Source organism: Oppia nitens, unplaced genomic scaffold (genome assembly GCF_028296485.1).
Source record: "Oppia nitens isolate AA-2021 unplaced genomic scaffold, nextdenovo-longstitch-racon4-pilon3 scaffold3_pilon_pilon_pilon, whole genome shotgun sequence".
In the NCBI taxonomy this organism is placed as follows: Eukaryota; Metazoa; Arthropoda; class Arachnida; order Sarcoptiformes; family Oppiidae; genus Oppia; species Oppia nitens.
The window spans coordinates 5529178-5673356 of record NW_026533221.1 but is presented as its reverse complement, the minus strand read 5'-3'; the positions used below and the strand labels follow the sequence as shown (position 1 = coordinate 5673356).

General features: G+C 24.0%; 23 protein-coding genes and 2 non-coding genes across 29 annotated transcripts; 13 read left to right on the top strand and 12 right to left on the bottom strand.

Moving 5' to 3' along the window:
• Positions 1-20162: 20162 nt before the first annotated feature.
• On the top strand, positions 20163-27889 carry LOC128958786 (RING finger protein unkempt-like). The gene is made up of 10 exons (XM_054304719.1): positions 20163-20446; positions 20812-21021; positions 24378-24752; positions 24831-25105; positions 25438-25703; positions 25769-26216; positions 26282-26625; positions 26684-26749; positions 26938-27099; positions 27753-27889. The coding sequence occupies exons 1-10, from the start codon at positions 20226-20228 to the stop codon at positions 27780-27782; spliced, it is 2397 nt and encodes a 798-aa protein (XP_054160694.1). The 5' UTR covers positions 20163-20225; the 3' UTR covers positions 27783-27889.
• Positions 27890-35456: 7567 nt separating this feature from the next.
• Trnar-ccu (transfer RNA arginine (anticodon CCU)) lies at positions 35457-35529 on the bottom strand. Its single transcript has one exon. It is a non-coding gene; the product is annotated as a tRNA-Arg (tRNA).
• A 534-nt stretch (positions 35530-36063) lies between these two features.
• Positions 36064-37843, top strand: LOC128958467 (histone H3.3A). Of its 2 annotated transcripts, XM_054304324.1 has the most exons (3): positions 36064-36357; positions 36502-36831; positions 37223-37842. In XM_054304324.1, the coding sequence occupies exons 2-3, from the start codon at positions 36550-36552 to the stop codon at positions 37349-37351; spliced, it is 411 nt and encodes a 136-aa protein (XP_054160299.1). In that variant the 5' UTR covers positions 36064-36357; positions 36502-36549; the 3' UTR covers positions 37352-37842. The 2 variants fall into 2 exon arrangements, with proteins under 2 accessions (XP_054160299.1, XP_054160300.1); XM_054304325.1 differs by lacking the exon at positions 36064-36357 and having other exon boundaries at positions 36544-36831; positions 37223-37843.
• A 3121-nt stretch (positions 37844-40964) lies between these two features.
• On the bottom strand, positions 40965-42259 carry LOC128958529 (uncharacterized). Of its 4 annotated transcripts, none has more exons than XM_054304404.1 (3): positions 42154-42259; positions 41994-42046; positions 40965-41283 (listed from the first exon to the last, which is right to left on the bottom strand). In XM_054304404.1, exons 2-3 carry the CDS (start codon positions 42012-42014, stop codon positions 40999-41001), a joined length of 306 nt encoding a protein of 101 aa, XP_054160379.1. In that variant the 5' UTR covers positions 42015-42046; positions 42154-42259; the 3' UTR covers positions 40965-40998. The 4 variants fall into 4 exon arrangements, with proteins under 4 accessions (XP_054160379.1, XP_054160377.1, XP_054160380.1 ...); XM_054304402.1 differs by lacking the exon at positions 41994-42046 and adding an exon at positions 41448-41557; XM_054304405.1 differs by lacking the exon at positions 41994-42046.
• A 1272-nt stretch (positions 42260-43531) lies between these two features.
• Positions 43532-47420, top strand: LOC128957284 (lysosomal alpha-mannosidase-like). Its single transcript, XM_054303020.1, has 6 exons — positions 43532-44012; positions 44213-44829; positions 44899-45454; positions 45558-46136; positions 46217-46894; positions 46973-47420. Exons 1-6 carry the CDS (start codon positions 43595-43597, stop codon positions 47413-47415), a joined length of 3291 nt encoding a protein of 1096 aa, XP_054158995.1. The 5' UTR covers positions 43532-43594; the 3' UTR covers positions 47416-47420.
• A 5278-nt stretch (positions 47421-52698) lies between these two features.
• On the top strand, positions 52699-53538 carry LOC128958544 (uncharacterized). The gene is made up of 2 exons (XM_054304424.1): positions 52699-52786; positions 52847-53538. Exons 1-2 carry the CDS (start codon positions 52778-52780, stop codon positions 53453-53455), a joined length of 618 nt encoding a protein of 205 aa, XP_054160399.1. The 5' UTR covers positions 52699-52777; the 3' UTR covers positions 53456-53538.
• A 2776-nt stretch (positions 53539-56314) lies between these two features.
• LOC128957953 (proton channel OtopLc-like) lies at positions 56315-57462 on the bottom strand. The gene is made up of 2 exons (XM_054303767.1): positions 57180-57462; positions 56315-57111 (listed from the first exon to the last, which is right to left on the bottom strand). Exons 1-2 carry the CDS (start codon positions 57448-57450, stop codon positions 56315-56317), a joined length of 1068 nt encoding a protein of 355 aa, XP_054159742.1. The 5' UTR covers positions 57451-57462.
• A 7812-nt stretch (positions 57463-65274) lies between these two features.
• On the top strand, positions 65275-66477 carry LOC128957689 (kappaPI-actitoxin-Avd3b-like). Its single transcript, XM_054303493.1, has 2 exons — positions 65275-65445; positions 65812-66477. Exons 1-2 carry the CDS (start codon positions 65319-65321, stop codon positions 65985-65987), a joined length of 303 nt encoding a protein of 100 aa, XP_054159468.1. The 5' UTR covers positions 65275-65318; the 3' UTR covers positions 65988-66477.
• Positions 66478-66737: 260 nt separating this feature from the next.
• Positions 66738-70353, bottom strand: LOC128957952 (lysosomal alpha-mannosidase-like). The gene is made up of 6 exons (XM_054303765.1): positions 69999-70353; positions 69301-69926; positions 68662-69223; positions 67994-68560; positions 67258-67935; positions 66738-67180 (listed from the first exon to the last, which is right to left on the bottom strand). The coding sequence occupies exons 1-6, from the start codon at positions 70117-70119 to the stop codon at positions 66738-66740; spliced, it is 2997 nt and encodes a 998-aa protein (XP_054159740.1). The 5' UTR covers positions 70120-70353.
• A 3380-nt stretch (positions 70354-73733) lies between these two features.
• Positions 73734-75816, top strand: LOC128957564 (zinc transporter ZIP3-like). Its single transcript, XM_054303353.1, has 4 exons — positions 73734-73910; positions 74418-74956; positions 75022-75289; positions 75362-75816. Exons 2-4 carry the CDS (start codon positions 74498-74500, stop codon positions 75790-75792), a joined length of 1158 nt encoding a protein of 385 aa, XP_054159328.1. The 5' UTR covers positions 73734-73910; positions 74418-74497; the 3' UTR covers positions 75793-75816.
• Positions 75817-77604: 1788 nt separating this feature from the next.
• Positions 77605-78632, top strand: LOC128957951 (uncharacterized). Its single transcript, XM_054303764.1, has 2 exons — positions 77605-77658; positions 77820-78632. The coding sequence occupies exons 1-2, from the start codon at positions 77650-77652 to the stop codon at positions 78630-78632; spliced, it is 822 nt and encodes a 273-aa protein (XP_054159739.1). The 5' UTR covers positions 77605-77649.
• A 779-nt stretch (positions 78633-79411) lies between these two features.
• LOC128957950 (serine protease inhibitor swm-1-like) lies at positions 79412-80104 on the bottom strand. Its single transcript, XM_054303763.1, has 3 exons — positions 80083-80104; positions 79839-80030; positions 79412-79668 (listed from the first exon to the last, which is right to left on the bottom strand). Exons 1-3 carry the CDS (start codon positions 80102-80104, stop codon positions 79412-79414), a joined length of 471 nt encoding a protein of 156 aa, XP_054159738.1.
• A 2012-nt stretch (positions 80105-82116) lies between these two features.
• LOC128957947 (1,5-anhydro-D-fructose reductase-like) lies at positions 82117-88347 on the top strand. Its single transcript, XM_054303762.1, has 4 exons — positions 82117-82629; positions 83070-83407; positions 86675-87165; positions 88304-88347. Exons 1-4 carry the CDS (start codon positions 82117-82119, stop codon positions 88345-88347), a joined length of 1386 nt encoding a protein of 461 aa, XP_054159737.1.
• Positions 88348-92430: 4083 nt separating this feature from the next.
• Positions 92431-93615, top strand: LOC128957946 (aldose reductase C-like). Its single transcript, XM_054303761.1, has 3 exons — positions 92431-92483; positions 92599-93161; positions 93235-93615. The coding sequence occupies exons 2-3, from the start codon at positions 92640-92642 to the stop codon at positions 93613-93615; spliced, it is 903 nt and encodes a 300-aa protein (XP_054159736.1). The 5' UTR covers positions 92431-92483; positions 92599-92639.
• A 1316-nt stretch (positions 93616-94931) lies between these two features.
• Positions 94932-96122, bottom strand: LOC128958400 (larval cuticle protein A3A-like). Its single transcript, XM_054304248.1, has 4 exons — positions 96004-96122; positions 95435-95878; positions 95236-95340; positions 94932-95163 (listed from the first exon to the last, which is right to left on the bottom strand). The coding sequence occupies exons 1-4, from the start codon at positions 96010-96012 to the stop codon at positions 95077-95079; spliced, it is 645 nt and encodes a 214-aa protein (XP_054160223.1). The 5' UTR covers positions 96013-96122; the 3' UTR covers positions 94932-95076.
• A 1125-nt stretch (positions 96123-97247) lies between these two features.
• Positions 97248-97776, bottom strand: LOC128957945 (uncharacterized). Its single transcript, XM_054303760.1, has 2 exons — positions 97661-97776; positions 97248-97606 (listed from the first exon to the last, which is right to left on the bottom strand). The coding sequence occupies exons 1-2, from the start codon at positions 97725-97727 to the stop codon at positions 97248-97250; spliced, it is 426 nt and encodes a 141-aa protein (XP_054159735.1). The 5' UTR covers positions 97728-97776.
• A 620-nt stretch (positions 97777-98396) lies between these two features.
• Trnay-gua (transfer RNA tyrosine (anticodon GUA)) lies at positions 98397-98485 on the top strand. The gene is given in 2 exon segments: positions 98397-98433; positions 98450-98485. It is a non-coding gene; the product is annotated as a tRNA-Tyr (tRNA).
• A 3786-nt stretch (positions 98486-102271) lies between these two features.
• Positions 102272-104499, bottom strand: LOC128957944 (major facilitator superfamily domain-containing protein 12-like). Its single transcript, XM_054303759.1, has 8 exons — positions 104189-104499; positions 103851-104109; positions 103720-103790; positions 103545-103653; positions 103057-103479; positions 102876-102968; positions 102609-102791; positions 102272-102536 (listed from the first exon to the last, which is right to left on the bottom strand). The coding sequence occupies exons 1-8, from the start codon at positions 104497-104499 to the stop codon at positions 102279-102281; spliced, it is 1707 nt and encodes a 568-aa protein (XP_054159734.1). The 3' UTR covers positions 102272-102278.
• A 6806-nt stretch (positions 104500-111305) lies between these two features.
• Positions 111306-111858, bottom strand: LOC128957943 (LIRP-like). Its single transcript, XM_054303758.1, has 2 exons — positions 111687-111858; positions 111306-111547 (listed from the first exon to the last, which is right to left on the bottom strand). Exons 1-2 carry the CDS (start codon positions 111856-111858, stop codon positions 111306-111308), a joined length of 414 nt encoding a protein of 137 aa, XP_054159733.1.
• A 4597-nt stretch (positions 111859-116455) lies between these two features.
• Positions 116456-120174, bottom strand: LOC128957942 (venom dipeptidyl peptidase 4-like). The gene is made up of 12 exons (XM_054303757.1): positions 119968-120174; positions 119349-119768; positions 119159-119286; positions 118601-119092; positions 118409-118535; positions 118203-118352; positions 118058-118137; positions 117636-117982; positions 117271-117550; positions 117004-117167; positions 116782-116919; positions 116456-116664 (listed from the first exon to the last, which is right to left on the bottom strand). Exons 1-12 carry the CDS (start codon positions 120172-120174, stop codon positions 116471-116473), a joined length of 2727 nt encoding a protein of 908 aa, XP_054159732.1. The 3' UTR covers positions 116456-116470.
• Positions 120175-121666: 1492 nt separating this feature from the next.
• On the top strand, positions 121667-122520 carry LOC128958441 (uncharacterized oxidoreductase YtbE-like). The gene has a single exon (XM_054304298.1). It carries the CDS (start codon positions 121712-121714, stop codon positions 122471-122473), a length of 762 nt encoding a protein of 253 aa, XP_054160273.1. The 5' UTR covers positions 121667-121711; the 3' UTR covers positions 122474-122520.
• Positions 122521-123490: 970 nt separating this feature from the next.
• On the top strand, positions 123491-124808 carry LOC128957941 (UDP-glucose 4-epimerase-like). Its single transcript, XM_054303756.1, has 3 exons — positions 123491-123891; positions 124050-124544; positions 124602-124808. Exons 1-3 carry the CDS (start codon positions 123535-123537, stop codon positions 124806-124808), a joined length of 1059 nt encoding a protein of 352 aa, XP_054159731.1. The 5' UTR covers positions 123491-123534.
• A 377-nt stretch (positions 124809-125185) lies between these two features.
• Positions 125186-128734, bottom strand: LOC128957940 (prolyl endopeptidase FAP-like; the record flags this gene model as incomplete). The annotated part of the gene is made up of 13 exons (XM_054303754.1): positions 128603-128734; positions 128295-128433; positions 127949-128157; positions 127740-127867; positions 127183-127674; positions 126993-127119; positions 126694-126843; positions 126547-126626; positions 126160-126485; positions 125824-126091; positions 125591-125754; positions 125389-125520; positions 125186-125325 (listed from the first exon to the last, which is right to left on the bottom strand). Coding segments are annotated over exons 1-13 (2487 nt in total), but the record flags the coding sequence as incomplete, so codon positions are not given.
• A 2330-nt stretch (positions 128735-131064) lies between these two features.
• On the top strand, positions 131065-137627 carry LOC128957939 (Ig-like and fibronectin type-III domain-containing protein 2). The gene is made up of 10 exons (XM_054303753.1): positions 131065-131174; positions 131281-131291; positions 132538-132753; positions 132833-133374; positions 133485-134071; positions 134466-136198; positions 136253-136434; positions 136497-136653; positions 136724-136852; positions 136921-137627. The coding sequence occupies exons 1-10, from the start codon at positions 131065-131067 to the stop codon at positions 137625-137627; spliced, it is 4374 nt and encodes a 1457-aa protein (XP_054159728.1).
• Positions 137628-137808: 181 nt separating this feature from the next.
• Positions 137809-142722, bottom strand: LOC128958707 (NAD(P) transhydrogenase, mitochondrial-like). The gene is made up of 7 exons (XM_054304613.1): positions 142434-142722; positions 140443-141569; positions 139996-140367; positions 139100-139928; positions 138685-139042; positions 138156-138626; positions 137809-138099 (listed from the first exon to the last, which is right to left on the bottom strand). The coding sequence occupies exons 2-7, from the start codon at positions 141491-141493 to the stop codon at positions 137947-137949; spliced, it is 3234 nt and encodes a 1077-aa protein (XP_054160588.1). The 5' UTR covers positions 141494-141569; positions 142434-142722; the 3' UTR covers positions 137809-137946.
• Between the last annotated feature and the right edge of the window lie 1457 nt (positions 142723-144179).

The following is a 144179-nucleotide window of genomic DNA, read 5'->3' as shown; positions in this document are numbered from 1 at the left end:
TAAATTAGGTCTTTGAGCTAGTTTACCCCATAATGTATTTAAGAATAATTTAGCAATAAAACGAAGTGCTGAATTTTTTTTAATATCATTATAATTTAAATTAATACCTTCATTTTTATAAAAATTATCAATATATTTTAATTTATCATTTTCATTTTTAACCCAAGATGGCCATCCATCTGATTGTTGTTTTAACTTTAAAAATAAATCTATGTATTTTGAAAATATTTTATCTGTTTTAGATTCATAATTATAAACTTCTAGAATCTGAATCATTTTATAATTTTTATTTAATGCATACATTAGTTCAACAGTTGTCCATGTATTTATGAGATATCTTTGTTCGTCCTTGTGAGTACAATTTACTTGAGCTTTTTCTTTTGTACATTCAAAACATAATGGAAATATTAACTTATTGTTAATTTTCATAGGTAATACGGGTATACGTAAATTTTTAGGAGCTTCGATAATACATTTAACAAATCCAAAATAAGATTGTAGTGTATAATCAAAATTCTCTGATATTATTTTAGGATGGCCAACAGGGAAATTTTTATATTTTAATACACTTGGATATAAGGATCTGAAGTCATAATATAAAATTTTAGAATTAATTTCTTCTGTTACATCGCAATAAAATTTAATGTTGTTAGTTCTCCCCCCACAAAAACTTTCCCGTACATTTACACCTCCGTATTTTTCTAAATTTTTGTAATATTTAACTCTAGATTCAATATAATTATTTACAACAGAATTAGTTTTCCTTTTTTTAATTAACGTACAATCCCACTCTTCAATAAAATTAAATTTTCTTTTATTACTTAATTCATTTTTTCTATTTAGTGTTTTTTCATATATTTCATTTGGTGAACATAATGATAAAGATCTATCATGTTTTATAAATTTTATATTTCTTTTATCATTATAAATACATGTATGACAATGAAAATAGCAACCATTATATTCATAAATTGTATTGTTTACCTTATCATAACCATCAACAAAATAATTTCCTATTTGAATTTCTCTATCTAAACTTATATTTTGGTTAATTTGCTGATAGTCTAACCAAGCATTAGCAATCTTAGAAAATGTTCCTTTACGATAACCTTTAATTGGAGTAACCCCTACAGTTTCATCAGGTAATATACGGCTTTTGAATAATTCTAAACCCATAGAAGCTAAAGTAAAACATCTAGTTATTGGATCTATAGTAGTAATATTTTTAAACGTTAATCGAAATGCTTGTAAAGATTTAAGTAAAATTAATACATCATTTTCGCAATATTTAATTAATTCGTAAGTTAAATTATAATTATTATTATTATAAAGTATCATAGCTTCACTATACCATTTATTAAAATCCTCTAATTGTTTTGGCTTCATATATACAGTACCAAAATATAATTTATCAGGAAGTTTACCAACATAATTTATGTTATTTTCTGTGTGGAAGTTATGTGGAAAATGACCTTTAACGACTAAGTTTTCAATGCCAAATGCTTTAGGTAAAGATGCTAATGGTTGTTGAAATAATAACAATGAATCCAAAAATTTAACATTACCAACTGAAGCTCTCATAATTTTATTTCCATTCATAATTATTGATGGTTCTACAAATTTTCTATTAAACAAATCATTTATAATAAAATGGTTATCATAGCCTTTAGCATTATGGGCAAAAACATAGATAAATGATTTATTAATTTCAGCATTAACCGCTAAATAATTATATAAATAATTACAAAATTTTTCAATACAATCTAAACCAAAAAATACTTTTTTAAACACACCACATACATCACATGTAAAAGCTTTTCTTTGAGTGTCATTATCCCAACAAAAGTCACATATTGTCATTGAAATAACTAAATCTGGAATATGTTCAAATAATCCATTACTTTCTTTTTGTTGACATTCTATATCAAAAGCAACTATAATTTTATTTTGCTGATCTTGCGAATTAATTTTATTTATATCTGTTGGTTTTAAGAAACAATAGTGATTTTCTAGTGTATAATTTTTATTACAAGTTTTACATTTTTTTTGATCACACACATGTTTTTTATCTTTATAAATTATAAAACATTTATTACATTTTTTAATATTTTTACAAACTGTATTTATACCAGTCAGATGATTTGTATAACATGTGTGATTTTTAAAATTTATATTGCACATATTACAATATACATCACTTATATAACTGCATTTTGGGTAAGTAAAACAAAGATCACATATGAAAACACATTTATGTGAATATGCATGTGAATAACTTTTGTGACAATGCTCACAATAATATTGTTGACCCATGTATGATTTAATTAACAATATAGAATCAAAGTGTTTGTTTTTATTAACTTCACTAAATCTAATGTAAATTTTCGGGGCATTAATTTTTTCTCCAATAAAAAGTGTTTGTTTTGTTTTTTGCATCTATTACTATTATTTGATAGTTTATATAACGTTGAATTAAAACAAAATCATTTAATGATATACTTTTATTTTTATCAAATCCACATCTTAAAGCTAATTGATTGACTTGTTGTGTTCTTTCTTTATTAGTATCTCTCTGAATACATTGCCAATTATATTTATTTTCTTTTGCTTTAAATTTATTTATTGAAACTACGATTGCATGTAAAGCGCAATAGTTATCATTATTATTTATAATAAAAATATTTTTATTTCGCTTTTCTTTTTCATTGATAGTAATTGGAGCAAATGATTTGCCAGTTCCCGATATTGATTTTGTTATATTTATACTAATTTTTAAATTTCCATCTAATAAAAATGTACTATTACTTTGAGAGACTTCATATATTGCATTAAAAAAAGATTGTTTATTAAAATTTTGCTTACTTGTTGGTGGTATAAACAAATGTTGATTTAATGACGAATGTTTAATATTAACGCTAAACACATCTGTTGGATTCGATGATGTGAGTTGCTCATTTATGAATGATTCATAAAAGTTGTCAATATTGTTTTCTATTTGAAATAAATCACTAAACGAACCAAAATTGTGTTTAATATTAAATACAAAAGATTTTTCAACTCTTCTGAAACGTAGACTTTGTCGTGGTTGAAATTCTGATATTCGATTCCATTCAAATATTACTTGATTGTTATTAGGTAAACCATCACCTCTTTGATTAATATTTTCTTCCTCACTAACAATAGATAGTATATTATTTAAAACAGATCTAACATTAGATCTTAGTATTATATCTTGTCGCCAACTTTGATTATTCATAATTTATTTTAATTAGCTAGAATAATGTTTAATTACTTAAATAATTAAACTAATTAATTATGATTAATTTTAAAAATAATATAAATATTAAAAACAATATATAAAAATTTATAATTACCATTAATGATAAGTTGAAAAAATAAAAAATGTTGAAAAATTGTTGTAGTTTCACTGTTGAATTTATAAATATTTTTAAATAAATAACGTTGAAATAGGGATGAAATGACTTTGGCCGGTAGCAGACTCACTACCTAAACAGCTTCTTAACGCTAACCTTAGTCATGTGTACTCTCCACTTGCTGAAAGTCGAATGAAAATAAATTAGAAGTGTGGCCTTTATATACAGAAAAATTTTGTTAAACAAGTAAATATAAACAATTATTTATTACATAGAAAGCTACTAATTAAAAGTATATAGTATGTATTCAATAGCCGACATTCTAGTGAACTATAAAATTTAACTGTATACTGAATGCTAACAGTTTTAGGAAACAGTAAATAACAGATGTTTTATTGTATTGTTAAATTATATGTTAAAAGCTTAAATTCTTTTAATGTATATAAAGTAAAATTTATGTTAATAGCCGCCAATCAAGTAAAATATAAAATTTAAATGTATACTAATGGAAAACAGTTTTAGGAAACAGTAAATAACAGATGTTTTATTGTATTGTTAAATTATATGTTAAAAGCTTAAATTCATTTAATGTATATAAAGTAAAATTTATGTTAATAGCCGCCAATCAAGTAAAATATAAAATTTAAATGTATACTAATGGCAAACAGTTTTAGGAAACAGTAAATAACAGATGTTTTATTGTATTGTTAAATTATATGTTAAAAGCTTAAATTCTTTTAATGTATATAAAGTAAAATTTATGTTAATAGCCGACAATTTTAAGATACCATAAATTAAAGTGCTTTTTGTTTAGCAGTAAATGTTTTAGACTGATACTATTTAAAAATAATAAATAACAGACGCTTTATTGTATTGTTAAATTATATGTTAATAGCTTAAATTGTTAAATGTATATAAAGTAAAATTAATGTTAATAGCCGACAATTTTAAGATAACATAAAGTGCTTTTTGTTTAACAGTAAATGCTTTAGACTGATACTATTTAAAAATAATAAATAACATGTTTTGTTGAACTGCTAAAATATATGTTAATGGCTTAAATTCTTTTAATGTATATAAAGTAAAATTTATGTTAATAGCCGACAATTTTAAGATACCATAAATTAAAGTGCTTTTTGTTTAACAGTAAATGTTAATGACTAATACTATTAAAAAATAATAAATAACATGTTTTGTTTAATTGCTAAAATCTATGTTAATAGCTTAAATTCTTTTAAGATATTTAAGATAAAATTTTATGCAAATAGCTGACAATTTTAAGAAACCATAAATTTAAATAGTTTTAGCGTAATTGCAATGTTAATGACTGATACTTTTAAGAAATAAAATTTTTTTATTGTATTGTTAAAAATATATGTGAATAGCCGACATTCTTTATAATTTATAAAGATTAACAAATAATGTTTATAGTTAAACGTTTGCTTATGCGCAAAAATTTTTTACTATAAAAGCCAACTACTTTAAAGTAAAGTTATCATTTCTCTTTAGCTTTCACTGAGGTTGTTTTAAGAGTTTGTTACAATTTTTTGTATAAAGTTAAGATATATAAAAACAAAAAGTTTCAAAATATGTTGAAAATAGTGAAAAATGATAATAAACTTACTTTAAGTAATGTGTTGATTTAATTAAATTGAAGACATCGATTATCGTAATCCAAAATATCCAATAGGTGAGTCGATTTATATGTTTATATGTTAATTAATAAATTATAGCTTAATAATTAAGAACTTTATAATTAATAACATTATAATTAAAAATTTTATAATTAATAACTTAATATTAATAACTTTATAATTAATAGATTTATAATTAATAACTAATAACTAATAATTAATAACTTGAATATTAATAATTTATAATTAATAACTTTATAATAAATAACTATAATTATTAACTTGATAATTAATAACTAATATTAATAACTTTATAATTAATAGATTTATAATTAATAACTAATAACTAATAATTAATAACTTGAATATTAATAATTTATAATTAATAACTTTATAATAAATAACTATAATTATTAACTTGATAATTAATAACTAATATTAATAACTTTATAATTAATAACTAATAATTAATAACTAATAATTAATAACTTTATAATAAATAACTAATAATTAATTACTGTATAATTAATAACTTGAATATTAATAACTAATAATTAATTACTGTATAATTAATAACTGGATAATAAATAACTAATAATTAATTACTGTATATTTAATAACTTGAATATTAATAACTAATAATTAATTACTGTATAATTAATAACTGGATAATAAATAACTAATAATTAATTACTGTATAATTAATAACTTGAATATTAATAACTAATAATTAATTACTGTATAATTAATAACTGGATAATTAATAACTGGATAATTAATAATTGGATAATTAATAACTTTATAATTAATAACTGTATAATTAATAACTGTATAATTAATAACTGGATAATTAATAACTGGATAATTAATAACTGGATAATTAATAACTGGATAATTAATAACTTTATAATTAATAACTATATTAAATAACTTTATATTAATAACTAATAATTAATAACTGGATAATTAATAACTAATAATTAATAACTAATATTAATAACTTTATAATTAATAACTATATTAAATAACTTTATATTAATAACTAATAATTAATAACTGGATAATTAATAACTAATAATTAATAACTAATATTAATAACTGGATAATTAATAACTGGATAATTAATAACTGTATAATTAATAACTGTATAATTAATAATTGTATAATTAATAACTGGATAATTAATAACTTGATAATTAATAACTGGATAATTAATAACTTTATAATTAATAACTTGATAATTAATAACTGGATAATTAATAACTTTATATTAATAACTAATAATTAATAACTGGATAATTAATAACAATATAATTAATAACTGGATAATTAATAACAATATAATTAATAACTTGATAATTAATAACTAATAATTAATAACTTTATAAATAATAACTATAATTAATAACTTTATATATAATATTTACTAATAACTAACTATATAATAAGTATATAATGATTGAAGGACTTAAGCCGGTAGCAGACTCACTACCTAAATAGCTTCTTAACGCTAGCTTTAGTCCTGAAATCAGAATGAAATTAAAATAAAATGAGCAAGCCTTTATATAGCAAATTTTTGTCTAATAAATTTTTCCACTTAGCGAAATACCGCTTTTATCTATTATAATAAAAATCATTTACTTTCTTAAAATTCTTAGAATGCAATAAAATTGAAATAAAAACATGTTTTTAAGGAATATATTTATTGAAAACAATAAAGTGAAAAAGTTTTAAAAGCTATAAAAGTTTTTTTACATTGAGAGTAATAAAAATAAATTTATTTTTGCAAATAGTTTTTGTGAACAATAAAACCCAGATGTTTATAACACCTGCATTTTATTACCCTGTACATCTGTATTTTATTGTTTTTAACATCTGGATTTTATTGCCTTTTACTAAAAGTGCAGATGTTTTTAAGCAATAAAATACAATATAATACTTTATTTAATTGTTTCAAAATTTTTTAATGTACGCCAGAAAAAGCATAAACTAATTACAGCGAAGTATACTTAGCCATATGTTGTTAACTATATGAAAACATAAACAATTACTATGACTACGTATACTTCGCTGTGATTGGTCTAAGCTTTTTCTGGCGTGTAACTACTAATGATTAATTTTATAAATAATTTATTATTATATTATTGTTTATTAGATATAATCCAAATACCTCAAAGTTATTTGTAATTTATAAATTTTATTGTTATAAAAAGTTAATTATTGTTATTACTAAATATGTACTAATTTTATGTACTCTATTAGATTACCGGTAATTATAATATATATTCATTCTTGAAATCAAATTAATCAAAAAATATAAAATAAAAACTGTAAACAAAAAAATTGATTTTATTAGCTTTAGTATAAAGTAATCTATTTATAGGTTAATTTCTATTCATTAATTCGTTAATAATCTAATCTACTATAATATTAATCACAAACCGCTTAATAAATTTTTTATTGTATTAATTGTATTAAACTAATTTAAAAGTAATAATAAATAATTACAATTTTTTTGTCACATATTTGATATACTGTATAACTACTATATATCGACTATCAGCTTAAACACATTAAAATCATTGTATCAAAATTGTCAATTTTAATTAAATCGTGTATTAAAATATTATAAATTTCAATAATTATGATATGATTTAAATTTATAATATATAAAGTTAATAATATCAACTTTTATGAATTCAAGATATCAAGCTATAAATTTATACTATAAAAATAACTATCTGTAAAATCAATCCAACAATTTATTACAAATTGATTTAAATAAAATTATAATTATATAAAGTAGTTTGTATCACTTTTGACAAATGGCATAAACTGTTTATTACAAAAATTATAGAAAATACAAAATTGTAATAATAATAATATATTTTTTGTAATTTATATGATTTAATTGTAATTTTTGCGATCAAGTGATGGATTTATTTTGAGTGATAATTATCATAGAATTAATTGTGTGATAATCTTACAAAAAAATAACATATAATAAACTATATTTGTAAAAAACAATGTAAGAAATATATTTATTTAATTATAACATTTTAATAAGCAATTCAAGTAAAGTAAAAACTGCGAGTCCCAGCCATATACCGATAAGGCCACCCATATTGGACAGGAAGGTAATGGATGTCATCTCAGGCGAGTGCTCTACCGTTTGATCCAACAATGGGTTGTGAGACAAATATAAAATCAATCGCTTATCCCAAGGATTTTCCTCTAATTTGTTTTTATCCTTAATCTCTACTCCATATAGATTAACATAACAAGACTTATGGCACCGATCGTAGCACAAGTCATCTGCAATTAGGCCACACCTGTCATCGATATTATACTCACAAAGTGTCGTATTGTAACCAAAGTGTCTTTGAATTAAATTAGTTGACCAGAGACTACAGTTTCGACATACCTGTGCATTGTTATGACTATCTCTACAACATCCCTTTTTGTTTAGCATTTGCTGTTCAAAGCACTTGTACCTGCAGTCAGCTCGGGTACGATTTCCATCGTCACTGTCGGGGATGTATTCCCGACACATGGTTTCATAGTTAGGCTTCAATCGTATAGTTTTAATGGTTGAATACACGACTTCGTATTCGTGATTCATTTTGAGATTTAAAAAGTTTTCTGACCTCAGGTCATATGGGGTCACATTTGCCGAGTGAAGTGATAAATGGATTTTATTGTTCGGCAAATCCCATAGGTTTGGTGGGAACCAGTATTTGTTGTGATGAAGATTGAGTGATATTTCATAAAGATTTACTTCAAATCGTCGATATTTCGGATTTAATTCACTGTAAAATGTAAAACATTTTCTAATTTGTTTGAAATTGTCGGCCACTATAGACACTATGGGTTCAGTGTCTTGTTTTTGAAGTAGACTTCCATTGGATATACCATAAAGTCTTAAATTAATCAAAAAATTATTTTTATCATTTTTTGTATTATCATTAGCCATATCCAAAGCTCCCGGTCTGTAAGCTCTTGTAGTGGGAGATGATTTCAAATCAAACGGTATACTTATGGGTCCATCAAACAAATCATTTAAAGGTAAACGCTTTTTGTTATAAAAATCAGTAAAATTGTCGTACAATTTCACTAAATATTGTTTAAGAGTTGCATTTTCATAGTCCTTATCATTGACTCTATCAATAATACTCTTATATTCTGTATATTTGGCTCTAATCTCGGGGTAATATCGGCCCATATTATCCATTCTAAGCGCCTGTGGATAGCATATAGTGATGGCCGGCATAGAGTCGGGTCGGATGCGCTCCATCTGAATGCTGACCACTGTTTTGCCGCGAAAATACTGTTCAAATAATAGATACGAGTGATAGACCAGTAGAGTCGCACATATTATAAATAATATCATTTTTATAATAAATTGACGTTTCTTTGAAATAGACATCGATTGCCATTTCTTAACAATTATATTATTTCTTTTATTATTATTATTATTATCTTGGTCAATTTGTTCATCAAACTCCATGCTTTTATTCATCTATGGTTAATAAAATTATAAAATATTCAATAATTAAACAATTATAAAATGTATACATTTTTCATAAGTAGAGCCATTTGTAAATTCTAGATTTATTATAAATTTACAAAATATATTTTTAAATATTTATTTAACTTGAACTAATTTATATAAAATTAGATTCAAATAAGTATAAAATATTGTAAATTATAAAGTTTCAGATTTTTTATCAATAAACAAGTTATAAAATGCAAATTATTTCAAAACAATTACTGTCTGTTCTTAAAATAACATTTAATGTTAAAACTAATTCATTTTATTTAAAAACAATAAACCCTTTTATTTTATATTTGACTTATTAAATGATAAATTACCCCAATCTCAAGGTAATTGATTTAATAACAAATTATATTTCGTATATTTTTAGTTATTATATAATTTATATAAAATGCTATTATAAAGCAAAGAAGCAAAAAAAACTTATAACTGAGTTATTACATAAAGTATAAGAAATTGTGATATAAATGATTATAACTTATATATGCAATAATTAATTGAGATCTTACCTCAAATATAATATGTAAATCAAAAGTTTAATAAATTAACATTTGAACAAAGTTAAATGACCATTTTTATATTGACATTATTTATAATTAGTTAATATGCAAATAAAGTGAAATATATTTAGTAATTAGTTGTAACTATTAATAGCGTATAATAATAACTACAGTAATGTTAATTAGTCGTTAATATCAATGTCGTTCAGTAAGACATGTATTCACAGACATAACACAGAAATCTGTTATAATAAAGAGCAAAGGATTTGCATTTTAAAATATATACTCAACTAATATAATATAAATGCTTTTAAAGTTGGATATTAACACTGATAACAAATTATCAACAATTTTTTTACTGTTATTTTATTTATTTTTTTATAATTATAATTACATTTCAAGTTTTTGTTGAAATTTTATACTGTATTGTATTAATTCAAAGTCATAAAATTGTGCCAAAAAAAGTGTTAGTGTTTTTAAAATAAATATATATATATAATATATATATAAATTATTTATTTATTTAGAGAAAATTCATGATAATTTTGATAATAACCATAAATTAACTTATTTAATAATTATATACAATTAATGTTAAATGTTTATAATTGTTATAAAACTAAAACAATGTTGTGCAACTAAATGATTCAATTAATTTTAATACAAATATTTATCAAAATGAAATATTGATGTATATGATTATCAGATAATATATTTAAAATGAAATTTAAATAATAATAAAAACTAATTGGTTAACATTTTTATGAGTACATTAACTATACTAAACACTCCGAGACCGAGCCATATGCCAACCAAACCGCCAACACTTGAGAAAAATTGAATAAAAGTCATTTCAGGCAAATACTCGATGGTCTGATCCAACAGAGCGTTGTGTGACAGATAGATATGCATTGATTTGATCCACGGGTTGGTATACTTGTGCTGTCTTTCATCCTTAATTTCCATCGTATAGTGATTAACATAACAATATTTAGGACACCGTTTTGCACATATATTATCATATGCTATGACACACTTGTCATTATTATAGCACTTACAATGTGATCTATTATTAGCATAATTATTATGCACCAAATTTGTTGTCCACAATACGCAATCGGTTACATTATTGACTGTACCGTTGGGACCCAAACAACATGTCTTATTGTTTAGCATAAACTGTTCATAGCACTGGTATCTACAATCAGCTCGGGTACGTAAACCAATATTGTCCGGGTCGTATTCGTAACAATTAGACTCATATGGAGGCGGCAAACGTATTGATTTCAAAGTGGCGTATTTAATGGTATAGTCATAATTTTGTTTCAAATATAACGAATTTTCCGCTCCCGTGTCATATGGGGTCACATTTGCCGAATGCATTGAAAATAATATTTTATTGAAAGTTTGATCAAACAAATTGGGAGGAAACCAATATTTATAGTGAATTATATCTATACTTAAACTTTTAGGTTCAGTGCTATGTTGTCGCCAAATGGCATTCAATTCATTGAAAAATGTAAAACATTTTTGTATTTTCCATTTATTTTTGGTAACTATTGTCACAATTGGTTGAATGTCTTCTTCAAATAATATTTGTGTATCTGATTGCACGCCTCTCATCCAAATGCGAATCAATTGTTCATTTTTGTCGGTCATATTACTGTTGCCATCATCTGAATCCCTCCATAAGTGGAAAGGTATGCTAATATCACTTTCAAATAAATATTTTAAAGGATAATTCTGTTTGTTATAATAATCGCTAAAATTGTAGTACATTTGAATCAAATATTCTTTAAGCGTTTCATTTTGATAGTCATCTTCAGTGACAGAGTCTATAATTTGTTTGTATTCATTGTATTGTTGTCTCAATTCTGGGAATCGTTTGGCCAAACCATCCATACGAAGAGCAAAGGGATAACATATAGTAATTGATGGCAAAGAGTCGGGACTTATTCTCTCCATTTTAATGCTGACTATTGTTTTAGCCCTAAAATATTGTGCAAATAATAGGTACGCGTGATATGCAAGTAATGAAGTGCACAATACAAACAACACTGTCTTCACTATAAACCGTTTTTTTTCTTTTAATGACATTTTTGTCCATTTTTTCATAAATTGAAATACAATAGTCTTTTCTTCTTTATTATTATACTTTACTTCGCTATCAATTTCCAACATTTTTTAAAATTATAATTATCTAAATCCAATATATTATAGTAATCTAACTAATAATTATTATTATTATATTTATTAACTGACTTATACCTAAAGTAAATATTATATATGATATATCTATCATATAATAATTGAATAATTTTTATTAAAATATGGCAATTATCTATTTTTGATGTACCTATAAAAGTATTAAAGAATATTATCATTAATAATAATTTTACATTTAAAATTGTTTTTATTTTCATGTATTATATTCTGTTATTTATTAATATTTTAAATGCAAGAGTTTATAATATAAAATATAAAGTTTAATAATTACAAACACTTAGAATTTAAGTAATTTATTTTTTAAATTATAAAATTATCTATTAAGAAATAGTTAATATAAAAATAGCTTTATCTAATTTTTTATAAACTATAAATAAAAAATATACTAAATACACATTATAAGTTATAGATATATTTTTATACAATTATATTATAAACAATAATGATAAAAATATAAAAATCACTTACACTTTGCTATTGAAAACATCAAAATATTTATAAAGCATTAAAGAGGTATCAAATTTTATTATAAACTATATTAAATACTTTATTTATATACATGTATTGTTAGTAATGTAAAATACAAGACATCAAATAATGATTTTTTCATACATGACTTTATTATTTAGTATATAAAAGACTCACCCATTGCGTCAATGGTCATACTTTGTATAATTATTGTACACAATATATACTATTATTGTATATATTCTATAGTGAAATGTAATAATTATATTACATTTAAATAGCGTAAATACTTTGAATATACTAATTGATTTTATTGTCATCAAAAAAAATAATTATAAAATAACCGATTATAATACTGTTGCATTTTAATAATAATATCAAAAATTATTAATTAATAATAAATAAACAATTAAATCTTACATTTATATATTCTATTAATAGAGATAGTAAAATAAAATTTGTGATTATATTCAAAGTATATACACTTTTATATTTAATGATTATCTTTTTCTAATGGTATTGTTTATTACATTTTGTTATATTTAATTTCTATTTAACTAATAATGTGTTTTAAGTAAATTGAAGTTTAAATGTTTATATTGAATTTAATAGCAATCAAATTACAGTCAAAATTGTTTTTACTTTTAGTTAAATTTTAAAATATAATTTATTATCATAGATTATTTATGCTATTATATAAAAATGCATATAATTTTATTTTATTTCTATTGTAATATTGCTTAAATCTCATGAATATATTATTTCTATCATTTTATATAAATTATTTAATATAATTACAATTATTATTAAAGAAAAAAATATAGATAATAAATTTTATAAACATAATTTGATAAAAAAAATAATCTAATTTAATTATATACTTACTATCTAAATTATATACTTACCTAAATTAACCTAAATTTGATCCTAAATTAATTATATGTCAGTACATTAATTTGTTATTATTAATAGTAAATTTAATATTTAATAAAATATTGTTACTATTTTGAGAAAATATTTTATTCTTATTTATGAATACAATGATAGATATTGTTTAACATTTAATAGTAAAATATATAAAACATTTTAAAAAACATTGATATGATAATAATTATAGTTAAAAAAGCACTTGATTTAATTTTATTTTATTTACTATACACATAAAATATATTATAATTGTAAAATACATATATAAAATGTAATGTAATTGAGTTAATACAATGTATAATGTACATTAACAAGTTTACGTTACTATTTACATTAGAAAGTTTATTGTTTATTTATAAATTATTATTATTATTTATATTAGTATATATTAATTATATATAATATAAATTTACTTATATTTATATGTAAAAATTTGATGTTTTGCAAAAGGTAATTTAAAATTTACAAAATTTCTATAAAATGTTATAATATTAATTTTCTTTTTAAATTTTTATTTATAAAATTAAGTAAAATAAACAATAAAAATCTAAGTTACGTCAAAATAGTTAATAATAACTGCAATGTAAAATACAGTAATAAATATATACCAATATTACTGTAAATGCAATATTTATTTATTTTCATAATTTATAATACAAAATATTTGTGTAAATTTTGTATATTCAATAATGATTTATAATTATATAGTATTAACATTTTTAAAAATATCAATTATACTGTATATAATATTGTTACTAGTACTCTCAAAATTGATATATAAATCAGTTAAATGTGTATTTTTAATTATTTTACATAAATAAAAATAATACTAACATCATATTTATATAACGTTAAATAATCTATTTATTAGTCATATTCTGTAATACAATAAATGTAAAATAAAGAAATAGATGATATCATTTAAAATTAAATCTACATATTGATGAATTCATAATAGCTTATTTTAGATTTAATAAATAAAATATTCAACAAACAATTAAATGCTGTAAATGTTACTAAAATATTATTTATTACTAAAAATTACAAAATTAATTTCTAATAATAGTTTTTTCTTATACACATATATTTATATACTGTATATATAATGAAATTATGTTTTAATTAACTTTTACAATATTCTGCCGATTGTTTCTAAAATAAAAAACACTGACAATCCTAACCACATTCCTATAAGTCCACCTAAATTAGCTATAAAAGTAATGTTTGACATTTCAGGTGAGTGTTCAACGTATTGATCCAACAATGGGTTATGAGCCAGGTCTATTATGAGTTCCCGGTTCCATGGGTTATGCTTATCAAACTTATTTTTATCTTTAATTTCAACGTTATAAAGATGAATATGACAATAATTTTGACAACTATCCTGACACATGTCATCGACTACCAGTGCGCAACTATCCTTTAACTGATAATTACATAAATGAGAGTTTTGGGCAAAATGTTGTTGAATGAAATTACTGGACCAGAGTGTGCATTGGGAACAATTGGTTGGAAGAAATTGCTTATCAATACAACAATTCTTGTTTTTAAATATTTCTTCGACAAAACATTTGTATCTACAGTCAGATCGCGTCCTTTCTTTATTATAGACATTATCCAAATCATAGTCTCTACACATTGTCTCATATGGTTCCGGAAGTCTCTTAGTTTTGATGGTCGAGAATAAGATCTCGTATTCATGATTTGTCTTTAAATTAATGAAATTTTCAGATCGCAGATCATATGGTGTTATATTTGCTGAATGAAGTGAGAAATGAATTTTATTTTTAGTCAATGGTATGTCCAATAAATTTGGTGGAAACCAATACTTGTTATGATATATTCTAATAAGTATTTCATTTAAGTTGACCTCAAATCTTCGCCATTTGGGATTGAGTTCACTATAAAATGTCAAACATTTGCGAATTTGACCGAACTCTTGAGCCACGATTGACACAATGGGTTGAGTGTCCCGGTGCTCAAGTAACTGCTTGTCTTTAATACCAACCAATGCTATAATAATGAGAAAGTCGGGATCACCAGGAATTCCCATAGAATCGGAATTTTTCCATAAGTCAAACGGTATGCTTATATCACTTTCAAACAAATACTCTAAACCCATGTTTTGCTTTTCATAAAATTCAGTAAAATTGTAATACATTTCACTTAAATATTGTTTTAAAGTTTCATTTTGATAGTCTTTTTCAGTTACTGTGTCTATAATACGCTTATATTCGTTATATTTTGGTTGCAATTTTGGGAACCGTTTGGCCATACCGTCCATACGTAAGACAAAAGGATAGCATATAGTGATGGACGGCATAGCATCGGGTCGTATGCGTTCCATACGCACACTGACCACTGTTTTGCCACTAAAATACTGAGCAAATAATAGGTATGAGTGATAAATGAGAAGAAATACACACAAAATAAATAGCAATGATTTCGTAAATAGTTGTCTCTTCTTCTTAAGCGTCAGTTTTCGCCATTTCCTTAATATATGAAATCTAATAGAGTTTTCATATAATTTGCTATTTTCTTCAATTTCCACCATTTCTTGCATTTCAATCTAATTAGTTAATTATTATTATTATTATAATATATTGTTTATAGACTAGTTTGTTATACTTTTGTATTATGGTATTAAATTATTAATGTTATTTTATTTCTTAAACTATAATTTAGAACTATTTAAAAATTTATTTAATATATTTGAAATATTTATAATTTTAATGTACTTATTAGATAACACAATAATTGAATGAGTCATTAAAATTTTAATAAAAATATTTTTATTTTTAAATGATATATAGACTATATATTTGTTTTATAAAATAAAAATACATAAATACAATATTCTATTATTTTTCGTCAAAATTTAAAATCAATATTTTATTTTCAATTAATTTAACTTATGAAATTATATATGAATATTTTTATTAGAAATTTGTCTAAAATTATGATTAATTTCTAATATCCTAATTAATATAACTTAATGTCATTTTTAATATAGCATTTATAAAATAAAAAGTAAAAAAGTTAATGACATTTTTTCTAATAAATTTTAAATAAATATATACTTACCCACTAATAATAATGTTTAAATGAAAATTAAGTTTAATTTCATTATATTTAATTATATATTAATACTACTAATTATTATATTTAATTTAAAACTAATAACTATGATAAATCATTTTACGTTTAAGTCATTAATGTATGCTAATAACTATATTTCACATTAACCAATTGAAAACTTTAATCACACTTAATTTTAAAAAATTTAAATACCTGTATTAATTACAATTTTATAGAATAACCTTCATTACTACACTGTATAGAGTTCCCCTTAAATTCAATGTTTTAAATAGTTTTATTGAAATTAAAATAATTAATCAATTTATATGTTATGTACATTAATATTATTGAGTATAATATTGAAGCAAATTAAGGACATTTAATTTTTTCTTATAATTTATTTTTTAAAAGTAGAATATTATTTATACATTAAAAACTGTTTTGTTAATTATTCTGTTATTTGTTAGTAAATAATTAATTAAAAAATATTGTTATAAAAGTACTTTTTTTTATTAAATTAGTATATTAAAAATACGTAATAAATTTAGTTTTGTTAATCACAATTATATTACGAATGCTAATTCATTAATACAAAAGATGTTTATTATGTTATTTAAAGTAAACAATATCTTAAAATTAAGATAATATTATATATTTTAATTAGCAACCATCCTATCAATGAAAAATTCGTACTTAAATATTAATGTTAATTTTAAATACATTATAAATGATAAATTATCGTAAATAATGCAAATTTTTATTTAAATAAGTATTTATTAAAAGTTGTAAATAACAATCTGATAAATATCAAGAAATACAAACATATTTATTCTATTTATTTACGGATTAAAATATTATATATAAATGTAAACAAATTAAATAATAGTAAAATAAATATTATTTCTTATTAATAAAATAAAATTATATAACTTTTTATATGAGTTTGTTCTATATTAGCCAAGTATTTCAATAATTGCAAATAATTGTCATTTAATATACTGTATACTTTCATAACATATTTATAAGTTATAATAATTAGATAATTAAGTCTAAATAAAATAATTTTGATTCAAATCCATTAACTATTTAAATTATAGCTAATTTTAATACAATTTGTAATATAAAAATAATTATGTTTTAGTAATTTACTAAAATTATTAAAATTAATCTTTGATTATAATTACTTTGAATTTAATACTAAATATCAGAATGTATAGACAATACAGTATACTTGTATGGCATTACAGTATAAATATTATAATAATAATAAATGACTTAACAATATTTCATTATAAAGAATGTTATGTTAATTAAAAATCATTAACTATTTTATAAATATAATAGAGAGATCTCTATGTGTAATAAAGTGTAATTCAATAGTTAGCTTCGCACGTGTAATAAATAATCTATACTACTATATAATTTGGAAATATGTTAAACAGGGAATATAACTAGTAATTAAACAAATAAAACTTTAATACAATAATGAATTTTATTTGACCCTTAATTTTAATTTTTATATTTGCGCGAAAATTAATTGTTTGCGTGACCAACATATAAACATTTCCAATTTATATAGTTGTATAGATATGCTCTTAAAAGTTTATTTGATTATACAATTGATATTTGAAAAAAATAATCAACATGTTAATAGTTATTCAATTTATCTACCATGATAATCATTAATAGTAGATGTATGATAAAAAAGTTAATCATTTTAAACTATCATAAAAACCATTTATTTTTAAAGTATATATCTATGAAAAGCTAATTTTATATATAGAATTTAGTCGTATAATCAGGACTTTTACTACTATTAATATATTAATAAACATTTATAATTATTATTAATAATTGCTATTTTATATACACTTTAAGCACTTTTCCGTCATCTATCATTTTTTAGTGGCAATTGTTGTAAAAGTTATCTATGATTTGATGCAATATTAAGTGTAAAACAGATTATAATTAACAGATAGAAAACCCGTTTTCATTCAATGGACATAACTATTGTTTCAGACATTATATATCAACAAATGTGAACAAAATATCGAAATATCAATCATATTTGGTTCCAAATTATGTCCTATTAATTAAAATATTCAAACATATAATTGAGAATAAAAATAATTTTTTAGTTCTTAAAAAATATTTTATTTATTAATAATTTTTGTTTAGAGATTCAGTCAAATGAATATATTAGAATATTGTTAGGTTTTATTTATTATTTGTCAGGATATTATTATGTGAACTAGGTACTTTATTGAAGTCACTTAATAATTAACTATATTTTAGTTTTAATAAAATATGTTTATTGGTTGGATATATTGAAAAGTAATAGTCAATAGATTTGTCATCTATTGATACAAATGGTATACAACTATACAGTTTGGTCGACAATCCAAGAGTGACTGTGCTCTCCAACTGTACTATCGGTGCCCATAAACTCACAACAGTTTCTCACTGTTGACAGTCGGGTCATAAAAACTTAAAACTATTTTTGTTGCCCATTGGCTACTCAAAGATATCTCTTTCAGCCAATACATCAAATACATGTATATTCAACACAATATACTTAAATACAATTCAAACATATAGTTTCAAACAAAATATAATAATAATAAATCAAATCATGACAATATGACCTAGATTAAATTGATTGCACTATAAATAAATATACAATATTATATAAACCTATTTAGATAAACATATTACCTAGCTAACTTTAAATTAATTGTAATAAGTATGATATTTTACAATTTGTTCAATTGATGCTAAAATTCTAAATTATATTATATTTCATAAGTATTTATAAGTTAAAACTTAATCAACACATAATATAAAGTAGAGTTAATTTAATTATAAAAATTTTGAACCTTTTTTAGTGGTAATACAAACTTTTAATTTTATAAAATTTTCTGAATTATACGATATATTATTAATACAAGTAAATAGCAAAATGTATAATATTTGTATAATAAAGTATAATATTTTCTCATTTGATATCAACAACAAAAAAATCAAATTTATTTTATGACTTAACTATGAAGTATTGTCTAAATTATAGATAAAGTTTATGCAATCAATTGATGGGATATTCTGTAATAAATATTATTAATATAAAGAATACAATGTTTGTCATAAATAACGTAACAAATTGATTGATGACATAATATATGTATAGTAATGGCATTGACTGAGTTGAGGGTCAGTTCAATGTTTGTGTGTTTCCACTGTTTTGACGTATGTTTCAACAAAAATCACGTGTTTTGTTGATTGCGCTTCAATTTAGTGCGTCTACTCCTATATACTGTATATACTGTATATACAGTACTATATTAATACTATTAATACTATAGCTATAGCTATGGGTTTTCAACTATAATATTAGTGCTATAGCTTTGAATGACTGCAATACTGTTGTAGTATTGGTTTATATGTATTATTGTTAACAAACAACAAAATGCCCGCCACTACTGACAACACCAATAATTGCAATCATATTATTAATTGTGTTAATAATAATAATAATAATAATATTAACAATATTGTCAACAATTCACAATCAAACACCACTTCTCCAAACAATAAACATAACCAACAATCACAACAACAACTTCAACAACAACAACAACAATCACCGCAACAGTTGACAACACAGACTGAGAAACCATTGCATTATCAGTAAGTGTTGTGTTGTTATTGTTTGTCACTTATATATAGCATCACATGATATGACAAACAATGCATTACATTATTAATAATAATCGTGACATTTATATTGTTGTTGTTGTTGTAGTAGACGTTAACTACATTGTCAACTATAACAACAATTATAATATCAGTCAATATCATGATTGAACAATATTGGCCTTAATATCATACATACACACTCACACATACACACACACWCACACACACATGCTTTTAATGATACATTTGATAACATATACTTTATAATAACATATACTATAATAGTAACACATATACAGTAATATAAATGAATGAATGACTAACTTATCTAACATAATGTGTGATTCAATGGACAGGTATTTAAAGGAGTTTCGTTGTGAACAATGTCCACTATTCCTACAACACAAATGTACACAACATAAGCCATTCACGTGTTTTTATTGGCATTTCTGTAACCAACGGCGCCGTCGACCCATACGGAAACGTGACGGCACTTTCAACTACTCGCCCGATGTTTACTGTACTAAATATGATGAAACAACTGGTGTCTGTCCAGAGGGTGACGAGTAAGTCATACATTCAATTCATTTGTCATTATAACAGATCATATATATCGTGACACTGTATAACAAATCAATTTCTTATCATAAATTAATTTTTGTTTTTTAACAAATAGATAAATAATTTCCAAATAATATATAACTATAATTTTTAATTGAGAATTAAATTAATAGATTGATTACATTTTAGCTGTATTTATAACTGCAAACTAAAGTTATTAGATAAAAATCAATAGTATTTTTGTTTCTAATTTATTATAATGTTATTACATCACATTTGACTACAGTATATAGTTATTATGCAATGTTATTGTTTTTATATACTTTTTTAAACAACAAAATATGTAATTTTTTAATAGTAAAGTTTTTACTAAAATTACATCAACTAATTATGTAATATGAGATATATTATATATCTGGTAAACGATATTATTATTATTATGTTAATTATATCGTTTTTAATTAAACAACTTTCAGTGTAGAAGTTTGCATAAAATTTCTATTTATCACTTGTTATGATAGCATCTCATTATGATATATCATATATGTTGTGTGCAATGACTTATCAATATATTAATATAAAAACATGATTACAGACAGACCAATGAGTTCATTCCCTTTATAGATATATTTATACATATTATAAGCCTAATATCACACCCCTTACCAAATAAACTATTATCACTGTCTGGCCATAACTTTTTGAGACAATGGACTCACTGTCCATTGCTATGTATCAGTTATAATAGGATATATTATATAGCATTGGATTTAAAGTATATAAAAGATTGGAAACCAAAGAGAATATATAGTTTGTATGCTTTGATTGTTAGACATAGAGAGCAAACCCAGACCTCCTAACCATTGCGTTCAGTGAACTCTTTTTATGTCCTGTTTTGTTGAGAGTTGTTATATAAGAGAGAGAGAGAGAGAGAGAGAGAGTCATCCCATACAAGAAAGACAAACAAATCAATTTGTCGATAATTTTTATAAAGATTAAAATAAAATCATATTTTATATTCAGTAATACAATTAATTATTATAATATAAATTGTTGCACAAATAATTTATTATAATAATATGTTATACTTGTATTTAATATTATATACAATTGTATTTTTAATTTAATTAAACTAGCATGGTAATATTGTTTAGATTCTCTTAAGTAAACACTAGGATTACATAACAATAGAAATATATAAATTAAAAAAAATATATCAAACAATTTATAATATATTGATTATTTATATAATTATTATAAGTACGAGTCTTTGAATTGAATTACTATAGTATAGATTGTGTGATAATTGTGTTTAAACTGTTTATATATAATTGTAATAATTGTTAATAAAATATAATTATAATTGCAAACTATATAAATGATTTAATAGAATATTCTGTTGAGATTTCATTGATAATACATTTTTACTTATATAACCCATAGTATTGACTGACTTTGTGTTATGTCGATATTGAAACTAAAACACATATATAATAATTATTACTTTTTATTAAATTTTATTTTAAAATGTTTTTAAGCTTTGATTAAAGGCATTTTTGGCAGTATTTTATTTTTTTAAAGTTTTAGATGTATTAAATTTAAAACATTATTATAGTGTCAGTAATGGATAAATTTTTAGACATTAAATTGAATTCTGTTAAAATAAATTTATTTAAAAATAAAATAAGTTATGATCATTTAATTAATACTAGTTTATAAATCATTTTTATTGTAATAAATTTATATATTGTTACAGTTTTAACAATGCAATGTTATAAAATGTTTTATTAAATTTCTACAAATTATTAATTTACAAAATTAAGTTTCATCTAATTTCTTAGATCTTAATATCTATTTTGTTGTAAAATTTAATTGCTTTTAATAGTTCATTAAAAATATTTTATAATAATTAATTTATAACAAATAAAACGTAAAGTCTAGAAAATTTATGAAAACAATTATAATTTAAACATCAAATGTTATATTACTTGTAAAAGAAATAAAAATTAACTCTAAGATAATTAACAAAATAATAACAAATATATGGTTAGTAATAAGCAATGATAATAAAATTAATATTTTTCAAACTATTGAAGTTTTAAATTATAGTGTTTTGTTTAATAACCCATTATTTTGTTTTTTTAAAATATTTTTTTTGTATAATTTGATTAAATATAAATGAAGCAAAAAATACAAAATACTGAGATTTTGTTGATTACATAATAAAATTTGAGTAATTGACGGATGATTTAAATTTTGAATTCAATTCTAGTCTATAGTCTTAAAATGATTGTCATCTACAGTACAGTACAAACTTATTTTGAAACATTGTATTAACAAAGTTATCACACAATAAATACTATTATTCAATCTACTCGTGCATTCACTTAATTATTCATATGCTGTCTACCATATCGACGATATGTGTATACTATACACTTAACATCAACTATTAGTCCACTGATTACATACATTAATACTTTAAGTATATTATAGTTAGTTATGTTAAAAATTTTCTGAGAATTTCAAATAATTATAAATAATTTTTTTTATATTATAAATCAGGTATTTATTTCAACATTCATTTAAATTTTGATTTGAAATAACATTTACAGATTATTATTTCATAATCTTTACTATAATTAGCCATACATTTCATTAAATTATATTTCTATATAAATCTATTTTGTATTTAATTTAGACAATTAATTATATTGAATATTTGTATGTCTTGAAGATTTCTAGAATCTATTAAGTATTAATAAATTACAAGTAATTCTTAGATTAATTATTTGGATAATTAGTTTAGCGTATTATATATTGTTATTAATTAATCTGAAATACTCATAAATACTTTATACATTTTTATCAATAATAATATTGAATATTATTTGAATTATTATTTGAATAATAGTTTGGAAAATATTTAATAATTAGTAAAAACATAACTACACAACTCATACAACAATATTTTATAAATTCATATAAATTTAGCTATAGATATACCAATAATTACAGCATATGTATAGTAATTAGTTTTTATAATTTCAACTCTAGTGTAGTATATATCATGTTTCACATAATTTTCTATATAATATTCAATATTTTATTATTTAAGAAATGAATGCCTGAATTATGTAAATTTGTTGAAATGATTTGTTTACAAAGTAAATATATATTAATATATACTGTAATATAAGTTATTTAATCTATTTTAAGTTATTTAATTTAGATTATATACAGTATATATATATATATATATATATATATATATATATATATATATAGATTTTATTTAAATATATTTGATTTAAAATAATTAAATGAATAAAATGGATTCAAATAATTCACTCGACAACAGGTGTCCATACCTTCATAGGACTGCTGGTGACACTGAACGCCGCTATCATTTGAGATACTATAAGACTGGTATTTGTGTGTACGATACGGACACTCGGGGTTATTGTGTAAAAAATGGTCCGCACTGTGCGTTCGCACACGGATTACATGACTTGCGAAACCCAGTGTATGACATTCGGGAACTACAGGCCATGGAAAGCGGTCAAAATATTTTATGCGACGGGGAAAACGGTTTTAATAACAATGCGATACCCAATAATCTGGACAAAGAGCGGAACGCCCTAAATGAAGACCCGAGATGGCAGGACACGGCCTATGTATTGGCTAATTATAAGACAGAAATCTGCAAACGACCGCCAAGACTGTGCCGACAGGGGTTTGTCAACATATTTATATAAATGTGTTTACTTTAGACAACTAACTTATCACTGAAATTGTTTTATTACGATAATAGCTATGCCTGTCCTCAGTTTCACAACAACAAAGACAGACGTCGATCACCCAAAAAATATAAATATCGATCGACTCCCTGTCCTAATGTTAAACAGGGAGATGAATGGGGAGATCCAACTAATTGTGAGAGTCTGGACGGTTGTCCCTATTGTCATACAAGAACTGAGCAACAGTTTCATCCGGAAATCTATAAATCAACCAAATGTAATGATATCCAACAGACCGGTTACTGTCCGCGCGGACCTTTCTGTGCATTTGCACACGTGGAGACCAATGGTAAGCACGTGATTGTTTTATTTTATTACAGTTTCATTCAATTATTTGTCTTTTATCTATTTATTTAGTCTATAATTCATTTTTAAATGTCAAATATTATTGTATTTATATAAAATAGCATGTATTTCAATATTGAATGATATAATTTTTGTTTATATTTGTATAAATGTTAGTTTTAAAATATACAGTATATCCCAAATTGATAATATAATATTGTGTTAATCGCATAAAAAATTATGTAAAAGTGATGATAATTTCGTAATATTTGTTAGCATTTATACTTACATAAGTAGTTTAATTTAGAATCTAATAATTTGTATTTTTATATTTAGAAGAGATATCCGCTGCCCGAGAGTTATCTATGGAAGGAACTACCGATTTATCTCAATTAGTGTCTAATGTATTGCCACCTAATAATTGTAACACTAGTCCTGTGCCGATCAGTCGAACCGGTTCTATATCAAACCCGCAACAAACAGGTACGACCCCGCAGTCCATTATCAATAGGACATCTAATAATCAATCAGTGGCCTCATCACTACCCGAACACTATCAAAGCGGTTTTGATCTGTCAGCCCCACAGCCACCACCACAAATGGTTTGTTATAAATTTTAAAAATTATTAAATAATTATTGAACAAATATTTTGTAATTGAAATTTAGGCGCTCAGAGATATGACAGTATCTGGATGTTTAGGACCCATTGCCCGCCCCCGTAGTTACAGTACTTCTACAGCCACCACCAGAAGTGATAGTTTATTTGCATCAATATATGAAAAGAATGGTCCCCTCAATAACAACGCTTCGTCATTGTTTGCGGGAAACAGTTCACCTCTTTTCTCAAATTTTGCTATATCTCCGTCAACCGGTACCGACTCTATTGGCAATCAATACACCAGTAATTTCAATCCAATAGACGCCGCTTTTAATCATTTAGATGATCTCAATTTAGATGACTTGCAAATCGATAGTTTTGATAAAGAGTTTCAACAGCATCATAGAGAAAGTATTGGCGCCAATAGTGATGTTTCCAATCATATGGATAGTGTTGTCAATAGTGTTCTCACTAGAAATAGCATATTGGGGTCAACACAACCCGTTAACATACCGGGTACTGCTTTACTATTTACCTAATTTTTATTGATTTGCTTACCGGTAATTAAATTATTGTATTAGGTGCTCGACTAAATAATACAAGCAATAGTTTGTCATCACCTCCAGTGAGTGCTTCTCCAATAGCATCATCATTGACCAGTGGTAATCAAACATCTGGTTTATCGCACGGAACCAATACTGGCACTGGTTTTGGTATGTCGTCATCATTTATACAGCGGACAAATTCTGTGGGACAGTCGTCACTATACGACTTTGGCTCTAATAACATGTCTCCGGGAAGTTCTTCAAACAATAATCATTCAATTATGGCTTCAATGATGGAAGTGCAGAGACTTCGCGAAGAAAACTCATTACATAAGGCGACGTTAGCTAATTATGAAGAAAAGTTAGCTCAAGCCATGAATGTAAGCATTGATTAATTAAATGTTATGTTTTGTCAATTTATGTCTTGTTTACCAACAGTTATGGAAATTAGAAGTGGAAGAAGTGACACGAAAAGAAAAGTTAGCCGAATCACAGAGGGATGAGGTATGGCTGACATTATCTTATAATATACTTTATTTGATTGTTATTATTATACAATACAATTTAATTAGCAGTTTAAAGCAGTTTAAAAGTTTATTTATATTACTTTACTTATGATTAGACATTAATAATTATAATGAGTATGTGTTTCATATTTATCTATTTATTCGTCTAATTTTGATTCATGAAAGGCATTGAATAAGTTGTCGTCAATTCAAAGGGAATTAGAGCTCTTGAAGTGCTCGGAAAACACATTACAGACCAAACGTATGGGAGATTTGAGTTCAATGACTGCCAACCAATTAATCCAATTACAGAATCAGACACGAAATGAGTTAAAGTGTATCGAAGAGGTATGCAATTTATACTCAAACTTTTCGCTATAATATCACTACAAAGACACTACACAAACATATACCGATACTACTGTATCATTAAACTGTTACAATTGAAACAATGTGTGTATGGCATGAGGTGGGGATCCCCTTACCTTCAAATCTCATACTCACATCAATTATAGATTATTATGACTATTATAACTGAATTTGAATATACGGTACATATAAAGCAATATCTATCAACAATTTAATTCTACATAATTTTAGTCAATGTTAATAATATTAAAAAATTAAAATTTGCATTCAATTAATATTTTAATATATCTTTAGCTATAGTTTAATATAAATATATTTAATAATGAATATATTTTATATTTATTAGACATATCCCCAATATCTGACTCCCACCTCTATATTTGGCCAAACATTTTTATATTAGTTTTTAATTAATAGTAATTTTAGGTTTTTAATTATTAAATAATTTAGAAAATAATTGAAATGAATTTTTAAGATAGTATTTGTTTGTTTTTGTGAAATGACTCAAATAATACACACATTTTCAATACTACAGTTTTAATCTTAATTTACACAAAATAATTATTAATTTTATGATTTGATTTTTATTGATTTATATTAAGTTTGTTTTGTCTTTACATATCTTTTTGTAGGCTTTATTAAGACAACACAAAACTGCATGACTTGTAAGAGTTATATAAACATAAATTAAGAAATTGAATCAAATTATTATAAAAGTATTTTTAATTTAAATTATATTATTATATACTGTTTATACTTATTATAATATTACAAATTATTGATAAATCATTGGTTGATATAAATAAAAACACTATATGTTAATAATTTAAATGTATTTATGTAGATATTAATTTTTTAATTATATTATACATTGATTTTTTGAGGCACACAAGCAAAATAAATTTCCAAAAATTCCTTTAAAAATGATACTGATAATTTTTATATTAACATATATTTTTAAATATTCTCTGAATTTAATGAAACAGTAATTCCACGTAAAATGCATTCAAAATGATTGCAACAAATTTTGTTAATATTTTTCGCTTGTTTTCATATCTATAGAGAAAACTATGTTTTTGTTATTAAATTATAAATATAAAAGTCACATATTTTTGTTTTTATGACATTAATCTTTATATAAAAGTGTATAAATTATTTATATTTTTTGCATCAAAGTGTAGTGTCTTATGTATAGAGAAATAAAAAAAGAAAATACATTATTATTTTATATGGCGCTAAAGATTATTGATAATAATAATGACATTAATATAATAAATTAGTCACTAAAATATATATAATTTAAAATAATACTATTATAATACTAATAAAGTCGAAAACAATCGAAAAATGTCTTATTTCTAAAAATCAATGCCTCGAATAGTAAAAGTAATGATAATTGAAAATAATTAGTATATGATATATGTTAGACATAATAATTATAAATATTTTATTGGAATTTTTGGACAACTTTAGTATATATATATAGTATATATAAACATTTAGTTTATAAACAATTATAATATAATAAATTACAAGACATTATATTTGTGTAATTAAGATCATTCATATAATTATATATAATATAGAATTAGACAAAATTAAATTTAGTAATTTTCAATTTTAATAATCAATAAATTTATTAAAAAAAAATTATTGTTATTAAGGATATTTATTTACTATGAATGAATGATTGAATAATAACAATAATTTTGAATTATATAATGATTAGGATATTTTTTAAGGTCTTGTATACTACAAAATAAAAATTTACAAATTAAACAATATTTTTAATTATACGAAATTTATTATTAATAACTAATTGTCTCACGTATTATATTGTATAATAATCTTTTTATTTTTACATTTTGTTTTTTATTTTTTATTATTATATTATAATATTATAATCTTAATTCAAAAAATTGTCTCTTATTATATATTTTCATATTCAAATTGTTATATTTAATAAGTATATACTTATATAAAGAGCACATATGTTGCCAAATAGTTTGAACAATAAAAATTTGTTAATTTATGTTAAAAAATTAAGATAAATGTTATTTTTTTAATAATTTGAAATGTCGTTCCTTACCTGTCTATGCTGATCTAATAAATAACTATATAATATAGTCTATATTAATTAATTAAGGCCTATATATATATAGTTGCAAATATTGTTTTATATGATCTAGGTTCGTTTCGTAACATATAATTGATTTTAGAAATAATAGTTTATAATTGATTAATTTTTTAGTTATATTTACAATTATTTAGTTCTATATTAATATTTTAATCACATTATATACAATTTGCACTTAAAATAGTATTTATTAATTCAATTATTTTTTGCTATAATATTTTTAATGCTCACATCTCAACATTTATGTTATTTTTTTAAAGTAAATTTGATAATTCTTACTAAATATAATACAATATATAATTCTTTATAATTGATATGTTGTTTATTATTTAAAATTTATTATTATTATTATTAATATCATTACAAAAATTTATTATTATGATTATTATATTGATATTATTTTATTCATTGAATGTATAGTACTGTATGATATATTATATTCAATTAGATATACAGTGTATACTAATATACCGTAGTTTACATATACATTAATATCATTATAATAATATATAATAATTATATAATATAAACAATTTAGGATTTTTCAATTAAACAATGAATGAATGAATTAAATATCTGTATTATATTAATAATTCAATTTTAAATTTTATTTCTAAATGTTTATTTTAAATTGTATGTAAATTTTGTTATACGAGATTAAAAACAAAATTTGAAACTGATTTTAATAATAGTTTATACTAATTTAATATGAACACTGAATTATTTAATTGATTAATATATCTTGATAATTTTTCAATTAAATTTTATGACTAAATATTAATTTGATAATATTATTAGAGGGCAAATTAACTTATGAGTTATCGCTTTAAAATTAAAAATATTAGTTTATAATTAAAAAGTTACTTTAATAGCATCAACTTTTCAATTAAATTAAATTAAAGTTTGTACATTTATATTTTTATAAATATATTAATTATAATATGAAAAGTATGAATATAATATTCAATTTAAATTTTCAAATAATTGTCTAATAATGCAATAGTAAAACTTGACAAAAAAGTTTGTTTGAAGTAAAAAGAAATGAAATAAAACAGATAATAATTAACTTAAAAATATAGTTATAAATTAATTGTTTAGCCTTTTAACTAATGACCAACAAAATAAATTAGATTTTTCAGATTGATAATTAATTTTGAATTATTTTGTTTATTTTATTTTTTGATTTGTTCAAAACAATATTCAATAAATTTTAGTATTTTAAAAAATAATTGTTTAAAAAATTATTAATTTGTGAATTTACAAAATTCAATTAATATTTATTTGATTTAATGTCAGTTCTTATATAATATCTAATTATAAGTTATTATGTACAGTATTATATGTTTTATTATTAATTGAAAATTTTGAAATTTTAGAAAATAACAAAATTATATAAATATTTAAAATATTATGATAAAAAATATTTATAGCCAAAATTATATAAATGATAAAAAGTGTATATATTAATATTTTTACACTAAAAATTTATACTATTTATTATATTTTGTCCTAAATTGTATTAAATGTATAAATATTTATATTTTCACAGAATATTTGCGATTCATATTCATTATTCATTATAACATATAAAAACACTTCAAAATTTTCAATTAAGGGTTATTTTAATAGAAATAAAAATTATAGGGATATATCTGTCAGTAAAATAACTTTTATTTAAACATAAATATAAAAATTTAACTATTTTTGAATTAATGTTTGAAATTATGATATATTGTAATATGATTTATAAAAATAATCATTCATTCATTCATTACCATTATTTCAGTAAATATAAGATTCACATTATTATGAATTGTTAATCTAATTATAAATAAATTATTGTAAATTTAGTAAGTTTAAATAATTAAAAATATTTCAATTTTAATTTTTCATAATTAAAATTAAAAATTCAAATAATAAATTTTAATATTGCTGTTAAATTGTAAATTTAATTGATTAAAGCTTGTTTAGTATTATAATTATTATTATTATTATCACTTATATAATTATCATAAATATTTGTTTGTGTTGGTGTATTAGTTGTTATTTAAAATAATAAAGTCATATATAGTATATATCTGAGAGCTTAATATCCTGGTCTATGAAGCAATTATTGACAGAAAATATTTAATTATTTAGGAAAACATACTTTTCACTAAAAATGTAATAAATAATACTAAGCTTAGTATTTACCAAGTACAAATTATTAGTTATCTTAATTAGTAAATTTAAAATTTTTGAACAAAAAAATTAATTAATTATTAAATAATATTTAACCTCTCGTGTGAATTAAATTTTAATATTAATAAGATATAAACGCATTAATATTTATTTTTTCAAATTTATGACTACATTAGCTCTCAGATATATAATGAGTTTTATTGAATGAATGACCGGTTAATTGAATGTTGAGAGACAATTAGTTTATATATTTGTATAATTAAATAATTATATTATATGTGCATTGCATTCATTCCTTAATTATTATTATATATAGTTATTATAAATAGTAATTATTTAGTATTTCAATTATAATTAAAACTTAAAACTATAACAAATAATTTATTATAAATTATAAGCAAATAATTATTAAATTATTTCCATTTATAATAATTTTTAAAACACTTCTTTGACTTTATAAAAATAATTAGTGTCTTAAAATTTTTGTATTAATTTATATATAAAAATGTGTGTCTTATTATTTGAAATAATTTATTATAAATTGAGTAAACATTGTGTTATAGTTTTTCAATTGATGAGACTTATTGTAACTATATATAAATAATTATATAATAGTACTTTATAATAATAATAATTTATAATTAAATTATGTATTTATATATTGTGCTATAACAAGTGTTCACTGTAAAAATATTAAAATTATCAAAATTGTATCTATATATTTAAAATAATTATCTAGCAACATGTTTCAATTATAACAGTGAATACTCATATTAATTCCAATTACATAAATACTATATATTTTAATTACAATTAAGGAATTTATATACAAATAATATTTTACTTACTATTTTCTAAAATAGTTTCAATAAAAATAATGAAAGTATTTAAATTTATATTTTTAATTAATAATTGTTATTTTAAATAATACCAAAAATAACTATTGTCTTATTAGCATTTAAGTTAATTAATGACACATTATTTATATTGCATTTTCTAAGAAAAATGTTCTGGATTATGTTATTTAAACTATTTTTAAAAATTATCACATTCATGTAACATTTTAATTGTTTATTAATTAATTATTGTATTCAATACTAGGGTAGTTATTGTATATTTAAATTGATAAATAATAAATTTTTAATTCTTTAATAAATTGTGTATCATTTAATTTAATTGTCATATTTTTTAATGGTATAAATAATATAATAATTAATGATAACTAATTGGTTGTGAGCATTAAAATCTATGATTCAAGTCAGCTGGTCCTGGAAAAACGGTAATAATATATATATAAATTTATATATATATATATATATAGGTTTATATAGAGTAAAGTATATTATATTATGTCTAATGAAAAGTATAATGATTGTAAATTAGATTGTGGACAATGGCATATTGACCTAATGTTGATTATCACATTAAATACAATGACATAAATAGTCATATTAAAAGTATTGGTTCAATTGAAAAGTTAGTCGATTGGATATTATCGATGTCAACATTGAACAGGTATTATAGTAGATATATATTACCAAATTCTATGAGTAGACTGTTTTCCAAACTATACAATCAATTATAATTGAATAATAAATTTAATACTTACTATATTTAAACAAATATTTATTATTGTATTGAAATTTGTAAATTTAAATTATTCTCATCTAATAGTAAATAGAAAAATATTTATAATTTCAACAAAACAACTCGTTTTTTAGTAATTTGGAAATATATGATGATTTGACAATCAATTGGTGTGCTATGATATTTGATGTCAGATAATACAAATTGATACCCAAACAAGTATTATCATAATATCATATAACTATATAATTATTAATAACAAAATATAGATTAATATTAATCAATTAAATCAACTAATTCGTAATCTGTGGACAGTTAGCAATCAAACTATTTCTTTAATGTATAGCATTTAGTGAACAAAATTATAACCAAATGTTTGTCACAATTTGTTATAGAGTTGCAAATAGGGTTAACCTAAAGCATAATAATTAACGTCTAATTATTTTATTCATACAATATTACAATTTTTATTTTATTGATAAAATTATCTGTTTTATACTATTATTAAAATTAAATTTTATTATAAAGTAGTTTAATAAATATAATTTTATTAATACAAAAATTCATAATATTGTATATTATTTCGATATATTAATTGAGTGCATACTATGCAATAATGCCGTTATTATATTAAATCAACTTTTGTATATACTTTTGTTTTGATTTGATTAATATTATTATTTTCAATTGGATTTCTAACATATAAAATCAATGCAATGATAACAAAAACAATTGCAATTATAGTATAAAAATCAATGACAATATTTAACAAAATACGGGACAATATGACTGAAAATATAATCTGAAAGACGGCTCCATAGGTACGGAAAACTGAGTTCAGTTTTTTCAAATATAAAGCAGTCATTAGACCCATAAATACATTGTTTAATAATACAAACAGTAGTTTTGGTTCATTAAATAAAACAAAAGTTAAAAATGTTTGAAAATCACTACATTTGCTTACTATAAGGACAACAATAATGTTAAATATTATTGAATTTAAATATAGAAACATATTTTGTATCATAAGATGCAATGTTTGTCCTTTTAATAAGTATTCGTTATAAACGCCGGCAAAACATGAACACAGAATTTGTAAGAAAACAGGTATTAATAAGATTCCGGTGCTCTTTAGGTCATTATTTTTATCAATTTGTTTTTGTCCACTACTTGTCCAATACTCGGCCAACTGTTTAGTCAAACATCCAATTGTTAGTATTATAAGTGATAACCATTGCATTGGACTTAATAAACGATTAAATAACTTTTGGTATACAATAGCCGTCAATACTATACGGAACTGCCATAACATACTGATAGTATGGTATATCATATATAAATAATAATTGTTTGTTTAAATTAATTAATTATGATATTTTATTTTATAAATATAATAATAAATTATTATTTACCTATATTCTATAGGATTCATATGTGATAAATTAAAATACCATAAAATATCGCTAAATAAATACAAAATTGATGGCACAGAATAAAGTAACAATAATTTATAATTATCTATAAATTGATAAAACAATTGTTTTGTCATTTGGCTTAAAGTTTGAACATTTAGTTTATTAGTTTGTTTATTAAATTGATTGATAATATATATACTATAAGAAAATATAAATTTAAGACACAAACAGTAAAATACAATAATGAATGGATTATATGCTTTCAGTTTAGTTGACGACACTATAATTGATGACAAACTGTCAAATAATATACTTATTATATATCCGTAAACAACAAGTGATTCCGTAGACAAACCAATCATTTTTTGTTAATTTTAACAAAAATGTTATCAAAATTTCAGTTTTGTTTCAATTTTTTAAACATATTTTTATTTAAGTTTACTGTTTGAATGTATTTCTTGTTTAACACCATATCATAAAACCATATGGATTTTAGTCGACCCATACATTCAAATATTATTTTATTAATAGTATTTGATTTGTAAAACAATACTTAGAGTTGTAATTAACTTAAGAATTATAGAAAAACTGTAAATAATATTAATTACAATAAAATATAACTAATATTATACTAAAACTGTTTGTTTATTAATGATTTACCAATTGTTTAGTTTATAATTTAATATTTGTATTACAGTAAAAATTGTATATAATTATCATTTTTATTCAATTTTAATAAATAATTATTATAATAATGATTTGAAATCTTTGAAATTAAATAATTAACTTTTAATTTTACTTAATTAAGTATTATTATTATTATTTAATAATAAATTCTATAATTATCAACATTATTGATGTATTTACACATTAATTATATAATTTTAAATTAAAAAATTATTTATGACTTAATTTGTGCGTATAATTCAGTAAATAATTCAATTAATATTAAAAATTATGAATAAATAAATAATAAATAAATTAAAAATAATGCAAAATATAAAAAATACAAAAAATACCCCTGGCGGGACTCGAACCCGCAATCCCCGGTTTAGGAGACCGATGCCTTATCCATTAGGCCACAGGGGCTAACATTATGACACACTTTTTAAAATAGTCATACTATATGTTAGTGATGTTACATGTATTTTGTCATTCAATAACATGGGATCCAAATCACAAAATAATACAAAACTGTCTAATTTTATCACAAGTTTTCTCATTTAATATAACTTTATTTATTATGAAATTGTTTTGTCAGACATTTATTTAATCAATACTTTAATTGTTTATTTCATATTTTCAAATAATTATTGGCAATATTTTTTTAGATAATCTTCATATGAAATGATATATTTTATATATAAAATAATAATGTTTTATAACTATGTCTACTTGTATTACATATATGTGTAATAGTGATACAATGTATGCATTACTACTGTATTATCAATGCCTATACATTGTGTAGTAGTAGTAATATGAGTCAAGTGATAGTGTATTACAACCAATAGAAATGGTTGTTTAAAAGGCCAATCAGAGACCGGCATTTAGGGCCGCGTCTAGTGTTATGGCAAATGGCGGCCATTTATTACCCACTGATTGAACAGCCATTGAGTTTTCACACAATGAGTTTGAGTGACTGAGTGAGTGAGTGATATATATTATAGAGAGTATAGAGTGAGTGTAGTGTTGATGGCTATTGAGGTCATTGTTTGTTCGCCCGATTCGTCAGTGAAATACCAGTGACTTTGTGTGTGTGTTGTGTTGTGTATTGAGTTTTGTATTGAGTTTTAACATAACTATTGAGTTATCTATTGATTGCCTTTTCTATCACTAATTGTTGTCAAACTAACCATTTGTCCCATTGTTTTGATTGGTCACCACTTTGGCCGACGATATATATAAACAAAAACTGTAAGTATTGGCCATTAGTTTGGTCGCCGAAAATGTGTTGTTTTTATTGACAAACAGTGAGAGTGACTGACAAACGGTTGACTCAATTGTTATAATAATTGTGTTATTAATGAAATGTTTTTCATTTGTTTGTTCATTCAATAGATAACTCTTTGACTGACAATATAATCAACAAAACTGTTGAAGTAATCAATGGCCCGAACTAAACAAACTGCCCGTAAGTCAACCGGTGGTAAAGCGCCGCGTAAACAATTGGCCACCAAAGCCGCCCGCAAGTCGGCGCCATCAACGGGAGGCGTGAAGAAACCTCATCGTTACCGACCGGGAACTGTAGCTCTTCGTGAGATTCGTCGATACCAGAAGTCAACTGAATTATTGATTCGCAAACTGCCGTTTCAGCGATTAGTTCGTGAGATCGCACAGGACTTCAAAACTGACCTTCGCTTCCAATCGGCCGCAATCGGAGCCCTTCAGGTACGACAACACAACGTTGGCCTTAATCTCACATTTTTTAGTGCAATTTCCTGTCGTTTTAGTCACGTATGCGTTGTGTACTCCTTTGTCTCAACACATACGGCTAACCTCTATCCCTGTCCTCTCTCTCCCACCCCTTAGTGCTCATCACTTGATATAATAGTGTTACCCATATTAGTGAATATTGTTTTCAAATGACTACTAATTCAATGTTTGATTAATAATTATTTTTAGTTGATTTTGTATTTAGTTTTAATCAATTAAGTTATATTTTATAATTAGATTTAATCTAAAGATTAATTTTTTATCTATTAATTAATAATTAATTAATTTTAAATATTTTTATATTTTTGGACATCTTATGAAATGGTTGGCCATTTGGATACATTAGGAGGCATCGGAGGCATACTTAGTGGGACTGTTTGAAGACACCAATCTGTGTGCTATTCACGCCAAACGTGTGACTATTATGCCTAAAGACATCCAACTGGCCCGTCGTATTAGAGGAGAGAGGGCTTAACACCGACAACCACTCCATAAAGTTTCCTCAATTAATGTCGTCACACATTATAAACCACAAAACGACAGCAGACACCACATACTAAACATAATTATATATATTTACCGATTTTATTATATATATTATATATAATCATTAAACACTTTCCTTTCGTCTCCCTATTCCTTAACTATCAACTAATATACTTTTTATTGATATATCGATACATTATTTGAAGTGAAATTTTAATTATAAAAAAATGTAATAATTATTATATACACATATTATATATTCATTATTATGTATTCAATACATCATTTACTTTCATTTGTTTTTTCATTATCTTTCAAACTAAGCATTTGTCGTGTGTTTACTGATATGTCCCGCGTGTCTACCGATTAGTTGTTATGTTACCGATTGAATTGTTTTTGTATATAAATAATACCACACTATTCAGTATATTATATGATTCATAAAATGATTCATTTATAAACAAATTGACAAAAATCTATGAAAAAATATTTGATAGTTTAAAATAATTTTTTGTATTTAATTCTTTAAAATTAGCGATAAATTAGCGCTGATTTTTAATTATTATTTATTCATTTGAATTTATTATTAAACATATTTTTTCTTATTGTATGTTATTAAAGTTAATTTTATATTTTTTTGCGAATTATAAAATTGAATTTATTTTATATCGAAATAAGTTGAGTATTGAATACAAATGAATGAATATTTGGATCAAAATTAGAAATTGAAAAATGTATTAAACATAATGAAAATCTGATTTAACTAAACATTAATAGATTTTAAAACATTTATAGTTTACATTTAATATCTATTTTATACTTATTATTATATTTAGTAATCAATTATATTTGTGTAATAATTTTAAATGTATTTAATTATAAATTTTATGATTAATATTTTCGGGTGTGTTGTGTCTCCGGTATTTTTGGATATATTTTATATTATTTAATAATTATTTTAAATATTTTATGTTTATTTAGTTTTATCATAAAATGATTTAATCAAAATGTTTATAAAAAAAACATTTATTATAAAGAAATAAGTTTTATTTGTCCAAACAATGTGTTTTTTGCATTAAATTCACACATTAAAAATTTAATATTAATACTAATAATTATTAAAAACAAAATGAAAATTTAGAAAATTTTGTGTTTTTATATTTCATATTATCATAAATGATAATAAAAATATTTCAAATAACAAAAAGTAGACAAATTTATTCATCATTTACTTAAACTTAAACAAAATTGATATTAGCTTTAGAAATAAATATCAAATAAAAAGCAATTAAAAGTACTTTACAATAATTTTGATTATATTTAATGTTATAAATAAATTTTTACAAAGGATTATCTAAAATGCTTTTATCAGTATTAAGAAAATTATTAAAACAATATTTTATACCAATTTATTAATATTACCGTAATATCAAATATATATATATATTTATTTATAAATAACATTAAATTAATATTATTAGTTTATTATATAAACGATACCCAAAATTAAAGGATTTAGTTAATTTAAAATATTCACTGCATATATTAAATGTGCATTTTATATAATAATATATTAGCATTGAAAATAAGTTGCATTTTGTTAAATTATATTTAATTTTACAATTTGCATTATATAAATATTTACTTAAATTTAATATTAAATGTATTTATAAATTTATTTTGTATAACTATTTTTTATTTTACTTTTTAATATAATATTTACTATTATGAATCAAATTATGTTAATTTACAATAAATCATTAATAATTTATGTATTTATGATTATTACAACATATACTTTGGCTGTTATTTGGGAACAACTTGAATGAAATATTTTTAATTATTTATATATACAGTATATATCATAATTGTATTTCATTTATTATACTAAAAATTATTTATGTGTCTAAAGTTTGGAATAAAGTTTGTAATTAAAATCAATTTCATAATTATCTGATTTATATTATAGTAATTCATTATATTAAGTAATATTATTAACAAAATAATTGTTTAATTACACTAAATATAATTTAAAAGCACATTAATATAAAAACTTAAAATAATGATTTAATGTAATTTATTTATTTAAACTAATTATTTTAATAATATAGTTTAGATCCAATACATTTTTGGATATATTAAATCGTATTTTAATTAACAAAAATTTATGCAAAAGGATAAAAATAATTATTAAATATGAAATAAAAATAATAATAGAAAAGCAAATTATATAGTTATCAAATAATTATCTATTTATATTTATCTATTTACTAATAATTCACACATATATTGATAACATTTAATATATAATATAATATAAAATTAATAATTTTCAATACATTTATACATTTATTTCCTACGATTCCAATACAAGTGTTTTTTAGACGCCCTCTTGAATTCAAACTCTGGTCGATCTCTGAGAACTGAATTCAATGTTATCTTCATTGGTATGTATTGAGACATTTGAGTGCCACGACGTCCTTCAAGACATGTCTGTAATAATTTGTAGTCCAATAAAACACCTCTTGAGTTGTTATTTGGATCCAATTTAGCTGATCTGGTATACCAAAGGTCAGCATAAACGGGATATATTTGACTAAACTTATATTTATCACTTAATGGCATTATTGATGATTGATACCAACAATTTAAACTTATAGTATTTATTTGTATAGAAAAAACTATTACTAATTATAAATTTTATAACAAACTTACTCATCACACACTTGACAATTAAATAATACAAAATAAAACAAATGAATATTAAACAATATATGCGCTAAAGGATTAAATAGTTATTATATAATCACTCATTAATTTAATTTTAACATAAAATCTATTTTAAAATATAAAAAATTTTAACTGTTATTTTCAAGTAAACTATAAACATTTACAAAAACATTTTCATTAAAACATTTATAAAAACAAAAAATTTAGTAATTCAATTTTGGCAAATTTTAGATAAATATTATTTATTTAGTATATATCTTTATATATTTAGTATATATTTAATTTATTAAATAGATAATTAATTAAGATATTAAAAACAATATAACGCAATAATCACTTTATTTTAGTGAGTCTATACTGTATTTGATAATTTATTATGTTTTTATGTATTTCAATGGAAACAAATTTTAAAATAGTGCCATAAAAACAATTTGGTTTATTTATGAGAAAACAGATAAAAATTTTAACTCATTGCACTTTTCACGTTATAATTAGATAATGATTATCTATGTTGTTAAAACCCTAACATAATTGGCAGCATTTCAATGATTAACAATTTTAGATCACTATCAAACTAATAGTTTTAATTTGTTTTAATAAATAAATAATTATCTATTATAAGTATTATAAATAAATATAAAGAATAATAGAATATTCTTTATATTTTCATATGCAGATTAAATAAATTACAACAATTAGTACAATATAATGTATATATTAATATTTACTTTAATCAAAAATATTTATTTAAAATTATAGTCTAAATTAAAAAATTAATTTGAAATATTTATTGATTTAGTAAACATGTAAACAATACAATCAAATTTAAAATAAAATTGTTATTTTATAATAGTTTGAAATCAATAACTGTTGAGTCCTTTATATTGAATACATTTACGAAAATAATTACTTTCTATACAAATGTTTTTTGCATTTGTGTTTCTTTTCATATTCAGGTCTATCTTTAAGAACCGTACGCTCGACGGCTTTGAGCGGCAAATACATTGCCATTTCGGTGCCTCTCTTGCCTTCCAAACAGGTTTGAAGGTATTTATAGTCGAGATATGTTCCGGTCTTATTGTGGTTTGGATCCAATTTTGATGATCTTAAGTACCAGCCGTCAGCGTATTCCGGATATATGCGAACATATCCATGGGTTGGCATTTTGTTCATCAATAATGGATTATTCATCTGTCATATCAAATAAATTTAGTTTTTTTAATTACAGTACATCTAATTATTTTAAATTACATATATTTCAATATTATAATTTTGCTTCAATTATTTCCTTCAATTTTAGCGCATTGATAGGATTTTATTGTAAAAGTATAACAATTGAAAACAAGCAGACATACCGATGTTGAATATTTTTCACATTTGTTTAAATAAATTATCGTGTGTTGCAATTGGCTCATTGTGTCGACCGATTAAAGTAATAATAAGCGTTAATTTAGTAGCAATTTAACTGTTGGCGAATAAATTTATAATATATATATATATATTATTCTGTATACAGTATATATAATTATTAAATTATTAATGTTAACATATTAGCTTTCTTAGATTTTTATTATTTTCATCATTTACCACATAATTAAATGTATTTAATTTCATACTTAGGCTATAAATTACTTTTATCTTGTCTGATACTACAAATTGCTTTAATTACATATTAAAGTTGCCATAAAATTTGCTTAAAAATATTATTAGTTTTAATAGCAATTATTAAAAATAATTATCATACATATTTTATTATTGTAACAAACAATTACTACAAACAAGTATATTACACTATTATGTACAAAAACTATTTAAATATTATTATAATTATAAGTTAATATATTAAATTTATATATGTTACAATTTTATTAGTATTTAAATTAAAAAAAAATTATATTTACTTGTGATTGTAAAATATACATTTTTAAATTATGATTATGAAAAAAACTATAAACTACAAATTAAACAACCAATAAATGATACAATATATTTAATATTATGGTTTAATGCACTAATAACACAAAATAATTGAATATAACTGATATTATGATAGTGACAGACCTTTTTAATAATTGCACTTTCAGTTAGTCATCCAATTGTCAACCTCTTCACTGGTGATAAAACTATGTCAACAACAACAACAACCAAAATAAAATTTGAACAAATAATTTAGGGAAACCTTGAAATTAATTTCAAAAAAAATAAATAAAAAATATTTTTAAAATATAAATTTGTTAACTTTCTATCACTTTAAATGTGTTTTTTCATATACTAATTATATGAAACAGAATATTCTGTATACTATTTTAGTAATTTTTGGATTGCATTTATAGATGAAATTCTTAAAGTATTTATACACGCATTCACTGTCATTACTTATACAAAGCAACTGAATCTTAATGTGTAATACGATTTCCCGGTGCTCTTTGACGTAATATTTTAAGCAAAATTTGATGTCAACCTTAAAAAGTAGTTAACTATTTATAACTACTATTAAGTCAAATATATAATGAGCTAACAATGTTATAATTTAAATACAGTATATAGTTATGTTTGCTTAACTTTCGATTAATTTAAATAACATATGTCTTAATTTTTAATGTCTTCAAATCACATCTAATGTATTAAATAAAATTCATATTATAATAAATAAATTAGAAAAACTATCAAAATTTGTAAATTAATTAATAAAATTGATTACATAAAATTTTTAAAAATAAGTTTAATAATAATTATTTTTAAAATCAATTATTATTTAAAATCAAAATGACATCTATAAAAATAAATAATCAAATTTATTAAAATATATTGTTTACTTTAATAAAGACATTATATTTAAAAATTCAGTATTTTGAATTTTTTAAAATTATTTTTATAAATTTATAAATTATAATTTACAATAACCTTTAGTTTAATTGAGTTATATTATATTGCTAATTTTTTATTTGTTTTACAATTTTATTTATAATTTATAACTAAAATGAATTATATTATATATTTGTTTGTAAAATTTATTTGTATTTAAATAATTAGAACAAATTCATAAAAATTTATTTCATTTATAATTAAGTATTAAATAAAAGAAAAATTATTTACAAATAACTAAAAATAAATTTATTAAATTGAATTTAAAATAATATAATCAATATAAAGGTAATTAATTGTTATTATTTTGTCAATTTAATAAAATATAAAAATATAAGTAAATATTTTAATTTAAAACACCTGTCATCTAAAAATAAAGTTCTCATTAAAAAAAAATAAAATGTTAATGTGTAAGTTAACAACAAAAATTAACAAATTGTATTTAAAAAGTTAAAATAAATTACATTTATTGATAAGCATTTATCACATATCCTATTACATGAATAATAGCAAGTGTTTTGAAGGTTCCGATAAATATATCACATATAATAACTAAAGCTTTTCATTTACATTGATTTGTTTGAAAGTTAGTTGAATTAATTGTTTAACAATTCGTAACAATTAATTCATAATAATTATGCGACACTTAATTCATATGTTTATAATTTGCGTTTCTTTACTGTTTACAGTAGTTTACGGCAAATGTGGATACGATTCCTGTCCTGCTTTAGACAACAATAAACTAAATATACATTTTATACCTCACAGTCACGATGATGTCGGTTGGATGACCACACCTGATGGTTATTACGATGGATCCACTCGAGCTATCATTACAAATGTTGTGAAGGCATTGGATGCCAACCCAGAGCGTCGGTTCACTCAAGTGGAGATCTATTTCTTCAACAGATGGTGGAGGGAACAGACACAACAAGTCAGAGATTTGACTCAAAAATTGGTGAATGAGGGAAGGCTGGTATTTACCAATGGTGGCTGGACTGTCAATGATGAGGGTGCCGCTCATTATAATAATATTATTGATCAAATGACTTTAGGTATATAATATAATACGATATATATATATATTTATAGTGAGTTTTAACTCTGTCCTATATTATTAAAATTTCTATATTTGATTATTAATAGATTAAATATTTATATAAATTTATAATATAATATATAAATTTTTATACAGTATATGTTAACGATATAAAACTAATGACATTAAAAATATTTAATATTATTATAAATATAGGATTAAAATTTTTGAATACTACATTTGGGTTATGTGGTCATCCTAAAGTATCCTGGCAAATTGATCCATTTGGGGCATCACTTGAAATGCCCTCTCTTTACGCACAAATGGGTTTCGACGCTCACGTCTACAACAGAGGTCCCACTCATGGAGAATATGTATGGCACGCATCCAAAGACTTGGATCAGCGTATATTCACTACAATATTGCACAGCCATTACTCAGCACCCAATGGATTCAACTTTGAAAACGGCAATAACCCAGTGACTGACCAAAATGTCGGCACCAAATTGAATCAATTGATTGGAGTGGCTAAACAGTGGAATCAAGATTATGGCAGTGCTAACCATGTTTTAGTCACAATGGGTGATGACTTCCAGTACAAAACAGCTGACAATTGGTTCAATAGTATGGATAGACTTATACGTGAAGCCAAAGAACATCACCCGGAGATTAATCTACACTATTCAACACCCAATTGTTATATCAAAGCTATAAATTCATTGAATAAAACTTTTGAAGAAAGAGATGTCGATTACTTGTCCTATTGGGTCGGATATTATTCAAACAGACCATCACTTAAATATCAGGATAGACTCACTAATAATATGCTACAGGTATTTGTATTAATTAATTAATTAATTAATTAATTAAAATAACAATTATATTATTTAAATTTGTTTTAGGCGAGCAAACAGTTGGAAGTGACCACACGATTAGATTATAAAAGAAATGATGTTTACTTAGATGAGGCACGTAATGAAGTGGCAGTTATGACACATCACGACGCTATCACCGGTACTTCACCGCAGGCCACGGCTGATGACTATACCAGTCGATTGCAAAGCGGTTACACCGCCGGTAAAGCTATTATTGAAAAAGCTTACAGTTATGTTAAACATAATACAAAAGATGCTTCAAATGATGTATTTTGTGATGTATTAAATATAACGGACTGTAAACTAACCGAAACTAATGACAAGATCGCTGTCACCGCTTATAATCCAATCGCCAGAACAATAGAAAAGAAAATAAGAGTTCCCATCACTGATGGAAACTATAATGTCTTTGAATCTAACGGTCAAAAGGTATCAAATGTGGCTTTACTTCCCGTATCAGAAGCGGTCAAACAATTGCCCGAACGTAAGGGTAGTCTTAGTACACATGAGTTGGTATTTTCGGCTCAATTACCTGGACTTGGATTTAATACATATTTCATAGAAAAAGTTAATACATATAAAAGTAAGGTTTTTAATGTGAATTACAATTATTTAACTTTAATTAACCAACAATTTAAATAAACTTAATATTATATTAATAATTTTAATTTAAAATAAATATAAAGATAAAAGATTACTAAAAACATTAATAAGAGACAAGACTAATGTTGATATGAAGGGAAAGTCATTTACATTACAAGTCGATGAAACCACTGGTCAACTGAAATCAATTACAATGAATGGCAAGACTTACAAACTTAATCAGTCATTTAAATGGTATAAATCCATTGGCGGACAAAAAGGTCTCGAAGATTCCGGTAGTTATCAATTCTGTCCGGACGGTATGGCCAGGGATTATCCACAACAGAGTCTCATATCAAGACATACTGATAATGGTGTACATGAACTCAATCAACAGTTTTCTGATTATATTCACCAAACTGTTCGCACTTATGAAGACAGAGATTACATTGAGTTTGATTGGACTGTCGGAGGAATACCTATTAGTGACAATTGGGGTAAAGAAATTATTACACGTTTTGAGTCCGATCTCATGACTGAAGGAGTATTTTATACGGACGCAAATGGCAGACAAACTATACGTCGAAAGTATGACCCAAACCACAAGGGATGTGTCAATGATGTTATCACTGGAAACTGGTTTCCTATTTATAGTCATATTTCAGTTAAAGATGAAAATAATGGTATGTTTTATAAATTGTGAAAATGAAAAGTAACTTATAGTAAGTTTTTAATATATTAAATATACAATTATTTGTTTAAGGACTTCAAATGAGTGTTCTTAACGATCGAACACAAGGAGGTTCATCACTGAATAACGGATCCATTGAATTGATGGTTCATAGAAGACTCACTTATAAAGGCCGGGGAGGAGACTTCAAAGTAGATGAACCGGGAGTCGATGGCAAAGGATTAGAAGTCAGAGGAAAACATTATTTGTTTTTCAATACTATTCAAAAGTCACCGCAATTAGTAAGAAGTTTAGCGGAGAAACTTTTATTGCCACCGATTATCACATTCAATACATACTCGACTATTAATGACTACAAAATCAAATATCAGACCCAATGGTCACCAATGGGTCAATCACTTCCCGAAAACATTCATTTATTAAGTCTTGAAAATTGGTCACAAAATCAAGTGTTGCTTCGTTTGGAACACATATACGAGTCTTCAGACAATAATTTGTTATCAAAACCAATAGATTTGAGTTTAGATAATATATTCAAATCATTCAATATTTTATCGGCAAATGAAATGAATTTAGCGGCGAATCAGTTGTTGTCACAAACAAAACGAATGAATTGGAACTCAAAACACACTTATTATGACAATCGACATAACAGTGCCATCGATGACACTAACAATCTAACGGTGCGATTGACTCCACAACAGATCCGTACTTTTATTCTTACAATTGATAATAATTATCATAAAGAAGGTATTAATTATAAATAATTTGTTTTTTTTTGTGTATTTACTGTATTTTAACAATTAATTAATTAATTTATTTATTTAGATGAATGTACTTACCATTGGGTAAATGCTAAACAGTCATCAATTCCTACCGATGCTTATGTCGCCGGTTATGATGTCGACAAAACACCACTTAATGTGTGTCGTTATAAATATAAAGACGATATGATTGCTGGAAAAGCCGATAAAAATCTGGGATGTGTTTTGACTTATGGAGGAAAAGAAGTTTACATTGAAAATGATCAAACATTTGAAGTATTAATAGCTAATAATGTCCAATGGGTTCCCCGACATGGAGAGGACCCGATACCCGAAGGAGCTCTAATTGTTGGCACTAAAGGTGATCCAAATGCCAAAACATATATCGGTCGGTGTTTTACACATAACGCAGAAATACCCGGAAAAGTTGACTATAATTTCTATTATGGTTTCAGTGGTTACGAACACAAGGAATGCTCTAATCATGATATCCTTGTCTGTCATTAATTCGTCTTTTATTCAATTAAATAGTTTTTAATATTTTGTATTTGAATAAAAATTTCTAAAAATATTGTGTATTTTTACATAAAATATAACAATTGTTTTTTAATTTTATTTCTTAAATTTTCTCTATAAAATATAAATATAAGTAATTACAGCAATAAGAAATAATTAATTAATTTTGTAATTATACTGTAAATATTAAAATAAAGTATAACTCCAAATATCTATGAAATTAATTAAAAAGTAAATTATTTATTAATTTAATCGTATATTCTTTTATTTTTTTTTATTATATTTTAAAATAATAAAAAATTGTATTGTAGATAATTTATATTTTAATACCGATATTTAAATATTATACTGTAAAGTTATATATATGATTATATTTTTAAATACATGATTTTTGTATATTTGTATTGTTTTATAATTATAAATTAATAAATTGTGAAATATATTTTTGTAAAAAATCTTTAATTTTAAAAATTTATTAATATCACTTATTTAAAAAAAATAATTTAGATTATTTAATTTAGTTAAATCATATGTCATTTTTTTTATTAAACAATGCAAAATATCTTAAATGACCTTAAAATTTAAAATACTATACAAGTCTGGAATAGATAGACATATAGTTTTGTATTTCTTGTATTTGTTGTACAATAATATGTTGTATAACTTTACTGTATTTTATTAGATAATTATTACTTATATTTTTAAAAATTAACCTTTATTTGTATTACTTTTATTTATATGTTATTTATGTTAATTTTAATTTATTTGAATTAAATATTCTTGTATTAATTTTCTTTATCATTACAATAACTAAACAAAACAAACAAAATAGTAAATTTAAATAATGCATTGCATATAATAGTCTATTTCCGATAGGATTAGTAACATCTATATAATGATATATAACTAAAATATCATATATTTTAATTTGTATAAATATTAAAAATTATAATTTTTATTTGAATAATTTATACTATAATGTGTGTACATTTCTTATTAGATATTTTTTATTATAAGTATAGTATATTTCAATTTCTATAATTAGCCCAAAAATGGTGATCTATTCTTAATATACATGTCATCTAAATTTAAATATAGATTGCATTTTAAATTTTGAGCCAATACATTAGTAACACATCATTATAACTATTATATAACTTTATTACAAATTTCGATTAATAATTGTATTATAATTTTGATATGTAATTAAATCATTATGTTAAAAGGTTTGTAAAATTAATTTATTAAGTATAAGCCTAAAAATTAAATTACTAATATAACTTATGATGTTTTAACATAAAATTATTAAAAACAATAACAGTAATAAAAATTCTCGTATTCAGAGAAATACTCCCAAATAAATTAAATTATCATTAAATAAGATAATTAATATAATTTTGTCGTATTTTGTAATTAATCTAAAAATTTGTATTTTATGTAAATAGGATTAAAAGTCTTATTTGGCATAATATCCACAATATTTGTAATATTAACGTCTGTTTGGATTGAAGTTAAAGATCTGAAGGCAGAGTCTCCTCATTCAAGCGATGCTTTCTATCCGATGGCCAGAGACTCGCAGAAGTTTGTCCAACGCCTTCGTCGGGCAACTAAACTGTTGATATATAAGTCAGATGGAGATGACTATAGGAAACACCATAAAAATGATATTAATGAAGAAAAAGTGATGAAAGCAGTAAAAACAGTTAGCAAAGAGATTGAAGCACTCAATAAGCAACATAAACATATGAAATGGCACCTGGGTCGATGGGGTCGATGGGGTCAATCGGGTCAATCGGATCAAAATAGTTACTGGGGTCACTGGAGTCACTGTGCCAAACAAGTCTGTATCACTTTTGATATTGCATCTATCTCATTTACTTTAACATTTAATATACCAAAATTATTATGCCGTTATTTTTAATAATTAGTTATATACTTGTATTAGTTTAATGTATAAAATCTAATGTATAGTAAGTAGTATTATTAAATTATTAATAGAAAGTTAATTTGTAATAATAAATTTTGTAATTTTTTGTTTTAATTATATAAATATTGTAAAATATTGTATAAATTTTTATTAATTAAAAACTAGAAATATAAAATTAAAAGGAAATTTATAATTAGTAGTTATTTGTGTCACTAATCAATAAATATTGAAAGTAATTGGACTAATAGAAGATTTATGTTATTTACAAAAAAAGTATATTTATTAAATGTTATATTAATATAATACCGTAACTATAATAGCGTATAAATATGAATTATATAATATTATTGTAAATTTATAGTTAAGTACAGTTAGTCTATAATAATGAACTGGAAATACAACAGTCTGTATGTCTATATATTTATCTATTCCAGACTTGTCTAGTATTTTAAATTTTAAGGTCATTTAAGATATTACTTATTGAGTGAAAGTTATTAAATAATATTAAATATATTTTTTTAAAATTAAAGATTATTGTCTTACAATTTATTAATTTATAATTACAATACAATACAAATGTCTAAAAATCGTGTATTAAAAATATTTATATAACATTATTTTAATAAAAATTCAAAATAAATTATAATAAGCGATTTCACATTAAGATTTATTAAATTTAATTTTGTTTTTGTTTGAAAGCAAACTTTAAGTGACCTACACTTTGACCATTAGATGAAATATTCAGCGAAAGTGAAAGTCCTATTTGTGACCTAAATTCACATATTGGTTGCCAACAACTTTTACTTTAACCTTAAGGGCAATTGTTAGACAAAAATTAGGTGAAATTTGTTTCCTTAATAATACAGTGCTTTATCTTTAAAGTAAATTGCCCTAAAAGAAGACCTACTGGTAATAAATATGCGAACAAAAGTATAATTGTTAAAAAAGTATGTGAGTGTGTGTGTGTGTTAAAGAGAGAGAGAGAGAGAGAGAGAGAGAGAGAGAGAGAGAGAGAGAGAGAGCTAAATTGAGATAAAATATCAAAGTTGAAAGATGTAAGCAATTTTCATCTACATTTCCTATGACCCCTCCCTATATCATCTCATAAATTAGTCGTTCACAACACCGGTCTATCAACAAAACTAATGCAATGAATGTCTGCAAAAAATGAGTATAAAAGTCAGCGAATGTTTGACAAATAATTACAAATAAGTTTGCATTTGAAGTATTTCTCAAATCAATTCAAACTATTTTAAAAGTTTTATAAACTTTAAATTCAAAACAAAATGTTTAGAGTAAGACTTTAATAACTAATAATTCATAAACTTTTATATACTTATAATATGTTTTTTCAGTTTATTGTATTAGCCCTTACCATAAGCTATGTCTGTGCCGGTGGATATGGCGGTGACTTCGGTGGTCTACGTGGCGGTTACAGTGGCGGTCTCGCTCTCGGCAATGGTTATGGTGCTGCCCGTGCCGTCCATCATACTGGACCAATTACTGCTGCCATCCAATCGACCCGATCATATGAAGTGGTTCCCGTTGCACTTGTCCAAGAGGCCCCGATTCCTCAGACCATTGATGTCGGAGCAAACTTCCAGCCCGTAAACATGATCTTCCGAACCGCGTCGAGTCCATTGAATCTGGAACAGGTTCACACACCATTCGCTCCCCAATTCCACAGCTCTAAGTCCGAAGACGAGGCATCAGTTGTGACACATGAAAACTATAAGCCAATCATTCAAGAGTACCGCGAAGTCATCCAACCCTACCGTAAGATTGAACAGAGAGTACAACCGGTCATTGAGAACGTGCACACCGTTGTGTCAAAGGGTGAGGAATATAGAGCACCCCTAGCTTTGGCCGCTCCCACTCCTTATTCGGCTCCATTACTCAAGGCTGCCCCAGCTTTGCCATTGTTTGCCAAACCCAACTACAAATAAACAATTACTTATTGAACATCTCTAACATCCCTTTCCTTAAAATAGACTATATTTTGATTTATAGATTTTATTATATAAACCATTCCATCAAAAGATTTTTATGTCACCAATCATTTTACAAATTTATGAAAATTGATATAAATAAAGACTATTTTTTAAATTAAATTAATTTTTTATTTATATTAAATATAATTTGCATTAAATAAATTAATTTTAATTTAGACTTTATTTTTAACATTATAATTGATAAAAATTAAAAAATATAAATATAATTTAAAAAATAAAACGAATAAATTAAATAAATTAGTATATTTAATATAGTAATACAATATATAAATATAAATTTATTTTAATACAGTCGTTATCACATAGAATTTAATAAACATACAACCCCTAATTATAATGCAACAAAAATGTTACATTTATTTAGTTATTTAAAAAATATTTGATAATAATTTTATTATATTAATCAGTTATAATTATTAAAAATTTTATTAGAGGTATTAAACCTAAATTGTATTATTGGTATATTTAGGGATATCCCTAAAAGTATCAAAATTAGTCTTTTTTCGTCTATTAGATTTCCAGTGCTCTCGTATTTATAAATTTTAATTAAGTTTAATAAATTTTTGTTAAGTATTTATTAGAAATTTTAAATATATATATTATAAAAACGTATAATAAAGACTATTAATTTAAATTAATTATACTTTATCTTCAATTTACTAAAAATTTAGTTTTTATTAGTGAATCATTGCTTAAACTAATTGACTGATATAATAGGCAAAGACATTGCTTTCATTACAATAAAACCGTTCGTCGAGTCGATCCATATGTGGCTACATATTAATGTAAATTCATTGATAAAAGTGGTAATTAATTTAATGATTACAAATCGTAATCGTTATTATAATTTATAAATAAATAATATTAATTGTTAACCATCTATCATAAACAAAACCATCGATATAGAAAAAACTGTCCCATCAATCTAATGTTGTTTATGCTCTAATCCTATAGTTATTATTTTTAATTAATTGCTAAATGGTGTTTGTATAAGCACTTGGATTATTGTCAACAAATATATTATATTATTATATATCACATTTTAGATAGATATCATTAAAAACAGCAATAATTGAGTGCATATAATGAATAATAAATAAAAGCACCGGTAGTAATATTAATAAGTCATCCATTTGACCGAAAGAGAGAAATAGAGCTAAAATATTTAGAAGTTGAAAGTTGTTAGCAATTTTCATCTACATTTCCTATGACCCCTCCCTATATCATCTCATAAATTAGTCGTTCACAACACCGGTCTATCAACAAAACTAATATAATGAATGGAAACCGAAATGAGTATAAAAATGAGCGAATGTTTGACAAATAATTACAAATAAGTTTGCATTTGAAGTATTTCTCAAATCAATTCAAACTATTATTTAAAAAGTTTTATAAACTTTAAACTAAAATCAAAATGTTTAGAGTAAGACTTTAATAACTTATAATTCATAAACTTTTATATACTTATAATATGTTTTTTCAGTTTATTGTATTAGCCCTTACCATAAGCTATGTTTGTGCCGGTGGATATGGCGGTGACTTCGGTGGTCTACGTGGCGGTGACTTCGGTGGTCTACGTGGCGGTTACAGTGGCGGTCTCGCTCTCGGCAATGGTTATGGTGCTGCCCGTGCCGTCCATCAGACTGGACCAATTACTGCTGCTATCCAATCGACCCGATCATATGAAGTGGTTCCCGTTGCACTTGTCCAAGAGGCCCCGATTCCCCAGACCATTGATGTCGGAGCAAACTTCCAGCCCGTAAACATGATCTTCCGAACCGCGTCGAGTCCATTGAATCTGGAACAGGTTCACACACCATTCGCTCCCCAATTCCACAGCTCTAAGTCCGAAGACGAGGCATCAGTTGTGACACATGAAAACTATAAGCCAATCATTCAAGAGTACCGCGAAGTCATCCAACCCTACCGTAAGATTGAACAGAGAGTACAACCGGTCATTGAGAACGTGCACACCGTTGTGTCAAAAGGCGAGGAATTCAGAGCACCCCTAGCATTGGCCGCCCCTTATTCGGCTCCATTACTCAAGGCTGCCCCAGCTTTGCCATTGTTTGCCAAACCCAACTACAAATAAACGATTACTTATTGAACATCTCTAACATCCATTTCCTTAGAATATACTATATCTTGATTTATAAATTTTATTATATAAACCATTCCATCAAAAGATTTTATGTCACCAATCATTTTACAAATCTTAAAATTATTATATATATATAAAATTTATGAAAATTAATATAAATAAAGACTATTTTTTAAATTAAATTAATTTTATTATTAATATTATATATATAATTTTCACTAAATTAATAAATATGAATATAAATATTCGTAAATATTGAACATAATTATTGATAAAAATAAAAATATAATTTTAAAAATTGATTATTTATTTTTTTAAAGTATGTTTTAAAAAAATTTTGTTAATAGTTAATTTGTTTTGGCATAAAATATAATTTAAAAATTATAAGAATATAACTTTACATTTATATATACAGTATATATATTTTTAAATAATTTAATATAACATTGTTATTAATCTATAAATAATCAAAATCATGGATAACTCTCTCGGATAATACTTACTATCTCTACAGTAGTAAAAGCACTTTAAAATGTTTGATTTAAATATGATATTAATTTTTTGATACAATATGTATATATTATATATTAATTAGTGAATAATGTGATAATAGAAATTTTTATATTACAAAAATAATTAGTAATATTTATTAGTTTTTTGTTTTATATTATTTTTTATAATTATATAATTTATACCGTAAATATTTACAAAATAAATCTTACTTTATTGTAATAAATATAATTTATATACATAATAGTCATAAAACATGTTTTAGACCTATAATACCGTATGTATTGATATATGTTATAGACAAAGGAACCACCAAAATGTTTGACCTAATTATAATATATTTTTTTTAATAATCTTTTATATTAAAATCAAGGGCATATCAGTAATTATATAATATTCAAAAGTTTACGTAATTATACTAATAAATAAAATATTTAAAAAGTAAGATATGATTTTCACTAAAAACTTCCCCAACAAAGCATTTGTAAAGTTATTATCTTTTGTGTTGATATACTTTATGACATATCATCTAAATTTTAACTCACAGTTATGTCGATCACAAAATTATTTCAATGACAAACACTCCCATTAAAAACTATTTTGCATTTTTGACCAAATTTTGTCAGTATATAAATGGTATACAATTACTGGTCATTTCAATCACAAACATTCATTGCTATTGAATGTAATATAACTTTGCATTTAGTAAATTGTAATATCATTTTAAAAATTCTACTAAAAATCATTTGAAAATGTTGAGAGTATGTATAAAAATGTTTAATTTATTATAATAACAAAATTGTTTTTAATAGTTGACTGTATTAGCCCTAACCGTTTGCTACGTGTGTGCCTATGGAGGCACTCCTTTATTAGCAAGAGCTGGATATGGAGCACCAGTTGGTCGTGTGCTTAACAACTTTGGTCCGATCAATGCTGCCGTGCACTCCACCCGTACCTATGAAGTAGTACCGGTTCCCGTTCACTTTGAGGCTGCCATTCCCCAAACCATTGAAGTGCCTGCAAATGTTCAACCAGTAAACATGATCTTCCGAACCCAGTCGAGTCCATTGAATCTACAACAGGTACACACACCGTCCGCCCCGATCTACCAGAGCAGTCGATCAGAGGACGCACCGTCGGTATTGACTCACGAAAACTATAAACCAGTGATTCAGGAATACAGAGAAATCATTCAACCGTTCCGTCGCATTGAACAACGCATACAACCGGTCATTGAGAACGTGCACACAGTTGTGGCCAAAGGTGACAATTACAGAGCACCCGAAGTGTTGACAGCACCTGAAGTATTGACAGCACCCGCTTCACTCCCATTCGCACCATTCGCCAGAAATGAGTACAAAAAATAAGTTTTTAAACAATTTTATTTTCCACTAAATTTTACCCTAAATTTGTTTTTACCTTTTATCAAAATATATAAAATACAAGTTATATCTATATATATATATATATATATATTAAAATTTAATCAAAAATTATTTTATGTATTATAAAATATAAAAGAAAAAAATAAAATATATTGATTTAAATAATCATATTGTATCAGTAATTTACTTATTATTAATGAATTATTGATTAAACCAATTGACTGATATTACTGTCAAAGTTTGTCTTACAAATTGGTATAATAGTAAAAGTCATTGCTTTAATCGCAGCATAAACTTCATTACCGATCGGTATTATTTGGGACTCGGGTAACAAAAAATTGATATTTTCCAAAATCACGTAATTCTAAACACTAATCATATGGTATTATTGCCACACAATGTGTTCAGTTTTCAAGTATTTAATAGTATAATAGTTATAAAGTTATAAAAGATTTTTTATTATTACCATCACATGCTTGTGATATATCTAAATAAATTAATTAATTGTTAAATAAATTATTTAAAAACATTGAGTTATAAAGCGTACACTAAAATTGTTTTATACATTGAATACAATGTTTTAGACCCAATATCTATATTAATTTTTTTGATTAATACTTTGCTATAGAATCAAAAATAAAATATACAAAAATAATATTCAATAAATATTGTATTATATATCATGTATAATATTATAATGTTCTGCTAATAATTTCAATATTAATAAAAAATTTTATAGATATAATAAAGATTAGTTGACATATACTAAAGTTATAGTATTCAAAATTATTAAAATGCAGATTATATAAATAATTAAAATCAAAAGTTAAAATATTGTTAATAATATTTAATATCTAAACACATTTGTTATAACAATTATGATAAGTTATTAATCAAGTTATTGTTAAGTATTGATGTTAAGTTAATAATAAAAATGATTATAATATTTAATAACTTAATGAAAACTTGAATCCTTTTCATAACCATATTTCCATATATCACTCAAACAAACAGATGAGTGAAATCTATAAAATAGCATAAGTGGTAGATTAGCATTTGATAAAATCATCCATGTCAATTTTCCAAAATAATTTTCTAATCCATTTAGTCTATCCATATATCTCAACTCAAATGTATTGAGTATCCAAAGAGAAACATTCAAAATGATGGCAAACATAATCAACTCTCGGCCTGGCTTTTGGTATCGGAGTTGTTTAGTGTTAGAGCACCGGCGTATACCGTCCACTATAAATGGTGTTTGTATAAGCACTTGGATTATTGTAAACAAATATATTATTATAAGAAACACATTTTCGATGGATATGTTTACAAAAGCCACAATAATTGAGTGCATATAATGAATAATAAAGAAAGGCACCGGTAGTAACACCAATAAGTCGTCCATTGATGTGTTAGCGTTATCAAAGTGTTCGTACTTGACTACATCCAAGTGCCGGATCTTTACGTAAGCAAACGGCACAACAACACAACATATAAGTGTTAATATAGCGATTTGTCCCGAATATATTGAAACACCAAATCGGTTGATACTTAGGGTCGCAAAAAATATGATAATTGTAACAACAGTTGCCATAAGTGTTGTTATTCCTCCAAATAAGCCGCGATTACTTGAATGGCAGTCAGCGTTAATCAATATTGAGGTCCGGTAGCTGTTGGCCTGTTGTTCATCTAAATCGTCTTCAGATGTGATCGACACTTGCCTTTTGTTGGGTGCACTCAAGTGTTCTTTACCTATAGTTTTAATTTTATTAAAAACTAGTTATTTACATAAAAATAATTGAATTATCTTAATATGAAACCTATATTAGTCCATATGATGTACCAAATTGAAGCCATTATTATATTAAATTCAACAGTAAATGGATATAAATAGGGCAGTGCTTCCATTGATTTTTTGTTGATCACTGCGGCCTCTAAACAATGTAATTCATGATCAATCACTTCATTGAATAAATGTTCGCTAATAGTATTCGTCTCATTAATTGAATCGATATTTTCCACGTAATCTTCTATGGCTTCACTAATAATAGTACGAACCCATAGAGACAGAGATGTGGTCAACAAATGCATTAATGCAAATCTGGCTATTGTTTGATGACGACTAATAAGTATCTAAAATAAAATTTATATTTTTTAAAAATAATAATAAATTACTCAATTTAAAAAAAACAAAAAATTATAATTACATTTGTATATTTGTAAGTTATAAATAACTGATAAAATGATACAATTATTTTAATGATAAAACTAATTATTGAAAGAAAATCTTGACATTCTTGGTGACCATTAATATAATAATATATATTAGTAAACAATTGAACGCCCATATGAACTATACTCCCAAAACAAAACACTAACCAAACAAAAGAAATGATAACTAATTATTGACTATTTATTCAATAAATTATTAATAATTTGGTTTTACCAGTGGTTCCACAGGTCAGGTAGAAATTGGCTGAATGTTTGCCGTGAAAAAACTTATATCCCGTCACCAGTTTGCCGTCGGATATGACCGACTCTGACACATGAGTTGGCTCTTCGTTGTTAACAGTGTTGACTGAATCAAATATAATTGCTGTCGCAATACTTATATTGTCATCAAAATTATTATATTGATTATCATTATAATTATTATTAGTTGTTGTGGATTGAGATTTGAGAAATTGAAGCGCCTGTTGCTTATACTTATTGATATCCCGGTGCAAGAATATAAGCCACGAAACGCCAATTAAGTTCATTATTATGAGATATACATGAGATAGAGTATTGCCTTTCGTGTTAAGATTATATATAAATATCATAACACCAATAACTAACATCACAATTGCATACATTATTGATAAAAACTGTGCTATTCTTGTGCCAATATCTTTATATTCAATGGGATAGTTGTGTGAATTGTCATCATCGATATGCCGTTGAATTTGGTTTGGGCCGTCATATTCATTAGAAATTGAACGATTCACAGATCTATCTTTAAAATTAAATTTTGTTTTAATTAAAAAATATTAAAATTAAATTTATTAAAAGTAATTTTTATATTTATTTTATTAAACACTTACTACTTTTAAGACTACAATTTCTTGATAATGAGTTGCCCTCCAATTTTACACGTCTTGATTGTTGCGGTGATGCTATAGTTTGTATAGATTGTATAGTTTGTCTATTTATAACATTTGTTATGTCATTTCTATTGAAACCATTGAATATTGGATTATTACTATTATAATCATTTTCTGCAATCCTATCAATAACTATAATTGGTGTCTCTTTTTGGTTTTCATTAAAAGAAATTTCAATGTTTTTCTCTTTCTATACAAACAACAATTCAATTAATAATTGTATATAATTAAGATTATTATTAAAAATAACCTCTTCTAGTGATGTAATGGTCACTAATGACAATGATCTCGACCGGCATATTATGGGAGATGTCGGCAGTTGTAATAATTCACTCATTTGGTGCTAACTATTGTTTTATTAAATTTTTCAAAATATAAATATTGTATAAAACAAATAATAATTTAATGTTTATATAAAACTGCATTTCACTTCAAAATGAGATATAATTTTCAAGTTTACTAACTTATATATACCTATAAATAATATTAAGGATAATATTGCATTAACATTATTTTGTATCTAACTTAATAAATACTAGTAATTTGCTTACATAACCATCGGGTAAATATTATATATCATTATTTGTATTAATTATACTAAACATTTGTTTCCGATATCATATGTTAATAAAAATTATATCAAACATTATACTATCATATTATTAATACTATGATCTTATTGTACCTAAGTATAATAGCAATGACATACTGTATATACAGTATTTAATTTATAAACCTTTTAAAAAATAATATTTTTATTAAGTAGAGAAATCAGTTTTTAATTTTTTTAATTATTAATTTTTTATTGTTTATTAAAAATAGTGTAATTTTTTAAAATATTAACATTACATATAAATCAAATAATATGATTGAAAATTAAGTATTTATAAAGAATTACATAAATATTATGTAATAAACTATTATATGATAGAAACTTATTAGAAACTTGTCTATAAAATTATTAGTCAATATAAGTGCAATTTATATTATATTATTTGTCAATATTTATTACTTTGATAGTAACTTTGAATGATTTATTGGTTTTATAGATTTTAATAAATTGTTATTAGAGTTGTTTTATTATAATATATCTATTGTTTTTATTTTTATAAATGCAAAACTAATGATAAGTGTTATATTGGTTAGTGCTATGAATTGAAATTAAATGAGAACATCTATTTAGAAAATTATTACAAATTAATTGAAAATAGTAAACTTAAATCAATTATTTGTTTTAATTGATGTTAATTTTTGAAAATTAAGATAAATAGTATAAAAAATATTATTATTAAATTTATTAAAGTTTCCATTTTTCTATTTAGATTCTAATTTTGCATAATTTAATATAATATGTATTTTGCTATTTAATTGATTAATAATTATTATAAAAATATTTGTTAAATTAGTTTAAATATTATTTAATAAAACAAAATTTAAAAATGTTTACATATATTTAGTTAATTACACGATGACTGACATTGTTGTCTACTAACATATGGACAAAAAAAATCAGGATTTAAAGTGACTTCACATTTGTGTACACTTTTATGAGACTCTTTCACCTTTTTTTCTATTATTGTCTAATAACTAGAGTTGTGTATCTTCGGAAATTCCTAAAACTTTATTATTTATTAAATCGTCGGGAATTTAATATTTATATAAATATGGCAACATTTTCAATGAAGTTAATGCCTATTGTTTTTACCGATTTTTGTTGTTTTTTTGAGAAAATCCTGAAAAACATTGAAAAACAGTATTTAAGTGTTTTTCCCGAAATTCGCTAAATATTGATTGACATAATACTTAAATACATATTGAATAAAATATTAGCGGTACATCTAATACAATATTAAATCAATAGCAATGAATGAGACGATATGTATCAGAGGAAAGCAAACTTTAAACAAAATATTGCTATAAAAGCTAGTTTTGTATGTATTGTAAAAATATGTACTGTAATACTTAATTAATATATTTTTTCTTTACAATGAGTAATACAAAGTGTAGGTTTTAAACTAAAACTAAACGCATTTTTATAATCAATTAATAACTGAAAATAAATTATTTTTAGTAAATATAACCGAATTTGTGACATAAACTATATATTATTAGTACTATAAGAAAAAAATTAATTTCTCGATTTATATCCCGATTTTGTCATTTAAACTCCGAAAATGCATAACTCTATCAATAACTTTGTAACAACTGTTAGTAACTGTAGTTAAATGAGTAATCACTAACAATAAGTCAGTCTTTGTACCAAACATTAAGTTTGAGTGAAAATTATGACGTCATATAGTATTGTTTGAATTCAAAATAATAATATATATATATACAGGGGTCCTCAAAACTTTTTCTCTAAAATTAGATAAATTTAATATAAATACATATATTTTATTTAATGTAAAAATTTTATATAAATACATATATTTTATTTAATGTAAAAATTTTATATAAATAAATAAACAAAAGTGTTATAAATATTTTAATTATTAATCGTGTTAATAAAATAACAATATATCATAAATAAAATACATAATATTTTAAAACGAAAAATAATTAAACGCATCATTATCATTATTAATTTCCTCAGTTTCTTCAATATTGTCATCAAGTTTAGCTTTTTTGTTTTTATCTAAAAAATTAAAATTGTTAAAATCAGTAAAAAATAAAAAAAATACCGAAATTTCTATCAATTTCTGTGTTTGGATGTAATAAAGCAAATTGTTTTTTAAAAAAGTATATTTAATGCATACAGATTATAACAATAATCGCAATTTTGTTTTTATTTAAATTCATTTCTAAAAATAAATATAAATTAGTAAAAAAAAGATAATTTATTTTTTTATACTTATTGTTATTAGTGATATAGTAACTTATAGTGATTTAGTATATAATGATATTTATAAAATGGTTTTTTAATTAACAAAATTAATTAATTGTGTTAATTATTTTTTTATTAATTTTTTCCAGATGTTTTTTAAGATTATTTATTTATATAAAATTTTTACATAAAAAATTAAATATATATATTTATATTAAATTTATCTAATTTTGGAGAAAAAGTTTTGAGGACCCCTGTATATATATATATTATTATTTTGAATTCAAACAATACTATATGACGTCATAATTTTCACTCAAACTTAATGCTTGCTTTGTACCCAAACTGGCTGTTACTTAGGGTTTGAATGCATAATAAACAACTGTTGAATATCAAGGAATCGAAGCCCAGGCATCGTATAGGATGTTGTTTCCAAACAACACATGAAAACAGTCAACATCTTAACCTATCGGCCACTACACCGCCGACAAACACACTGACAATCAGTATATCTGCTATAAGTGATGTTTTTACACTGACAAACATCATATACACATAAGTTTAAATATATAAAGTTCAGGATCGGGTTGATTGGGACAGATAGGGACAGATAGGGACAGATAGGGACAGATAGGGACAGATAGGGACAGATAGGGACAGATAGGGACAGATAGGGACAGGTAGGTAAAGACTGTACGACAAGTCGTATAATTATCATTTTTATCGCCTAAACAAACTTTACTATCACTTCCCAAACGTTTTTCGCATTCTTTTATATTATCAACAGTTTATCAAATGTATGAATAAATGTATTAAATATAATATAAATACTATAATAATATTTGAAACATTCACATACTGTATGTATCTATAAAAACCCGATATAATGCTTGCAATACAACATAACTCACACTTTTGTTTTGTGTTAAAGTTATTAAGATTGTCTCCACACTTAACACTTATAATCTTATGTTTAATGCCAAACACAGACCCAAATCATTAGATAATCTACAAATACTTGGCTTTCCTAATATAAAATTATATATATTACACATAATTTTAAAACATCAAACAATTGTCTTGATTTACCTAACAATGCATATCTCTCGTGACTTTTATTAATTAAAAAATATAACCCAATGCATCCAAAATATAACTCCATGTCCTCCATGTCCTCTATGTCCTCCATGTCCTCCATACTCTCCATACTCTCCATGCTCTCCATATTCTCCATTTCTTCCATTAATACCACTTACTATTATACATATTATCATTATATTTAAAATTAATAATAGATTTGACATTTTAAAGTACACAATTAATAAAAATAATAGTTGATATGCTTTTTTAAATTAGAAATTATTTTTAACATTTTATAAAATTGAGATCTTTTTATATAAAATGAAGACAATTTGAAACTTTTATATGTTGATGATGTAAATCGTAATACAATTGAATTTTATTATCAAAAATAACCCAATTTTAGATAATTTCATAATTTATGTCCTTTTAATTATAATGAGAACATCAATAAACTTTTAAATAGCTTTATTATATTGAAATGTAAAGTTATATATGTTTTAAAAAATTATATTTGTTATTATTAGTACAGTATTATTGTATAAAATATTTATTTAACAATTATATGTTTAAAACTATAAAAATCATAAATGTTCTGTAATATACTGTTTACAAATTATTGTAATGATTCATAAAAAATATTTGATATTTAGTTTGATATTAAGACTATATTATTCATTATCTACATTATAAAGTCCATTCGTTGTTACTAAAATTGCAAAATAATAATAAAAATCATTATTATGGTTAACAACAATATTAAATATTAAATAACATTATATATACTATTTATATCCATTATGTCAATAGTTAACATCAAACCCGAAGTCCAATCCATTGAAGAAACTGAAACCAAATCCATTGAACACTTCGATTGAAAATAATAATAATAATTTGTATATAACTGTACACTAGTGTATCAATTATTAAATACAAATGCAATAAAAAGCAATAAAGATGTATTAACATATTAAATAATCAATTGAAATAATAATTAAGTTTTATAATTTACAATTATTATATTAAATTATAAAGTGTATTAAATAGTGCCATTTGTTTACTAATTTTTTCTATATATAAATAAATAATATTATATACTTCATCGTTAGATATAATAGTAAAATATGTTAACGATATTATATTAATATTAGAAATATTATTATTTCTAAAACATATACAATATTTTTATTGTATTAATATAAATTCATAAAAACCAAAAACATGTCAAAATTTTTAAAGTTTATTAACAATTGAGAGTTTTACAATAATTTTATTTTATATATTAATTCAGTATATCTTACATATTATAAGAATTATAATTACATTTATATTAAATATTGTTAATTAATATTGTTTGTATGTTTGCTATTTATATACTAATTATACTAATTTTAATATTATTGTTAATACAAAGATTATTCTTTATAGAAATTACTTAAAAGATGTTACAAAACAATTTGTATATTAAAAAATAAAACTCACTAATATTATAAAACGTTTATTTATTTTTAATTAAATTTTAGTATATATAAAAAATATAAATTATATGACCTTAAAATTAAATTGTATCATATTATATTCAAAAACATATTAACTAAACAATAATATCTGGAAACTAATATTAGCAATTTGTATAATATGAGATAATACAGTATATTTTACAAAAAATATAAAAAATAAATAAAAAGATGTTTTACATTTGTTTCAAAACAATAGCATTAAGTATGATATTTAAAAAACAAAATAAATTGTTCTAATTTATTAAAAATTAAACAATTAACTATATAAATCAATTGTTTCTACTCATGGACAATTATTTTAATTAAAAATCAATACAAAATATTTATAAATTAACAATGACCTCATTATAAATATCTATTTAAGCGAACGATAATCAACTTTTAATAATTATAAAATTAATTAGTTTAAATATTTTAACATTTAGTCAATTTTTATAAAATTAATTCAAAATGTTTAAAGTGATCATAACTTTTATGTTTGTATTAAATTATATCTCATGTGTTTTTATACCGGAAGCATCCAATATATTTATAAATCGTAAGTATTATTATTTATAATCATTACATTGAAAAAATTAAATTAATTAATTATCCCAAAAATTATTAGATCCAACAGTTAGTCCCAAACCTATTCCTGAAATTTGTGTTAAAAAGGTGTCGGAAGACAAAAGTGATTGTTTGGGAGACTCTACTGTCGAGCGCTGGTATTTCGAACCCATTTCTAAAGCCTGTTATAAATTGCAAGCACTCTCTTGTTTGCCGCTAAATGTTAACAACAATTTTGAAAGTGAATCCATATGTGAGAAAAAGTGTCCGGTCAAATATGAGGGAGGATATATGCTTAACTAAATATATACTATATTTTGCATCAATTTATTTTTATATTTACTTATAATTTTAATAATAATTTTTTTATTCAAATTATTTTGCATAATACATTGTTTTTAACCATAACAGTAAAAAAGATTAATTTTATACAAATAACAACATTTACGTAATATAATTAAAAATGAATTTATATATAAATTAATATCTATAAACTTAGGAAAACTTCTGAAAATAATGCAATTAAACAAAATCTATAAATAAATATTACTTCATAAATATCATTGAAAATTAATTGATAGCAATCAAAATTGTAAACATATTTGCAAACGTGTTTTTGAATAAATTATATTTTTTTTAATCATTACTTTGTTGTTTGAAATGAATTTATAACGTATTTTAGTAATTTAAAAATTTTAACAATAATACCACAAATGTTGTATAAATAAACTGACTTAATATAATTATTTATGAAATCAACAAATGTTATATAAACTAACATTTAATATATTGTTAAGTACTGTGCATTTAGTTGAAAATTTATAGATTGTTATTAAAATCTGAGAAATGTCTAAGTATTCATTATTATTATTATTATTTGCAGTAATGTTAACATTTTCACTTAAATGTTTGGTTAATGGAAATGTAATTAACGGGTTGACCGTTGAAAATAAGCAAAATATCCCGCCGTGGGGTAAGTAATTTTCTTAAAATATTTTTAAATTTTACTTATATTAAAATTTTAGTATGAAATTGAATGTTTATATTAAAAATTTTAATGTTTTCTAGACTTATATTAATAGTTTCACTGGTATACTATATGTCACTTTCATATTTAATTATACTAAACTAATATCAGAATTAACTTAATATTTCAATATATTAATAGTTTTTAATTTTTATAACTAATATGGAAATCATTCAATTGTTCATTATTATTAAACTTAAAAAATGGAGATATAATATAACTGTCAATTTACAATACCAATCTTTAATTATTAATTATTAAGTTTTAATTAATTGAAATTATAGGAAATTTAATGAATATTTATTTAAACAGATTGTTATTCAGATGCAGATGTGGGTCCGTGTAAAGGATATTTTGAGCACCACTTCTGTAATAAGACATCCCATAAGTGCGAGACATTCATATACGGCGGCTGTTATGGCAATCAAAATAATTTCCAAACTATTGATAAATGTCGTCAATATTGTGGAGGAGTTTGTGACGAATAATAATTATACTGAAAACACATATCCTTTAATTTTATCTAATTTCTAGTTATATTATATAAATTGTATTTTATTTAATGTAAAAATTTATTTTACTGTAAATGATTATTTGCAATAATTTGATTTGTATTTTAACATATAAGTTATACATTTTAATGAAATTACTTACTTGCTTATTTATAATGAGCACACATTGTACTAATAATTAAAACTAAAATATCATTTAAAATTATTTGTCAATTATGGCAATAAAAATAGATATATATTTACTTTTATGTCTGTATATCCAAAAAATATATACAAAGAGTATATACAGTATATTATGTGTTGTTAATGGAAAAACAGTTAAGTTGGATAAAACTCACAAATTTATTATATAACCTTTCCGTCAGTCAAAAACACTTTTTGTAATTATCTGATGAATTCTGTTTGTGGTGTTATAGTCTGTATATTACTACAGTATATGAGTCTCATTTTTATAAATAAATTTCGATAAAATACTAATAATCAGTTTTTTAAAAGTTTTGAATCTGATCACAAATTTGTTTTAAAAAAGATACTTTACTCATATTTAATAATAATAATAACTTATATAAGAGTTTAAAACTATTAATGACTTTGAATCGTTCAAAGATACTAATGTATTAACACTACTATTATATAGAGACTTGTATTAAATTGAGATATTTTATTAATTACACCAGGTAAATTTTAATTATCATATCTTATTAATATAAGTTTTTATTAAATTTATTAATTGCATACAAGTATATAATGATTCAAACAATCAGTTTTTACTTCACCATTAATACTGTAATAGAAATTATAGTCAACTTTTCCGGGTATTTCTGCGTTATGTGTAAAACACCGACCGATATATGTTTTGGCATTTGGATCACCTTTAGTGCCAACAATTAGAGCTCCTTCGGGTATCGGGTCCTCTCCATGTCGGGGAACCCATTGGACATTATTAGCTATTAATACTTCAAATGTTTGATCATTTTCAATGTAAACTTCTTTTCCTCCATAAGTCAAAACACATCCCAGATTTTTATCGGCTTTTCCAGCAATCATATCGTCTTTATATTTATAACGACACACATTAAGTGGTGTTTTGTCGACATCATAACCGGCGACATAAGCATCGGTAGGAATTGACGACTGTTTAGCATTTACCCAACGGTAAGTACATTCATCTAAATAAATAAATAAATTAATTAATTGTTAAAATACAGTAAATACACAAAAAAAACAAATTATGTATAATTAATACCTTCTTTATGATAATTATTATCAATTGTAAGAATAAAAGTACGGATCTGTTGTGGAGTCAATCGCACCGTTAGATTGTTAGTGTCATCGATGGCACTGTTATGTCGATTGTCATAATAAGTATGTTTTGAGTTCCAATTCATTCGTTTTGTTTGTGACAACAACTGATTCGCCGCTAAATTCATTTCATTTGCCGATAAAATATTGAATGATTTGAATATATTATCTAAACTCAAATCTATTGGTTTTGATAACAAATTATTGTCTGAAGACTCGTATATGTGTTCCAAACGAAGCAACACTTGATTTTGTGACCAATTTTCAAGACTTAATAAATGAATGTTTTCGGGAAGTGATTGACCCATTGGTGACCATTGGGTCTGATATTTGATTTTGTAGTCATTAATAGTCGAGTATGTATTGAATGTGATAATCGGTGGCAATAAAAGTTTCTCCGCTAAACTTCTTACTAATTGCGGTGACTTTTGAATAGTATTGAAAAACAAATAATGTTTTCCTCTGACTTCTAATCCTTTGCCATCGACTCCCGGCTCATCTATTTTAAAGCTTCCTCCGACCCCTATATATAAGAGTCTTCTGTGAACCATTAGTTCAACTGTTCCCTCAATCAATGAAGATCCTCCTTGTGTTCTATCATTTAGTACAGACATTTGTATACCTATTGATTACATAATAAATTATATGGTGTTTGTACTGTAAAAGTAAATAATTTATACCTTGATTATCATTTTTGATATATATTTTGTTATAAATAGGATAATAATTTCCAGAAATATAATTATTATTACAAAGAGTTGAGTTTAAATTTAACTCTCTTTTCATGGTTTGTCTGCCATTTGAATCCGTATAAAATAATCCGTTAGTTATTAAGTCGGACTCAAAACGTGTAATAATTTCTTTTCCTAAATTATCATTGACTGGTATTGAACCTACAGTCCAATCAAACTCAATGTAATCTCTGTCTTCATAAGTGCGAACAGTTTGGTGAATATAATCAGAAAACTGTTGATTGAGTTCATGTACGCCATTATCCGTATGTCTTGATATGAGACTCTGTTGTGGATAATCCCTGGCCATACCGTCCGGACAAAAATTATAACTACCTGAGTCTTCTTTTCCTGGCTGACCACCAATTGATTTATACCATTTGAATGATTGATTTAATTTATATATCTTTCCATTAATTGTTATGGACTTCAAAGCACCGGTAGTTTCATTAATTTGTAGTATAAATGATTTTCCTTTCATATCAATAGATCTTTGCTTTATATGACTTAGTTTTTCTTTACAATTAATATAAAATAGTAAATAATTTATTTAAGTTTACTAATAAATTGATTTTTTAAAACTCTTGATAAAATTATTAATTAAAATTAGAACTTACTTTTAGAAAAATTATTATTAACTTTTTCTATGAAATATGTATTAAATCCAAGTCCAGGTAATTGAGCCGAAAATACCAACTCATGTGTACTAAGACTACCCTTACGTTCGGGCAATTGTTTGACCGCTTCTGATACGGGAAGTAAAGCCACATTTGATACCTTTTTACCGTTAGATTCAAAGACATTATATTTTCCATCAGTGATGGGAACTCTTATTTTCTTTTCTATTGTTCTGGCGATTGGATTATAAGCGGTGACAGCGATCTTGTCATTAGTTTCAGTTAGTTTACAGTCCGTTATATTTAATACATCACAAAATACATCATTTGATGCATCTTTTGTATTATGTTTAACATAACTGTAAGCTTTTTCAATAATAGCTTTACCGGCGGTGTAACCGCTTTGCAATCGACTGGTATAGTCATCAGCCGTGGCCTGCGGTGAAGTACCGGTGATAGCGTCGTGATGTGTCATAATTGACTGTTGATTGTTTGCTTCATTTAAAAACACATTGAATTTATTAATATCTAATCTTGATAATACAGATAATTGTTTACTAGCCTATATTAAATTAAAATTAATAAATAGTTTGATATTATTAATTTAATTTACTAAATAATATTATAATAATGGTATACCTGTAACATATTATTATTGACTCTATTGTAATATTTGAGTGCCGGTCGATTTGTATAATATCCGGTCCAATAATTCAAGTAATCAACGGCTCCTCTTTCTTCAAATGTTTTATTCAAATCATTCATAGCTTTTATATAGCAATCGGGCGATGAATAGAATATATCGATAGAATCGGAATATTTTTTATTGATTTCCTCAATAAGTATATCCATATTTGTGAACCAACTTTTGGCCTCTAAGTATTGAAAGTCGTCTCCCATTGTCATCAATACTTGATTTGTATTTCCATAATCTTTACTCCACTGTCGAGATATGTCCATAAATTCTTTAACTTTTGCTTCTTTATTGGATTCATTGAAAGCATTTTCTTTTAATTCAAATTTGAAACCTTTAGGCGCCGAATAATGATTGTGAAGAACAGTAGAAAATATAGTTGTATTTAAATCGTCGGAAGACTTCCATATGAAGTCACCCTTTGGATGGACACCACGATTAATGACATGTCCATCAAAGCCCATCTGTGCATACAGTGATGCCATTTCACGTGTGGCCCCAAACGGGTCGATTTGCCACGAGACAGTCGGACTACCACACGAGCCAAACTCGGAGCGCAAAAATTTTAAACCTATTAAATAATTTTAAAAAAATTGTAACAATTAATAATTGAATACTCTTAATATATTGCTATAATATTTACCCAGTGTCAATTGGTTAATTATATCTTTATAATGAGCAGTTCCTTCATCATTGACAGTCCATCCTCCATTAGTGAAGACCAATTGTCCACTATTGACCAATCGTTTAACTTTTTCCTTCATATTAGTTGTCTGTTCAGACCACCACCGATGAAAAAAATATATCTCAACGTAAGTGAATCTCCGGTCGGCATTCAACTCAAGCTCAGTCACAACATTTGTAATTAATTTTCGCACAAATATGTCATAATAGAGATCAACCGTCAACTCCCAGCCCACGTCATCGTGAGTGTGGGGTATGAGATGTATATTTAGTTTGTCAGCTTTGGTCTTATGACATGAATTATAACCACATTTACACTCAATATTAACTACAAATACAACGACTAATACGAATATAAAATATTTTTTCATTTTCATTTGTTATAATAATTGTATATCAAATTTATAAATTTATTTTAACATATATTTAAAAAAGTTATAGTTGTATTACATATTTACAATACAGTACTGCATAATTTTCTATGTCATCTTAATATAATATAGTTATTTAAAAATATTATATCTAGTACATCTGTTAAAATTAATTTTTTATGTGATTAAAGTTATTATTTTGAGATAAATTATATATAAATTTATATAAACTATATATATTTATCTATATATTAAATACTTAAGACAAGAATAAATATTTTTATTATAATGAATGTGAAAACACATATGTCTTGTTTTATAATTACAATTAAAATGTTATTAAATAAATATTAATTTATTATTATTTTTAAATTTTGATTTAGATATTTTAATTAACATTGATTAAACAATAATAAAGTATATATTGTATAATGTAATAACTTAATAGTGAAATTAATTAAATACTTTATTATTGATATTTTTAATATTAATAATTACTGAAAATTACCAATGAACATAGATAAAATATTGTTAATATTATTGTATAAATAATACTGTAAATAAATAAAATTTATATTTTAAAATCTACAAAATTAAAAAAAATATTGCAATACTATTGTACAGTATTTTTACTAAAATAAAACAATGTATAATGTTTTAGCATATGGTCTAAAAACTGAATTATTGATAAAATAATATACCGATATTAACCACATAAAAACAATAGATTTGTTTTCAATAAACTTAAATAAAAATGTGTTATTTATTTTGTCAAAATTTTATAGATATAATCATTTAAAACTAAAATTTATTGTTTATTTTTATGTATCGCGATTATTTTATAATAATTAAAAATGAAAAAATTAATATTATTTATTTTTATTGGTATTAAATTATATTTAATTTTTGACCATGCAAATTGCCAACAAGTGCTTCTAACCCAATATAGTATATTTACGAAACCTCCCTGTACTGAAAGTGAGATTTTATGTTATAATCTAAATTAGTTTAGTTTAAGCATAAATATATATTTATCATTATTATATTCATATACATCATTATATACTTATAGGATGTGGTCTAATATTGTGTCCAAATGGCACTCGATGTTGTTGTCGTGAGCCCTGTCCGGCCACTTGTTCAGATCCAAAGCCAACCTGTTGTCACCCACCCTTTTGTGAGGTTGATTGTCGTGTTGTTTGTCCTATAGGTTGGGTTTTTGAGACACTTAATGGCAAATGCATACCATACCAATGTTGTCCGCGTATGTATATCTAAAATATCATATTATATGGTTATATTAAAACATTAATTAAAATATTGTATCATTTAATTTATATTACAATAGATGTAAGATATGAAGCTTTAAACAAATGTCAGAAACCAACTGCTGATGGCAAGTGTAATACAGGAGAGATATTTATGAATAATACTCAAACTTGTGGTACACTTTTTCCCGACATCTGTGACTGTCCTGATATCACTATAAGACCCGATAACACGTGTGTCGCAAATATCTGTCAGTGTCCACCGGGTTATTGGCGTCGACTCGGAGATTGCAAATGTGTCAAACAAAATGAATGTAACAATTGTCCAGTTTATGGCCATAAATAAACATCTATTTAACTATTTTATTTTAGTGTAGTATCAAGGCTAATTTTAGAAAATACAATTTCCTGTATCAGTATAACATTGTAATTTATTTAGACAAATATCAAACATATCTGTTAAAATTGGATCATTTTACAAATTAACCTGCTTTAATTTTATTAAAATTATATTTTTTACTCTGTTCAGTTTAGGAAATAAACAAGTTAATAATGTTTGAATAGCAATTTACATTAAAGACATTATAATAAATTTTTAATAATAAACTATTTTAATAAAAATTTATGTATTTAAGCATTTCCGATAATATTGTGTAATAAATATAATTTTATAAAATGTTTAATACTATCAATTATTATATATTATTGATAAATATATTTTTTATAAATAAATATTTTTGTGAAAACGATACGAGTGTTATTCAAAATGAAATTTTTTCTTTAAGTAAGTGTATAAATTGCAACCAAAATATGACCATGCACAATATAATTAATTATATTTTATTATATAAATATATATTTATGTTAATTAAATGATTTAGATTTAACACCAGTCACAGAGACAACAATGCAGAAAACTACATGTTTTCACTGCGAACAGGGATCTAATGTGACCCAACTGTTTGCTATGAGTTCACAAACATTGAACATATCGTGCAATTCTGTACATTTCGAGCATAAGGTATTGAAATACCACATAACATACCTGGACTATCCGGAAACATTAAAAACTAACAATGCACCATCATACTTAATCAATCTAAATGGTTATTATATATATATATATATATATACTGTATATATTTGTTTATTGTAAATATATATTGAATTTAATTGTATAACAATTTAAGGTAATTCAATATTTATGATGAGAGGTAAAGTACCGAGAGGTGTGTGTTCCGGATCCACATTTCAATTGCTTGAGTTCTATACGGCAACCGATCATAACGGGTGTTCGTCGACCAACGGTCTCGACAAGAAAGTGTCCATTTATTCCTCACTGGAAATCAATGGATCCCATTGTACGGCACAGTGTCACGGATCAACTACTGTCACTTATGAACCGCCCATTAAAAATATCCCCTAATTCTAACTAATTGTATTGATTTATTAATAACTTAATACTAATGTATGTATTTTCTAAATATAATTTTCTAGTTATATTAATTTATATATTAATATACATCATAAAAAACATATTAAAATATTATCATTTATATTGCATTCAAATATTCAATCATAACTTATCGATATATTTAAACAATGCCAATACATTTAAATAAATTGAATTACTTTTATTTTTTTGTATTTTTTATAATTAGACATATATTTAGTATAGACGTATATTTAGACATACTGTAGTTCAATAGTGTACATAATGTTTATTATATTATATATATATTCATATTATTTAGTTATTATTTAGTAAAAATATAATATAAATGATATAATACTGTGTAATACTGTATAATACAGTACTGTATGTTAATATTGATTTATCATTAACTATAGACACACTGTTATATTGACTATAAATTTACAGAACATTAAACATACGGACAATCATTAAAACAATCAATTAGTATATAATATGAGAACACCTGCGAACCGGTTGCGCATGCGTTGAGTCGACGTAAACATTCAATAAAATTAAACTAAATATATATTTATTTAATTAATTGATTTATCTATTGGTTTGTCGTTTAAAATGATTTATTCAAATAAATCAAATACAATGTAATTGTCATTCAATAATATTGTCGATTGTCATCACTGTATGTATTATATCTATTGATGACATTTGACATACATATCAATTCAATTGACTGACTCTTATGTTATGACAAACAATACATTGAATATCCTGTGAATCAAATCAATGATCAATGTTTGGTATGTATGGTATAAATGATATAAATATTACAATTTAATATTAATTAGTTTTTTGCAATAAATATAATATAATATTTTAATAATACTATAGTTAAAAATAGAGTATAAATGTTGGCATTAAATTGACATATAATTATTATTTTGATTATATTATTTGATCAAATATTATATAATATTTTAATAATAATAAAATATTGAGTTGTGTTTACATAAATTAATTAATATGAAGGTTAGGTTAATTGACAATACATTTACAATTTATAATACGATATAATATTTATATAATGATAAATTTATAAACTAACTTATATTAGATCAACAATTTATTTTTATTATGATTAATCATAATTATAAACATGATATACTTTATAATACATAGTAATGATTAATAAAATTGTTATCTATTAATAATGCAATGATTAATAAATTTTTAATCAAATTATATAACACTTTGTCAACAATTTTTACAAACATATTATTAATGTGTATTTTATTTTTTAATTACAGATATTCAAATGTAACGATAATTATTAAATAAGATTTGAATATTTTGGTAGAAATTTTGAGCTTTAATTTGAGATCAATTAATGATAAATAATATAATTTTAATTATTGTGGAAATGTCTGATTTATCATTGTTTGGTTGGCAGTGTGTGTATGTGTTATCCATGTATTTGGGAACTTTTGTGTCATATCTCATACCTATAGTATTGATAACTCGACAACAAAAACAAGAGCAAAGCACCGGTAACTCAAAACATAGCGGACTGTCCAACAATGTTAAGACACAGCGTATACTATCGATCTGTAACTGTTTGAGTGCCGGTATTTTTATCGGCATTTGTTTCTTGAATCTCATACCATATGTTGACGAAGAGTTTCAAATGCTTTTCAATGAAGCCAAATATCAGGTGATGTTCCCAATAGGTATGTTCACCACTATATTAGGCCTATTCCTTGTTCTCGTTCTCGAGACACTCGTGATGGGCTGTCGGTCTAACTCAAGTAATCCAGTATTACATTTGGATGAAGAAGAAGAATTAAGTGTATGTTATTGTATATAAATTATTAATTTTTTGGTTAATTTATTAAATTTCTTACATATGATTAGCACGATTTCCATAATGATGAACAAACACAGGAACTCCTATCAGCCACACATAACATCAGCGATAAGGAGTCCAACAATGAGTTTATTGTCAGCAATAACTGTAATAACGGAAGTACTGTCCAAAGTCATAGTCATAGCCATTATCATTCACACTCTCATAATTCATTTCACTCGCATTCACACGATTTCAATATTGAAAACACTTCCAAATCAAGTATTTCTTTCTTTATATTGATGTTTGCGACGAGTGTTCACTCAGTTTTTGAAGGTTTGCTAAAAATATTAATTATTTGAATAATTTTTTTTATTAATAAATCCTATTATTTATGTTAATTGATAGGTCTGGCACTTGGTCTTCAAAAAGATGCCACGAAAGCCATGCATTTATTTATCGGTATTTTAATACACGAGTGTTTGGTTGCATTTGCTTTGGGTCTCAACTCTGCGCGAAACGAGTGTTCAGTCAAGACTAATGTTAAGTTTTCGGTTGTTTTTTCATTGACAATACCTATTGGAATAGTGATGGGTGTCGTGTTGGGCATCACACCTGGTCTTGTAGGCCGATCCATATCAGCTCTGTTTCAGGGGTTGGCTGCCGGCACTTTCATTCACGTAACCTTTCATGAGTTAATACCATCCGAGTTTTTAATGGACACTTCGGATGGAAGTGATAATAGTAATCACAAACAAAAACTATTTAAGATATTTCTACTTTTTATGGGTTTTATGTTTATGGCACTCATGACTTTGTTTACCAGTGATTCACATTAGTAGACACTTATATGTTGTAAAATACTGGAATATGATTTAATTAATGGTTATTTGAAACTATTTTAATTATAAATAGAAAATATCGATAAACTATTTGAATTGCATTTCATTGTCTTTAATTTATTGTAATATATTTTGAATTATTGTATTTTTCACAGTTTAAATTAAAAGTATAGTTTATTTATTTATAAATTTTGAATTACATTGTAGATTATAACTTAGTTTTATTTATTTATTTAACCTTAATTTATTATTATGTTAAAATTTTCTTACTACGTTAATTAATTTACATTACATTATGAATTGTTATAAAGATAAAGATTACCGTAAAATCGTGTTTTACCCCATATGGAAATAAAAAAATATGAAAAAATAACATTTTCATATAATAAAAAACTCGCATTTTTTACCACCCCTGGTAAATTAAACGAGTCTGGGGAAAAGCAAAATTGGGGGAATATAGAACTGTATTGACCGATAATTAACAGTAATTTATTAAAACCGGTATATTTAGATATTACCCGTAATTAATTTATTAATTATAACAGTGTTTAACAATAAATGGCATTTGTATACATTTACAGTTTTTTACATATTATATTCAAAGGGGTTGGAACAACTAGAGACGTCCAAATACAAGGGGTGGGAAATCTTGAAAATATATAAAAACGGGGAAATTATTATTCAAAGTAAAAAACTATATTTTTCATATATTACAAAACTCGCATTATTCCAGTGACTTACATATTTTCATATGGGGAAAATATAAGATTTAACGGTAATAATAAAACTAATATTTTATATTATAATGTTCACATTTTATTACAATTACCATAAATTATTGATAAATGTTATTATTAAGGCACTATTTTTCTAAAATAATTAACATTTATTATATTTTATATGTTTAACAAATATATTTTAATTATATTTTATGATTTTAGTTAAAAAATGTTTTAAATATATTATAAATTTGAAATTGTAAAATATTAAAATGAATTTTATTACATAATATTTGCAATTTTCCTGTAAGCTTTTATCATCAACTTATCAGTAAATATTTTTTTAATATTTTCAAAATCTAATATATTATTTTGTGAATCGTCTCATTTATATTATATTATATTAGTTTGTTGAAAATTTAGGTCATTTTAATTTTAATATTATAATTATTTTGTATATTTACTAAAGATACTGTATTTGATTACAAATTGATAATTTATGTTCAACCGTAAAGTCTTGTTAATAAAAAAAATTATTAAATTATTTTGTATTTGGATATGATTTAAATAAACAATTTTTTTAAAATTGTATAAAATTGATTAAAATTTAATTCATAAATACTAAAGTTTAAAAATATAAGTTTATTACCAAATTTTAAAGGTGAAATAAGTAATATTAATTCAAGTTATAGTAATTTAACTAAAAAATTGTATGCATGACACAGATGATTTTGGAAAAATACAATTTTGCAATATTATATCAGATATAAAATTATAGAAACATAAAACTACTTTGAATTATTTTATTTATCATTTATTCATCACTATTTTATACAGTATCTTAAAACAATTTGTTAAAATTGTTATCACAAAATACGCTATGATTTAATTTTAAAAATTAATTAAAATTTACGAAACATTTAAATTTGATTTTTTTTATATTTTTTATTAATTAAAATAAAACTATAAAAGAAAGTGATCTCAATGTTAGCCAAATTTTTAATTTTATTTTTAATTTTCTAGTAATATTTTTTGTATGGATATAATAGCATATAAATAATTAATCTTTAAAAATTTTCAAATCAATTTGCATGTATTTACAATAGTATTAATATCAAAATACTTTGTGTTCAAAATGATTAAGGTATATAGATTTTTAATAACTTTTTTTATTTCTTAAATAATATATCATTTTGATTGATTACATATTAAAAGTGTAATTTATAATAAAAATCACAAAATTATATAATATTTAAATAATTATACATTAATTGAATGAAGTTTTTTAATATTGTTTTATTTTAGGCAATCGTAATATTATTATTTGTATGTCAGTGTCGTTCTCAACAATCCATTCATAACTTATTCAAACCAATATCTCCATTGCCATCACTGAAACCTTTATCATTGTCTGTACCACAACCAGCAGCTATTGTTAAAGAAGTGGTTGAACCAGAGGCACATGTGGTGTATTCACAAGAAATACTTCCCGTTCAGAATGGAGAACCACAACAGATTGGTCTTCAAGCTCGAGCTGGTCCTCAAGTAATTCAATTGAAAGCAGACGATGTTCCCATTGTAGTCCACTTCCAGACTTCATCAGCACCTGTTCAGGTCCAACAATCACACCTTCCATCTCAACCTGAAGAAGTGACTATCACTCGTTCAGAGGAACAGCCACACCGTGTCATACATGAAGTGATCCGACCGGTCATTCAAGAGGTACGTGAAATCATTCAACCATACCGTCGCGTTACTCAAGAAGTGCGACCGGTTGAAGAAGCTGTACATACAAATGTTGCCGCAGGCGCTGCACCCGCATCTGCAGTAGAAGCAGATCCAGTATCGTCTGCTGTATCCATTCCTAATCCTTTACAAAACTTACAACCTTTGGCACCGGCATCTGTAACAGCACTGACTGACTCTTATATTCAACAGTTTATTGAAAAACTCAGAGCCAGAACTCAACTTCCAGTCGGGACGGCCGACGCACCGGCAGTTAATATTGCTCCTGTTGTTAACCAACCTATTGTCCAGACACTGACACATAAACCAATTCAATCGACATTGAATTTAAACAGAGGTGCCGTACAATTTAGCAGAAAATATCATAAGTAATAATTTCTATAACTTGTAATGTATTTTATTAAATACATTTTTATATACATTACCAGTAATTATAAGTTTAAGATTTATATAAATTTGATTTTATTCAAAGTTTATGTTACTATAAAATTAATAAATAATATTATTATAATAAATAAAGGAATGACAAAACAAATTATTATTTTATAAAATTTGATTTTTCTTTAGTAATACTCTAAATAAACGCTGCGATGAAATGAATATAATGAATGGCTTATCGAGTATTAAATTCTGAAAAAATTCATTCAAAAAAATAGATAAATTGATGAATTGTTGCAATAGTTTCAGTCAACCTTTCATTTACGATTAATATTGTAATGTTAAAGTATGACAACAATTAGTCAACTTAACTATATTTTTGAATGAATTTTATCAAAGTCTAATATATATCTATAGATTATAGTATATAATTTATATATATTTTTTGTCACAATGAAAATATATTAGTGATATAATATCACAAATTAATAAAATAATATTTGCTATATAAAAGTAAAATGATTCATAAAAAATAGATTATAAAATAATTATTTAAATATAATATAATTTTTTTTAATTTAAAACCCATAAAATTATTGATATTATTATTTTCACAATTCTTGAAAATTATTTTGTTATAATTAATTGCATTGTTTTAGTATTTTTCAATTCATTAATTAAGATTTGTTTAAATGTTTCTTAAATATACAGTATTATTATATATTTTAATTATTAAATATTATTAAATAATTTATGTAAACTGTAATAATATGTTAGTTTATAAAAGCATATCCAACACAATTGTCACATTCAGATTTGAAAACACATTTACAATCAGCTAATCGACGCCAATATCCCGGTGCGCACTGACACACGTCTCTGATACATGCTTTTGATGTATTGGAAACTGTGGGACAGCCGCACACATCAGGAGTTAATGTACCGCACTTTACGTTTGTATCTATTGGTCCGCCACGACATTTACCATTAAGTTGTGTTTGACAATTGACCAGGGCTAGATTTTTTACACCTATATTCATTATAATTCACATATAAAGTGCATTAAATACAATATTTATAATATATCGATGAAAAATAAATAAATTTTAATTAATGGCTTAATAACATATTGTAGCGCAAAATTGTTATATAAATATAATTTATAATAATTTAGTATATTTTTGTATTAACTATACTTACTGGGACAGCACTGCAATGGTATACAATTGCCTCCGTATTTGTCTAATACCGAGCCTTTAGGACAAACTTTGAAACAACCGATTTCACAATTTAATGACAAACAACACGATGGTATTGGATCAGCACATGTGGCCGGACAGGGATTACGACAACAACATTGCGTACCATTTGTACACTTGAATAAACCACAGGCTATTTCAAAGATTATCAATTGATTATATTAATAATTTTAAATTATGCAAACAACTAACCAGCAGTACATCCATTTTGAATATCAATTTGTGGGGTTACCTGTAATTGTATTAAATTTAATATATTTGCTATAATTAAAATAATTATTAAATGTTTTAACATTGTCATTTTTATATTCTGTTCTAAAATAAATAAATTTGTTTTTAGTATATAATTTATAATTAATAAAAATTTAGTAGTTTTTATGATAAAATGTATTGTTTTAAAACATATTTATCAAAATATGTTTTATTTTTTAATATCCTAATTGTATTTACTATTTTCATATACTAATATATCAAACACATGTACATGTACTGTAGTTAATGCAATATCAATAATTGTTTAAATTAAAATTATATAATCTAAATGATTTTGTTTAAATTATTTAATATAGTTAATACAAATAACTTCATAAAAATCTATGCATTTAATATAATTTTTATGGATAATTTAATATAAAAAAGATTTATTAAAAATTTTTAATGATAACTTTTCAATAAATTATCAAGATAAGATCAAATTATTAAAATAAATTAGTTAGAATTATATGAATTATTCTAATTTACGAATTTGGCAAATATTTTCTTAAAATTAATTATTATTATAAAATTATGATATAATTTATATTTAATATATTAGATATATAATATCACTGAGCATTTGCGGCTTCTCTATCAATTAAAATTATTAACATTAAAAATTATTTATTTTTTTTAAATTAGATATTACAAACTATTAAATTTATAAAAATAGTACTTATTATTGATATGTAAATTCTAATACTAAATATTATAGTAAAGTATAATTTTTATGACATCAATATTATAAATATTTAAAAAAAATTCATTATAAATAAAACTTAAACAATTAGATTATAATTAAAATGTTATAAAATCTATAAATAATTATAAAATATTATAGATTTGTATTAAAAATTTATTGTTGATTTCAATATCTATGTTACTTTATTTATATGTGTACATTGTACAGGTATTTAAACTATTTTAAATAATTATATCTTGTTTTTAGCAAACTAAAATTTTATTTCAATAAATAATTATCCAGTAATAATTTTTTACGATTAAAATACATTGTGATTAAGTACAGTATGTTACCTTGAGTATAGTATTTTATGACTTAATGTTTGCATTATATGATTTTGTTTTTATATTAATTTAGTTTATTTTAAAATTATATAAAAAATTGAGATGAAAAGAGATATTAGTGAAAATAACATAATAATTAAGGCCATCAATTATAAGTATGACATTTTTTATGATATTTTTAGTTAAATCATTTTTATATTTATAAAATACAAGTATTATATTTAGTAATAGTATAAAAATAATATAATATTACAATTTTTACAATTTAATTATAGCAATAAAAATTCTAAACATATCTTTATCTTATATAAACTGATTATTTATATTAAAAATATTATTAGTTATAGACTTATAGAATCTTAAGAATAAAGATTATAATTTTCAGTAACATTAAGTATAACTTATAGCCTATATATAAGTTATAGCCTATAACTTATAAGTAAATAAAATTAATAAAATAGATAATTTTTCATTGAAATACTATGCAATTACATTAAAATTGATTGCCATTTTGAACATGAAAATTGTACAGTACAAATTAAATTTCAATGTCACAAATAAATTATTGACAATAGCTTAAAGGTAATTAAGTAAATCATTAAATATAGTATTATAAATATATAAATATTATTAACAGATTTATTTATTCTGACTTTTTTCAAACTGTTTTTATGTTTACAATTTGTAAATTTCAAACACAAAAATATAATTTATATGTAATTATATACAGTTTAAATAAATCAAATATTTAATATGAACAATTATTATATATATTTTTTGATCTTATTTAATTTATTTATTAAACTTTTATCAAGTAAGTATAATTGTTTATTTATTAAATTTTGTATTATATTATAATTGATATTAAAATTGATATACAATGTATAGAGCAAACAACTGTACCTTTATTAAAATTAATTGACGGCCGGAGTATCCCAATGATAGGATTGGGAACATTCACGATAACCGATGAAAAATTAATTAAAAGTGTTATTAAAGATGGACTAGAAATTGGTTACAATCATATCGATACTTCATATTTTTATATGAATGAACAATATATTGGCCAACAATTGCGCCAAATATTTTCGCGACCTAACAGTCCTATTAAGAGACGGCATATATTTGTTACTAGTAAACTGTGGAATACATATCATAGCCGTAAAAAAGTGACGGAAGGCCTCATGTTATCATTGAAACGATTAAATATAAAATATTTGGATTTATTTTTAATACATTTTCCCTTTGGATTTGAAGAAGGGGGTGAAGACCTACCCCTCACACCTGAAAACACTTCACGTGACTCTAATATATCAGTAGTGGAAACCTGGAAGGGTATGGAAGATGTCTATAGAAAAGGATTAGTTAAGAGCATTGGTGTCTCTAATTTCAATGTGGATCAGTTGTGTCGACTCATCACTCAGTGTCAGATCAAACCTGTCGTAAATCAGGTACTGTATGATCAATGCTTTAATTTATTTTAAATATTATAAATCATACTAATATTGCCACACATTTTACTATTACTATTTTAAATGATATATAGTTTTGGCTTTAATTATACAAATATAAAACTACTATATTTTTAAGTAACAAAATTATAAAAATATTTTTAAAATTTAATTTGAAAAATTATCTTATTTTATACTTTAAAGCTCTAACATTATAAACATTATATTTTACTAAAATACAGTAAATAATATTTATGAAAGAATTTATATAAGTTTACTACAAAATGTTTTTAGTATAATATTTAGATAATTTTTGACATTTACAGTGTGTAAACAATTTTTTAATCAATAATTTATTTGTTTATAATTAAAGAGTATTTTACACATAAATACATACATTAATACTAAATTTTGTAATATTTATATTGTATTATCAATAGATTGAAATAAATCCTTATTTAACTGAAGAAGATTTGGTATCATTTTGTCAAAGTCGTGGCATTCAAGTGGTAGCGTATAGTCCGCTGTCAAAGGCTAACCAAACACTGCTAAACGAACCGATTTTAGTAAATATATCCAATAAATACAATAAAACAGTGGCTCAGGTAATCATGAGATGGCTTTTACAAAGAGATATAGTTGTCGTCCCGGGAACTACTAAAAGGTCACGACTGGTTGAAAACTTTAATATACTTGACTTCAAACTCACTAAAAATGAAATGAAATCTATTTCAGGACTTAATAAAAATTGGCGAAAAACTGATTTCAATATCGCGAGGTTTAATAGTGAATATCCTTATAATAATATGGGATTTTTATCATAACAATCTGATATTAATAATATTAATGTATTGTTCTTACAAATAATAATTAAATATAAGTATTAGTATTTTAATTATTTATTAAAGTAAAAAATTTATTTATTTAATTATATTAAACTATGATATAATATATATATACTGTATATTAGAATGATGAATAAAATTTTACAAAACTGATTATTATTAAATAATTATAATTAATTTATACATAGGTATCACATTTTGTATAATTGTGTACTATATAGTATAATAAATGTATAGTATTATGTCACATTAATATAGTATTACAATAGCTATAGTTTATAGATATGGGGATCCAATAGTATAATAATACAGTTAAATTTATATAGAAATTTATTCCTGAAAAATTTTCTAGAAACTTTCTCACAGAAATTTATTAGAAACTTGCTATTTGCCCATTTGATTTAAACATCTTAAATATATATTAGGCGTTATTCACATATTACGTTCGCACTTGAGGGGAGGGGGGTTAGCAAAAGCGAACTTTTGCGAACGAGGGGGAGGGGAGGGGTAGAGACTTTAAGAACGTTCGCGTTTAGATAATATCTTATTTCTTGTGATGGGGGGGGGGTAGCGGTTAGGGATAAGCGAACGTAATTTTTTTAAATGACTACATGCGAACAATTGCGAACATAGGGGAGGGAGGGGGTCTAGATTTCTTAAAAAGTGCAAACGTAATATGTGAACCACGCCTTATTGAATATATAATCTAATAAAATAACAACTTATTAATGCAATATAGTGTCAATAAATATGATTTAAGTAAAAAAATTAGTTTAACAAATAATTTTAATATAAATAGTTTGTTCATTTAATGTGTAAAATTTAATGACTCATTATGTTAAATGCAAAATAACATAATTATAATTTTTGTAAAAATATTTATTTTTATAATCATGTGAATAAAAATTTGTTTAACATTTTTCTTTGAGTTTTTTAAGAATGTTTATTAAAATTAAAAAATTTACTTGAAAAATTATTATCTTTATAATATCAGCTTATAAAATTTTTTATTATTTTTATAAAAATTGTTTTTACAATATATAAATATAGTGTTATAATTGTAATGTTTAAATTAATATTTTAATCATGATATTACTAAATGCATTATAAAGTGATAAATGCATAATGTAATAATAATTATATAATTTATACATCAATATACTATTCTGTATATTATAGATTTAATTTTTCCATCTATAAATACAAATTATTTATACTAGTATACAGTATATATATATATATAAAGTAAAAAAGTACTTACAGTACAATATATAAATAATATATAAATTAGATTTAATGATTAACATAAATAACATTTTATAATTGGTTTTGATGTTAATTCATGATTTTCCTATTATTTTTTTGTATTCCATTATTTCCGGGAATGCAAATCAAACATTAAAAACATATAAATCTCTTATAAATAAAAACTATAAAATTATTTTTTAATTGTATTGCATATAAATAAATGTTATACAAATGTCAAGCATTTTATTTTTACTTCTATGTTTTACAACAAAAAATTAGTTCACTATTTAAATGCATTTATTATAAATACGAATCGTGTCTAACATTAGTGAAAACTAAGTAAACTTTTATTGAAGATTTTTATTGCTTTTTAATATTTATTAAAAAACCATATAATTATTATGCATTAAACATAAATTATAAATGAGATCAAAATATACTGAATATCTTTAATTAAGTCACAAATATACAATTAGAAACAAATATATACAAACTGTTTATAGCATTTTATAACATTTAGTAAACTCATTGATTACTATATAAATTTTAAAATATAAACAGCTATTTTTAATTCATTCAATAGATTATATACAATATATTGTAGAAACGTGTCTAAAATATTTAGATAGATATTATTAAGTAATAAATATTGAATTATAATAACGTAAATATTATACTATGTTGTTAAGGGAATTGCCTGAACTTACTTTAATAAATCATAATACTAACAAAACTAATTTAGTATATTTTTATTACGTTATATTGTTGATTAAAAAATTAATAATTGATAATTTAGTTTAATCAATGTTTGTGCTACTAAATAATTACATATTATTCCTATTATAAATTCGTTATAACATTTATTTATTTAAATCATTATATCATATTTTATTTAAATGTTTTGGTTATTAAATAAAATAATTAATATAAGTTATAAAATACTATATAGTATAATCTAGTCTATATTTATATTTGTGACTAACTATATAATCTTACAATTAAATATTAAATTTATTTTAAAAATTATATATATATATATATATACCAAATTGATGTGAACTATAAATTAAAATTAATAGTTTTGAATAAAAGTTAGTGTTTTTTATTACAAGTTTTTTATTCAAGATTTCAATTTAAAAACTGTTTCAACATTAAGTTGTATCTTAAATATACATTTAAATGTATATAAAAAACAAATTATTATTCAATAGCCAACATTAATCTAAATAACTTTCAACATGTATTATATGAAATTATTTTGTTGTTGTTATTGTTGTTTAACATTAAGTTAAAAAAGTTTGTTGAGTTATGAAGTTGTCTATGTCCTGGAATTTTATTTACAATTTTTGTGAATAATTATTACAAACACTTATATTGTCTGACAATTTCATAATTTTCAAAAATATTTTTAAACATTAATATGCAATTCATATTATCATATATCATAAAATACTATGTTTTATGTTGCAAACAATTGGATTATTTTAATTTATTTTAATATAATAATTTGTTAAATATGCTTTAATATATGAAATATTATTTTAAAATAGTAGTATTAATTTAATCACATTTATTACTATTATGTATTACAAAGTAAGTAAATTACTTTAAATATATATTTTTTGTATTTGTATAAAATGTTTCGGTATTTGTTATATTTGAATAAATTAATAGATGTAAGATATAAGTGATGACCACATTAGTAAATGAAACCAAAAGATTAATTATAGGTATGAAATAGCTATTATTAACTAATTAGCAATTATTAATGTGGTCATAACTTTAATTTTAACTAATTTTTAAATATAATTTTCAAATATAAAAATTCTATAACAAACTCAGTTTAAATTTTGATTTTTTTCAAAATTATTGAAATTAATTTAATAGATGTGGTGGAAATTAATTTGTGTACTTATATACTGTGGAAATATATCTGCTATTTATTACAACAGCCGTATAATCCCAGCCGCTGTCAACACAAAACATACGGTTCAATACTCAGACTATAATCTACCCGTGCCTTACACAACACGTCGGCCACACCTAATACAAGTGGACAGCACTCAAACATCTTTTCTCATACAATTCAAGTCGATATCCAGTAATCTAACTGTCACTCAACGACATGAGTCTGCAAAAGCTATGAATATTTTACGGTCTAATAGTATGGACGCACCACATATTGTCAGTCACATCGTATCCAAACCTATTATACAAGAGATTAGAGAAGTCATAACTCCTTACAGACATGTCTTCCAAGAGGTGAGACCTGTTGTACAAGAAATACAAACAATAGTCAATAGAAAAGAAGCCGATCGTCCACTTTGGCCAACCATTCAAAACTATAGGAAACCGTTGTTTTCAAAACATATCGATTATAATATTAGTAATGTTTTAAATGAAACACAAGAGGAGTGGATGATAGACAAGAGCTTATATAGCGGTACATCCGCTCATGATTTCAAATATAAGTCACCAAACATTCAATTTCTACTAAACAAACAACATTTTATTGATAATGAAAATCTTTCAAATTATTTTTTCTATACTCTATTAAAAAAATATAAAGATTAATGTTTTGCTGTTTTATATTTTATAATTATCATATTTGTTATTAAATTATCATTTAATTATAATAATAATATATTTTGTATATTTAAGCATGCTAATAAAATAAAATTGAATAAGTTAATATTACTCTAAGTGTTCAGATCGAATTTATGAATATACGACCCCTAATTATAATGCAACAAAAATATTACATTTTATATTTTAATTTTATAATAATTATAATAGTTTAAAATAATTAATTATATTAATCAGTTATAACATATAATTATTAAAAATTTTATTAAGAGTATTAAATATAAATTGTACTATTGGTACTGTAGATAATATGTTAAACTTTTTGAAATTAATAAAATTGATATTCATTAAAGTAACACGTTTTATAATTTGACATAAAATTGTAATAATTGCTTATAAAATATCATTTAGCCCTAAAAGTATCAAAAATCAATTTTCTGAGCAGATTTTAGTAACAAATATACAAATAACTATTAAATTGTTTTTATATACAATGAGTGTATAAGTGAGTCCTAAACCAAATGATTGATTTAATGAATTCACAAATAGAGCTATTATTGAAGTTTTTGAATGTTTGAAATTAACATTACATTGAAACCCCCTATCGTTTTCTACCACGACTTTACATATAGTCCCAGTCGTAGAGTATATGTGAGATATAGACTCATACCAAATGTTGATTTTTAGATTTCAAAAATTTGTGATGAGGTATATAAGGAAATATATTGAAAAAATTTTAATAATACTTACTTTTTTATATTGAAATATTTTTAAAAAATATAATTTAAAACAAAATATTTAATATAATAAGCTAAACTATTTCTTAATATTAATGTTTTTAAATTTAACATATATTAATATTTTACAAATGTTTTCACGAACTCCTGAAAGGAGTACATATCTGCATTCTATATGTCTGTCTGTCTGTCTGTCCCACATTTTTTGTCCCACATTTTTTGTCCCACATTTTTCGAATGTTTAAATTTTGATTTCAGATTTTGATAAAGCATCAAAAATAAGCTATATGGATCAGTATTAAAATTTTGATATTTTGTCATGAACATAGAAAAAATGAATGGCGTCCAAAATTTAAAAAAAAATATTTTCTTAAATAAAGTTTAGATTTTTTTAAATCATCAAAAGTGAATTATATGGGATATGCATTTAAATTTTTATCTATTCAAGAACTTTGAGAAAATTGTAACTGAATTTTTATTTTTTATATTTATTAATTTAAATAGTTTAAGCAGGAAAATGAATTGAATTTTTTATATATGTTAAAAAATAGCGGATTTTTATTTTAAATATTACACTTAAATAACTGAAACAAAGTAACAGAATTAAAGTTGTTCTATAATTATGAATCGTTTGATACCCTAAATGACTAATTTTGAGTTTATTTTGTCAACTGAATCATTTGAAACTATAAGTAAATTGTAATTTAATATTTAATTTGGATAAGGAGTTCGTATGGAAATGCTTTCTAGAATAATATATTAATATTGCACATATTTTTTTTTTAAATTTAAAAACTTTTTCAAATTAATAAAATTGATATTCATTAAAGTAACACGTTTTATAAATTGACATAAAATTGTAATAATTCTTATAATTGCTTATAAAATATCATTTATAAAGAGTTTAAATAATTAATTATAATAAATCTTTAACACAAATTATTTATACAATGTATCAAAATAGTTAAAATGTTGTATTTGTTAAAAGTAGAGTTAAAAAAATGTTTACCTCTTTTTATTTTTTTTAAAATTTCATATTTTCTTTCATGAAATTTCTCTTTTGTTGATATCATCATTTAACTAACCAATACATATCATCATAATGTTTTAAACACATGTTAAATGTTAATTGCATATTAATTGAATAATATTATTGAATTTATCTTAATTTTGAAAACATTTTAATGTATTGAGTATTTTTTATTGTGATTTTATAAAACATATTTTTCACTCTTATGGGAGGGAAAATAAAATAATTTCTTTATTTTTTGGACAATAATTGTCTTTATTATTAAATTATTTTAAAAGATTTTATTTGGGAACTTTCCTTTTTTTGAAAAGTTGCTCAAACACTAGCTATAACTTATAACCTATAAGTATAAACTTCTTATACATATATAATAATTTTTTTTACTTAAAGTATTTTGAAAGCGATTGTTTTTATCTGATTTTATCACAACAAGTACTGTATTTACAAAATTATTATAATTACATTAATTTTATATCATTATTAAAATAATTAATCTCTTTTGTAGTCATTATACAGTATTGACTTAATATTAGTTATATAATATAAATATACTGGTATTACAGTAATTGTGCAATTTATTTTTTAAATTTTTAATTATATATTTTTATTTTTAATGTTTATAATTAGTGTAAAAATATGTTAATCAAATTGTTTTTAAATACTGTAAATATTATCACTAAGATAATATTAAAATATTTGAATACAATAAAATCTAATATAGAATTAAACAAATTAATACATATAAAGGAAACAAAATTAATTAAATAATTACAATATATTTATTTTTTATTTTAATTTTATATTTTAATAGAACTTTTTTTTTATAAAATTTTACAATTAATAATTAATATTTATTGATACAAATAACACAAACAGATAAAATACTCTTACTATTATTTATATGTATAATATACTCAATTCACTTAAAGCAAATTTAATAAACATAAATTAATAAATAAAAAGTTTAATAAAAATTAAATTAAAAGAAGATTACTTATTAAATTATGATATATTCAATATAATTTAACATAAGTTTCAATTATATAATACATATTTATATATAGATATAAAAAATTATATAATAAAATCAAAAAATAAAACTCTTTATATAATATTTTAAATAATTTAATAAAAACTCATTTTGTGTAATTTGAAAGTAACTAAACTAACTCATTAAAAAAATTATAACACAAATCGCCTCAATCAGATCAAAATTTGTCTCATTTCTTATATATTTTCGGCAATAAATTGAACAAATATTTAAAAAGTTTTTATCTCAAAAACAAATTTCTATTAAAAATTGGTTTTAATTGAATGCTATTTCTTGTATTAATAATTATTAAACTATTTTTTCAATTTTCAAGTACTCACATCATTAGTGATGATTTTAAAAATTATTTTTAATTATTTAATATTCTTCTAATTATCGTATTATTAATAAGTAATTATATTTTTATAATTAATTCGCAAATGTTTTAATTTGTTTGATTTTATTTGATTTTAATTTGTTAAATAAATCATATTGCAATTGACAACAATGATTATTATCATAAATTATTTCGTTTGTTGTTAAGAAAAATGAGTAGATATAATATAATTAAAAACATTTCTCATGTATACAGTTTCATACATTATATGATACACACTTAAATATTTAATTAATAATTATAGATTTATAATATTATTTTAAAAACTTGACATTCAAATTTGTTTAAATTTATTAATATTTTAAATAAAAATACAATCAATTAAATTTTAATTTGTTATTTAAAATATTTAAAAAAATAAACTGTAAAAACTTTTATTTATTTTATTAAAACTAATCAATTACAAATAGTGAAACCGCAAAAATCAAGTTTCATATAAACTTTTTTTAAAATTGAGAGCAATGATTTTAATTAATCCGATTTTTATTATTAACATTTTAGATAATATAAGATTTTTATATTGATATCATGTTTATATCGTCTCTATTTGGAAAAATGAGTTTAGTTTGAAAAGTATGTCTCTTTGAAAACCATTAAATTTAATAAACTTAATATTTTTTATTTCTATTAGATATATACTATAAAATACTATAATTAGTTTCAATCTATTAAATGTCAAGTAAAATGAGTTAAATAATCAAATATGTAATAACAGGTAAAATAGATTAAAATCTATAACTGAATTGTTTAAAATTGAATTACTATAAGTCCATAATCTGATAAAAACAAATTGTAATTATTTCTCAATCAATTTTTTACGTTACCATTCAAATAAAAAATAAACAGTAGTCATTGATAAACGTGACACTCCCATTATAAAAATTTATAAAAATTTAAGTAGTTGTCAGGAGTTTTGTTTATTTTTTAACTTTAACTACTATTATTAAAATATTATTATGTGATCAACTAATTTATCATTTTATTGTTTTTATATACAGTATTTGCGCATTATTATGTTACAATGTTATAATACATATTACTGTACAATATTAATTATTTTTATGTTACAATTATTATATAATAATTTTATTTATACTCTGACATAAAAATTTACAAATTATCTATTCTATTAAAACTTTAATAAACAATAAAAAATAAAAACTTATAATATTTTATTTATTTTATACTTTATTGTTCTAAATTGAATATTAAAATATTTTGATAGACTAGACATACACCTTAATATTGAATTGTATGAAATTTTTAAAATTTGAATAATACATAACTTTCTTTTTCTTTAATAAAATAAATTCAAATATGAAATCCATAGTTAAAGTTAATTGCCTTAAACAAGGTTTTTAAACTACAATTTTGAACACAAGGATTCTCGTTAAACGTATGAAATTGCACTCAAAGTTATCCGTTTGTTAATAAATTTATGCGATTTGTGTTATAATTTTTTTAATGAGTTAGTTTAGTTACTTTCAAATTACACAAAACACACAACTAATTATTTAGATAAATAAGTTTAATATTTTAAATCCAAATATTTTGTTTACTATCAAATAGTATTTTATTTCTCATTTATTTTAATAATGACTATTAATGTAAACATTTATTTATTTATTTGGTTTATAATTCTATTGTTAAATGTTGGTAAGTATTATTAATAATGTTATTAATATTAATATCCGATAAATAATTATCAATATTTTAGTTTGCTAAAAAAAATTATAAAAATAGTTTTAATTAAATTTTATATTAGTTACTGTTTGTTTATAATTATAAAATATTTTTATAATAAAAATTTGATAAAATAATTAATATTGAAATAATTATTAAACTATAACTAACTATTTATAATTAATTAATTTTATTTATAAATTCAAAGATAGCCAAGAATATTGGCCAGACATACCTCCCGAACCAGTATATCATGAGCCTGTGTGGCACATACCTCCACCCCTTACTATTTTTAAAGGTAAATAACATTTATTTATTTATATAAATTATATTGATTTCATAAATACTAATTTGTAAAATAAATGATATTTGTTGTTAATTATTACAAAAATATTATTAAAATAATTTTATAGAGTTAAGAGTACCGTATTTACGGTTAAATGATAGTCGATTGATGCCAATGATAGGATTGGGTACACACGGTATCAGTGATAAACATGCCGTTTATAATGTGATAGAGAATGGGATGGCCAGCGGATACCGACACATAGATACGGCTCATCTCTACAAAAATGAAGAGTTTGTCGGAGAAAAATTGAGAGAAATATTTAAACGAAAAGATAAGTTTCGTTTGAAAAGAAGTGATGTATTTGTGACAACAAAACTGTGGAATACCCGTCACAGTCGGTTCCAAGTTATTGAAGGTCTTATCGAAAGTAACCGAAAACTAAACATCGATTATATTGACTTATTTCTCGTGCACTTCCCGATGGGTTGGCAGGAGGGCGGGAAAGATATACCACTCGATGCAAATGGATTGACCATTGATACAAACATATCGGTAGTGGACACGTGGAAAGGCATGGAAGACGCTCTTAGAATGGGAATGGTTAGGAGTATTGGTGTTTCAAACTTCAATGTCGATCAATTGACTCGACTGGAAGTGTTCGCTAAAGTCAGACCTGTAGTCAATTTGGTATTAAATAAATTAATTTCTTATAAAAATATACTGGTATTTGACTCATTTATTAAATATATTATTTATTAAGCTTGAGATCAACCCATACCTTACTGAGGACTGTTTGGTGCGTTTCTGTCAAAAAAGTGGTATACAAGTGGCCGCTTATAGTCCATTGTCGCGGGGAAACCAAACCTTACTTCACGAGCCAGTGCTTATCAAAATGGCTCTCAAACACCACAAGACTGTCCCACAGATAATATTCCGATGGCTAATACAAAGAGGAATTGCTGTCATATCCACCACTATTGATAGTCATCGTATGCATGAATACATGGATATCTTTGATTTTAAATTAAGTGAAAGTGAAATGAAAAAAATTAGTCGACTTAATAAAAATTGGCGCAAAACTGATGTCCAATATTCAAGATTTAATGCCGAATATCCTTTCAGAAAGATGTGTTACGACTAATGACCTATAATTTGGTGTATACTGTACTGTCATTTACTCAAAACTTTCAATTATTACTTACATTATATTATTGCTCAATATTTAATGTAAAAAGTTATGTTAAATAATTAAATTCAGTTTTGATTTCAACTTTGATAAACTATTATTTGTATTATAATTATTAAAAAAAATATTTTGAAATGTTTTAGAGTTAAGAGTAACTAATTTTATAAATAATTATACAAAATATAAAAAGGATTGTATTATAATATTTAATAAATTATAATACAATACTAAGCGTATCTTCAAAATTGTTAAATCCTATGATTAGTGAAATGTGGGGATCAGTATCGATATAAATCATATGTTTGATGTATTTGTCAATTTTGAAGACATACTTCATATTCAATGGACTGTTTGCATGTCATGACTCATAAGCCCAGAGTCCTATTCGACTCTCAATTAACTACAAATTCAGTCACTTTACTAAACTTTTACTGAAAAATATATTTTATTTCTTTAATTTAAAACAATTTAGTATTAAGAAAATTCTTTTGTTGTTTTATTAATAAAAAAATAATAATAAATTATATTTTAAATAAATACTATTATTTATTATCTATGTTTTAAAACTATACGACTAGTGGGTTAACAAACGGCAGTTGAATAGTTAATAATTAAGTTCTTCAAAAATAAAATATCTGTATTTTTATTTATCAAATATAATTATTTGATTATTTTTTAATCTAATCATTATATTACACTCATTACTAATAAATAAATAATTTTTAAATGAAATTTAGTTTGTCTTAAATTTAATAAAGATTTATTAACTTAAATCATTGATAAATAAGTCAAAATATCACAATACAATACTATTGATATCACTATTAATATAAGTGTATAATTTATATCTAATTATAATAATAGTCTATACAAGGTAATACTATATTTATTTTTTTAAAAATCTAAGTATCAAAATCATAATCTGTTTAAAAATAGAAGTGCTATATAATGTTGAGATTTATTATTATAATAAAATCAATTTATTTTGATATTGAAAACAAAATTTTTAGTAAATTGAAATCAAAATTGCTACTTTATTTTTATTAGTTATTTTACAATTCAATAAAATTTTAACCAAAAAATAATGCTTAAATTTTGTACTTGAAATTTACAATGAAAATTATATATTATATTACAAACATTGATTTTTACATTTTAAAATACAAAAATGTTTGTATAAAAATCAGATAAACGTGATTTTACACGTAATTTTGAATAAAAGTTATATATATATATAAATCTTTAAATTTTAATACCAATTAATTGCTGAAATGATTGATTTAAGAAAAAGTTAGATCATATGGACGTAATATAATGGTTCCGTCACCGAGTAGTGTATATGTATTTATCTTGTTTAAGGTCTACGAGTTTATTAACAAATACTGTGTATTATAAATGATTATATTTACAACAAACTTAAGCTTTGTTTAGTTTGTTGGCTCTGGGCGTTGAGTACGCGGCCACTAATTGCTGGACAGCTGACGGCGGCTCCTCAGCGGCGATCTGTTTAGATATTTGTTAATACTATTAGTTTAAAAAGTTTTGATTTTAGATTATTAGAAAAACTTGACAAACCTGGACATCGGCGGGGTTGGCGTTGGCAGTTCCCGGCTCATTGGTCTTTACAGTGGCTCTATAACCGGCGGAGTCGGCAATGTATTCAACAATACGATTCAAACCCTATATTTGTTTTAATTGTTTTTTAAAAAAAATATTTAGTAAAGTTAAGTAAACATAAATAAGTATTATCATTATAATTATGATTAGCACTAACATTAGAGTCAACGTATGAGTAACTGCCTTTGACAGCACCGGATCCATCGGACTGTTCTTGTCTGCTCAGACTGTTTCCCTGTTCATCAGTGGACTGGAAACCAAAGCTGTATGGTTCTGCCGGTCCATATTGCTCTTGAACGCGAGCTACTGGTGCGGGTGCTGAATAGACAATTGGTTTGGGCTGAGGGGCAGCAATAATTCGTGGTGCGGGTGCAGCGGCTCTTACAATAGTGGTTTGTGGCTGAACGGCAACAGTTTGATGGCTTAGGTAGGGAGATAAGTAGTGACTGTGTGTGTCTTGTTGTGGTTGCACCTGGACTAACACATATTGAGCGTCTTGATTGTGACCCAATGATGATATAAGACGACTATTTAAGCCACCGTTTGTAGTGAAAATGTTTTGGCCATTAACCAAAGTTATAACAAGTGCTAGTGATATAAACTATAATAAAAATATTTATATAATGTTAACAATTAAGTTTTTAATATCTTAAATTTTATACAACAAATTAAATATAACTAAAATAATAAATTAAACAGTTATACAATGTTTTACTTTATTTATACCTTAAACATCTTTAAACAGTTCAATTGAATTGACTAAATCACTAAATAAAAGCAACTTCTGATGTGAGCACATGTCCTATGGATCATCCCTTTTATATAACTGTGCAAATAAAGACATTAAAGCCACGACGAGATATTTTTTATAAATATTTCAAAGACATTTTTTTATATGCTATTCACTGTATTTAAAAAAAAATTTATAAAAAAAACATTATTTTAAATAATTAACAATTTTTTTTATCAAATAATAATTGTATATTTTAAATGTGAAGATGAGTTAAGTAACTCATAAGTAATAAATGAATAACTAATAGTACAGTATATTCAATATTAAAATGATAGTTTGGTAATGTTTTCAATATTAACCCCCAGATAGTAATCATTTTTCAGATTATTTATCGCTTAAAACTCTGTAAAATTATATTTTTATATTAAGGTAATGTTATAATCTATAAATTAATATTGAAAATCTAATAGAAAGTGCTGTCTCTACCTATTTATCATTTGATGTCATATTATAAATGAAACATTAATGTTATAAAGTTAACTGTGTGTCTTAAATAATTTATTAAATCTATTAAATAAAATATTCAAACTATCAAACAAATCTAACTATTTTTGTTTATTTACATTATTTTGTATTAATTAGTTTTATTATTTCTAGTTATATTTATTATTAAATCAATTATTAAAATTATTGTATTATAATAATTTAACAAATTTAGTTTATTTTTAACAAAACAAATGCTATATAATGAAAACCTCTTATAATGCATTAACATTAGTTTTAATAAATTATTTTTAATATTAATATATTTGGCAAAAAAATGTGATTCATTTTGTTGATAACGACAAAAACTGTTACTTTTTTATGATATTATTGACATTGAAAAACGGGACGAGATATGACTGCACCCGAAGCTATTGGGCGATATGTGTGTGATATGAATATTATTTGTATTTTTTCAGGATTTTAATGCTATTTCCCAATATATTTCATTTAATTATTTATTGTAAATTTAACATTAATTATCTTCTAAATGAATTATTTTTTTAAGTATAAAATATTTTTTGAGATATAAATAATTTTTATTTTCAATACACTTTTATTAGTGATAAGTGTTTATAATTCAATTTTTATTTTTATTTTTTAATTTTTTATATAATCACAATGTTGATCGATAATTAAAATATAGAAAAACTAATTTTAAAAATAATTTTAGGTAATATAAATTCATATGACATCAGTTAAAATTCAGACATTTTGATTGCTGTAAATTACCGAAACATTTGAGACCAGAACAGCATTTTAAATCATTATTTAGACAACTGGACTGTCCATCGACTAAACATTTAGACTCACATTTGCCAGACATATCACAGCATTTTGCCGGTGCATTACAGGTCAGACCATTGCAACATTCAAGTCCGGCATATCCTCCACACATATCGCCAATTGCTTGACATGTTTTTGGTACACACATTGCTGGTTGAGATTGAATAGAACCCGACTGTCCATCTAATGGTATAATATGCTGTTGACAGATGAAACCGGGACAGCAATCATCATCACAGGCACACCACTCACCATATTTGCAATCATCTAAATTGTTATTTATACTGAATATTAAAATTAAAACAATATTTATTTATTTACCTTGTTGATTGCATTTTACATAATACATAAAAATTAATATTGATAATAAAGTAATTTTAATAAACATTGTATCATAGCTTAATTATTAATAAATACTCTAAAATTTAAATCATTCATCTACTGTACTAGGAATTTTGTGATTTAATTTATATAATGTGCAAAATTTTTTAATGTATAAATTGTAATTATTTAAAATTAATTAATTTGATTTATTAATTATTTTCAAAATTTTAAAACATTATTAATAGTAATATTATATTACATACTTGAATTTTAAATAAAATAATATTTCTTTTTAAAATAATGTTAATGTTTTGTTTAGATTATTTATTAAATAAAATCATATTATAGTTAAGATTATTTATTATATTTATATTTTGTGTTTAAATGTAAAATTGTATGTAATTATAGTATATAATGTCAAAACAATTTCAATGTAAAAATTTAATATGATTAATACAGTGATAAATATATGAAATGTAATTTTAAACTTTTCAAACAAAAATATCTGTCATTTCTATGGTTTCACTTCATATAACAGATTGCAAAAATAATATTATACATAAAGAGTCAATTTGAAATTATTTTCAAGTGTAAGCTTTATTTTAAACAAATAAACATTTATCTAGGTCATATAATTTTTTTCAATAAAAAATAGCATGTATTTAATTAATTAAAACCTGTTATATTAAGTAACAGTATTGTGAAACGAGATAACTGTTTCTATAAGTATAATCCGTCAATAGCTCAGTTGGTAGAGCGGAGGACTGTAGTAGAAAAGTAATGGTTATCCTTAGGTCGGTGGTTCAAATCCGCCTTGACGGACTAATTTTTTTTGGTTTGCTTATTATTCAAGAAAATATCAATATATTATATATATATTCAATTCAATTCAATTCAATTCAATTCAATTCAATTCAATTCAATTCAATTCAATTTTGACAGCACTGTATTCAGTTATGCAACTGGTATTCTTACAGTACTGTTTTAAAATTAAATATTAAATCTACAAAAACAAGTAATTATACAATAAATAAGTATAATTATTAAAAATATAAATATAATACAATTTTTAAAAAATGTTTATAAAAATTTTAACTAAATATTAAAATAGGATAATAAAAGTTTTTTAAAAATCTTTAAATCATTTGCTTCGCGTATTTTTAAATCGATTTCATTCCACAATTTAATACCATTAAAAAATATAGTATTTTGAGTGTAATTATATTTAGGTGTCGACAAAATTAAAGATTTATTAGACATAGATCTGGTATTTCTCGATGTTTGATATGTAAAAAATTTTTGTATACATCCGAATCCATTAATGTTTTTATAAATATAAATAAATATCTCTTTTCTCCAAATATCTTCAAATGATAGCCACTTTAATTGTTTTAATAATTGTTTAGAGTTTACTGTATAATCAGAAAATGTCACAATTTTGGCAAAAATATTTTGTAAATTTTTTATAATATAATATATAATATATATGTATGTATTGTATTATACAATTTGTATATATTATTTAAATGATGTTTAAATATAATTTCTAATTAATCTTCAAAATTATATCAAGAAATTAATGATTAACAAAATAATCTTAAAATCAGATTAATTTGAATCATAAAAATTTAATATTATTTAATACACATATAATACAGTAATTGGAAAATCTTTATTTATAAAGAAAATCAACATTTATTAGAGCAGTTGTATTGTTTAGTAAAACTATCTTTTTTGTTATTTGTTTGATATGTGATGTATAAAAACAAGTGTTATAATCATTTTTATTATATAACTGTGAATCACACAAACTTTTTTTAGATTATAAATATAACTCAATTAATATAATAGATAAACAATTAAATTAAATATTTTTGACTTTGTATTTAAATTAAAGTCTAAGATTTAATTGTAAAAATAATAAATGATAATTGACAAAACACTTAGTAAATTATAAAAATTAAAAATTTTAATATAAAATTAAAGATAGTTATTATATTAAAATTTTAAATAATTAAATATCCTTAATAAACAGATTTAGTCTTTAAAATTACATTTAATTATTTACAATTGTTGTTTATATAACTAATATAACAAAATAAAATTATTTATATATTTAAATTTTTTGTAATTTCAAAAATAATTATTAAGTTAATAATAATTTTACCAAATTTTAAAAGCATAATTTATTAAAGTTAAATGTAATTTATTAAAAAAAATATAAATGTAATACATTATATATTAATATTTTAGAAATATTATAAGTTTAATAATTTATCAATTTAATAATAATTTGTAAATATTTGGCTATTTTTCTAACAAAAACCATAATGTTAAAGTAATATAAAAATATTATAGACAAATTATTTTTAATTTATTAAAATTATCTAAATTTGAAATATGTTCAAGCTCTATTTTATTTAAATAATCGCCAATTTCTCTCTAATATCACTGTAAAAATAAAAATAATGAATTAATAATTATAAAATAATAATAATATGAATGAATAAGTATTGAATATAGACATACACTTATCCGACTCTATTTCTTTGTCTATTATTACGACCCCCTGTTCTACCCCTTTGGTTATTAGCCGTGAGTTGTCGGTTGCGTGAATTGCCCCGATTGTTGGATCTAACTCTGTTAGGTCTACTTCTATTGGTCCTATTGTTAGACCTGTTTCTATTAGATCTATTGTCACCATTTCTAGATCTGTTGCCATTATTTCTGGATCTACTTCTGTTTCGGGATCTATTTCGTCCATTATTTCTTTGTCCATTTCCCGATTGTCTCGGTCGTCGAGCTCTAACCACAGTAGGGACAGTTACTGGCTGTGGAAACATAAGATTTCCTAATCGGGATCCGAAGTCGTTTTCAAAGCCACGAACTCGTGCTCCGCGTAGTCGTTGATTGAGTGAAGGCTTACCAAAGAAACCTTCCGGTGTTTCACTAGAAGTGTTATCATTAGAGGAACAATCATTTGATTGACAACAGTTTGAGGTACAGTCATCGTCATCATCATTGTCGTCGTCATCTTCATTATCAACATTATTATTTTGATAACCATTGTTTCCATTGTTAGCATATCCAGCACTTCCACTGTTTCCATAATTTCCTGCAGACTGTCCATAACCACCGCTTTGTCCGACAACTCCAGATCCATAACCATTAGACATACCATTACCTCCATATCCCATAGCCATAGTATCTCCTGCTTGAGACACATTCAAAGTTATGTATAATACTGTTGTTATTAAAAGTATCTTTAAACCCATTTCTAAAATTTAAGTTGATATATAACAAACACAAGAAATTATTAAATAATTTTTTTAACAATTATATGTTAAAACTGTATTTAACAACACATTTAAACTTTTAAAAAATTGAAAAAAACTCAAAAATTTAAGTGTCAATAATGAATGACTGTTTGGATGGTAAATGAATGACTTAAACAAAAGTAAAATCTATTTCTAAGTTTTTATTTTTGCAATTATATTCATAAATAGTTTAATTGTTATATTTAAAAATTGTGTTTAAACAGACAGTATCTTATCATTGTTTGTATATTATAGGTATTGAAAGCGATAATTATGATAATTGTGTTTAAATAAAAAATATGAATATATTATTAGAAACTATTACATTTTAATTTTTATCGATGAACATTATAATAACATTTTTAACTTATAAATAATTTCCTATTATTGAACATTCCTTTTATTTTAGTTGTAATTTATAATAAATTACTTTAAATAATTTATATTAAAAATAACAATAGTATTATTATTATTTAATACATAATTATATATATATATTTACTTTTTTAATATTCTAAAACTTTTTTATATAATTTTTTGGCATTAAATTATATTAAACATTAAATAAACATTGTAAATAAGTTTTATTGTATCATACAATATGTACAGTACTATATGTTTAATTACATGACTGTAACTGTATCATGAGTACAGTAATAACAATAATAAGATATTAATTATTTTAGTTTTCAATTATGTCTCATCTTATCTATTGTTTTATCTAAAACTACAAAAGTTTCAATTATTGACTATCTATTGAAAATCTATAAGTCTTTATAGTATTTACAATATGTATGATATTATATTAAATCGATTAAATAATTGTTATAAATATTGGTTACATCTTATAGTTCACTGATTTTCTTAACCAATACACTGTTTTTGAATATATTAACAATTTTTTTAATTTATCTAATTGTTAATAGTTTTAATAAACTTATTTTTTATCGGATAAGATAAATTAAAAAATAAACGATTTTACTAATTTGATAATTCTAATAACAACATATTAATTATGTTAATGAAAATATCACTATACAATTATAGAGTATACTAAGTATATAATATTTTGAAAATATGCAAATTTATTTTACAATAATGAAAAATTATTTAAATAAATATAAATTGTAATTAAAATGTATTATAAATTCTAAAATGAATTAAATATTTAGGAAATATATATAAAATAGTTATAAAAATATAGGTGAGTATAACTTAGGGAATAATTAAAAATACAGTATTTTTAAATATATTTTACAACAACAACACATATAAATTACTGTAACAGTTGTATACTTTTAATGAAGTGTAATATTTGTGTTAGTTTTGTCAGATTTATGTATTTTTCGACCTAATGTTGTCTTATAGATAGATAAAAGTCCTAACAATGCGACCACTGATGATAAACCCGTAATGAGAGCTAAAACCAATTTGTAATAATCAAGCGATTGTCCGATTTCGGAGACGGGAGTAAAATGCGATAATAATTCAATGACTACACCGTTGATCGCTTTGTCGAAAAAGCTCATGGATGCAAATACAAATGCACCGGTAGTCTGTAATCAAATCATACATTTTGTTAAGTCTAATAAAAATTACTGATATATCAATAACAATAATTTAAATACTTTATTAGTGCCAATCAGATCACTAGTTAAAGCAAGTGTCGATATTATAAGTGCTGTACCACCGATGCCCAGAAATGCCGACACACAATATATTTGCCATAATTTATAGGCATCACTGTTGCTACCAATAAATATCCAAATACAAGCAGTGATACCAAATAGTGCACCAATTATAAGAACCCACTAAAGTATTATTTATTAAAATAATAATATTTAACAATAATATAATTGTTATATAATAATATTAATAATAATAATAATACTAACTCTGGTACCAAATTTAGTTGAAAATGGTTTGGCACTGAAAGAACATATTAGTCCCGCTATATATGTGGCAAACGGTATGATTGCAACCGTATTCTAAAAATATATAATAATTAAATTTTGTATTAAATTTTTTAATTGAAAAAAGTTGTATAAAAGTTGTATATTATATTATTTGAATTACTTTAGGCATTTGTAGAGTATCCTGAAGGTATAGTGGTGTATATACTTGACCCAGGTTAAAAAACATACGTGCCATTGTATACATTATAGTAACTTTCCAGAAATTATAGCTAATAAGCCACTGCCAGAACTTTTTCTCCGACGACTTTTTAGTCAATTGTTTCTCAACATCGATAACAATAGCGACCGGTATGTCAGCAATTGAGTCATTGTCATCACTAGAGTTTTGATTGTGTGATGTAAATGACATCAATCCGATAACTGATCCCCTATGAAGTGCCCGTTGAGTTTCAATAGAAAAAGCAGAGGCCGTACTAATACCCCGGGGTTTACGCTCATTGGGTTCGGTAACGGGCTCTTTGACAAACACTTGGAATAATATGGAAAACACAATACCAATGGCACATACAATATATGACACTTTCTAATAATTTTAATACAAATTTAATTTAATTTTTTAAAAATAATTGTATTGTTATTTGAATATACCGTAAAAACATTTAAATCCTCTTGTCTTAGTGTTTCATTTGAATCAAATCCAATAACAAATAAAGTAACGGTATATAAACATATATTGGCAAATATAGTAGCAGCTTGGCTATTTTATAAATAAATTATTACAATTATTAGTTTAATTAAATTAATATAAATAATATTTATATACCGATAGGCATTTAATTCAATGCGTTCATTAGCATTATCAGTCAAATCGACAATTAGGCTAACGTGACTCACCTAAGCATCAATTAATTGTTAAAATTATAATGCTTATTTTATATTATAATTATTACATACTTGAGTTGCAGCCCATCCCCCCTGAAATATGATAATAAGGACGGCATAAAATGCAAATCGGGTCCAATCAGAGGCATTGATGCAATTTCCTGGGAAACATGGTTTTTCGTTATATATTAAAGGAACAGTTAATGTGTTCAATATGACACCCAAAAGATGCCAAAATTTTCTTCGACCTAAAACTCTAAACAGTTTTATATCAGGCATTCGGTCCGATTGAAAGCCAACGTATGGAGAAGCTATGGCATCAGCCATTTGGCTAACAATTCAATATACAGTTAATATAATATTTAAAAGCATTTTTATTGTTAAGTATGATTTCATAAATAAATACAAACCCAATCAATAGTAAAGCCCCGGCCATAGAGTCGCTGAATTGAAACTTAAATATAAGGAGTGTATATGAAAACCAAATACTGACAGTTAGGTCGTTATAGATGTGACCCAAACTGTAAAAGAATTTTATTGTAAACGAAAGCTTCTTCTCCTCTTTGATGGACACATGTGAAGGAGTGGACAAACTTTTAGCCAATTTCTTGAACGATCCCTTGACGTTATGGGTCAAGTCGTTGCTATTCAACCTTTTCAATACATTTTTAAGTATCGGTATATCTTTTCTTTCAGATATCATATCTGTTTTGTCTTCCATTTTTTATATTTTAATTTAAATATGAAATTTTTTTTTATTTTAACAATTATAGAATATTCTATAGAATACTGAATTTTAGTTTATAATACTTAATAATTAGTATTTTTAATAATTAAATTTTACCAAAATCACAAATTCTATCAAAAAACATATTTATGTTTTAACTTAAGACTCTATGCCTGGTATTTATACTTTAAATAATTGTATTTTCTAGAAAATGATGTCATAGAGTATATTACTGTTCTTATAGTGAACAATAACAATAACATATTGGACTTTATATTTCCTGTTTTATCCGGTTTTTTATGCTTTATATTAATTAATTTTCAAATTTATTATTTTTTAAAATTTAACTTTTTTATTATAAGTATAATAAAATTACAAAATACAATATATTGCACAAACAAATGTATTGTAAATAAAAATCTAAGAATATATTTATATATTATATAAATATTATGTTATATTTGAGACAGAAATGTTGTTTTGACAGATCTTTTGCTGATAAGATATTTAATGACAATTTCCATGTCTTCTCAACTCTAGTGTCAGACTATATAAACATTAATCAAATATGTAATAAAACATTCATTTGAATGATAAATAAAAATAATAAAAAAAACTATTTTTGGTAAATCCTTGATTACATCCTAAAATATATTTAATTGTAATTAGTTTATTAATTTATAAAAAATTTGTACAATTTTATAATAATTTTATTTTATTTAGTAAAAGTTCTTTTGTATATTTATACTTTTGATAGAATTCAAAGTTAATTTAATCTATTAATATTTTGCATCATAATTTATTTTTAACAGTATATAATATTTTATCAATTAACAACAATGTATAATAAATAAAAATTTGAAAATCAAGAGGGTCATGAGAAAATTTCCAGGAAAGTAGGAAAATATTCCCAATAAACTCATAAATTCTCTACAAAGCCGGCCATACCCTGAACGCTTAACCTGATAATATCATAATGTAATTAAGTTGATAAAGAATTTTGTGTAATATTTAATTTACAATAAATATAACAAAAAATTACTTAAAATTAAAATTGAATTATCATTAAAATAAACTAATTATAAATGTCAATATTTATCATTTAATTTTGTAATAGTAAAAAGAATATTTAATGTTATATATTAAAAATGTCTGAATATATAACATAATATCAAATACAATTAAAACTTAAATACAAGTAAAAATTTTAAATAACATGAGATTAATTATAAGAGTAAAAAATAAAAAACAAATACAATTTATTAATTATAATCTATAAAAATAAATATTTAATTGATTTAATTGAATCTTGCAGACATTTATTGTTACATTTATTATTATTAGTATTAATAATGAACTTGAAATTATATATATCAATATATCAATATGTTTATTGTAAATATAAATAAAAGTAAAGATATTACAAATAATTTGTATATTGTATGAACAATATAATTGATATGTTATATTCGGCTTATTATTGTACAGTATTATAAACAATATCATTTATACCTAATATATATTTATATAACTAATCTTAAATATAATTGAGTTATAAAAATTATTATATACTCATTATATTTACAAAACAAACAATAAACTGATAGAAAAACAAAATTCATAGAAAGTCTAATCATAAACAATTGAGATTTTGTTTCAAAACAAATAATGGAAATTTACTTGATTAGTTTTTAAATAAAATTAAATAATATTTTTATAAATGTCTATGTAATACACATGTATATATATATATATAAATACGTTTATCTTAAATTTATTTATTATTATTTTAAGAATTATTTTATTATTAAAAATTTTAGTTACATTGTGATACAAAAATTATTATAGCTTATAAATTATATATATATATATATATATTATAATTATATTTATAAAATTGAATTATGTAATATTAATATAAAAAATAAAATCATATGAGTTTAAAGGTGTATGATATGCTTATTAGGAAATTAATATATTTTATAACAAACTAGTAATAACAATGATTTAATATAAATGTTTTTAAGAAAAATAACTAAATGTACTGTAAAAGTGGTTACAACTTGTTTAAAGCTGATTAGTTATGACTTTATTGTTGCGAAACGACATTTAGATACCAATGATGCCATCGGTAGATAATATACAGTATATTGTATTAATAAACAATAATATACATTGTATTTTATATAAATATTATTTCTTTAAAATATTAATTGATATTAATAAAACTAAATACTTAATTTTTAAAATTATTTTATTCACTATAATAAATATTATATGATTTAACATTATATCTAAAATTTAAAAAACACAATTATTTATATTAAGTTAAACAATAATATTATTGATCAATTTTAATATTGTATTATTCAAACAGTATGTCATTATCAGGGCTTTAAGGAAATAAATGCCTGTCCTGTCAATACCCAAATATATGCCATAAATGCCTGGCATTACTATGACTTACTTTGAGACTAAAACAATGTTATTTTAATTAATTAATATTATAAAATAATAGGTGTCACCACGTGAAAATAGATGTCCAGGGATGACAAAGGCAGGGCAGACATTTACCAAAATTGACATCTATTGTTTATGCCTGTCATTTTTAAAACCCTGGTCATTATAAAGTATATACCGTATATTTATTAATAAGTTATTTGCGTGTATCATATAATTTATTTGTAATATGCTTTGAATAATTTTAATTTATAGATATCGTTTGTTTAAAAATAAAAATATATAATATATAATATACGGTATGACATGAATTATTTTAATGTAAAAATAAGATCTATTAGTACTTTATTGATCGGTTAATATACTATTATACTAAACAATGCAATGCTTTAATTATAAATTTGATATTGTTATAGTTTACATCTATTAAAATAAACAGTTTTTAAAACATATTTTAATGTTTAACTCCTAAAAATGTTAAAATTAAAAATATTAATTGTGATTATATTGACAGTTATGAACGTGTATTGGACACACCATCCACCTCATGATAAATACTTATCTCATACTTTGTTGGACTCAAAATATATGGAGACTTCTCTATACAATACAGTCCTTACAGTTAATTGTCTATCACTTGTTGGTCTAATCGCTGAGTTCTGGTATATCTGCGATCAGACATTGAGAGGCAAGGATTTCCTGCTATACATCTCCATCATTGCCATTGTGTCCGTCAATCGGTGTCTCATATTTTGTTTACATCCCATTAATGTCTATTATCTCAACAGAATATCACTATTTACCGGAATATTCTTTGTTGTTATGCTTTTTGTTTTGTTTATTATTTATTGTCAGAAAAAGCCGAAATCTAAACTAATAAAAAATAATTGATATATTTATTTATTATATATTAAAATTACTATTATTATTGTTAGTATTGTATTATTAATTAAAATTTTAATTTTTATTATTCAAAACCCAATAAAATTATAATATTATTAAATGATAATTGTTGTTTTATTTAAAATTATTTTTTTATTTAAAATTAGTAATTATCAATTTACATTAAAATATAAATATTTATTTTAAGTGCAATTAATTGAATCGTGAATCCAATGAAACATTTGTTTGTCATATCAATTGTTTATTATTAAATTTATAACATATATATTGATATACAGTATTAGATTCATACAAATGATACAATTGTGGTAAATTGACTCATAAGTCAAGTGATTATAATAACATTAAATAAGATATATATAAATAATTTTTTAATTAATATATTTGAATTTGTATCTAGCTTATTTAATGTTAACTTATATATCTATGAGTCAATTTACTACAATAATTATTGTACTATTTGTATTGGTTATGTATGACTAGAGATGGGCAAATAGAAAGTTTCTAATAAATTTCCCTGAGAAAGTTTCTAGAAAGTTTCTCAGGAATAAATTTCTATAGAAATTTAACTTTTTTGGTATACTATGGGATCCCCATATCTATAGATATTGTAAAACTATAAATATATTAATGAGACACTACTATACATATAATATTATACTATATAATGTAGATTACTGTACAAATGGGATACTTATATAAATAATTATAATTATTTAATAATAATCAGTTTTGTAAAATTTTATTCACCATTTTATTATATAATAGTTTTTAATAAATAAATTTTTACTTTAATTAATAATTAAAATACTAATACTAATATTTAAATATTACTTATAAAAACAATGTTAAAGATAACAAATATCGAGAAAACAAAATTAACCATGGGGATCCCATAAATAGAAATTTCTTTTAGAAACTTTCTAGAAATTTCTCTATTATTTTATAAATTTCTCTTTTTTGCCAACACTATGTCTGACAGTATCATAGTATACTGTATTCAATATATCAATATATATGTTATAAATTTAATAATAAACAATTGATATGACAAACAAATGTTTCTTTGGATTCACGATTCAATTAATTCATTGTTTGCACTTAATATAAATATTTATATTTTATTATAAATTAATAATTACTATATATTTTTTAGTTTTAAACAGTGAAACTTTTAATTGATTTATTCAAATATATTAAATAATATTTGTATTTTGCTATGATATCTAAGTTTAAACTTCGCAAACTTGTAGTAATTATACCCAAATAACTGTTAGATACAAATATTTTAAAGAAAAACTTTAATTGTGTCTAATTTATTTATATATATATATAAACTAGACAAATATAATTTCTAAATAGTTTATTATAACAAATTTCTATAATTATTCTTTTATTAAATACTATAAGCAATATAAATATCATCATTTAAATATTTAAATAAATAAATCTATAATTATAAAAATTGATTAACAAATTGTGCAATAGATCGATGAACTTATTTGATTAATTATATCAATAATTTCATGTTTGTTATGTAACTAAATTTTTAGATACGATATAAACGAAAAAACTTATTTCGCGAATCTTTAATTATAAAAAAATAATTTTACATAAAATTAAATAAAAGCAAAAACTTTTATATCAATTAATTTATACTATCGTTTCATTTCATTCATTTTTAATAAAGTTAAAAAATAATGTAAACAATTTTTGACAACTTTCAAGTTGTAAATAAATTCAATTTTACTTTACATTTTCATTGTTTAATATTATATTAATAATATATTAGTTGTATTAGTAAGTAGTGAAACACCATTCATATTGTAAATGTTATTTACATTTAAATGTATAATAAAAATCTAATCCATAATCTAATTATTCATATTTTATATGTGTAACTAAAAGACAACTTTTTTGGTTAATTAATAATATTAAAGAATATTTGTCAGAAACAATAAAATGACAAATCAATCCAAATGAATATATTGATTAAAATTTTATATATTGATAGTATAGTATTAATATTAAATTACTATTAATAATGTAATACTGTATATGCAACCATAATAATGTACAGAAATCACTTACTGTATTATATCAAATAATAGAAATATATTAAGTACTTTTGTTAATAAAATATGAGTAACTAATCAACATAATATAAAGTAAATTATAATGTATCAAATGAAAGTAATAGTGATTTTTAATGATAAATTTTTAAAATTTTTGCCTAAATCTTTAATATTGAATATATTTGAAACATCAATAATAGATGATTGAGAGCAATGAACTTTTATTTTTGTTTAACACTTGTTTTCAACTTTCACTTGTTTACCAATGATCTGATGCTTTGATAATAAATTGAGAGATAAGTTATTTATTACATTAGACTTTCCTGTATTTTACAAAACAAAGTTTTATTTTTTTAAATATATTTTAAAACATTTTCGAAAAAATAATATTATTACGACCTTCAGGTCAGTGGGTTTCTGAGGTACTATACATGCAATATAATGACTAATGAAAACATTTATGTAATTTTTGTCAATAATGCCACTAAATAAATACAATATATAATAACAAGTATACAAATTTAATTATATATTTTATTTTTAAAATAATTTTTAGTTTGAGATAAATTGTAGCATTTCTATTACTTTGTTGTAAATTATTTATTTAAATAATTTTTTTAAAATTACAAAATGTTTATTTATTTTATTTTGATATTTTTAAGTGACATTTTATAATTTACTTAGAAATTAAGTACTAAAATAAAATTAAAATTAAATATTTTTAAAATTGTTAATTAAAAAATAATTATTTATATATTTGATAACAATATAAACGATATTATTTTTATTGATAAAACAATTAGATTTTGTACAATGATGTACAATGTTTAGCTACAATTAAATATTACATTTACAATATATATTGTAAATTGAATATATTTAATATAAATTTAGTCTACAATTAATAAATAAGCAAAAATGTGTATTAATAAAATTATTTTTTAATAAATGGACATCATATTATTTGGTCATTTTTATATTTAATAATACAAATACAAAATTTATTATTTAATTTAACTAGTTTACTAAGTAATATATAATTTACATTAACAAACATTAATATTTTAATGCAAATTGTTAAATAACATAACAAATTGATATTATTGTATTTATGATTTATATGAAAAAATTAATACACATTTCAAATACTTTAGTTAAATGTTTTTGTTGTTGTTTGAAAAACACTTAAATTGTCAAAACATTTCAATTATTTAAATCAATTAATAAAATGAGATAATTATAATTATAGATATCAATATTTGTTAAAAAGTTTCTAATCTTATGATAAATTAATTATTGATAAAATTCAATAGTGTGTAAATAAAAATCAATGAAACAAATGAATATATAATATATATATAATTATTCACAATAACTAATTAACTCCATTATAGAGCACGCCTTACGACAGCACTCGTCAACAATTCCCCGTCGGTTTCGGTTAAATCCGTTATCAATAGTCCCGCCATTAGATCCAAACATATCGAGTGCCGATTTTTTCGACAGGAAATACCTATTATCTAAAATAACGTCATCCGCAGTGTCCGACTTATAGTCTTCATCATTATCAGTGGTATTCATGTCGTCCCAAATCGATGAGATACCTAATCAAATAAAACTATTATTATTCCCAATACTTTATAATATAGTATATTCTATATAAATGTTATATAAATTACAAATTTAATAAATAATTTTTATATAAAAATTATATGATAAATATACAACAATTAGTGTACAAACCATTATTGAGATTTTCAATCAGAGTCTTATGATTTGAGTCATGATTATTAAGTTGATTACGTTTTGATGGACTAAAATAATTGCCGTCACATAACATACTCAATATATTGACTATATTTTTGCCGCAATATTTTTGTTTCGCTGATCGGGTTTTGATCACATGTTTAAACATTTTATTATTAACTAAATGTTCATTTGATGGCAAACCACTTACTAACTCATTACCCAATAATATTATTAATAATATTATTAAGTATTTGGCCATTTCGGGTATTGTCAGCAACATATGAGATGTTTATAAGTTACTGTTTAATTACACAAAAAAAATTACTAATTAATTAAGTGTTTTTTGTTAAATATTGTTTATATATTTAATATTTAAATATCTCTGAATTAATTATGGTGTTTTTTATTTTAATAATTTTGTATTGTTAAATACCGTTATAATAGATTATATAATATAACATTAATAAAAACTGGTGTAATTCTAAAAACAGCACTAATTTTTCTAAATCAAATGTATTGAAAAATAACATAAAAACAACTATCAGTACTAATTTACAAGTGATGTCTCATTAAACTATAGATTATTTCTTTATATACAGTAGTATTTGATTTGTTATGTCAACAAAATTTAATTATTGTCAAATGATTTTTTATATGAAATATATAAATTGAATTAGTTCTTTTAAATAATAAATGTTAAAAATTATTAATTAAATTTATAAAAATATATGCTATTCTTGTACTCAGAAAAATAATTTAACATATCATAAAAAATTCAAACATATAAAAGATTTTATTCTTAATAATTTAATATTTATTCAATAAATGCCAAAAAAATACAATAGATATTCTGACACTATTTTTAAATAAATTGTTTGACAAATGTTTTATATTAAAAACTAAAAAAAACTATTTGATTAAACAATTATAAAAAGCTTTCAATTGTGAGCTGAAAATAAAGTTTTCTTATTTGATATAAGAAATAAAGCATTTAAGATAAAAATCAGTAAAAATAATAAAATTGAATTAACAATTTTTTTCTGTCACTATTTAATTTTCTAAAATCTACTTAAAAAATTTTGCTAAATATTTATTTATAGAAAAAATAATACTATTTCTAAATTCAAAACAAAATAAAATAAAAATTTTAGAATTTTATTTATATAAAAAACAGTTATATTTACAACTTACTTATTTGTAATATACTTTAATATATTTATCACAAGTATATTATTTGTTGCCGAAATATCACAAATTATTAATTAATTAAATCATTTATTATAATTTTTTAAAAATAAATATATTGCTTTATTATCAACAGTTTATCATTTATTAAAGTTATATATTTGATAATTTGATAAATCTTTAGAAATATAACTTTTAATAATTTACTCTTAGTTTAAACAATATTTGTTGATTGCCTTATAGATGGGACATCACATAAACGAAAAATAATAATTATATAACAGTAGAAAAACTTTTCCTCCAATGATTTACCAAATTTCATACAAAAAACAACAACAACAACATCTCTATAACGTTAGTGAATCTGTTGGTTCCTTCCCTACCTGTGCTTCAAATGAAACAAACATTTGTCATTTATTACAGTTATATAAGTTATGATAATTTATATTAACGCTATTACTATTTTATATACAGTATATAAAAGTTGTAATCACTGCACATGTATCTCTATTAAACACAATGAGCAAGGTTACTTAATTAAACAACTCTTAAATATTGATATAATATATTACATTTTAATAAAAATATTAATTTTTTATATTATAATTTTATTACTATAAAAATTTTAATTAGATAATATTATTTGTAAACATAAATTGATATTAATAAAATTATAAAACTATATTTTGAGTATTATTAATATTACTAATGTTGTTTACCTTGGTAACACAGCTAATGGTGTGTCTCTAATCTAGATTATGTCGGTGCAGATCACATCAGTGCCACTACTGGCCTACTCATAGACAATCATACAGTATATAATCTATAATCAGATTTACTTGTTTAGCTCAAATTTCCCACACATTAATACACTAAAAACTAATAAAACTATTATTATTATTATTATTTAGAAACATTATTGTATTTTATTACATTTATATTTTAAATTTCAATTTTATATTTATTATCAAACTATTTAACATTTATATTGTTTGAATCTAAAATACAAATTTGTAAACAAGATAAATTATAATACAATTAAATAATAATGCATTTAAAAGTTTTATGAAATATAGTGACCACTTATTTATTTAATCACTCACTTTATTACTGTTTCCGTCAACTCCTACAGAATATAATATTTGCGTTAAAAATACATAAAATTTTTGTTTTATATTTTTATAAATCCTTAGGATTTATGTTACTAAATATATTTTAAATCACAATTTCTCACTACTTAATCATATTGTAAAACTACTATAATAAAAACGATGTATTTGTAGATATTATAGTTTTTAGAAACGTTTATTTTATTTTATACAGAGTATTGTTTTTATCATTTATATTTATTTTTAAATTATTTGTTTTAGTAAAAAAAAGAAACGTTAACTATAAATTTGCTATATTTTATTATAAAATATAAATAACTTTAATAAACGTACATAAATACAAATTTAGAATTAAGTAAATAAAAACGAATTAATTTTTAAAACTTTTTTCTATAAATTACTTTTCAAATATTGTAAAATTAATAACAAAATGTGGTTAATTTAAGTAATATTAATTGTCAAATATAATAAATTTGTTGATTATATGGTCATTCCCCACACATTTGTATTTTTATAACTTAAGTCCGGATTTGTGAATATACAGTATATATATATTGGATTTAGTTATCATATCGTAATATATCCGTCAATGTGTATGACGTTTATTTTTATGCTTAAATACAGTGAAATAAACAGATATCAAATTATATAATCTGTGATTTAATACTACAATTTGTAATCACCAATTGATTCAATATATAAGACTATCCATGACGTTATCATCAAACCTTTTTATAGTCTCTCATAAACTATAGTAAAGTATATTTATATTAATGTATATATATATATATATATATATAGATTATTATATATTAGTAGTACTAATTATAGTACTAAAACAAAATCAATTTACAGTAGTATAAAACTAAAATTACACTTTAAAAATTGTTTTTATAAATATGTAAAATAGCAATACACTATACAATATATATATGAAGTAAATAATATACATATATGAAGACAATTATTTACATAAAATATGAAAAATATGATAAAGTTGATGAAAATATTGATAATTTAATTAAAAATTATTTTAATTTAAGTTCAATATACTTATTGTACAACACTTATGGCATTTACATTAAATTATTGACATTTGATGCCAACCAAACTCCACGTTTTGTTGATTTGTGATTTCATTACAAGTATGTATAGTATCAGTGATAAAGTGCAATCATATAGAGATTGGATGATCGGGTACTCATAGTTTTGCAATTGATTTTAAATCCCAGAGTCAATAAAAAATATGCGAATGCACTTACCTTTAAAAATAAAATATTAAATATATTTTATATATAGACCAATAACTATTGAAAAACTATTGCATTAAATAAATAGTGTATTGCAAAACAAACAAATAATTGTGTCATTTTTTGTGTTTATTATTCTATAAATATTTCAAATGTTTTTTGTAACTATTCTTAATCATATATTATTGAGTAAAAAATTATGTAAATATTATTTTCTTTAAAAATTATTAAAAATTAAACTAAATATTACAAACCAAACAATATTTTAAAATTATTTGCTTAATAATTATAAATTATGTTTGAAATTATGTTACAAAACTGAGTTTTGGAAACTATTAAATTTACATAAATATTTTAAAAATACAATGTGTAAAAGGCAAATTTACTTGTATATATTTTAAATTATATATTAAAAGTTCAATAAACTATAAATTTTTAAAAAGTACAAAAAAATTGTTTTAGTTTTACTTTTAGTTTCATAGAATATATATATATATATATATATATATATATATATATATTATTTATTTAGCAAAAAACTTTCCCTCTCAAACAAAAATTCCTGCAATATATATATATATATATATATATATATATAAGATTAAGATGTAAGCCTACTATTAATAATGATAAATAACAAGCATTGCATGCATAACAACATCACTACATAACAGTATTATTCAATATTTGGGTGCATTTTTGGCTATCCATTAGAAAAACACTACCAATGCTTACACTATAATAGTCTCTATATAAATGTCCTTCAGGTCAGTGGGTCTTTGGGTGTTTCGCGATAACATAGAAAACAAATATATATTTTTAATGTTTTCGTAAATTTTGCAAAAATAATACACTTTTAATGTTTTTTTATTTTGTTTGTTAGAAACAACTATAAGTGAGACGAGACATCCACATCAGTAACTATTGATAAAATGAGATTAAAAATAAAAGTAAAAAACAATATTTTTAGTGAAAGTCATTAATTATATTTTTCTAATAAATTATAATAAATAAGACTATTTTGCTAGAAATTGTCCAACAATTATATTTTCTAATTATATTACAGTATATTATAAATATTAATAATACAATTATCAATATTAAATTATAAACACTATTTTAATTTTAAAACATTTTTAATAGAAGAATAAATTTTTATAATTAATATTATAATTAAGCAAAAAATATTATTTAAAACAATGCAATAAAATATATAAGTAAACAAAATTTGATTTTAATTAGATTTGACTATATTATAGTATTGTTGGTGATGGCACCGGTAGAAAAATTCAACTAATCTTTTATACATATGAAACATAGACTTTTGCAAAGAGTGTCTATTATCCGGATATATCTGTGTCTCATACTTGATGTTTGCCTCATTCATGGCCTTCAATAACATCATTGAGTTCATTGTGTGCACGTTATCTGTCAATGATTTATAAATGACATCAAATTTATCAGTTTTAATGTGTTGTTTTTATAGACATTTAATAATATTATTGTAAAAATAAAGCAATAAATCATGATATATATTAATAGTACCATCAGCGGTGCCAAACATAATCAAATACTTTTTGCCATTCAAATGACTAACTTTATCCAAAGTGGATGACTTAACATAGTTATTGTGGTTATCATCGGGTGTGAGGAAACCCATATAACGCTCAACATATACTGAATCTGTTGATAATTTTAGGATATAGTTAGAAGTTTGTAAAGTTATAAAGTTATTTAAATACATCAAAATCTAATTAATTTACAAACCATAATACATCCAATCAGATACTGGTGCGACTGCTACTCCACATTTAAATACGGTATTATTGTAGTCCATTTCTAAAGCCATAGTTGTGAGGTATCCTCCATACGACCACCCCCATAGTGATATTGAATTTGGCTCAATATATGCTAATTTGTCTCTCATATATCTAATTTATTAATATATTTTAGTTGTTTAAATATTAAGAAAAATATATTATACAAACAATAATTATTGTATATTTTGTAATAAAAAGCTGCAAAATTACACACTTGGCCACAGCTATGGTGTCTTCAACTTCAACCGAACCCAATCTTCTATAGATTTCATACATGAATTTGCATCCGTGATTGGGACTACCTCTTGAGTCTAACTTTGCATAAATAACACTCCTGTTGGCCACCAGAAAGGCTTCAAAACCATTGTAAAAGTAGTTATGATTGACTGATCCGTCTTCACTTCCCGGTCCTCCATAAACATGAAAAACTAGTGGATATTTTTTGCCAGATTTTTCATTAAAATCGTGGGGAACTATAAGCATTACATCGATTTCTACTCAAATTAATTAAATTAAATTTTTAAATATTATCTTTTATTAGTAGTAATATCCACTATATCAGTGATATACAAAACATACGGTAATTTCCAACGGGAACTTTAATTAATATTTTCTTAGGCATATTAACATCTTTGATTTTTTCAGCCAATGCTTTATTTTCTTCTAGTATTAACATAAGTGTATCATCGGATGTGCGCCTAATCTCTGAACGGGGAATATTAGGCCCCAAACAGTTTAGCACATAATATTGAGAGCCTTCACTAAAATTGATATCATTTACAAGACATGACTTATTTTTGTCATCCATATGTGTATTCATAAGACATGTATGACATGTTGGTTCTGCACTGTTACCAATTTGGTCAATGGTTACACTCATTAAATGTTTTTCCCCTGTTTTCAAAGGGTCAACAGCCATAAAATAGCTAATAAATTATAAATTATCAATGATTTACATTATATTAATAGTTTTACAATACTTAATAAATAATTTAAATTACATTCTATTGGTTTCTTTGTTAACATTTAAGATATTTGTGACTTCAAACAGTGATGATGTTAAAAATGTAGACTCACCCGTCTATAATTTTGTTGTTAATTTAATATTATTTTATTACTCTAATAAACATTTAACATATAGCTTACCATTACTGAAACACTGGCGATTTGATTAAACAAATCATGTTTTTTGTCAATAAGTTTGGGAACACGTATGGCATAAGATTTCTTATCGGGCAATACTATCGGTGGACTAAATAAGTCAATCCAACCTATGTTTGACTGGAGCTTAAAATTCTGTTTAAAAAAACTTTATTAGTATTTTATAATTAATTTATAACAAATAAATTTACGGATAAGAGTTTCATATTGTTTGCAGTGTTATATGTGGTTAACATTGAATAATTTTGTGCCCTATTCATCCAATTTACTGAAAATAAATTATTGTCTATCCATTGAAATGCCGTAAAATAATGATCTCTGAAAGTATTGTATAATAATACAGTATTAAGTAATATATTTAGCAAACTTTTGTTTAAAATTACCCAAAATTTAATATATCTTGCGGTGGCATCACATTTACTGTTAGTTGATCAACAAATGAGATGTTAGTTGAATGTAATTCATGTAAATCAATATAATGTAAATTGCATTTAGGATTGGGTCGACCAGGTTTTGGATATCGAATTGACTCTACTTTTGTATATTGATTATTATATCCATAGACGGGCCAAGTCATGACATCTACATTAGTATCATTAATCGTAAGATACACTAACTTTGTGCCCCCGGGAGACAACCAAAACACCTTTGGACCGGATATTATCTCCTCTTCATAAACCCAATCCGGAACGCCATTATATATAACGGGACTACCCGTATGTGTTAGTCGGATGGCTACTGAATTGACGTCGGCTTTAAAATAGATATCATTTCGGTGAACAAACACTATTTCTGAACCAATAGGTCCCCACTCAGCATAGTTTAGATAGAGATCGTTTGAAAAATCTGGTGATACTATAGGTACCGATAACTTGCTATACAATTATAAATATATATTTTAATGATATTTAATATATTAAAATTAAAATTAAATGACAAACCGGTCAACAATTGAATACACTCTATATTTAGCTAATGTTGAATATCTGTATAAAGTTCGGGATTTATATGTATTCAGTAGGTATTGCCGATCCTTTGATAGTAATAGACCTGACAGTCGATACTTTCGCTATTATTTATAGTTTATTCATTAATTAATGATTTTAAAAATATGTTATAAATATTACTCACAACAACTTTATAATTGATTAACACAGTTGTATTCAAATTGTTTATATCAGTAATACATAAATTGTTTTGTGTGTCATAATAAAGTAACTCATGTTTTGATATCCATTTACCATTGAATGTGCGGTAAGACAACTGACCGAATATAAAGTCTTCAAATGTTATGATCTGCTCTATTGGTTCTGTCATCGAGTCCGTAGTAATGGCCATCAGATTTGGGTTATTGTTAATGAGTGTCATTTGTGTCAAGTTTTGTCTCATTTTGATCTCTTTCTGAATGCGATCCCAGTATTCTTCGGAAGTTTCGTGATCGGGATTAACGATCTCATCATAAAATATAGCAAATGTTAGAAAACCTATACTTATTAATATGAGTACTAATAAGAAAATAACACCAATGTATCGGCTAAATCTAGATTTTGGCTAAAAATAATAATACAAAAATATTTAACCATGATCATTTATATTATTGCAAACAAATTATAGAAATAAGTTTTTTATATACCCTATATTATAATACAATTTATTTCATACTCAATATTAAAATAAATTAATATAATTGCAAACTAAAGTAAAAAATATTATTAATAATGTTTAGCATTAAAACCAAATGACAACTGACCTCTTCATCGTCATACAGATGTGTAGTTGAGGTTCCGTTAAGATTCCTATTGTTATGACTATTGACTGATTCATTCACTGGATAATTGCAACTCATGTTTGGACTACCGGTGCTGATGTTGAACGATGTCGTCGCTATATTTGGTACTTCATAATAGTTTTCATTAATTAGTGCATTTGGAGAGGTATTCACAAATGTTTTCGTCATATCATTAATTAATTAAATAACATTATTTTTTTTGCAATAATTAATTACATCTAATTAGAAACATATCTAAATGTTTATACTGTTGATGATATACAGTATACATAAAAACAAATCTACTACTATTTCAATTCATTTAATACAAACCAACAATTTTTAATAGATTTTATTACAATTATAATTATTATATAAATACTTTAAGTTTATAATTGAATTTTTTATGAAATTATAATTTATTGACTGATTTACATAATTGTTATTTGATCTATTTAAATTTTTGTTTAATAAATTATATTATATATTATGTGTTTTTATTGTAATATGAATTTTTTAATTAATAGTAATTTTTATAGAAATTATTTAAATATTTTTAAATATTTACTCAATTTTTATTATTTTATAATTTTTCAATTAATAATAATCTCATAATAAAGATAATAAAATAAAAATTTATTTATTTTTATAAACTAAATTTAATGTCAATATAAAAGGCAACAATTTATAAATATTTCATTTATTTGATTTTAAATGTTATAATCATTAATAGAATATTTAAAAATCTTAACAAATATTAACGCAAACGGATTAATATTTTCAAGAATTGTTTATAATATATATATATATATTAATACTGTATATAATTTGATAATAATTTATTGATATATTAGATATTAAAATATTTTATTATAAAAATTCATTTATTACTCATTTATAATTTGCTTATTATTGTAAAAAACAGTCTATCAGTGTTGGCAGAGACAAAATGTTCGTATAATACAAAGCGTAATATATAGTATAGGTATAATACAATGTAAAATACATGACCAATTTGGTTTACAAAAAATAATTTAGCGCCACCTAGTGATAAAAGCATTGATATAAGAAAGTAAATCATGTTTTATAATATATTTATTATTATTTTTTATTGAATTTCATTTTTTATTTTAAATTATTTCATTATTATAACTTAGAAATTATAATAATAATGCATTTTCTAGAAATCATATTTTTACTAAATATTTTTAACATAATATACAGTATATTAGTTTTAAAATTTGTATAATACATGAATACATTGTATTTTACTGTATTATACAAAGTCAAAATTCAAAACTTTGTATTTTTCTAACCCTGGTCATTATATTTATTTTTTACAACGAGGAAAACTGGAGTATTTATGAGATTTCAATACTTTATAAAAACAAGTTTTGATATTAATTTTTAAGATACTATACATTGAATAACATTATACAATGGATTAGATGTAAAAATATAGTAATTTTGAGCAATAAGTTTGATTTAAGCTATAATTAATTGTCGCAGTTATGACAATAAATTTCAATTTAATTGTAAACTCATTAATTATATTAAATATTAATTTAATATTAATATGTAGTGCAAACATACAAACTGGTTAAGAATTGTTACATTTATTAATTAATTTTTAAATCTATTGTAATATAATTATAACAAAATATATTTGATTTTAGTTAAAATACGACTTAATTCGGGTCACGACTGTCCTGTTGTAGGCATAGGAATGGGTGGCTTTCGGACGGGTGGACCACCTGAAGGAACGACTGCCATAGAAATTGTTAAGAATGCCATCGATGCCGGATATAGACATATTGATACAGCAAGAGGTTATGGCAATGAACAAGCAATTGGACGGGCAGTTAATGATGTGATAACTGAAGGAAAAGTCAACAGAAAAGATATATTCATTACAACTAAAATATATTCAAAACGACAAAACGTTTCGTGGAGTAGGACTGAGGCTTTGGCACAAACACGACAATCATTGACAAACTTAAACATGTCTTATGTGGACCTAATGCTCATTCATTATCCCTCTAATAACAGTCAACTCAATAGTCATGTCTGGAGTGGTCTCGAAGATGCTCTCAATCAAGGTTTAGTCAAATCGATAGGTGTGTCCAACTTTAATGAACAACAATTGCAAAGTTTGATACAAACGGCTAATGTTTTTCCCGCAATCAATCAAATTGAAAGTCACCCACAATTAAGTCAAAGACAACTCATTGATTATTGTCGTCAATTTAAGACAAGAGTGACCGCATATTCACCATTAGGTGCCGGATCTCTCATTACACATCCAGTTTTGACACAAATTGGTAATACCTATAATAAGACAGCGGTTCAAGTGATGCTTAGGTGGCAAATACAGAGAGGAGTGATTGTTATCCCGAAGACTACCAAAAAACACAGAATGACTGAAAATATCAATTTATTTGACTTCAGTTTAACCTCTCAACAGATCAATCAAATTCAAAATATTTAAAAACATTATTTTAATTAATTAATCAAAATTTTATATTAATTGTAACTAAATTAAAATTACAATACGTTTGAAATTTTACTTAAAAGATGTCATTAATTGTCAGTTAATAATATTTATTTTAAAATACGTTACTCTTATACATGTTTTTTTAAATTTAATAATAAAAGCAATATCCGGTAAAAATAATTTTATTAATTTTTTATTAATATATTTTTTAAATGTATTACTAATATTAAAATCATACAATTTATTTTACGACATAAATGTTTCTAATGAATAACGGTATAATACAGTATATTTATTATATGTTTAAAAAAAACCTAAAAATAAATCTAAATCTATTTATAAAATTATAATAATTATTATTGCCAAATTTATCATAAAAATAATTATTATTAAACATCAAAATTATAAAATATAATTATCTACAAATATTCACAAATTTTAAAAAATAAAAATTTGTTTATATAAAAAATATTATTAGATTGTTTTAATATATTTAATAAAAAAATATATACTAAGGTTTTTATTAACACTCATAAATGTTAAATAAACAACTATGAAATGTTTATATAAATTTTATTGTATATAATACTACAGTACTATAGTTTATAGTCTAATGTCAAATAATTATTCAAATGTCATGTTTTATTTAATTTTAAAATTAAATTTAGTAAATTCATAACAAAAGTGTCAACAATATTAATAAATTCAGGAATCGTGTTGTAATTGTTTGCATTGAATAATAATTTAATGATTAGGCATTTATACTAAAGTTAAATATTGTATTCATTCAATTTAAAACTAACAAATAGATATCCCTTTTTAACAAAATTATTATATAAATATTTTATGTGATAATATGATATAATGTTTTTTATTATGAATATGTTTACAAAAAATTGGTTAGAAAATGATATTAGATAACGACTAAATGATTAAATTTTTGTAATTTTATTTAAAAGTATGACTATATCACTAAAAATTAAATAAAAAAATTATTGATATATTTTTAATGTAAAGTGAAATAAATAATTTTTGAATTATTAAAACAACATAAGATGTCCAAAACAATTCTAGTGACGGGAGGGGCCGGGTATGTGGGCTCACACTGTGTACTTGAGTTTCTGCAACACAACTATAATGTCATAGTTGTCGACAATTTGGTAAATGCAGTCAAATTGGAAAACCAAGAAATGCCAGAAAGTCTTATACGAGTTGAACGACTGGCCAACAAAAAGTTAGAAAAGTATTTGACAGGAGATCTTAAAGATCAACAATTTATAGATGAAATATTTGCTAACAATCACATCGATATTGTCGTACATTTTGCTGCACTTAAGTCGGTCGGCGAATCGGTGGCCAAACCACTTGAATATTATGAAAATAATGTTTCGGGAACTATTAACTTATTGAAGGTTAGCTTTTTATTATTAATATTATATAAAATTTGTTTGAATATTGAAATATATTTTGTTAATAAACTACTTTAACTATATTTATACTAATAATTTATTATAATTAACACTCTGTAAGACATTGGATAAAAATATTAATTAATTTTTGTATCTAACAGTCTATGCGTAAGTCTAAAGTAACAAAACTTATTTTTTCGTCGTCCGCTACGGTTTATGGAGATCCTGAAGTACTACCACTGGTCGAAACATTACCAACGGGTCAAACCTGTACCAACCCTTACGGCAGATCTAAGCATATGGTTGAAGTAGTTTTAAAAGACTTATGTAAATCATCACCCGAATGGTCGGTCATGTCTTTGCGATACTTCAATCCAGTGGGCGCTCATTCATCGGGAGATATCGGCGAAGATCCTCAGGAGATACCAAACAATTTAATGCCATTTGTCACACAAGTTGCAGTTGGTATGCGACCCGAACTAAAGATTTTTGGCGGCGACTACAACACTCCCGATGGGACTGGAGTTAGAGATTATATTCATATCGAGGACTTATCTAACGGACACCTAAAAGCATTGGAACAAATAACTACTGAATTGTGGAAAGACTTTCATCCAATCAATTTGGGAACCGGTAGAGGATATTCAGTACTTGAAGTATTTAATATTAGTTTTTTTAATTTATTCAAGTTTTAAAATAATTATATATTTTAGGTGATCTCAACATTTGAATCGGCAAACGGGGTGAAAATCCCGTACAAAATAGTAGACCGAAGACCTGGTGATGTCACTGAACTCTATGCCGACGCCAAACTGGCCAATGAAAAGCTCGGGTGGACTGCGACCAGAGATATGTATGACATGTGTGCTTCTGCCTGGAAATGGCAGTCAAAAAATCCTAAAGGATATAAACGGGACTAACATTGCATTCAAATGTTAATATAATTCATTGCTTTGGTAGTGTTTTTTGTATCTTTATTAATATAATTTGTAAATTAATTGCTATTATAAGAAATATCATTAATGCAAATTAGTTTTAATATTTGAATAATTAGTAATAAGAATAATAAATTAAATTTATTTATTAATATTTATTCATTGAAATTACCGTAAAGTTTATTGTTGTATTAATATTTATTAGTATAAATTTATATTACGGTAATCAAGTAAAATTACTGAATAATTAAATTTTTTAAATTTATTTTTATTGATGAGATAAATATTTGGTAAAAAATGAGAAAAAAAATCTATAATATAATGTATAAAATGACTTAATTATAGAAAATGTTTTCTAAAAAATCATTCATCCGTTGATACAAATGTATTGTCGATCCTCGCAATGAGTGGTCGTTATCGGGATATATCTGAGTCTCGTATAGTATTCCCAAATCATTCAATTTAGACATTAATAACATAGAGTGCTGTGAGTGTACGTTATCTATCAAAATAATATAACTGTTAATTAATTTTCTGCATAAAAATGTTTGATAACTACACCGACCGTCAGCCGTCCCAAAAGCAATGAGTAGTCGTTTATTTCTTAGGTAATCCACTTTATTTAACACATCCGACCTGTTGTAAGCTTTCTGGTTATCAAAAGGCCATCCCATATACCGTTCCACATAAACAGAATCTATAATATTAAGAAAAATGTAGACAAACTAAAAACATTAATAAATAATTAATGATTTTGCATGACTTACCGTAAAACATCCAATTAGTTACCGGAGCTACAGCTATACCGCACTGGAAAACTGGATCTTTATAGTCGAGTGCGAGTGACATAAGTGTCACATATGCCCCATAACTCCAGCCCCAGATGCATATAAAACGTCTGTCTATGAATTCTAGATTATCCCTCAGATGTCTGTAATATTTTTCAGTTTATTTAATATTATAAATTAAAATTAAAAAACAGTCAATTAATATACCATACCTTGCGGTTACTATTGTATCCATGACTTCAACATTACCTAAATTCTTATAGATTTCATGCAAATATTTTGATCCCTTATTATCAGTACCTCTGCCATCAATTCGTCCGTAAATGACACTCATATTTGATGCCAAATGTGATCCCCAATGATTGATCCTATATTTGTCAATAACCATTTGACTGCCCGGTCCTCCATAGACTTCAATCATAAGCGGGTATTTCTTTTGTCGGTCAAAATTTCGCGGCAAAACCAGTTCAACGTTAGAGTCTATGAATTATAATTTAATTAATTAAGAATTTATTAACAAAAATAAGTCAAAGTAATAGTTTTTATACAAAATTTGTCGTCTGTTTTAATCTTAAGTTTTCTGATCTCTGGTATTGACTTTTCTCTTAATTTTTGACGCAATTTTTGGTTGTCATCCAACTCAGTAATCAAAGAATTATTTTTGGTTCGTCTGATCTCAACTCTTGGTACACCCGGTCCCTCACAATTCAATACATAATAGTCTATCTTTTCATTAAAGTAAACATTATTATAGAAACAACTGTCACTTAAATGACAGGTCAAACAAATCGGATCTAAATTTGGTTCATTATCTATCTGGACAGCCATCAGATGACGCAATTCTGGCTTTTCCGGTAATGTTGACAAAAAATACCTAATAATTTTTAAAAATATTTATTAATAAACTAATTTATACAGAATCTTAATCAACTAACACAGTATCTTCATCTTCATTATAGGCCACGATTTGAATGATATCAAACAAGCCTTTAGTTAGGTATTTCACGGTTTGGTTCTGTATTATTATAATTATGTGTAAAATTAATTTCAAATTTATAGAAATATAAAAACAAAATACTGACTTCAATGCTAACAAGTGCCACGTGATGATAATAACCCGCCGATGGGTTTATCAGTTCAGGTAACTTAATAAAGTATCCGTTATGTTTGACTGCGGATACGGGTGCCTGATATAGATCTATCCAACTGTTAGCCGACTCTACCGTAAAGGTCTTCAAAAAAACATTCAAAAATTAAATTGTAATATATTTAATATTTATTAATATTTATTAATATTTATTAATATTTATTAATATTTATTAATATTTATTAATATTTATTAATATTTATTAATATTTATTAATATTTATTAATATCATACAGTATTGCAATTCCAGCGTTTCTTTCTATCGCAAACATCAATGACTGAAAAATTTTGAGCTCTGGATAACCACGTTATGGTAAATCTATTGCTGTCCAACCATCCGACTGCTGTTATATAATGTTCCCTAAAATTGTAAATCACTTATACTATAATAGATTTAAATATTATTTTTTAAACAATAACTTACTGTTTTTTAATAATATCTGGAGGATTGATATGAATTATCTCAATGTTTTCAATTGATTCGTTGAGATTAACTACAAATACTTCAACCGTCGGATTATTTCTTCCAGGCTTTGGATATCTAAGCGCCACTTCTGATGGATACTGATTACTACTCAAATTATAGTATTGTCCAAAATAAGGCCACGTAATGATGTCTACTTTGGAATCGTTAATCTTAGCGAAAACCAGATGAGAACCGTCGGGTGACACCCAAAATGCTTTCTCCATTTCCAGTATCTCTTCCTCATAAACCCAATCGCAATATCCATTATATATTAAATTTGTGGCACCGGTAGTTGTGAGCTGTATGGGTGCAGCATAAGCATATGGCTTATAGTAGAGATTATTTTTATAGACAAATATTATTTGAGTATCTCTTGGACCCCATTCTGCGTATTGGATGAGTTTATTACCAAATTGATGGTCATCTTCTGATATCAACTCTATTAATGTACTATAATTGCAATTGTTTTTCATTAAGAAATTGAATCAATAAATATATATTTTAAATTAATTTACTTATTAATAATATCATAAATACGATATTTAGATATAGTTGAGTGTCTAAATGTTTTGCTTGTATCGTATGGCGATAACAGATAATCCAAGTTCTTAGATAAGAGATCACCAGTCAGTTCCGATGACAACTATATATATATATTAAAAATTTAACTTTTAATTATTTAAATATTATGTAATTTAATAGCTTTTATTTTATTAAGACATACAACAGTCTGGTTTTGAATAAGCACTTGTTTTTGGTTTAATGTTGGCTCAAATGTACATAAATTGCTGTCTTCATCGTAAAAGATAATTTTATTGCCACTCCACGAGCCATTGAACAGTTGTGGTGACAGTACACCCAATAATATATCATTTAATGTAATGGGTTCACTGCCACCTAAATAGTCGTCAGATGTTAACGATGAGGCAAATCCTGTATTACAAAATATTTTTATATTATTAATATTTTAAGTCATTTGTTTTTATAATTAAAAATATTATTTAATGAATATTAATAATAATAATAAATTAAAATAAATATTTATTTTTGTCTCAAAAAATAAATCATACCTTTTGAATGACTTTTAGTGGTCTTATAAGTAGTAAGAAGTACTCCCAATATGACACACAAACAGATTATAAATAGTGAACAAACAACGAAATTATAAAAACTTAATTTATACCATCGATTATCTTCACGGACTAAATGCTAAAATTGAAATCAATATTAATTAATAAAATAAATCATTAATACTTATAAAACATACAAATAAAATCTCTATATTTAACAAATAATTAAACAACAGATTTTTAATTGTAATACAAGTAAATTTAAATATATAAAAACAATTTAAACGGTAAATATTATCAGTGATTACCCGAGAGTTGAGAGCATGTGACGGCCGATTGAACTGAGCAGTAGTTCGGCCGCTGTCGGCGTCCACCCGACTCATCGATAAAATTGCAATATTATTGGCGTATATGTTATCTTTAATGTCCTGTAATTCCATACTTTTATCTTTTACTTTTATCACTTTTTAATAATTATTTATTATATATATATATACTAACAATAATTTAATAATAATTTATAACTATTTTTTATTAAATATAGTTGACTTGATAATCACAAATAACATTTACATTTACTAAATACAATTTAAATATCAATTGTTGAGTAAAACCTTTTAAAAGATAATATTTAATTTCATATATATTATTCAATGGTTTTTATTTTCACTGTTATATGATTGAAAAAATTTATAAATTTAAATATAATAGTTATAGTTATAGTGATTAAGTAATTGGATCCAATTTATAGTCATTCATTATATATATAATATTTGAATGTCTTGATATCTGATACTTTTAAATACATATCTTTAATATTTTTGTCAATCGTATTATCATTTTATTAAAACTGATTAAATTGAACTTTTGGAAAATTTCAATATATTAATATATTTTTATTTAGTACTATGAAGTTTTTAACAAAATATTTATTTATTATTATTCTATAAATATTTAGATGAGATTTTTTTCATTTACATTAAAAATTCACAAAATATAACAGTAATACACAAATAAAAAGAATAGTTTTAATTTACAATCAATATTATAGAAAATAATAACAAATGTTAACAAAACTATCTAACTTTAGGAAAAATCAAATCCAAAATTGCTTTAATAAATGTTTGATAAGCACTTCCCAGTGTTTTAATAAATGATTGAGACTTTAATGGTTGTGATTAACATTACTCATAATTAGAGCACAGAATCTTTATAAACTAGAAAATTGTGTTTATTTTATATCATATTTAATATAATATAATAAATTAATTAAATTCATATATAGACAAACTTTATTACAACTTTCACATATTTTGTATATTTATAAACTACTATATATATATTGTAGTACATTACTTAAAACCCATTTAAATATCAGTAGTATCTATAGCTTAACCTACTGATTATAAATATTATATTATCAAAAATAATTGACACAATGTTTTAATTGGCAAATTAAATATATATATATATATATATATTTACATATCACTTGTATTAAAAATATGTTTGTTTTTTAATATATAATAATCATTTAGATCATATCGAAGCTGTATTGTTGTGGATATAATTGGCAGTCATTTCAATGAAAATTAACTGTAATATTGTGCTAAAAATGCAAACATATTGTTGAATACGAGGGCACACCTGTTGTATATTTTAACATTATTTGTCACTTGAAAATTATTTGAAATTTTATTATTTATTATTATGTCACACATGATATGTTACTTTTAATAACCACAATAATATAAATACTATATTACATATATAATACATAGCCAATACTCATGTCTATTATTTATTGATATAAAATAATACAATAATTTATTTTAATGCCATACAAATTGGCGCTAACTTTCACTCTCTAACAGGTTTTAATCCCTTTATCTGTCAAATCAATTACCTGTATTTTAATATGAAATCATCAATTATTACTCTATTATTCACAAAAATGTATTTATGAATTATTTTTGTATTTAACTTATTTATAAATGTTTTTCCATTTATGTTAGCTTTGTATTTAAATTGATTTTAATATTCATATAAGTTGACTGCTAAATTTGAAAGCAACTCAACAATTTTTATACAAATTTTTATACAAATTTTTTGAAAACTTTCCAAAACGTGTGGTATTGAGTGAGTGAGTGAGTGAGTGTGWGTGTGTGTGTGTGTGTGTGTGTGTGTGTGTGTGTGTTATAGTTTTTGATATAAATGCCAATTTAGGTCAAAGTTGATATACATAATCACGAAAATGAAGTTTGTCTTAATTGGAAATAATCAATAGTTTAAAAGTTCAAATTTATGGCTTTTTTATTTTATTGAAAATTAATGTAATGTCCGTCTAATGAGTATTTAAGACAAAATTGAGGTCAACTTTGATTCGGCTGTAGGTTTAGTATGTGTCCTCTTTTAGTGTAAATACCGGCTCTCACTAATCCGTATCATATTTACATTAATAACAAATTTTATTTAGGGGTGATTCACATATCACGTTCTCACTTTTTAAGAAATCTAGACCCCCGTATTATCTAAATGCGAACGTTCTTAAAGTTTCTACCCCCTCGTTCGCAAAAGTTCGATTTGGCTAACCCCCTCCTTCAAGTGCGAAAGTAATATGTGAACCACCCCTTATTTAAAAAATTGATGTTTTATAAATCTTAATATATCAATTGTTGAAAACTTTCATCTAAATAATATTAATCAATGATTACAAATTACTAAATGATTTATTTAAACTTTACTTTTATTATAGATTTTTGATAAATTAATGGATAATAAGCTTTACCCAATACAGTATAACCGTATTAACCCCCAGTGTCTGTTCTACCCTAAGGTATGGGATACACCTCTCCCGCTGATCAGTGGTGGCATTGGGAGGTAACCGGTCCCTTATAGCCACTTAATTGAAGATATATAATATTTAAGTTTAGATAAATTAGTATTGTACCAATATACATTATACAATACAATATAAAATTTAAAGATTCGCTTTAAGTTTGTAAATAAAGTCTAATTTATAAATATTAATATATAGAGTAGTGATTGTGAAATCATGACATCGTTTAAAATTATTTTTAAAATTAATTTATAACAAATATTATTACAAATTTACAAATATTATTCTATTACTTATTATTGATTTATTTATTCATTATTTTAATTAATTTTAAAATATAATATGAATATTGATAAAAATACAATAAATTAATCATATAATTTATTAATTTTGATAATAAAGTTCAAAATTTTATAAAAAGTAATTTCTATACTAAATCATTTAGTAGACAAACAAATTAATATGCAATTTATTGATATATAATTAATGAATAAGTTTAAATACAATTATAAATTCAATTATAATTATGATTGAATATAATGTTTTGTATATAATATACAACAACTCATAACTGATGCGACCTTAATATAAGTCTTAAATTATGTCATACAGTATAACATCTGAATAAACCTTGAGTTATAATACTAGTTATCATACATTTCTTAAATCTCTCTCTCTCTCTCTCTCTCTCTCTCTCTCTCTCTCTCTGCGCACACTTTCCTCGAAATACCACTTTTTCAAATAATATTTGTAAAGAAAAGTGAAATTAAATAACTTTATTTGTTTAAATCAATGTTTGTTTCATCCCAACCACTGAAAAATCACTGTCTATTATACAATTCAATGTTAAATTTATTATTGCTAAACATAGCATTTAATAATTAAAATAATTACTGTATATTATAATTAAAAAAATTATTTGATGTGTTGTTTCAACTGTAATACCAGTTTTGTATTATAATACAAATAGTTGGTTAACAGTTCACTTATATATTATATTATGTATTTCCTTTATGTCTTATAAAAGTTATCTTATTATTAAATAATTAAACAGTTATTTAATAAAACTGATACTAAAGTCACTATTATTTATAATGTCGTGAATATAACTAAACTCAACATTTAAAATTTGTAACTATTTTTAAAATTATATTATTTAACAAAAATGTGCAACATTTACTTATATATAAAAATAATTTATCTTTCCATTATTATAATAGGCAAGTCTATAAATCTAAAAATGTAAATTTATATATTAATTATGAATTTTAGAGAAAAAAATTAATTAATTAAAATAAATGATTATTTAGTTTAATTATTTAGTTATTTAAAATAATATAAGTTTAAGAAAAGTAATGTAAAATAATTTGTTAGATTTTTAATAAAACTTTTTTAAATATATAGTCAATTGTCAAACACCCGACTTGTCAGACACACCTCAAGAGGAAATAAGAGTATTTAGTGGTGACATTGCATTCATTGATTGCGTTGTAAGAAACGGTAGTTTACATACAGTTTTGTGGAAATATTATGAGAACAGCAAAAGTGATGCCAAGTTATTGTCAGCTAATAAAGTAATAATTAGTGACGAAAAGCGGTATTCTGTTATACATAATGAAGGTTTGTAACAATTATTTATATTTAATAAATTATAAATTTTAATTACTTAAAAAAATTATTGATAAACTATTTTATGTAGATATGGACCGATGGGTATTGCAAATAAACTTAACAAAACCAACCGATTCGGGTCTATATGTATGTGAAGTGAATTCTGTGCCAAAACAGTCAGTTACTCGTGTTTTGTCAGTTAGTTATCCTAAAACATTACAATCTGTGTTAAAAACAAATGTTACGGTAATTTCCGATGATTTTGATCACAACTTTACCGAATGTTGCGCTAAGGAAGGCATACCATCGGTTTGTAACGATTTTTGTCATTTGAAGGGATTATTGAATCAAACGCCGAGAGCACACATATTTGCCATATGCTATGCGCACATGTCATCAATAGTCAAGTGTTTGACCGACGGTCGCAATCATATGCCATGTTGTGAGCGCCAGAATATTCCGCGCATATGTCTCGGTTCGTGTGCCGGCAAATACAGTCTGACCACTGCTCTCGAGCACATCACTTGCTTAGACTACGCGACGCCAACTCTTTCATGTATAGCTGAAGGCATGCAAATATTGCCGCCGCCGCCCAGGGATGTCATAGTTGAGGTCACCAGTCCGTCACAAGTAAGTTGTTTATAGACATTCATAAAATGTAAATAAAATTTAATATATATATAATATAAAATAATAACCCATAAGTTTTTTTTAACATAATTATGACTTATCTTATGTAGATTTTAGTCAAATGGGAACAAAACCCGGTTAAGAGTCATTCATTGATAGATAACTATGAACTAAATATCACTGAATTGCATTCATTTGATCCAAAAACGTGGTCATTGAATAAATCCAGTAAATATAGTCCTCCCATAACTCGCAGCGAAATATCAGAAAACATGAAGAAATTGCATAAATTGGATAATAAAGTGAATACTTATATAATATATACAAATCAAACACAATTTACAATCAATGGTCTTAAAGAGGCGACAATGTATGAAATTGAAATGAAATCAATCAACAAATATGGCACAAGTGTTACATCCAATGGTATTCGTGTCATAACAGAGTCACATATACCGCACCATAGCTTGGAAAAGGATTCAAAGAAACCGATCTCTTCTCTGAAATTCAACAAAACTGCATCTTTTGCACCAAATCTTAGAAAGTGTTGCTCTGATAGTGGCGTTAAATCCGATTTTTGTTTGAATACGTTATGCGATCCGACAAATGCTGAAGAGGCCACTGTCGGTGATATTAGTTTCTGTGCCCAATACGCTAATATCACTTTCAAATGTTTATCACCCGATCATGACGTCACGTAAGTTATAATTTTCAAGTTTTAGTTTTATAAAATTAATGTTCATTTTATTTTTTTAAATATAACATTTGAATCAAATGACTAATAATTTACATATAGTAATTATACAGCAAATTACAGTATAAGTTATCATAGTTATTGAATTATGTAAATTACTTATTAAATCATTAATTATTTATTATATATTGTATATAATTAATAATTCATATTTTAGCTGAAATATACTATATTTATATGTAATTAATTTAAAATGCAAATTAAATGACAACTTATTATACAATTTTTTATGTTTCCTTAAATTATTTATATTTATAGAATTATAATTTATAATACATTAATTACCTGTTAATAATTAAGTTATATTTATTATATTTTATTTCGGTATAAAATATAGAAATTGTTGTGAAGAGCGGGGAGTTTCGCAATTTTGTCAACACCTATGTAGCGGACAATTAGTTAAAACAGATTTCCGACATTTTATATGTCTTCACTATATTCCTGCTTTCTCTTCGTGTATATTGGAGTCAAAAGGTCTGTTGACAAGTGAACCGCGAAATGTTGTCATTGCGAGCAAACACCAGGACTGGGCACTTATCAAATGGTCGCCACCATTGAAACTATCAGAAACAGTACTTAAATATCACGTCCACATCCGTGAATTAGATCCAGAGATCGATGAGGGATATTCTGTAGAACCGACTCTTAGATCTCCATATCTAATCGATGGACTAAAACCGGGTATTAAATATGAAATTTATTTAACGGCAATCAATAAGTTCGGTATGAGTCGCGGTTCGTCTCGAATAATCTTTAAGACGAAGGAACCGGAATCTAATGAAGACATTGAGTTACAACAGTCGGACTCGAGTGTTGGCTATAATGAGACGGCATGTTGTCAGCGGGCAGTTATACCTGATATATGTTTGCCGTTATGTAGTTATCATTTGAAGATCAATGACGGCTTACAGTTGGGTGCGTTATGCGCTGATCACAGAACTATTAGAACAATGGTTCGGTGTTTAGCCGGTGGTCGCGACCACAGACCTTGTTGTGAGCGAAGAGGTGTTTCCAATGAATGTCTTGATGTATGTATTGGAACAATAAATCAATCACCACTTGCTATTGGTGTCAAGTGCTCTAAATATAGCGGACGTATATTGCAGTGTATGGTTGAAGGCGCCGACTCTTTGCCCGGTATTCCCGAAAACTTTCACTCAACTTTGGTCACCAAAACATCCATACACTTGCAATGGAACGCCTCTAAGACTGACATTAGATCGGGTCTGAAGCATATGACTTACCAAATAAGATATTCATTCATTGACTCAGAAATACCTCCTCATCCTTATGATGACAACTATTCCATACGAATCAACGTTAGTGACACCAAATTAGTGTTGACTGATCTAAAACCCGACACTCGATATAGTATTTATGTGGTGGCTGTCAATCCTTATGGTTATTCAATGCCGTCTTTAGTATTGTTGGTTACAACTCAAAGAGACAATGAAGACGAACGCCAAGAGATCATTCGTTCTCAATTAGGTCCACCCCATGGCATACAAGTTATCCAACAGACCACTGAATCCTTATCTTTTAAGTGGTTACCACCATATTATATACCACCAGATGCTTCGCTAATATATGAAGTCTACTTTAAAAGAGTGACCAACGAATCGAGTGGACAACAGTCCGCTTGGAATATAACCGATACTTTCGCTAATATTATAGATATAAATGATCTCAATTACAACACTCAATATGCACTGGCAGTCAAAGCTAAAACAGACACCGGAAAGAAAAGTGTATTATCGGAAACAGTGTTGGCCTGGACTGACCCATCAACACCTTTAAAATTAAGTTCACCAAAATTGGAACCGTTAGGTCCAGTCATTGAGGGCGAAATGTTGACTGTCAAGTGTGATGCCAGTGGTAATCCCATTCCTACCATAAGTGTCTTTGTTAATGGAGTGTTAGCTAAAAGCGAAGAAACTCGACATTTAATATATAAATTAGATTACGTTCAAAGAAATCTAACCTCAATCTCATGTCAGGCCACTAATGCTGAGACTCTTAATAATAATTCAATATTTCCGTCACAAAGTCATCTCGAAGTGAGAGTCAGATGTAAGTATTTGTTAAGTTTTGCTGTCTTATCACTAATGGTTAACATCTTTTCAGTCGCACCTACTATTAAAATCAATCGTCAGCCAAGTGTTGCAGCAAAATATGGATCAGCTCAGCTTAAATGTCAATACTCTGGTAATCCACAGCCAAAAATCCAATTCTTTAGAGATCTCAGAAACAAATCCGAACTCAAGAGTAATCTTAACACACAAATCAAAATTATTCCCCACTCAACGGTATTTATTAAATTGGTTTTAATATTATATTTATCAAAATTGATTTGCTATTAAATGACTAGAAATCATCGACATGGGTTGCAACTGTCACCATCAATAGGGTCACTGAATCAGATGCCGGTCAATATATATGCATTGCAACCAATGAATATGGGAGAGAAACGGCTGTTATTAATCTTAAAGTTGAATCACATATGTCATCAAATCGTAGCACATATTGTAAGTCTATATATTTCTTTAATTGTATGCAATTAACTAGTTTTGTATCAATCAAACAATCACTTGACAGCCTGTTGTCAAAATGAAGGAGTGCCTGAAATATGTCTACCGGTTTGCAAACAGGAGATTGACTTTAATATGCTATTTAATAGACCCCAATGTTTCAGTGAACTAAACAAATTCATGTTTTGCGCGGCCGGTAATTACCATTATTTCAACATTTTATGAATTCATTTTGAAATAAAATTCATATTTTCATTTAAACAGATGGTAGCGATCATCGGGACTGTTGTCTTCGTAGAGATGTTTCACGTGATTGTCTTCATTGGTGCGCTGGTTATAAAGTCAGTAAACCATCGCTATGTTTATTATCATCTGTTAGAGACATCTTAAGTTGTTTTAAAGAAGGCAATGCTTTGTTACCATCAATGCCTCTCAATGTCAGAGTTGGTGAGCTATTGTCGGATAATAAAGTTGTTATCAGTTGGGAAAAACCTGCCAAAAACTCTGAAGCGGTTCAGTGGTATAATGTTTATTGGAAAAGAGTCGGCTCTAAGGACTTAGATTCAGACCGAACCGATCAACTCGGATATGAATTACATAACTTAGATCCGCACCAAACTTATGAGTTTTTAGTAAAGAGTTCCAACTATTATGGCACCAGTGCTTTAGCAGATCCTCTCGTCATTAATATAAGACAGATTGAGATGGAAAATGAAGATTTTAATAGATCGGTACTAAAGATATTGTTATTTTCTATTATCGTAATGATTATTATGGTTGTAATGGGAGTAATAGGATATTATGCATTCAAACGAACTAATTTGTTAAATAAATTCCGATCTAATGATCCGGGATTTGGTGTGTCGTTCGCTAATCAGGGATATGTTAACGATAGCCTTCAAATGCAAGACAACACATATAGAGACTCTAATAATAACGAGAGGCCTACTGTTGAAATCAGAATGAATTAATATTTAATTAATGTTTATATATATTTCTAATTTATATATAATGTACATAATTGTTAATAAACTTTTTAAAATTGTTATTTTTTAAAAATAAAAGTTATTTAATTTTAGTAAATAAAATTTTTTAAAATGTTAAATTGAAAATCATTTTCAACTAATTTACTGTATAATAACAGTTGTTATGATTGGATTTAGTAAAAATTTAACTCTTGATTTTTTAAATGAGCGATTTTAACATTTATGATCTAATTCCTAATTATGCGTTAATTATAGACAAAAATAAATATTTTGCAGTTATGTGTCCCTAAAATTTATAAAAATTTCATTCAATGCCATAATTTTGCTTAATTTTGTTGAGCAACGCATCACATGTTTTCTTGGCGTCGCCTAAAAGCATAGATGTGTTGGGATTAAAAAATATTGGATTATCCACAGCTGCGTATCCAACACCAAGACTTCGTTTCATAACAATTACCTAAAAAATAATAATATTTTACTAATTTATTTATCATAAATGCATTCATTAATTACTTGTTTGGATTTCCAAACTTTAAGAACAGGCATTCCAGCAATTATAGAGTTGGGATCGTCTTCTGCGGCAGAATTAACCGTATCATTGGCACCGATCACTAATGTCAGATCAGTGTCGGAAAAATCGTCATTTATTTCGTCCATTTCAAGCACCTGATCATAGGGTACTCCGGCCTCAGCGAGCAATACATTAAGTTGTCCCGGCATACGACCGGCCACTGGATGAATACCAAAGCGAACATTTTTACCCTTTTCTTTCAATATCTTAACCATTTCTGCTAACGGATATTGAGCTTTGGCTACACATAGGCCATAGCCGGGGGTAATAATAATATTTTTGGCCTCACATATAGATTCGACGCTCGTGTCTACATTCCATTCGGTATGAGTTCCGGTTATTTCTTTAGCCGGTCCGGAGGCTGTTTGGCCAAAACCACCGAGTATTACGTTAGGCAACGAACGGTTCATTGCCTAAAATACAAATTAAATAATTAAATAATCAAATATATCATTATAACAACAAAATAACCTTGCACATAATATATGATAGAATGGCACCACTGGAACCAATAAGTGCGCCAACAATTGTCATCAGATTGTTATTCAACATAAAACCTTCGGCACAAAGAGCCCATCCGGAGTAACTGTTTAATACAGTTATAACAACTGGCATATCTGCACCACCGATAGCAGATGTCAGAGTAACGCCCATTATTGTAGATAAAGCAGCCGTTGCTCCCAATGATGATAGTCCAGCCATTTGGCTCGGGTCCATGAGATAGTAGGCACCGGCACCAACTGTTCCCAACATAAGTGCCGAGTTTATAGCGTGTCTTCCCGGAAGTAAAAGTGGAGCAGAACTGAGTAGTCCTTGAAGTTTACCATAACTATAAAGTTTAAACATTTTTATAAGTTTTCATTAAAAATTCATTAAAAGAACTAACGCAATGAGAGATCCACTGAAAGTGACTCCACCGATATAAGTGCCTAAAAATAAAGCAGTTTTAATAGTCATTGCCGCCGGATCTGTTGCAAATGTCGGGAAATCGTGAATATATGTCGCAAAACATGTCAATACGGCCGCCAAACCAACCAATGAATGAAAAGCAGCGACCAATTGAGGTAAATCAGTTATTTCAATTTTCTTGGCAATCCCTAAACCTAAAGCTCCCCCACCCGTCATACACGCGGCGATTTGAATGGCTAACTCAGGAGTTATGTCCATTAGACCCAATGTTGCGATCAAACCCGATGAGACACCAATCATTCCCAATGCATTTCCTAAACGCGATGTCTTTTGTGACGAAAGTCCAGCTAAAGCACCGACACAGCACAGGGATGCACCCAAATATGTCATTTGATGAATATGGGGTAAGCCATTAATTGCGGCCAAGGCATAGCCTCCAGTAAATACAGTGGCAGGAATGGCATATAAATAATTGTATTCCGGCGGATCAGTTGGCCTTTTAAACATATCTAACATTCTTTTGGTAACCAGAAAACCACCGGCAATATTGATAGTTGAAATGGTTAGAGCAGTGGCACCTAACGCTTGAGGCAAATTAGTTGGCACAACTCCGCCGCCCATCAATAATAGTCCACCGACTGCTGTAATACCAGAAATAGCGTTTGTCACAGACATTAGTGGTGAGTGAAGAGCTGGTGTTACGCCCCAAACAGTGTGATAACCAACAATACCCGAGAGACCCAAAGTTGTGGTCATTGTTGTAAATGCGGCGTTTGGCGCAACAACACCCAAACCGGTTAGTGTACCTAAAATGAAAAACTCAATTATATATTGTATAAAATACAATATAAATCTTATAAATAAAATGTAAACCTAATCCTCCGGTATATAAAAGAGCGTCTTTTAAAGTGGCCTTAAAGTAATCGGCGGGAAGTAATTCTTTTGGAGGCGCTTTAGCCAGTTTTGTATCTTTTGGTTGTGCAATCACTGGACCTACCTTAGGTGGTGGCGGTGGCCATAAAAGTTGACCATCTTTTAGGATAATAGAGCCGCGAACCACTTCATCCTCTAAATCTACATAATAACTGTCTTTATCATTCATTGACAACAAAAGTTTTGATACATTGTTAGCATAAAGTGTTGACGACTGAGTTGGCAATCGTGACGGTAGATCTGTTAGTCCAATATGAACAACATCTTTATATGAGTAAATTTCTCCCGGTTTTATGGTCTCTATATTTCCTCCTAAACATTATAAAAACAATATTTTCATAATTGATTTGAAAAATTAACAAAATATTTTTACAGTCATATCATTACCGGTTTCAGCGGCGAGATCTACGACAACAGATCCCGGTTTCATAGATTCAATCATTTTTCTTGTTATAAGAATCGGAGCCTTTTTTCCGGGAATAAGAGCAGTAGTGATAACAATATCCACTTCTTCACATTGTTTGGCAAATAATTTCATTTCTGCTTCAATGAACTCTTTTGACATTTCTTTAGCATAACCACCGATTCCTTCACCAGACTCTTTGAAGTCAACCTCTAAGAATTCGGCGCCCAATGACTCGATCTGTTCCTTAACAGCAGCTCTCGTATCAAAACCACGAACAATGGCTCCCATATTCTTAGCCGTACCAATAGCCGACAAACCGGCGACACCGCCGCCAATAACTAACACTTTAGCCGGTGGTACCTTACCAGCGGCAGTGATCTGTCCAGTAAAGAAACGGCCGAAATGATTGGCCGCTTCAATGACCGCTTTGTAACCGGCAATGTTGGCCATCGATGAGAGCGCATCAAATACCTGTGCCCTCGAGATTCTGGGCACACAATCCATGGCAAACACATTCATTTGTTTTGCAGACATTGCATCAATTAGTGGCTTATTCTGAGCCGGATATATGAAACTAATTAAAGTCGAGTTATTACGAAATGAAGTCAATTCGTCAGCAACGGGTTGTCGCACTTTGAGGATTATGTCCGATTCAAATACCGATTTTCGGTCCACAATCTTTGCACCGACCGATTCATAATCATTATTCAAGAACTTTGCCCCTAAGCCGGCATTGGTCTCCACTTTGACTGTCACTCCCTTTTTGATGAGTGTCTGTACGGCTGCCGGGGATAAGGCAACCCTTCTTTCATTATTCCAGATCTCTTTAGGCACTCCTATCGTCAGATTCTTGTAAGGAATTGAACCCAACTTTGGTTCAGCTTTTGGTGTATTCGCCGCTTTGCTTGAAGACCACCGATTCAATGATGGACTGAGATTTGTCGTCAAAAGTAACTTATAGGATGTCGTTATCTTCGACAATGAAGACAATGGGGTCGACGCCACCGATGATTTCAATAATAAATATACCATTTTATGTCTGATTTCTTCAAATTATCACCGATTATGACTAATCTTGTAATTATCAGATCATTGGTTACATTCAATGCTAACAAAATTAAAATATATTTTCAATAATACTATTCAAACATTTATCACATTTGTATTAATATTCATATAACATATTGCAAATAAACTTTAAATTTTCAAAATATATTTGTATTATTATTAATAATTAGACAAAAATATATCATTTATTTTTTTTTATATCTCTTGACATTGAATTAGTGTCTAACCATTTTATATTAAATAAATTAATTAATAAGATATATAGTATATAATATATATGATATATATATTGTAAATAATGAATTAATTCATTTCAATCTTCAAAACTACACGTTTTGTATTTATAACACAAGAAAATATGTAATTCACAAGTGTTTTAGATATCAATTGTTAAGCAATCAGTAATCAAATCAAAATATTGTTGAGTAATATGAAACCAATATATTCAACATATGATATAGTTTTCAATTATAATACATTCAAAATCTAATGCTAACAAATAATATAATACAAGTATATTATTAAACAATTATCGCAAACTTTATAATAATTTACTATTTAATTAAATAAGTTTTAAAGCAATAATAGATGAGATAATTTTGATACATATTAATGAATATGTGTTAAAACAATTAAATTATTTGTAATCAAGTGTTCAAAATATAACTTTAAAACCACTGTCTGGTTAGCAGTTAATGAGATATCACTTAAATGTAATAATTTTAACGATTATAAGCATAAAATCATCTCTAGTTTTGGCACCAAAACTACTGATGCCTTATGACTACATAGACGTCAGTTTAGGTAACAAAACATTTCAATTATTTTTAAAAACTTATTTTAAAGTCAAAGAGTGAACCAATTATCAAATATGACATTAAAAAAGTGAATCAAATTTGAATACCAGTTAATGTAGTCATATATTTGATGTCAATCTCCACATCATATCATATAATATGTTTGAAATCAATACTGTTTTGCAGTCAATTGTTTTTCTTTCAATTGTCACTGATGTTAGTCTTTAACCATTTAATTGTTTGAATCAATTGTTTGTATAATTAATAAATACTTTTTTCTCTCTAAAAATCATAAATACATTCAATTAATAATTCAATTGAATAGATAGTGAACTCAATTTGTGTTGATTATTGTTTGTCTGTTTTGTTAGACATGCGCTCAACCAATACAACCACTACTTGACAACAATTATTACATTATTATAGAGTCTAATACAGTGAACATTTTTGGAATCAACTCGGAATAAAAAATAATAATTCCTTTCAAATACAATGTTTTATAATATTTGTTGTTAAATAGAAATAAATATGATAACGTAGTTTAAGAGTGACCTAATAAGAATACACTATTAATGCTATGCACACACTTAGACCGTAAAGACCTATAATGAATGGAATGATTGTCTAATGCTATGCACACACTTAGACCGTAAAGACCTATAATGAATGAAATGATTGTCAAACTATTTGTATTTTGTTTAATAACATTTGTTGTCATAGTAACACAAAATATATATATAATTCATATTAAAAAGCCCCGAGTCTTCGCTAGATCATAAGGACTGTATAGACCGGCGAAAACCTATACTATCCATCAATTATGTATATATACAGTACAGGTATGAAAATATTAAATTAATTTAAATTAATTTAACTAAATTTTATTCTACAGTATAACTAAACTTAATATAATAATTCCATATTTAAAATCTTTTTATTATAACTTAAATATTATGTATAATTAATTAATTATAAATTTATATACAGTAGTATTATTTGTGCAAAGTTTTCTTAAATATATTATACATAATATATAATAGTAACAAAATAGGCGGAACTAGTTTTTTTTGGCTATAACTTGTTTATTTAAAGAAATATTTAAAATATTTTTTAATTGCAACTATGGTTTTCTAACACCAATACAATGATATTACCATTTCAATTTTGTATTCAATATTACCATTGATCTAGCTCATTTTGCACAAAAACTATTTAATATAACAAGAAATGCTCAAATACGTGTCTAATTATTTTTTATTAAGTATAACTTAGAATTGACAAAATTTTAATATCTCCTATAGTTTCTGAGATATCGTACCTCCCTGAGCTAGCATACCGATACCAATATAAAATTGAAATGGTAATATCACTGTATTGGTGCCAGAAAACAATAGTTGCAATTAAAAAATATTTTTAAAATATCTTTAAATTAAGAAGTTATAACCAAAAAAAAAAAACTAGTTCTGCCTATTTTGTCACTGATTTATAAATTAAATAATTTCGATTAAATTAAATAATCATTACTAAAATATGTTACAAAATAACATTGTATTGTTTATAATTTTGATTTCAATTTTTGAAATATTTCTATAAATTATAGTCTTTAATAAAATTATAAGAATTCAAAGTTTTGTTGGTATTGGTGTGTAGTATACTATACTGTAGTATTGATCAATATTTAATGATATTTAATGATTATAATGTCATATTTGAAAAAAATATTCAATAATAATAATAATAATAATTAGACGACAGTTGAATCTGAAGATGATTTGATTGAAGTCTTTTGAGAGAGTGATGTGTATTGTGTTGAACCATATATTAATTTTTTCATTTTATTTATTGTTTGTAAA

Coding starts and splice junctions, on each gene's coding strand:
- LOC128957943 (XM_054303758.1), bottom strand. CDS start 111,858: ATGTTTAAACATGTGATCAAAACCCGATCAGCGAAACAAAAATATTGC. Junction 111,548..111,686: donor GATTGAAAATCTCAATAATG/GTTTGTACACTA, acceptor TTATTTGATTAG/GTATCTCATCGATTTGGGAC.
- LOC128958441 (XM_054304298.1), top strand. CDS start 121,712: ATGGGTGGCTTTCGGACGGGTGGACCACCTGAAGGAACGACTGCCATA.
- LOC128957944 (XM_054303759.1), bottom strand. CDS start 104,499: ATGGAAGACAAAACAGATATGATATCTGAAAGAAAAGATATACCGATA. Junction 103,791..103,850: donor GGGGATGGGCTGCAACTCAA/GTATGTAATAAT, acceptor ATTGATGCTTAG/GTGAGTCACGTTAGCCTAAT. Junction 103,654..103,719: donor ATTGAATTAAATGCCTATCG/GTATATAAATAT, acceptor TTTATAAAATAG/CCAAGCTGCTACTATATTTG.
- LOC128957564 (XM_054303353.1), top strand. CDS start 74,498: ATGATAAATAATATAATTTTAATTATTGTGGAAATGTCTGATTTATCA. Junction 74,957..75,021: donor ATGAAGAAGAAGAATTAAGT/GTATGTTATTGT, acceptor ACATATGATTAG/CACGATTTCCATAATGATGA. Junction 75,290..75,361: donor TGTTCACTCAGTTTTTGAAG/GTTTGCTAAAAA, acceptor GTTAATTGATAG/GTCTGGCACTTGGTCTTCAA.
- LOC128957953 (XM_054303767.1), bottom strand. CDS start 57,450: ATGCATTTGTTGACCACATCTCTGTCTCTATGGGTTCGTACTATTATT. Junction 57,112..57,179: donor CATCATATGGACTAATATAG/GTTTCATATTAA, acceptor TTAAAACTATAG/GTAAAGAACACTTGAGTGCA.
- LOC128957946 (XM_054303761.1), top strand. CDS start 92,640: ATGCCAATGATAGGATTGGGTACACACGGTATCAGTGATAAACATGCC. Junction 93,162..93,234: donor TCAGACCTGTAGTCAATTTG/GTATTAAATAAA, acceptor TTATTTATTAAG/CTTGAGATCAACCCATACCT.
- LOC128957947 (XM_054303762.1), top strand. CDS start 82,117: ATGATAGGATTGGGAACATTCACGATAACCGATGAAAAATTAATTAAA. Junction 82,630..83,069: donor TCAAACCTGTCGTAAATCAG/GTACTGTATGAT, acceptor TATTATCAATAG/ATTGAAATAAATCCTTATTT. Junction 87,166..88,303: donor AGACAAGAGCTTATATAGCG/GTACATCCGCTC, acceptor TTTTGATTTCAG/ATTTTGATAAAGCATCAAAA.
- LOC128957950 (XM_054303763.1), bottom strand. CDS start 80,104: ATGGATGTACTGCTGGTTAGTT. Junction 80,031..80,082: donor GGATGTACTGCTGGTTAGTT/GTTTGCATAATT, acceptor TCTTTGAAATAG/CCTGTGGTTTATTCAAGTGT. Junction 79,669..79,838: donor ACCATTGCAGTGCTGTCCCA/GTAAGTATAGTT, acceptor TAATGAATATAG/GTGTAAAAAATCTAGCCCTG.
- LOC128958400 (XM_054304248.1), bottom strand. Junction 95,341..95,434: donor ACTCATACGTTGACTCTAAT/GTTAGTGCTAAT, acceptor AAACAAATATAG/GGTTTGAATCGTATTGTTGA. Junction 95,164..95,235: donor CCAACCCCGCCGATGTCCAG/GTTTGTCAAGTT, acceptor ATATCTAAACAG/ATCGCCGCTGAGGAGCCGCC.
- LOC128957941 (XM_054303756.1), top strand. CDS start 123,535: ATGTCCAAAACAATTCTAGTGACGGGAGGGGCCGGGTATGTGGGCTCA. Junction 123,892..124,049: donor GAACTATTAACTTATTGAAG/GTTAGCTTTTTA, acceptor TGTATCTAACAG/TCTATGCGTAAGTCTAAAGT. Junction 124,545..124,601: donor GAGGATATTCAGTACTTGAA/GTATTTAATATT, acceptor TATATATTTTAG/GTGATCTCAACATTTGAATC.
- LOC128957689 (XM_054303493.1), top strand. CDS start 65,319: ATGTCTAAGTATTCATTATTATTATTATTATTTGCAGTAATGTTAACA. Junction 65,446..65,811: donor GCAAAATATCCCGCCGTGGG/GTAAGTAATTTT, acceptor TTATTTAAACAG/ATTGTTATTCAGATGCAGAT.
- LOC128958786 (XM_054304719.1), top strand. CDS start 20,226: ATGCCCGCCACTACTGACAACACCAATAATTGCAATCATATTATTAAT. Junction 25,704..25,768: donor CACAGCCACCACCACAAATG/GTTTGTTATAAA, acceptor ATTGAAATTTAG/GCGCTCAGAGATATGACAGT. Junction 26,626..26,683: donor AGTTAGCTCAAGCCATGAAT/GTAAGCATTGAT, acceptor GTTTACCAACAG/TTATGGAAATTAGAAGTGGA.
- LOC128958529 (XM_054304402.1), bottom strand. CDS start 41,507: ATGAGCCAATTGCAACACACGATAATTTATTTAAACAAATGTGAAAAA. Junction 41,284..41,447: donor GTGAAAAATATTCAACATCG/GTATGTCTGCTT, acceptor TTGATATGACAG/ATGAATAATCCATTATTGAT.
- LOC128957284 (XM_054303020.1), top strand. CDS start 43,595: ATGCGACACTTAATTCATATGTTTATAATTTGCGTTTCTTTACTGTTT. Junction 44,013..44,212: donor TATTGATCAAATGACTTTAG/GTATATAATATA, acceptor TTATAAATATAG/GATTAAAATTTTTGAATACT. Junction 44,830..44,898: donor TCACTAATAATATGCTACAG/GTATTTGTATTA, acceptor AATTTGTTTTAG/GCGAGCAAACAGTTGGAAGT.
- LOC128957945 (XM_054303760.1), bottom strand. CDS start 97,727: ATGTTTATTAAAATTACTTTATTATCAATATTAATTTTTATGTATTAT. Junction 97,607..97,660: donor TGTAAAATGCAATCAACAAG/GTAAATAAATAA, acceptor ATAACAATTTAG/ATGATTGCAAATATGGTGAG.
- LOC128957939 (XM_054303753.1), top strand. CDS start 131,065: ATGGATAATAAGCTTTACCCAATACAGTATAACCGTATTAACCCCCAG. Junction 136,199..136,252: donor TCTCGAAGTGAGAGTCAGAT/GTAAGTATTTGT, acceptor ACATCTTTTCAG/TCGCACCTACTATTAAAATC. Junction 136,435..136,496: donor AAATTATTCCCCACTCAACG/GTATTTATTAAA, acceptor TTAAATGACTAG/AAATCATCGACATGGGTTGC.
- LOC128957952 (XM_054303765.1), bottom strand. CDS start 70,119: ATGAAGGAAAAAGTTAAACGATTGGTCAATAGTGGACAATTGGTCTTC. Junction 69,224..69,300: donor TCAATAATAATATGTTACAG/GTATACCATTAT, acceptor AATTTAATATAG/GCTAGTAAACAATTATCTGT. Junction 68,561..68,661: donor TAATAATAATTTTTCTAAAA/GTAAGTTCTAAT, acceptor TTAATTGTAAAG/AAAAACTAAGTCATATAAAG.
- LOC128958467 (XM_054304325.1), top strand. CDS start 36,550: ATGGCCCGAACTAAACAAACTGCCCGTAAGTCAACCGGTGGTAAAGCG. Junction 36,832..37,222: donor CCGCAATCGGAGCCCTTCAG/GTACGACAACAC, acceptor TGGATACATTAG/GAGGCATCGGAGGCATACTT.
- LOC128958707 (XM_054304613.1), bottom strand. CDS start 141,493: ATGGTATATTTATTATTGAAATCATCGGTGGCGTCGACCCCATTGTCT. Junction 139,929..139,995: donor TTTATATACCGGAGGATTAG/GTTTACATTTTA, acceptor TTTTCATTTTAG/GTACACTAACCGGTTTGGGT. Junction 138,100..138,155: donor AAGTTTGGAAATCCAAACAA/GTAATTAATGAA, acceptor ATTATTTTTTAG/GTAATTGTTATGAAACGAAG.
- LOC128957942 (XM_054303757.1), bottom strand. CDS start 120,174: ATGACGAAAACATTTGTGAATACCTCTCCAAATGCACTAATTAATGAA. Junction 118,536..118,600: donor CAAGATATATTAAATTTTGG/GTAATTTTAAAC, acceptor CAATACTTTCAG/AGATCATTATTTTACGGCAT. Junction 116,920..117,003: donor ATCTGATTGGATGTATTATG/GTTTGTAAATTA, acceptor AATTATCAACAG/ATTCAGTATATGTTGAGCGT.